Source organism: Medicago sativa, chromosome 4 (genome assembly GCF_051527215.1).
Source record: "Medicago sativa cultivar Bolivia chromosome 4, Bolivia_mono, whole genome shotgun sequence".
NCBI lineage: Eukaryota > Viridiplantae > Streptophyta > Magnoliopsida > Fabales > Fabaceae > Medicago > Medicago sativa.
Genome location: NC_140752.1, coordinates 86982956 through 87124749, shown reverse-complemented (window position 1 = coordinate 87124749; position 141794 = coordinate 86982956). Strand labels below are relative to the sequence as shown.

Genomic DNA, 141794 nt, shown 5'->3' with positions numbered 1-141794 from the left:
TCCCCACTAGCACCTTAGAAATAATTTTAAGCATAACATTGCAAAGGCTAATAGGCCTAAAATCTTTCAAAGACATAGGATCATCAATTTTAGGAATAGGAACAATAAGAGTCTCAGTCAATTTTGGATCGATGGTACCTGATTGAAAAGCAGTGGAAACCAAGTTATGAACTTCTGATGAAATAATATTCCAAAAAGTTTTGAAGAAAATAGATTGGAACCCATCTGGACCAGGAGCCTTATAAGAATTCATCGAGAAAAGAGCAGACATGACCTCTTCAAGACTTGGGTTCAGGCAAAGAGAGTCATAAAGATCAATACTAATATGAGGAAAGTGAGAAAAGTGGAGGCTTGCAGGACTGGTTGATCCCCCCTCTTAAAATAAGCTCCTAAAGTAAGATAAAGCTTCCCTTCTTAAAGAATCTTCATCTGTGCACCAAATACCATCAATATTCAAGCCAACCACCTTATTTCTCCTTCGGCGAATGACAGTTTGGACATGGAAAAATTTTGTATTCTTATTTCCAAATTTAATCCAATTCTCTCTCGACTTTTGATACCACAACATCTCCTCTTGAGCCAAGACCTTGTTATACTCATTTTGCAAATGTCTTTCAAAATTGATAAGATCAGAAGATTGACAATAATCAAGTTGTTGATGCACTCCTTTGATCCTAGCCTCCAATTGTCTTTTATTTTTAAAAATGTTACCAAAGATATCAGAATTAAATCTCTCTGAAGACTTTTGGACCGCTTGAAGCTTAGAGATCACATTACCAACAGTGTCACTCCAAGTAGATTGAACTAAAGGTTTATAGTCTGGATGATGAAGCCAAGCTGCTTGAAAATGAAAAATCTTAGACCTCCTACTCGCTGCCTTCATACAACTCACCAAAATAGGGTTATGATCAGAGTCATGAGTAGGTAACAACTCAGCTAGAGAATGAGGAAAAGCTAGCTTCCAATCCACATTTGCTAGACATCTATCAAGTTTTTTACGAATATGGCCACCATATTGAGAATTTCTCCTCCGTGTCTAAATCCATGACCCCACAAGCATCCATCATTTGAGAGAGAAAATTAGCCCGAGACAAGTTAAAGTCCCCACCAGAGACCTCTCTGCAGTTGCGAACCTCGTTAAAATCACCAATCATGATCCAAGGACCCAAAATTAAATTACGTAAATTCATCAGATGCTCCCAAAGTTTAAGCCTAATAGTATAAGTAGGAGAAGCATATATGGCCGAGCAATACCAAGTAGCCATTCCCTTAGAGATGCAAAAGGTGATAGCTTGATGCATATTATGTATAAGAGTAAATGTAAAATCATTAGTGCAAGATAAAATCCAAATCCTTCCGGCATGACCTCTAGCCTCTTGAAGAAATAAAGGATGATATCCTAGAGAATCTCAAAAATTTTCCACTTTTTGAAAAGCACCATGAGTTTCAAAAATAAAACAAAGAGTGGGATGATAACCTCTAATAATCTCATGAACATGGCGTCTAGAACTTTTACCTAAAGCACCACGAATATTCCAGGAGAGAAAAGAGAAATCTTTATAACAATCCATAAAAACAAAAAATAAAGTTAGCCAAACAAATGTCAACATTAAGCAGCCATAAAATCATTATGATTTTGAGTTACTAGAACCTTGTGAATGTAGACATGATAACAAGAAAGTTATATGTGGTTTTGCACAATTTACTTCTCTATTTGTGAATGTTTAAAATAATTTTTTATTCTTGTCAAAAAAATAATAATTCAATATTAAATGTGTACATTGTAAATGGATAATATAGATAGATCTATCCTTCAAAAAGAAAAAATATAGATGGATCTAGTAAATTTGGAAATGAATTTAATTTTCATACTTAGTATATATGTCTCTAAAAAATACTTATTATATATTTAAATATTTTTTTTATAGAAAATAGTTTATGTGAGTTAAGCACTCGACATCTACTAAAGATTCGAAGACATGTGTATTCTGATCATTTTAATTTTATCATATTATTATTCCTAGGTGTTTTATTGTTATATACTATTAACTTTGATGTTGTGAGTTTAGTTGTAAATTTATCATTTACGTTTTCAGTAATGTTGAATAATTATACTCTATCAATATGAATGAATAACTATCATTTTGTTTTGTTACAAAAAGAATGTTATGGCACTACATCGAAAGATGTAATTGAGTTAAACTCTTGTCACAATTTAGATATACACTTTTTCAAAAAAAAAAAAAAAAACAATTTAGACATGCATTGACCGTAGAAACTATTTAACCAATCACAATCTATCATTTGTATCCTTTTTTTAAATTTTTTTTTATCGTTTTAAATGACTTTGAAAATACTTATGACTGTAAAAAAAAATACATGTGATATTAATATTTATTAATTATTAATATTAATAAAGTATATATTAAATTTTCAAGTCAAACAATAAATAATATTTGTGCATGAGACAATGATAATCAACAAGTTACATGTGATTTTTTGCACAGTTCAATTTTGTACCTTAAAATAACTTTCTATTCTTGTAAAAAATATAGGTTAAATATGTTTTTGATTCCTGTAAATATATTGATTTCTCGTTTTAGTCTCTGTAAATTTTTTGTTAGACTTTTAGTCCCTCAAGAGTTTTTCATCACCACTATTAGTCCCTATTTTTTTTGGTCATTCTCATTTATGTCTAGCCTTCATATTTTTTAATGAATTTTTTTTTATAGATGGGTAGGATATTATGGCAGTCTTTGAAAAAAAGAATTTTTTTAACAAAATATTAATTAAATATGAATTTTTAAACATAAAAAAATCATATTTAATTCATGTTTGTTACAATAATCAAATTTTTTTGGGAGATATTGTCATAATATTCTACACGTATTTCTGGAAAATTTCATTAAAAAATATGAAAAATAGATATAAGTTGACTAAAAAGTAGAGACCAGAAGTGGTTATGGAAAACTTTTAAGGAACTAAAGGTCTAACAAAAAAATTTGGGAGACTAAAACGAAAAGTTAGTGTATTTATAGGATCAAAACAATATTTAACCCATAAAATATTATACAAAATCACGTCTTTTATTTGGTATGTCATGTTATTTGGTTTAATAATTGGCATGTTATAAAAATTGTCATTATCATTGAACATTGTAAATGGATAATATAGATAGATCTAGTGAATTTTCCTTAAAAAAAAAAAATAGATCTAGTAAATTTGGAAATGAGTTTGATTCACACTTTGTATATATGTAAATATATTTTTTTCTAGAAAATAATTTGTGAGTTTGGCATCAGACGTCCACCAAAGATTTGGAGGCATGTGTATTTCAGTCACTTTAATTTTATCATATGTATCTTGTCGATGCATGTTGTTAACTTTAATGTTGTGTTGATAAAAAAAATTCATATTGTAAGTTTGTTCGCAAATTCATCATTAAGTTTTAAAAAATGTTGAATAATATATTCTATCAATATGAACGAGCGAATATCGTTTTGTTTTGGAAAAAAAAAAGTTCTCACACGACATCAAAAGTTGTGGGTGAGTTAAATTGTTATCAACAAATTCGACATACGTTGACGGTAAGAAATTATTTAACAAATCACAATCTATCATTATATCCTTCTTTCAAAAAAAAAAAAAACCCAATTTAAATGGCTTTGAAAATATTTATGACTATAGAAAATTTACATGTGATATTAATATTTATATATTATTAATATTAATAAACTATATTTTAAATTTTTAAGTCAAACAATAAATAATGTTTGTGCAGGTGCCGAATCAACAAGTTACATGTGATTTTGCACGTTTCAATTTTGCACCAGTGAATGTTTAAAATAACTTTTTATTTTTGTAAAATAATACATGTTAAATGTATTTTTAGTCTCTGTAAATATATCAATTTTTTCATTTTAATCGTTTAAAAAATTTGATTGACTTTTAGTCTCTCAAAAGTTTTTTATCGCAATATTTGTCCCTACTTTTTAGTCATTATTGTCTAGTTTTCATATGTTTTAATGAAATTTTTCATAAATTGTTAGAATATTATGAAAAACTCTTCCAAAAAATAAAGAGATTTTAACAAAACATGAATTTTTATGTTTTAGATGTTTAAAAAAATTATGTTTAATTAATGTTTTGTTAAAAAAATCTATTTTTTTTTTGAGATTGTGATAATATTGTACACATTTGTGGAAAATTGTATTAAAAATATGAAGGATAGATGTGAGTTAACTAAAAAGTAGGGACCAAAAGTGGTGATTAAAAACTTTTGAGAGACTAAAAGTCTAACAAAAAATTTTAGAAGACTAAAACGAAAAGTTAGTATATTTATAGGACCATAAACATATTTAACCCAGAAAATATTATAAAAAATTAAATCAACATATGGTAAATAGGCATGGCATCAAACCCTGTACCTACGGGTACCTGCTCAAACCCAACCCAATTTGACGGGTTTTCTCCGTCTTGACTAGGTTTTGGTATGGGTTTGAGTTTTTCCCGATTTTAAAACACGGGGTATGAGACATGTAACGAGGATATAATATGTATCCACCCCAAATCTATACCCAAACTTTTTCCTGAATGTCAAAATTACTCTATTTATTCGGTATGTCATGTTATTCGGTTTAATAATTGACATTTTTTTTTTAAGAAAACATGTTTTTTTTTTTAATAATTGACATGTTATAAAAATTATCATAGATATTTAAAGGAGCAACCATATTATTTGGTCAATGAAAAGTTAAAGTAAACATATTGCTGGGTAATACGTTAGAACATTGCGTTCTAGGCAGCTAAAACGTGTTATGGTATTTTTTTTCTAGCAACCATATTAACTGAATCCTTCCCGTGTTTTCATTAGGGTATTTTTTTTCTATTGTTTTGTAACGATATAAGTTGACATGTGCAGCTAAACCTTTATTGATCAGGGTTCCACGACAAATCCCTTCTTATTTGTTGGATTCAATTAATAAAGTTTTTCATTCCGTTTATGATTTAATTTTCAGATTTAAATTGTATATGTATGTTCTCTAATGCCTTTTTTAAGTGGAATTTGTCCGGTTTTATAAGTGGAGTGAATAGGTTTTTTCGATGGTTTGGTCCTACTTTTACAACTTTTAGGGTGTGTTTGGTTTAGGAGAGAAGTTGTGAAGAGAGAAATAGGTAAGAGAGAGTGTGAAAAGAGAGAAAGATGTCAGAAATAGAGTAGATTTGATGTGTTGTTTGGTATAAGAGATAGATAAGAGAAATAGAGAAGAGAGAAGTATTGATTATTTACAAAAGTACCAAAATACCCTTGAATTTTGGTAAAATTCTATTAAGAGTAATTTAATAATTTGTTTGATCAATCTAAACTATTTGTAATGTATGCTTTTATTTAATTTAAAATGGTATTGAAATTATATATATATATATAAATCAGCACCAGGAGTGAATTATCGCACTCCCACCGTCTACACCGGTTCATCATCTAATTACCTAATCATTAATTTTTTTAGGGGGCACTAATCATTCATTATGTTCCCATCTGTATATATGTTTTATTTGATTAAAAAGCCTTGTTTTTTTTACAGAATTTGATTTGATTAATAAAAACCTAATTATCTACATCCATGTCTTATTTTTCTCCTATGATGATTCAAAATAGCAAGCCTGGTTGCCTTTGCGTTTAACATCTATTTTTCGTTACCGTCCATGGATGCCTTCAGCTCGTCAGACAATGTTCAATTTTATTAGAACCATTCATAAACCATAATGAAATATAATCTTTGGAAACAAGGGTGAAAACGGAACAACAAATAATAACACACTTCTCTCCCCCTTTCATCGCTGCTGTGAAGAGAAAGCAAAAAGTAGTGGGTCCCATCATTTTGCAATCTCTCTTCCCTATTTCTCTCCATACCAAACAAGAGAAAACTACCATCTCTTCTCAATTTCTCTCTTCTCTTCCTTCTTTCTCTTCAAACAAACAGACTGTTAAAGATTAAGCGATTAATTTGAAAACTGCAGAGCTAACTTCTCTTCTATTCTGCCTACGCCCGCGACGCCCCGATCAACACCACCGTCTTTCTCCACCGCGGATCGTGAGGTTAGTTCTCTTATCTTTTTCACCATGCTAGGGTTTTCAGATTCATTTAGCTACAATCTCACTACTGTTCTGTTACTTTGATTGCGTTACCAAATTCTCCATCACTCGCCTTCGATTTCCTAGTTTAATTTTCATATTTCTTTACCCTTTGGTTTCAATTGCATAATTTGTGCTTCAGATTTCCCTAATTTTACTAACTTTTGCTTATTCGTTTCGTAAATAAATTATTTCATTATAAAAATTTATTCTTTTTCATTTCTCCAATATTTTCATACCTAGCTTCAGTATAAATATTATCACTGCAGAAAAGAAAATACTGTTCGTCTTCATTGAGTTAATTTTGAGCTTTGTAGTTAACTTGTTTTTAAGTGATTTTTGTTTATATTTGTTTATCTACGCTTCATAGCTTGTTACTTAGTAGAATGTTGGAAAAACTGACCCTTGTAGTTCATGTTGTCCTTTGACAGATAAAAAAATGCCGAAAGTAAAGACCAACCGAGTTAAATACCCAGAAGGCTGGGAGTTAATTGAGCCGACACTTCGCGAACTTCAAGGAAAGATGAGGGAAGGTTGGAATTTTATCTCTTACATTATACTGCATGTCTTACTAGATTTTATTTTATTTTTTTAAAGAAATTTAATTCTGAAATCTATGGTAGTAATTTTTTGTCATGTCTTTTATGTTGCAGCTGAGAATGATCCACATGATGGAAAAAGAAAATGTGAGACTTTATGGCCTATATTTAAAATTGCACACCAGAAGAGTCGCTATGTGTTTGACCTTTACCATCGGAGGAAGGAAATTTCGAAAGAATTGTATGAATTCTGTTTGGATCAAGGATATGCTGACCGCAATCTAATCGCAAAATGGAAGAAGGTATGTGTCGTGAGACCTTTTATGTGAAAGTACTTTTGTTTTTGTATATTTGTTTTTCATAGAAGTAAGTTTGACTAGGAGGTAAGTGAGAAATCCAAATACGAAACCGACTGTAATGAAGGAAGAGGTTAACTTGATTCTAAATATACTTTTGGGTTGAAGACACATTAAAAAGATGAGTATTTCTCTCCAACCACACACACCTTAGGACTGCGAAAGACACACACAGCAATTAAATCCAATCTCCTTGTTTCTGTTATGTCAATAGATTTGCTATAGAACTTTAAAGAATTATTTGAGCGGGTAGAACACCTAGTGCTTTCTAATAATCCTTAAACGTTGTTCCATAAGAAGTCACCTTATAATGCAATAGTAACTTCCCTACAAACCTAACATACCGTGCAGTTCTGCTCAACAATGGTAGTTTGCACATTAGATACCTCTAATTTAAAACTAAGGAATGATCTTCACACAACCACCATAGTTTACCCCAAAACTAGCATATTTAAAACTAAGGAATGATCTTCACACAACCACCATAGTTTACCCCAAAACTAGCATACAATGTAACTCCTCGCAACAGGAGCAGTAATCAAGTTCTTGAACTTCCATCTTAGTACTTCTGACTTGTAATGACGAGATTCGTTTCTCATCCGTGAAGCCAAAAATTATGCTTCGGGCAAAAACCTGTCATCTGTAACTTGTCCAAAGTATGGTTTTGGGGTTCCGAACCGAGTGTTGTGTGTGATCTACATTTTAGTCTCTTGGAAATGAACAGTATGTGTTGGTCTTGGTAGAGATGACCTCCTTAACTTTCTTAAGCTTCACTAGATTCCCACAACCCCAGGTCTCCAGTATTCCAACTTCGAATCTTTGAAACAATTTTATAGTTCACTTGCTGGTTTCATCAATTCACTCTTGAAATGTTTTCAAGAAGCACCATCATGATAGACTAGGCAACATTTAATGAATAAACTAAATACTGTGAATCTTCTCCCAACTGCTCCAATTGTGAATGACTATTTATGAGTTCTTGCTTTTAAGTATGCGTTAGTTGTGGGTGCCTCCATAATATGACTATTATAAAATTTGTGAGCTAATGCTTCTATTGCTAATGCAGTGCAACATAATGATTAACTGTGTATTCATCATAGTGGATTAGATATATAAATATCTATCTTATCTGCGAGTAAAACTATATCCCCTCAATACGATCGAAGAATCATATTTTCAGTTTGATAGGGGTCTAATGGTGACATGAGAAAATATCAATTCTTTGGGAAGTTTTGCTTTTCCTAAGATGTTATGAGGTCATAGTTGTTTCCTAGCAACAATTATTGAAATATTCTGAAACTCACATATAATTATTGTCTGCCACCATCATCTTCCCTTTTGTTAATTAACCTACCTGTCTATTATTATTACTACGCTCTCTTGGTTTTGACTTTTGAGTACTTAAATAACGTGTTTTTGTTTTTAAACTACAGCCTGGTTATGAACGTCTATGTTGCTTAAGGTGCATGCAGCCACGCGATCACAATTTTGCCACCACTTGTGTGTGCAGAGTACCAAAGCAACTTAGGGAGGAGAAGGTTATAGAGTGCGTCCATTGTGGTTGCAAGGGATGTGCAAGTGGGGACTGATTGAACATCAATTCTAGTATCAGGAGGGTTATTTTGTTGTGCTATTTTGTCTCTGTTGTTGAAACCCTCACGGAGCTCAAAGTTCTCCTCGTTGTATTAGTTCAAAACTTGACTTTGTACTTTATCATTGATAATCTGCTGTGTACTTTTGCTCGATTCTTGATGACTTCAACATCTGGCGTAAGAGTCAAGATTAATTGAACAGAGATTAGCATAAAAAACTTTTAACCGTAAAGACCCCCCGGATAGTTCATCCTTATTTATTAATTTTGATAGCAGTTAGCAGGAATTTAATATAACAAATTCCATCTAAAAAAATGCATCGCACCAATTTCATGCCTTTTTTTTTTTTTTACAATATTTTGTACACTTTTTTTTTTTTTAAGGAAATCCTTATTTATTAATTGTTAAGTCTGCAGCAACTTAACCTAATTTTTTCCCTCCACTAATCCCTTATTAGGTTTGCAACAACTCAATCCTAAAATTTTGGCTCTAAATCCTTATTTATTAATTTTGTTAGGTCTGCAGCAATTTAACCTAATATTTTCCCTCTCTTTTGCTGTATTAGGTTAGCAGTAATTTAATCTAACAAATTTCATCTAAAAAAATGCATCGCACCAATTTCATTCCTATTCTCTTCCTTTTTTTTTTTGACAATATTTTGTACACTTATTTTGTAATTTAGAATTTCTATTAATTGAAGTGGCTTTGTTTTTCATGTTAGTAACAATATAATATTGTATTCTTTTTATCTTTTTTCTCTATAATTTTAAAAAAAAAAATGAGAAGATAATGCCCCAATAATATATTTTGATAAAATTTTCTTCAAAAAAAAAAAATATATTTTGATAAAATAAAATAACAGTCTTTAATTGATTAGTTTTTCAAAACTAAAATGTAAAATTTGATAAGATTCAAGTGTCATTGAAGGACATAGTAAGACAAATTTGAAGGTAATATTGTATCTCTAATAATCTAATTTGCGTATATTGATCGATCCATGATCTTACAGGTTAAAGATTATTCATTGGTCTCTATTTTAGTCGACTAGACCCGTGCGTCGCACGGGTCAAAAGTCTAGTGTTTATTTATTAATTTTATTAGGTCTGCAGCAACTTAACCAAATAATTTCCCTCTAAAATGCTGCATTAAGTTAGCAACAATTTAACCTAACAAATTCCATCTAAAATGCAGCAATCCTAATATTTCTCCTCACTGATGGGCTTTTCATTCTTATCGTGCTGTGTCATCGTTTGTATATATCTATTTTTCTGTAGACTTTTTTTTTTGACAAGTTGTTGTACAATTATTTAATACGTTTACAAACAGAATACCATAATTTCTATGCAAACTCAGCTACCCTAATTTTTGCAACAACTAAACCTAGAAAATTCCCTCCAAATGATTCACATTAATTGCTAAGTGTTAACCCTAATTATGTACTATTTCCTTCCAACACTTCTTCAATTTGAAATTCAAAAAATTTTGTTAGGAACCATGAATTGCATTAAATTACATCTATTGCTATACCCTTTGGAAAATACATAGCTCTTCAACCAAGCACGCATCTTCAAAATAATTAATCCATTGTATAAGATCTCTTCTATTTGGTTGGATATGATATGTATTTGGTTGGAAAAATATATTATTACTTTTAGTAAATATCAAAGTGTAATTATTCTTTTTAGAGTTGTATGTGTAATTTAGAAATTCTATTAATTGAAGTGACTTTGTTTTTCATGTTAGTAGAAATTTAAAACAATTATTACAAGTCAATTTTTGATGTTTAACTATAAAAGTAATAAATAAAATTGACCCGTGCAACAATATAATGTTGTATTCTTTTTATCTTTTTCTTTATAATTTAAAAAAAAATGAGAAGATAATGCCTCAATAATATATTGTGATAAAATAAAATAACATTCTTTAATTGATTAGTTTTTCAAAACTGAAATGTAAAATTTGATAAGATTCAAGTGTCGTTGAAGGACATAGTAAGACAAAACTATTTGATCGTAATATTGTATCTCTAATATTCTAATTTGAGTTTATTGATCGATCCATGATCTTACGGGATAAATATTATTCATTGGTCTCTATTATAGTCGACAAGACCCGTGCGTCGCACGGGTCAAAAGTCTAGTTTGTTAAAACTTTTGCTCTTGCTCATTACAAAAGCCTAAACCATGTTTTTTTTATTCAATTACATTCATCCTTTAACTTTTAATCCTTTATTTTTACATGTGCTTGATTTTCTAGTGGTCATAGCAATTAATTAATAAAGTTTATAGTTTGAGTTGTTTTTTTTTTTTTTGAGCAAATTTATGAATATGGTGAGAAAGATGAAGAGGAAGAGAGAGAAAGAAGAAGAATAAAAGGGGAAAAAATCAATTGGTGATAGTGCACTATTTTGGTTTTGGTCCCTCTATGAATTTCGTTTTTTGGTTTTGATCCATTTCAATGTGTGATTTATCTTTCACTTTGTCAAATTAACGTTGTCTGCCACGTCACTCTTCGTTAGCCACATGTGCATTTTTGTAATGGATGAAGACGGCAAGGACCCAAAACAAAACGTTTAGAACTTACATGATTTGTTTTGTAACAAAAAAAGATGCAGGAACAAAAACAAAAAAAATTTCTTTGGATAATTTATAATCAAAAGTAGGAACATCAAGTGCATGCTTCAAAACCCAGAACGGTGGTTGCAAAAATTGGAAATTGCCTAACAAAAGATTTGTCTGTCACAACTTTGCCTTATTAATGCAGCGACTAAACTTATATCATAAAAAAAGTGATATTATTTGAAGATAAAAATTTAATATTGTATTTCAACACTATAAAATACATCAGTTATAAATTGTTGATGTTAAATAATTAAAATCTAAATGTAGTCTAAATAACATTTTTGTACAATGAAACAATTTCAAATGAGACATCAATATTAGACTTCCGTTTGAAATATTCTCTCTAGATTTTCAATTTTCTGTAATCATCATCTCTAGATCGAATTATATTTACATTTTTCTATTCAAATATATATCCTTTTGCTATGAACTGAAGTGAGCATTGATAATAAAAAAATAAAAACATCCCTATCCTCTAAATGGAAATGACAAGTTCATATTTATATACAAAGAACAGACTATGCCGAAAAATCTATTCGTAAAAGGGCATAAATTCATCTATCCTCCTATCGGTCTCCATCTTCAGCACAAGAAAAGTAATCTCCAAGTTTGTACATTGGATGCCTCTAGGAGTTCTTTGATACCCTGAAAGAACATTACGAAAATTTCTTAAAACAGTCACATCTTAACAACAAAGACAACAAAATAATTGCGCAGTTGATAAATAAACAAGAAAGTTACAAGTCAGATAGATTGTTTGTTTTCTAGTCCATAACCATGTACATTGTTTGGTGCTTCAATTGACTGTTTATCATACAGCTTCACTTGATTCTACTGAGTCATTGTATATTTGTAGGCTAGAAAATAAGGTGACAAAAGAAGGACTAGGCCAAAATCATTATCATCAACATAAGATCACCACCAACACCATTTCCATGTAGATGTTTAACAATTATACACTTTACCTAGAATAAAAACAGATAACTGTCATCTGTACAGGCATAACTTACTTCAATCACAAATTCCCGCATGATTTTACTTGAAAAAACCGTGCCATGTCATGCAAGCAAAACAAATGGTCTTTTAGCAACAAAAGTAAGTGAATCAAATAGAAGATTGTTTAATCAAAGCGGGTAGAGACTAGAAATAATATTTCGACAGGCCCAATGATGTGTTTGATCTATAGTGAAAATTCCACATGGCGTAATCTAAGGTTAGGGTGTTTTACAAAAACACCCTAGCCTTAATAGGATTCATTTACAGTATATAATATGACTCGTGATTTGTGCTAGCATTTAGATAACCTTAATACATACTCTTCAGGGATTTGAGGATTTCCAACTAGTTTAATGCTAAACATAACCTCATATGCGAATATAAGAATGACTTGGTGGTTAGAGCGAAGTTGTTAAGGAGAGCACTAATAAGGAGGTAGAGGGTTCAATCTCCACCCTTAACATAAAACTAATAATACTGACATTTTCTGTTTCAAATTAAAAAAACAAAAAAAACATCATTTGCTTAAATCTAATAAAACAGTGCCAGTCCACTGTCAAGGACTTTCATACTGGTCCTCGATACACGTGAAGTCGTGAACCACTGTCTCTGGCTTTACGTTGAAGCGAGACTATGAAGTATATTAACCGTAAGACAGAGAAAAACAATGCATAAAATAACATGGGTTTGTAACAGAAAAACAAAGGATAAAACAAATATCAAATCACAGGCACACACAGATTGTCCTAATTTGACATTAATGAGTTGTACATTCATTTTTTCAGAATTTATCAACTTGAATACCAATAGTAGGAAAAAGAATGAGTCATAAAAACAACTTATTAATTCCTTTACATTCATGAATCCATTTAATAAACACATCAACATTTAGTAATTATACAAACTTTTACATATATTCAGTTCACATTTTGTAAACTATTATGCTGTCAATTATCATTTCCTAGCAATATCGGTTGACTAAGCTTTTCTTCAGTGTTGTTGGGCCACAATACACTTATCCAATTATAACTTGATCGTAGCTAAACTTTCTTAAAGTCAAGAAAATATATACCCAAGCAAACAATTACTCAATTCCACAAATGCAAAGAGTATGGCCTAATTTGTGAACATAAGTCTAATTATTCGAAGATATTTTATTTGAGGCGAGTATGTATCATAATAAATGTGCAAGAAGACATTAAAATGCTTACCACAAAATATGCCAAGGAGCAACTCTGTTAAGGGCCGACTCTGTTGGTCACATAAATTGTCACATTTGAATAGTAACAATTTTGAATAATATAGTTAAACATAAGTTTTGAAGCCTATGTCAGTTCTCATTGTTGTGTCAGATGCTATATTATTTTGGAAACAAAAATTCTCTTAATTCATTCTCTCCTTGGTTAGTGGACAAGTAGTTGACAATCATTTCTGTGGTGGTGGCATCTACAGAAAAACCTTTGTCTCTCATCATTGTAAGGTATTTTATTGACCTTGCAATCTCTCTTTCTGCTACCAAGCCTTGGACAAAGACATTGTAAGTGCAGCTATCGGGCATGCACCCATTCTCTTCCATATTACTCAGTAAGTCTTCAGCTTTATCCAACAATCCTTGTTTAGCAAAACCGTTAATCATAATGGTATAAGCATAAACATTAACTTGCAAACCTTTAGCAGGCAAGCATGAAAAAAGTTCCAACGCAGTATTTAGTTTTCCAGCACTGCACATTCCGTCAAGTATAATACTATAAATCACAATATTAAGATCAAGATTACTCTTCTCCATTGCGTGAAACAACGATAATGCCTCCGAAAGAAGTTGGCTTTTACACAGTCCATCCAATATAATAGCGCAAGTTTGAAGATTGGGAACTTGACCGTATTTGTGCATATTTAAAAACAGTTCTTTTGCGGCCAATGGTCTACCAACTTGACAAAAACCACCTATGAGAGTGGTCCATGTGACAACATCAGGGGTGAAACCAACCTTAATCATTTCATCCAAGAGGTGCATAGCCTTGTTAATGTTTTTAATCTTACACCATCCATGGATGAGCGAAGTGTAAGCTACAATGTCTGGTAAACATCCCATACTAACCATTAGTTCAAATACTCTTGTTGCCTCATTCATTTGATTTTGCAAACAATATCTATCAATCAAAGAATTATAGGTAAATACATCCGGCACTTCCCCTATCAAAATCATAAAACCAATCACACTTTTTGTCTGCATAATTTTCCCTTCTTTGCAAAGAGCATCCACCAAAATGTTAAGTGATTGCAAATCCGGCATCACTCCCATTTTCATCATCTCATCCAACAGCGAACCAGCCTCTTTCCAACGTCCGAAATTACTAAGACCTTGAATCAAACAAGTGTAAGTAACAAGATTAGGCCTAATACCCTTCCCACTCATTTCCAAACACAAACCTAAGGCCTCAGATACCAATCCATCCTTGCACAAACCATCCATAACTGTGCTATAAACCACCACATTAGGGTTCCAATTTCTTTCCTCCATCTTCCTTAACCACCCAACGGCTTCAGAAGTTTTGCCCATCTTACACAACCCATTAATCAACACGCCATAAGTCTTAACATCCGAACGATACCCTGTCTTTTCCATATGATCAACCAACTCCACGGCCCGACCCACATCTCCTTTCACACAAAGCCCATTGATAAGAATGGTAAAAGTCACAACAGAGGGCTCAAAACCAAGTTTAAACATAGTCCCCAACACAGAAAACCCAAAAGCAACCAACTTTAAATGGCAAAGTGAATTGATAACAACATTAAGAATAAAAGTATCAGGCTTTATACCTAAAGAAGAATGCATTTCTTTGGCTAAAGATATAGCAGTTGTGTAATGCCTCATCTTCACAATAAACCCTAATAACAAAGTAAAGTCTATAACAGAAGGCAAGGGGTTCATTTTAGCCATGGTATGAAAAAAGTTCAAAGCTTCATCAATGCTCTTCATTTTACCTGATTTGCATTGGTTTCTCATGAAATTCAAGAACTGGGTTTTGTTGCTATGTGACTGAATTTCATGATTAATGTTTGTTGATTTGGTGCAATGAGAGTGAACTGGAATATGCAAAGCTGGAGAAGGAGAAAGAGAGGTGATAGTACACATGTGGTGAAGAAGACGAAAACGAGAGAGAAAAGAGATTCTTCGAAGCATTCAGGAAAGTTCAACAAAGTTTACAATGACATTAGGTCAACACTTTGTAAGCACAACAATAATGGATTTCAAAGAAACGGACACTTGATTGTTCTTACTAATAATTAGTAACAGAGACATTACGTCGAACAGTTTGTAAGCAATATTTGAAATATAAAATAATAATATATAGTTACTCAACGTAGACGCTGTCCTTGAACATGGGTCACTGCTCCAACATACAGAAGAAGAAAAGGCACAGACCTTTTCTGAGTTGATACTTGCTTGCTGTGAGAATCACTGCTAACCTGTTTTTGTTATAAAAAAAACCCTATTTTTTATGTAAATAATATACACAAAATTTCATTTGCCGTTTTTGAGTTTAACACTTTTCTTGTTTTTGTTACTTATAGTAGTGTTAACCTTTTTAACAAGTTAGGTTAAAAAAATACACACGATATTTTAATATTGTGATGGTTCACATAAACATGTTTTTTTTTTTGACAGACACATAAACATGTTAAATTTGTATCCCTTATTAAAAAAAAAATTTTGTATCCGTAAGTTTAACTCAAACATTACATTTCTCTCCAGTTAAATTGTGTGAGCTCTTAGCCACCAAACTATTTGACAAAAAAGACATGTTAAATTTGTCTTTTTTTGTTTCTCTCATCACTTAAAGGGAGACAACGATTAAGAGTCCGTTTGTTATAGCTTTTTCAGGAAAAAATCACTTATTTTAAAAAAATAATCACTTTTAAGAGTTTTGCATTCGTTTGTTACAACTTTTTAAACAAATCAGAATCTAAAAAAAAAAAATCTAAAAACAGCTTCAAATGAGAACCTGTTAAGAGCACCTTCTAAAAAAATAGATTTTTTTTAGATGAGAGAGAAAATATGTTTTAAAAGATTGAACCAATTTTGTAACAAAAAACCCCTTTTATATAGTTGTATCCAAACAAACTAAGGGCCCGTTTGTTTCAGATTTTTTCCAAAAAAATCACTTTTTTCATTTTTAAGTGTTTGTTTAGGATTTTTAGAAAAATCATTTTATCAAAAATATCTATTTTGACCCTAAAATGAAAAGCTATTAGGATTAACTTTTCTCAAAATCTATTTTTTTCAATAACAAGGAGATAACACATGTGCATGTTAGAACTCAATTTTTTTTTAAATGGTTTTTTATGGATATTAGGCAAACACAAATAACTTCAGATTTTTTTTAAAATCTCTAAAAAAAATCTCTAGATTCTTTTGATACAAAATCTATTTTTTTTTAAAGCTGAAACAAACGCACCTTAAATTATTTGTTTTAAAAAAGTGATTTTTATTGTGGTAAACAAATGCAAAATAGATTTTGATTTTTTATAAAATCTCTAAAATATAATCGCTAAATTATTTTATGTGAAAATTACTTTTATTTTTTATGTGAAAATTACTTTTATTTTAATCCGTAACATGCGGAGCCTGAGACATGATTGAGTGTGTATTTATTCTCTATATATTTTAACTAAATTTAGACCATTGATTAGATCTCTCGATAATATTTTAAGGTTTCATGGATGAAAGACTTAATTGATCCATCACCTTAGAATCCATGTATATTTCCTTTTATGATGCGTGTAGAAAATATGGTGGATTCTAAGGTGAGGGATCAATTAAGTCCCTCACCCATGGAGCCTTAAAATATTATCGTTAGATCTAATCAATGGTGTAAATTTAAATTTGGTTAAAATGTATAGAGAATAAATACGCATTCCCACACTTAATCATGTCTCAATCGTTGCCTCACTTTTATTTTTCACAAGGTGCTTCAATGGTGGATTTTTTTAGGGTTCCTGTAGATCTTTGCACGAGGAAACATTTAATTGGATTAATTTGTGGAATCAACCTTCAATGGGTGATAATATTGGGGAACGCAAGCATATTCAAGGACTTTCTCTTATGGTCCTCTTTGTTCGAAATGTTTTATTCATATGTAATACTCCCTCCGTCCTAAATTATAAGGAAAAAAACTCATTTTCCTTGTCCCATATTATTAGCAAAAAAGTTTAACTTTTATCATATTTAATTATGTTTTTTCAAAAAATCATCTTCCTTCAAAAAAAAAAAAAATCTTATAATTAATAACCAATACAAATTGTTTTTACATCTTTCTATGAAACTTATTCCAAGGATAACACAAAAAACTATACTACAAACTACAATATTTTAATTTTCTTAATAAGTGTGATTTTTTTTTTTCGCTTATAATTTGGGACGGAGGGAGTATATTGTTTTATTATCTTGCTCAAAGAATTTTAGATAAAGTTATAAGGCTAAAATATGATTTTGGTCCCTGCAAATATGCCTCGTTTTGGTTTTAGTCCATGTAAATTTTTTTTGTTGTTTTTGGTCCCTGCAAATATGTCTCGTTTTGGTTTTGGTCCCTGGCCCCACTTTTGTGATGATTTGCACACGTGGCACATGATGAGTGAACTCATTTATTAAAAAAATAGTCCCTGCAAAATCTTTTGATTTTTAAAAAGATCCCTGCAAAATATTTTTCTTTTGAAAATAGTCCCTTGGATATGAAGGTTGGATTTAGATATGTTCGTTGCCGAGATGCAGAAGTTCATAACAGCCAGAAAGAAAGTGAGAGTAAAGAGAAGAGATTATGGCCCCCGTTTGGATTGAAATTATTTTGAGTTTATGTAAATAAATAGGCTTTTATTTTAATTTAAAGGATAATTCTCTACAACTTGTGATTACTTATTCCTTAAAAAAATATCTTGTGATTACTTATTATTTACTTCATAGTTATCAAAAAATTTGTTACAAACAATTATCTGTAAGGCATTTTTTTAAATGTAAATAAATTAAATTTTGTGAAATGACTATTATGCACGTAAAATTAAGGAGATAAAAATAAATTTATATACATATATGAAAAAGTCGATATGATAGATTTTTTAAAAACCTGTGACTATTTTCAAAATATGTAGTGTGTCTATTAAATAGATTTTTATTTTATATTTAAAACACCATTAAATTTTTAAACCACAATCGTTGAGGATTTTATATGGTTATATGTGCAGAAGAAAATTTGGTTATATGTGCAGAAGAAAATTTTTATGTACCGATGCACGATAGTCGATATGATAAAATTTTGAAAACTCGTGACTATTTTTTCTTTTTTGCATATTTTGAAAAAATAATTTTTGAAAACTCATGACTATTTTTAAAATATCAGCATTAATGCAGTGTTTCAATTATTTAAATTTTTATTTTATCTGCAAAATATTGTTCAATGTTTGCATTGTCTCCCGTTGCAGATTTTAAATGTTTAAATCTGCATAAAAATAAATTTATATCCATATATGAGAAAGTCGATATGATAAAATTTTAAAACCCGTGACTATTTTCAAAATATGCAGTGTGTCTATTAAATAAATTTATTTATATTTTATATTTAAAACATAATTAAATATTTAAACCGCACTCGTTGAAGATTTTATATGCTTATATATACAGAAGAAATGTTTTACATATCGATATGAAAAACTTTTGAAAACTCGTGATTATTTTCAAAATATCAACATTAATACAGTGTTTCTATTAATTAAATTTTTATTTTATGTAAAAAACACCATTCAATGTTTTTAAAAATTAAGTTGTTCTCTCAACAAAAAAAATTAAGTTGTGATTATTTTGCAAAATGATCATTATGCATGTAAAATTAAGGAGATCATGAGTTTTATTAAGGATGTCTCTACAACTTGTGATTACTTATTCCTTAGAAAATTATCTTGTGATTACTTATTATTTACTTCATAGTTATCCAAAAATTTGTTACAAACAATTATCCGTAATACATTTTTTTAAATGCAGATAAATTAAATTTTGTGAAATGACCATTATGCACTTAAAATTAAGGAGATCATGAGTTTTAAAGTGGACGATTGTGAAATTTTGCCGTAGTTCAATTTTTATATATTGGTAGATATATTGTTAGTAGATGTTAGTAGATAGATAAATATAAATAAATTAAATTTTGCGAAATGATTATTATGCACGTAAAATTAAGGAGATAATGAGTTTTAATTTTAATAAGGACGATTGTGAGATTTTGGTGTAGTTCAATTTTTATATAGGGAAATTAGCCACTTTAGTCCCTGAATGGGAGATGATTCGTCACTTTAGTCCCTGAATGAAGAGAAATTGCAAAACAGTCCCTGAATGAAGAGAAATTGCAAAACAGTCCCTGCATGGTCAATTCCAGGGACTAAAGTGACTAACGGAGTCTACATTCAGAGACTAAATTGACTAACGAAGTTTGCATTCATGGACTAAATTGACTAACAAAGTCTACATTCAGGGATTATTTTGCAATTTATCTGCATTCAGGGACTAAAGTGACAAATCCCTTCCGATTCAGGGACTAAAGTGACTAATTCCCTTTTTATATATTGTTAGGAGATTTCATATTCCATGAGAAAACTGAATAAACTGGGAGAAAGAGGGCGACGCTGCTCGAAGGAGAAAAAGACAGGTTCTAGTTCGCGGCCCCGACCAACACCGCCGCACCACCGTCTTCGTTGCCGCCGATAGATTTACCCTGAGGTTTGCTCTTCAACCTTTTTTTTACTTTGTCAGGGTTTGGAGATTTTAGCTTCCTAATCCTATTATTCGCTATTCACTCTCAATCTTTTATTAAAACATCAATCTCCTTAATTTTACTGCGATACGATTTCCTTTTACTTTTCATTTCATCTCAATTATATGTTATTTTGTCAACATTTTACTTATTTTTATGCATCTATTGAAATTTTGAAATTAGGGTTTGAAGAAAAAAAAGGAATTGTTGAATTTGTGGAAGAACAATGTCTGTAACAGCCGGTGTTAGTGATACAGTAATAGCTGTAAGGGATAAGCTTAGAGGTAAAATTGGACAAACAAAAGTGAATCGTTATTGGCCTGGTAAAGCTCCCGAATGGGCTGATAAGGAGATCGAAGATGCATCCGGTGATATTAGATCCGATAGGGAAGCTGCTTTGGATAAAGCTTTTCCTCGTCACGTAGAAGATACTGCTATTGTTAGGAAAGATGATCGTAGGCTTCGTAGATTGATTGAGAGTAGGACAGATAACCGTGAGGAAGTTAGGGAGGATCATAGAAGAATTCGGCAGGCTGAGATTGTTTCTACCATTGAAGAGGAGGCGAAGAGGCAGGAAGGGTTGGATTTAGAAGAACAGGATGAGGATGCTATGGCGGAGAGAAGAAGACGGATTAAGGAGAAGTTGCGTCAGAGAGATCAGGAGGAAGCGCTTCCTCAGGAAGAGGAGGAGGAAGAGGAGGAAGAAGAAGAGGAGGAGGAGTCTGAGTATGATACTGATTCTGATGAAGAGTACACTGGAGTAGCTATGGTGAAGCCTGTGTTTGTTCCAAAGTCGGAGAGAGATACCATTGCTGAGCGTGAGCGTCTCGAAGCTGAAGAGGAGGCTCTTGAGGAAGCAAGGAAGAGGAGAATGGAGGAGAGGAGAAATGAGACGAGGCAGATTGTTGTTGAGGAGATTCGGAAGGATGAAGAAATTCAGAAACATATTGAATTGGAGGCGAATATTGCTGATGTGGACACTGATGATGAACTCAACGAGGCAGAGGAATATGAAGCTTGGAAAGTGAGAGAGATTGGTAGGATCAAGCGGGATAGGGAGGACCGTGAGGCACTGTTGAAGGAAAAAGAGGAGGTTGAGAGGGTGAGGAACATGACAGAGGAGGAAAGGAGAGAGTGGGAAAGGAAGAATCCAAAACCTTCTCAATCCTCAAAGCAGAAATGGAGATTTATGCAGAAATACTACCACAAGGGTGCTTTCTTCCAGTCTAATTCTGATGACCGAGCTGCCACTGTTGGAACTGATAATATTTTCACACGCGATTTCTCTGCACCAACCGGGGAAGATAAAATGGACAAGACAATACTGCCCAAGGTTATGCAAGTCAAGCACTTTGGTCGCAGTGGAAGAACTAAGTGGTCCCATCTGGTCAATGAGGACACTACTGATTGGAACAACCCGTAAGTTCACTTTCCCTTGAATATCTTTCAATAATAGCGGTAGATTCCATTTTCTATTAGTTGATATTATTGTTTTGCTCTTTGATCCTGCCAAAACATTGCTTCTCTCTTTACAATTTACATGTTCTACTGAAGTTCATATGGTTTGACACTCATCCAAAATGGTCTTGGACATTTACTTTTTTACATTCTTGATTTTATATTGAGAAGCTTTGGTCTAAACTGAAATCAAGGAAATGTTAATTATAATAAGATGCATTGATAAGGATATGAAGACGACTAAGTGGCTTTTAGTATATTACATGCCTTTATACTGCATTTTGTTTGAAAGATGTCTCCTATGTTCCTGTTTGTTTTTATAGTCCTTGTGGGTTTTATTTGTTTTTCATTTGCTTGTGAAGTTAAGAGAGTATGGCACAATAGTTAAAAGTCATGATTCTAATTAATATAATGATTAAGGTCTATTCTCTTGGTGTTTTTGGACCATATGAAATGCTAGCTTTATCATCAATGAAACCTTTTATCTGTTTGTTTTGGATATTGATGTAGTTTGCGGAACCAATTTATAAACAGCAAAAGGTTTTTTTTACTTGTTTTTAGTCTTTCACCAGAGTTTTGTCATGCATTCTCATTGTAGGTTGATAGGTTTGCTGTCATGTTAGTATGAATGATAATCATTATTGAAACCAGCTTTAGCATTTTAGGCAGCATTTGCTGCATCACGGCATATGTTTATTTTTAAATGAAATCTGGATTCACACATAAGATGGATTATAGTTCGAGATAGTTCTATGATCCATGTAGCTAACTATGGATTATAGTTCGAGATAGTTCTATGATCCATGTAGCTAACTAACCTCGTTGTTATTTGAGTGACTTTCTGAAGTCTTTTATGCTTCCAAATACTTCTTTTGTCTGAAATATGTCTATGTCCCTTATGGAGATTTTTAGGATTTGTTAATGCATTGCTGAATTCATTTTGTATACCATGCAATCTTACTTCAGGACCACTCTCGTCTTGTCCTAGAAATTAAAAAAGGGGTTTTCTAGGATGCTAATTTTATACCTGGATTATTGATTTATTTTTATGCTCTAGTGTTCTTTCTTTAACACTGATTTGCAATGCAGGTGGACTTACAATGATCCACTTCGAGCCAAGTATAATGAGAGAATGGCAGCAATGAACGCTCCTATAGCGAAGCCTAAAGGAAGCAGAAAATTGAAGGATTGGGAATCTCGATGAATTTGAAATTCAGAAATAATGTATTATTGTCCTTTGGATAGTTTGATTACTGGAAAGACTAGACCACTGGCTATGCCATATCCTATGTATACTTGTGTTCTTTTTAACAGGAAATGAAAATACTTCATTATTGGCTTAAGCATGCATGCTATGGATCATCGAGCACAGTTTATGCATTGGAATTTATGCCTAGCTCATCTGCTTATTCTTCCTCAGTTAAATGAGTGAATCATAGCTGTTTAAGTATCCTGACAACATAATTTCTTTAACCAGTTAGGACTATGACTTCCTTGCATGTCATCACTCATCACGATTACATTGTTACCGGCTGTTGTAAGGATTATATTGAGTTTGCCTATATTGATGCCACTAGTTTTTTACAAGTCAATACTCAAATTAATAGTCGGAAGACTGTCTGTTATGTTAGACATAGAATGATTTTAAAAGTCGGCCATATTAATCTTCATGTCATGTAAAAATTGAATATACACATTCAACGATCAAATCTTATTTTCTTAGAATTTATTTCTTGTTCGTTTTGTTATATATTTTTTTTGGGAAATTGTTCAAGCTAGTTTTTCAAAACAACTACGGATATATGGTAATAATTTTTCTAGGAGGTTAAGCAGTTGAAAGCTTAAACAAACACACTACAAGAACACAAGATTGTTCATGGATCTTTAGCATTACTTTTTGTTTTTATTTTTATTTTTTATAGGAAGAACATGTTGTGTAGGATTGAAGTTTAAAGGAAGAACATACTTTAAGGATTTCAATATAAATCACACACGAAATGGATAATTTGAGATCAATTATGAGCACAAAAATTTGTTAAATTATATGTTCTGCAGAAGATCAACACACTCGCATAATTAATTGTTGGCATGTCAAATTAGATTAGAATAGAATATCAGTCGTTTCACACTCATTTGATACACACATTTATACATAATATACATGAGATGATTAGACGGGAAAATAAAATTGTGATGTTTTTTTCCCTATCCAATTATGTTTTTTTTTGTTAGTTTTGCAAATGGAAGTAGTTTAAAGTAGCTACTTGTGAAGTAAATTTGAAGAAAGGCAAAGCCAACCCATAGATCATATGACTATTAAAACAAAAATTGTTGACAACAAAGTTAGAAGGGTTGAATTGAACTTGTGTAGAAGGTTTGAAAAATCTAAATGTAAATATAGTTGTGACAGAATTATTTTGTAAAATTTCTTACAATTTCCAAATACACAGTCATTAAATTTAATGGATAACAAAAAAAGTTGTTTGCATAAAAGCTTGTTCATTCAATTCAAGAATCAGACCTACAACGATAATACTTAGAACATCCTCTATTATAAGGATTTGAAGGTGGAGGAATACACCCTGCAGATTTACTATAAGCTTCACCACCTGCACCACCATTACAAACTGGTTTATCTCTTTTAAGAGCTCCTTCAGAAATGTATCTCCTTTGCTCCAAAAACCTTCTGCTTATTTCTGACTCCATCAATTGTTCATCTTCTTGATTGCATTCAGCTATGGAACCATTGCATATGCTTGCATGATGAGTACTACTCAATGATATTACAGTGCTGCTTAAATTCATGAAGCTGAAGAGCATGAAGTAGAAGAAGGTCAGGAGTTTAATGCTAGATTTTGAGTCCATTCTTCTGATTTGTTTCTTGTCTTGGAGGTGTTATGTGTATGTACCCTTTCACTCAGAATCACTATATATATATATATATATATATATATATATATATATATATATTGGAGTTTAACAGGGATGTGTTGTCGGTATATTAGAAAGTGCTGTGTGTATATATGTTGAATAAGAACTCATTATATTGGCACAAAAGTCCATTTTGTCATTTTAAAATAACTTCAAATATTGGATATTTTTTAAAACAGTGTCACTATAGTCCTGGAATGATTTTGCATTTTGTCAATGATTTTGTGGACTAAATAGACAAATAAAAGAGGTATACGTGAATTAAACTGACTAACAAAAAATATATTCGAATATCAAATTCATTAAGGACAAACGTATTTAGAAATATTTTTGTAATTTAATATTTTTAAAATGTATAGTGAAAACGTTAGACATATTCAATGACTAAAATGATTGTTTGCTACGTTGGATTCTTATTATACTAAAATTAATATTCATGTCGATTGTTGTCTATATATATTATAGAGAATAATTGTATATAATATGGCACTAGCTTTTTGAAAAGTTGCAAGTGGAGGCTGTAAGTGATAAGCTGATGGAACGCACTTCACCTAACTTTTTGGACAATATGGCATTGATGTTATTTTCCATGTGCTCAACATGATTTTCTCTATTTCTTTACTGTCAAGACTAATGATTTGCTTTGTCAATAAATGGTCGTATATGTGTAAGACAATTCAGGTTAGGTGGTTACTGTAAGGAGAAAATAGAAGCAAAGGTTTGTCGATATAATGATAGTCATACATCCAAAGTAATTGATACATTTTCCACCAAGTTTCCTTACCTATACCTTAGACAATTGACCTTCAAAGCACTTGATTGATAGGTCTGCCGATTTCATTTGACTATGATAAAATGAGGAGATAATTTGATTGCTATTTTTAAAGATAAATGTTGATTTCATTTGACTATGATAAAATGAGGAGATAATTTGATTACTATTTTTAAAGATACTCCCTCCGTCTCACAATATTAGTCGTTTAAGGTTTGTGCACGATTATTAAGAAAATGATTAATTGTGTTGATTTCAATGGTAAAATTAGAAGCATTTACTAAAATGTTCTCATTAATTGTAGTTAGTGGAGTAGTTAAGTTGGATGAAATTCAATAAATAAGGGTATAATAGTGGAAAAAAATAATAAATGCTGCATTGGTATTGTAAAGTGACAATTATTTTGAGAAAAAGAAAAAATGCTAAAGAGACAATAATTGTGAGACGGAGGGAGTAGTTAGATTAACATTGATTCGTTGGTATGAGTTTGAATCTAGGCTTAATACATGTTTTGGTCCCTTAACTTATTTTTGAATTTCGTTTTGGTCCCTTAACTTTAAACTGTCTCAATTTGGTCCCTTAAGTATCTCTCTGTTTACCAAAGTGGTCCCTTCCGTTAGTTTTTCTCAACAAATGACAAAATGACACATGTCCCACATTTAACTTTTTTTATTAAACATAACGGAAGGGACCATTTTGGTAAACGGAGAGATACTTAAGGGACCAAATTGAGACAATTTAAAGTTAAGGGACTAAAATAAAATTCAAAAATAAGTTAAGGGACCAAAACATATATTAAACCTTGAATCTAAAGCCTGAACCTTTAATCCAAACCAATAGAGCTACCTAAATCCCATTCATAACTTAAATTTATTTCACAACCTTAAATCGTTGCAGTTGTGAAACTTGTCAAAACCAAGGATGATTTGAGTGTGTTAATTAAGGGTGGTGCTAAACATTTTCATCCTATTTTTTCTTAGTTTGATTACAAAAAATGTCTTGCGCCTTGCAAAGTTGAATGAATTGATTTGTAAAATTGATTTAGTTATTAAAATTGAGTTTAAAGAATAGTGATTTATATTTAGATGTTTTTACCTTAAAAGTAAATTACAAATTAATGTAAATTTTCTTTTAAAAAAAACTAATTTTATCACTTTTATTTTAGAAAAATTAAGCTTTGACCAAATCAATTTTACCTGAAAAAACCAAACATATGTATTTTCATTAAAATCACATTTGTATGGGACAAATTTATTAAGATAAAATCATCGTAAAACCAAACACGCACGAATCGAATGTGAGCATAGTTTGCATTAGCATTCATTGGAGAATTTGCATTAGCATTCATTGGAGAATTTCTCATCAATAAGACTCACAAGCTATAGACCTAAACTATCTAAAATTACAACTAGACAAGTGCTATTTAACTATTAGACTCACAGGCTATAGACCTAAACTATCTAAAATTACAACTAGACAAGTGCTATTTAACTATTTAATATGAGAGTGAGAGTATATGTTAGGACTTAAGCCCATGAGAAAAGACCAACCCAAAAGACTAGTCCAATAGGTGGGAGAACCTCAAGGCTTAAGACTTAAGTACCACATCAAGCACTTTGATATACTCGATGTGGGACTCCTAACATTGCCACGCCCTTTAAGAGCCGACGTCCACGGCGGTTTTCACTCTATCGGCACTGACCCGATGGTAGCCCTTTCCTTTTTGGCGGCTTCACTCACCTATTAGTATTCGGCGGAACGCCTTAATCCAGCCTATAGGTAGCCCTTTCCGTGGTCCAACTCTCAATGAAAGCACCAAGAGTCCTGCTCTTTACCCAAACAGTAATGCTCATTCACAAAGTAAATTACCTTAACGCCCCTACGCATGTTAACTCACGCCATGCAAGTTAACATGCGTTAGTTATAACGGTCACGCAACTTAAGTTGCGCAGCGTAACTTAAGTTGCGCAGCGTTACTTAAGTTGGTTTTCAGCAACACAGAACCTCCATTTCCAACTTTTTACAAACACTGAAATTTCACCCCCAAATCCAAATTTCACCATTCTTACGCCATTCAAACTGAATTTCTTCCACAATATCAAGTAAGTGATTATTAAACTACTTCTTTGCATTATTTTGGTTGAAATTTTCGAATTTTAGTATAAAATTAACATTTTTAGGTTTTAAAAAAATTGTCTTGCATGTTAAAGATTATGGTTGTTAGTGATGATTTAACTTAGGAATTGTTGTTTAGATGTTGTTTAGGGTACAATGTGGTAGTTTAGGGTTTTGAAAATGCTAGATTACATAGTTGTTTGAAAAATGCACACTACGTGTTCGGTGAAATGTGTCAATGATAATTTTTTTGTTTTATTGGATTGTTAGTGATGTAATTAGTTAGAGTTATGTTTGTTAATGTTGATTATAGTTAATTTGACTGCAATGTGGTAGTTTATGGATTCAAATGTCACTGTCGACATTATAGTGTTGTTGTTGTATTGTTAAAGATTACATGTATGTTGCTGTCTAAATTATGTGAAAATGTGTTAAATATTTTTTGATTTTGTGTAGATATGTCTGAGCAGGAGAGGCCTGATAGGCTTAGGTTAGGGAGGACGGTCCCTACTAGTAGTGCCCGTAGGGAGAAGCAAGCACTACATCCTCCGGAGGGTCGAGGTCGAGGTCGAGGGAGAGTGGGGGCCACGAGTCTTGCTACTACCAGTGCTACTGTTGATGCTGCGGGGGGATCGACGTCACAGATGGGTCCATCCCAGATTATGGACCCCCCACAGTATCAGCATCAGTTTGAGGAGCTGGCTTATCAGGATCAGCATTATCAGGAGCAGGCTGGATTTCAGCCGGGTTATCACTATCAGGAGGGGTATGAGTATCAGCATCAGTTTCAGGAGGGGTATCAGCCTGAACATCAGTTTGTCGACCCTCCTCAGCAGCAGCATCCTGAGCAGCATCATGCAGAGCCAGTTATGGATGACGAAGATGGGGGCTTTCCAGGGGGGCCTTACGAGTTGTCACTTTTACCGGACTTCGGTAGACACGTGGCATGCAAGCTTTGGAACGATAAAAGAGTAAGTATAATTTGTTTTATTTAATTTAATGATATTTTACTATTATGTGAAGTTTATTTTACTATTATGTGAAATTTATTTTACTTATAATATATATAGTTTATTCTACGTATAATATTTTACGTATAATATATATAGTTTATTCTACGTATAATATTTTACGTATAATATATATAGTTTATTCTACGTATAATATTTTACGTATAATATATATAGTTTATTATTTCATGTTTATTTTACGTAGAATATTTATAGTTTACTATTTCATGTTTATTTAACATATTTAATTATATTTTTGTTGTATTTCAGTTGCAAGCGGATCGTAAGATGAAAGGCATCTCTCACGGGAGGAAACTGAAGCTTTCTTCCCTGTCCCTTCCAATGCCGGCAGATGCTAACCCTTGGTTCTAGGAACCGGTTGATATGCCTCTTGCCGCAGCAGATGTTATGCCTCTTGCCGCAGCAGATGTGGCTGCTGCCTTCTTGGAGTTTGCTCTGCATGTCGTTCCCCACCAGCGGAGGGGTGCCCAGGTCCCAGACGACGAGCCTTGGAAGCATACAGAGAGGTACGTGAGGTGGTTCTACCGTGTGTCCCATCCTCTCATCGTCAACCCTGCTCCAGAGCCTGATATTGTCATGCCGAGACCTGTCTACCAGGATATCCTTGTTGACCAGGAGTGGGCCATACATCCTCCCGATCCATTGCAGGTCATCGGCAGCATGAGAGAGAGAGTGGAGCATGCGATGGGGATTCCAGAGGTGGTTTCTAATCCACTCTTCTTTGGCATTTTGGAGGGCCTCCGTACCGACTATAGCGTGTTTGAGCAGCATCCGGTTCCGAGGAGGAGGTCTAGGAGTCCACAGGAGGACCAGTAGTGCCTTATTTTAGGATTAGATTTTATGACTTTTTGGATATATTTGTAGTATTTTATCGACTTTTTGTATGATATTTACATTTGCGCGGTTGCGCCTCTTTATGACATTTGCGTTAATTTTCGTTAAAATTGCATTTCTAAATTATTATTTAATGAATGCATGTTCTCTAAATTAAGAGTTTTGGTTGAATCAATGAATGCATGTTCTGTAAACAGGGAATGAAGGAACACAACAGTAGCTAGTGGCCACTGTCATGCTGTTCTAGTTCTGCTCTGCTGCCAGCATTGCACCAGCAGCAGCGTGAGTTAAGTCACGCTAGTGTTAATACTAGCGTGAGTTAAGTTGCGTGAATAGGCTTTGTGCTTGCGTGAGTTAAGTTGCGTGACTAGCATCAGCGTGTGTTAAGTCACGCAACATATCCTAGGCATGGGCTTGCTCGGCTTGCACTAGCGTGACTAAAGACACGTAGCGTAACTTAAGTCACGTGAAACTTTGTACTAGCGCAACTTAAGTCACGCTACGTAACTTAAGTTACGTACATTATGTACTTGCGCATGTTAACATGCGTAGGGGTAGTTTGGTATTTTACTTTGGGACTGAGCAATACTGTTTGGGTAAAGAGCAGGACTCAAGCACCAATTGTTAGGACTTAAGCCCATGAGGAGAGCCCAACCCAAAAGACCACTGCTCTTTACCCAAACGCTAGTGCAAATGACAACGCAAGTTAAGTCACTCAGCGTGAGTTAACTCACGCTGGGAAGAAAAAACATTTCTCCTTCAAACCCAGCTTCTTCTGCCTTTCTTCCTTCCTCACATGCTATTGAATCGGTTGTTGTGTAACAACCCACGCTTTTGTTAATCGAATCACCCTGCTCTTTCAATTCCAAGGTTTGTTTCTCACATGCTATTGAATTCCAATTCAACAGAAACCTTTGCCTTTGATTCAATTAATTTCAATTTAAAAGCAGCTGTCATTCTAAAGGTTCTAATTCCAATTCCAATTAAACATAAACCTTTGAATTCCAATTTCAATTCAACAGAAACCTTTGAATTCCAATTCCGATTTCAATTCAAAAGGCTTCTTTCTCACTTTCAATTGGAATCGGTTTACAATTGAAAGTTATGCTATTCAATTCAACAACAACCGTGTTTCTTTCTTCCATGCTCTAGAAACCTTTATTTCCAATTCATTCAATTCAATCGTTGGTTGTTAAAAAAAAAAAAGAAAGAAATTGGATGTTGTGTTGAATTCGTGAGCGCGTTAGTCTATTTCTTTTGAGTTAACACCCTGAGTTTTAGGCTGCGTTTGGATCTATAGAAAGATAAAGGAAAGATTGAAGAAGGAAAGAAAGTTTGTGGAAAGATTGGCTTTCCATAGTTTGGAAGCACTTCAAAAAGTAGAGGAAAGAAAGTTTGAGGTGGGACCCACGCTCAAAATCTTTCCTCCCTGTTTTGGAAGAAGCATTCACTTTTTGGGAAAATGTCAAAAATACCCTTGTTGTATTATTAATATTACTATGTTGAACCAAGACAATGGTCTGCTAAACTATGCTTTAGAATCATAATGCTCCAATTTTTTTTTCTCTTGGCATGATGTTTTGAACAAAAAGGACATTAACAAAAAATTAATAAATGTTATGTAAATTAAAAATTATTAATAAAATATATTTAAATGTGTAGATAGCATAATTAATTTGAAATTAACACATTTAGCTAAAACCTTTTAAGGTTATAAATGTAATTTTGCAAATATACATATCTTTCTTTCCTCTCACAATCTATTCAATGTCTTTTATACCAAACAACTAAACAAATCATCTCACTTTCTTCTACCTTTCTTTCCTTCTACTATCTATCCTTACACTTTCTTTCCTTTAACTTTCTTCTCCAAACCAAACATAGCCTTAGTGTGTTTTTTTTTTTGCCTGACTTCGTGACTTCACGCAGCGTAGTTAACATGCGTAGGGGTATTTTGGACATTTACTTTGGAAATGAGCAAAACCATTTGGGTAAAGAGCAAGATTCTCCAATAAGTAGGAGAACCTCAAGGCTTAAGTACCACATCAAACACTTTGATATACTCGATGTGGGACTCCTAACAATATACTGCTTTCTTTTGAAGTACTTATTACCGTCCAACCATGACATATCTACTTACATCACACACACACATATCCACAAGTCTATAACTGTGGATAATATATTCCTAAAAAAAACTGATAATATTAATTATTCCTTGTGGCCTAACTCAAGTGGCATAACATAACTATTAGATCCATATATCTGAAGTGCAGTCACCACCAGGATATCTCATCTCATATACAAGGGAGGAACCATTAGGCTCAGTTCCAAAGTCAACAAAGAAATTGGGCTTAATCTTGAGGTCACTTTCTTCAGAATCAACATCACTCTGTAACATGTGTGATCCTTTTTCTCTAAGCTCCGGATAAAATTGTTTATCACATGCACTAAAGAGTGAGTTTGTAATATATAGTCTCTTCCCATCTAAACTAAGCTGAATCATCAGAGGACCTCCTCTCAACTTATTTCCCTGAAGAGGAAAAGTTTTATTGATATCATCAACTATATTTGTGCATTAGATACAATCATGGTAGTTCTAACATAACCAAATTAATTATGATCCATGATTATGTAGTAGCACACAATTCTGCTTCTCATAACCAATTAACTCCAAATGTGATATGCACGAATGACTCTTATAATTTGAGTTGAGCCAAATTAAACCTTATAAAATTGGCTTATAAGGTTAGGATTGTTCAAGTTTTATAAGCATTACACATGCCATATCTCCAATCGATGTGAGTCTCTTAACACCCCCTCGTTCTCAAGACCGAAATCTGAAGCATGGATTAATGCAAGTGGAGTAATATCAGTATCAACACACCTCATGCACAAGACTGAATATCTGGAGCGTGAACAAATGCCAGTGCAATGACAAAGAACTTAAGCCCAATAAGAGATTTATGATAGGCTCTGGTACCAACATGAAAATAGACAGAATTAATCTGAATTACTGTATTGACAAAGGATTACTAAAGTTCAAAAATTAAGTAGCACTATCCTGTATTTCTGGAACATCAGATTGCCCCCATCTTCTGTTGTGACAACTATAGAGCTTCCTTTCTGGAATCGTCCACCAACCCATACCTGGCCATTCAATACAGGATTTTTAGGGTCCTCAATGTTATATTGTCTTATATCACCGTGCAACCGATTCACAAAGTACATAAACAGATCATCGAGAGATATCAGAATATCAGTTATAAGACGCATTCTGGAAGAATCCAATTTTGCACTTTCAATGGTTTCACTGATATGGTGATGATGATGCCTATTGGTGGGTGATTTGCACCAAGAAATATTGCAATGAAAAGAGGACACCAGATGAGGAGTTGACAAAAGCTGTGATGGCTTTGCATGGCCATGCTTCTCAGGTGGTTATGGTGGCCACAATGTCACTCCCACATAGTAGACCATTGTACAAATAGAACATATAAACTATATTATTTTATAAACTTATTTAAACTAATACTAATAAATAAGTTTCACTTGTACAACCTGGTTATAGAATTAATGTCAAATATTATTACAAACTGATGATAAAAGTGACAATTTAAGAACAAAAGTTACATGTACTCATACAGATTATACAGTTTTATTCAGGGGTCAATTTATTTGGAGACTTGTATAAATTAGGGTGTTCATTTGTATAAATTATCTATTTGCTCCTTGTATTTAGCCACAACTCTATCCCTTCGAATTTTCATGGTGGGTGTCATTAGACCATTATCAATCTGTCAGTGAACAAAAGGATAAACCAAACTTGTCAATTTTATGATTAAAAAAGAACATAATAGATACAAATTTAAATTCCAGAACCTAACCGTGAAGGGTTCATTTACAAGAAGGATTGGTCCAATTTGAAACGGAGATTCTGACATCCTGCGTGTTGAATAAGACAGGAAGAATGATATAAAAGCAAATACATCAAGATCAGAGTATAAAAAAGAAATCCAGTTTGTAAACATAGCAGTAGTACTCATCGGCCTAGCCGGTGGATACTTCGTACCGATAACATGGTTACCAAAAAAACATAGCAATAGCAAAGAAAAATCTGTAAAGGCATAAAAAATTTCTGGCATTTATTACAAGAAACAGAAATGAGACAAGTCTTACCCGGTCTTTAGTTCTTTATATATTAGATTCAACACTTTTTCCTCACTAACAATATCAGAACTGATGGAGTCTATAATAGACAATTCCCCTGCTACCTTCAAAACTTCTTCACTGTTCGGAACAATGATAGCTCCAAGACGTCGCTTATCCTATATGATAAAGTTATTACCAATACGTAAGTTCATCACATTTTGAAATGATTAACAGACTGTTAATGATAGAATTTGAGCTATCAAAAGTTGAAAGCAATCAAGAATTCACCTGACCAACAACTACAATTTGTTGAATTAAGCTACTCCTCATGGCAGCTTCTTCAAGTTCAGCCGGTTCAACATTTTCACCTTCTCTTATTAAACCAAGTGGTTAGTATTTACTAACTTAAGGGGAACAGAAAACTGGTGATCATAGAGACTTCATAGAGAGAAAAGTTTGCAATTAAGTTCAAAAAGCCAAACAGTTAACCAACAACAACCAAGACAGTCAATTGTTAATTCAAAGTTGTGCAGAAATTGAGGGAGGGAATTGTATGTTTTAAAATAAGAGAGGAGTATAACACTCTTATCATTTGAGGGAGGGAGGAGTAATCCACTCAAAGCATTTATGAAATTAAAAAAAAATTAAGCATCATATGATGGTTAATTTAGGTTTTTTATTTGTGTTATTCAAAGAAGGTCGAACAAAATTTTAGAACTAAATTAATGAACAAGTTAAAGCACATTATATTTTCTTATTTATTTATGTTCAGGAACAACTTGTTTATAACTTAAATACAACAGTGTTCACTATTCATCATTGTTTGTATTGGATTGAAGCATAACTCATATAGAACATCATTGAAGTGTATTTGTATAGCACATGCAAGTGCAATACATACACAAACCTGCACATGTACGTCTAAATACAAGAGTAAGACATATGATAAGCAGAATTAATTAATACTCTTAACAATTTTCTATAACCAAAACTCACACTATTATTAACAAAAACATAAACATATAAAATTACAAAAGACAGACATGCGCAAAAGTGCACAATTTAGGGAAGGTAGATAATGTAAGAAAATTGCAGAACAAAATAGCTTGTTAGTGTACCAAGAGTAAAATATAGACTACAGAGAGCTTTCAACTTTGCAGTTAGATACCAGTTTTGCTTCTATTATATTAACGATGTCCTTTATTTTATATCACATATGGTTTAAAACTATAGAAAAGGCACATATACAGAGTTAATAGTGACATAAATTTTGAGATTCAAAGCTAAAAAGCTAAAATCATACTACAGTTATAATGAAACTTGTTATACCTGTTGAAAGCACAATAGTGTCTTTAGCACGACCGTCCACAACAATCACACCACTAGAGTTACGACTCCGCCCAGTAGAATGATGGGGAGCAATCCACCCTAGATCACCAGTATTCAGCCAGCCATCCTTATCCAAGGCCTGGTTTGTAGCTAATGGATTCTAATGCAATAATAGGACACGTAACTATCACAACTTCATCCAGAAAACATCAATAAAATCACATGATGTGCCTATGAATTGTGAAACACGCTTATAGGCTCCTATACTTTTGACAGGGTTGTTGGAATATCATGGAAAAGGTGTTTGATGCGTCAATAATGCCAATGAAGGTTGGTTTAACTATATGATTGAACAACATTGACAAAAAGGTCATGGGAAAGGTTTATATTTTGACAAGCGCATTACCTTGTAGTATCCATTCATCACTGGTGGACCCCTGACTTTCAAAATGCCCTTTGAACCTGGTGGAAGAACTTCACCAGTTTCAGAATCTACTACTTTGAATTCCGTGTGCTGAACTGGAACCCCAACAGATCCAATAACCTTCAAAAGATTGCATCTGTAACATTCTTAGATAAAAACACCCACACTTTGCAAACTCAACTTACAAACAAATAAAAAGACACAAATTATGTATATTTTATGAATGCCATGCTCTAAACATATATCAACCAAAGAATTTTGTTAAAATGAATCAAAATAATTTTCATGTATATGTACACTTACACACACATTGGTACATACAGGCACAGAAATTTCAACACAGTAGATACATAGCTTACATTACATCTAGGTCGTCGAACAGCAATAACTGGTGAAGTTTCTGTTAAACCATATCCATTCTGCACTTTCACTCCAATTGCCTGTATAAAAGGCACCAATGTGAAATGGATTCTAAAAAATTGGTTGCAAGTCACAGTTGTGTTGAGTATCAGACCTCAAAAAATTTATCGACTTCCAAAGGCAGACTACCGCCCCCACTTATTCCAGCCTGTAGTGCCAGAAAATTTTCTTGTGTCAAATTAAATTTCCAAAATCATGAATGATGACAGAATATGGTGCAAAGGTTAGAAGAATTTAGATAAATGATATATGTCAATCCAAAGAGGGGGACCAAGGAAGGATCCCAAGACGGTCAAAAGAAAGAATATAACAACTATAAAGATACTTCTTTTATAGGGAAATCAGAGCAGCATAACTGTGAAAAACATTTTTCTTGAATATTGCTATGTTTTCTGTAGTGTTATCTGGTTTTAAGAAAAGAAGGGAAAAATCTGAAAACTCTTTCTTCTAGTTTTGCATTGCATCTCAAAACACTATTAAGTGATCAATTACAACTAATAAGGTGCAACTATGCTATCATAGTTAATCCTGATCAGACAACCAAGTTTAACTTTGATACACTTAATTAAGTAGTCAACGCCTTACATGTATCAGAAGATCATACTGTAATATGTGATTTCAATATTTCTAGTCTACATAGTTCAGCTATTGTTTGTAGTTTAGACACGTGGAATCCATCACATGTCTCTTGCTTTTCTCTTCTCTTAAAAATTGCAAAACTAAATATTATCAAGAGCTTATTTTTCATGATTTTCCTAAAATGTTCTCCGGAGTAAGAGATAAACAGTAGAAATGAGACAGAATAATATATATATATATATATATATATATATATATATATATTGTATTAGAAGAAGAGGAAAAAGAAGAAGAATAAAAGACCTTTGATAGTCCAATAGCTGAATAGATTTTACTGTACACAAGTTTTGTTGCCAGAAGATGAATTGGAAATAATATTGTGGCAATAATTCTTGCCCATAAACAGTCCAACATTGAATTGACGATGGAAGGCTGCTTCGCATTCCTTGTTAAACATTTACCCTGCAAACATATTTGAATTTTAGTAAAAGCATTAAAGCAATATCTTTGGTGAGATTTAGGAATTACAATATTTTAATATTTTTTTATACTTGTTTAAATAAACTTGTCAACAAAAAAATGATGCTGATATATAAGTAAATTTATAAACGGAATATGAACGATTAGTATTTCAAATTTACAATCAGCGGATTAGCCTCCAAAGTAAAGAGTTATAATGCAGCTCATGAGCTAAGAAGTAGGATACTGTATATGATGTAGGTGAAGCAACAGAATCATTTAACTGATAGATGATTCACAACTACAAAGTATAGATAAGAGGGATAACAATTCATTAAGAGCATTTAATCTAAAAATAGAGGGGGGTAGTTTATGAATCGTTCTAAACTCTTCAAAGATTATACAGAAAGAGCTGGCGACCAAAATTACCTCATAAATACGTTTATATTCCATGTATGCTAAGCTGACACTTATGAATGTTAATGCGACAAGTTTTCTAACAGGGGGGCTAGTAGATATCTGCTTCTGGATCCCACTACAGAGAAAACAATCAAGAAAAACAATGAAAGTGATTATCCTGAGATACATAATCTTTCTAACATAGATTTCTTCACAGTAATTTTACACTTCCTGATTATTTGATAATTTGGTTCATCACACTTTCTTTGGGCCCCTTCCTTTAACTGGTTGAGTCTAGAGGCTTATCAGAAACATAAGAACCCTTATGTAGAATTACAAATTGCAGGAATTTTCCAATCTTATTCTCCATGAATATTTGTTATTAACTTGCCCCTAAACATTGCTTAAGAACCAAATCCATGCATCATATTGGGAGATGGTCGAAATTTTGACAAAAGGCAACATATTTCGACACAATTCGTTTCTTGTTTAATATATCATCAAATCAATGAGCATTTGTAGACTTCTTCGTAGAGGACGTACCTGTATAATGTTTCAAAAACTAATGGAACAGAAATCATGTAATGTGGTTGGTAACGACCCAAGTCATCCTGCAAAATATAGAGTAAGAAGAAGAATATATTAATACTCGTGCATTTAAATAACAAAATAACATTTAGAACATGCAGAGTAACCCATATGCTATTGATCTTTTTATTTCAAGAAAAGCCAACCCCTTTAGCTTATTCTTTTTTCAACACCTAATGTTGAAGTAGCAGATCATGTTATAAATGTTTAAGAATCCACAAATAAACAATGTTTCAAGCATATGATAAAAGTAATAATACCTTCAGGTTTCTCACGGTTGTGTACACTTGCTCGATACCGAATGTGAAAATAAAGTACTCACAAGCTCTTTCGTATGCATGCCAAGGTGGCAGCATGCTAAGAAATCTGTCTCCAACCTCAGCAGGTACAGCGTCCCATAAATTTTTTATCTAGAAACTCAACAACAAATGATGTGGCATAAATTGTAAGATACAGCCAAGAAAAAACAAAAATCAACAACTATGACAAACAAATGAGATGATGAGAACTTTTGTCAAGAACTTCTTATTGGACATACTTCTATTCCACTTTCAGCAGGAAAAAAGAAATGATAACCATAACCAACAGAGTCTTTCTAGTTTTGGAAGTATCTATAAGACTATCACAATAAATTTTATAGAAGATTAGTAATGAAACCTGATGCAGAAGGTTCCGATGGGTAAGCATAACACCTTTTGGATTTCCAGTTGTTCCACTTGTGTATATAAGAGTAGCAATGTCATCTGAATTGATTGCTTCATAAACATATCGTTGACCTGCAATCAATGTCGAAAGTAGCAGGGTAAAAAGGTAGCAAAGCACTGATTGCTGTCTCTTTAGATGATCGAGAGAAATATTGTCTCAAAGAAATGGTGACACGATAGAAGAAAGTTAAAAAATATTAATCTCAAAGAAACTGATTGGTTAAAGATTTATGAAACAAATATGGATAACTTCCACGTTCTTCATCCTTTGAGGAATTTGATTGTTCCCTATCTAAAGTTCAAAGCATTGGCTAAATGTATTTTTCAATATGACTATCATTTGAACAATTGACAGCAATTTAAAAACCTCCATCAAACATTATCATCTGATATGTTTTTATAAACTTTTGGGAGTTGCTAACTAAACTTACTATTGTCATTTTTTAGCGGTTATATTTTGTCATATAGGTTATAAAATTCGTATATGGTCAACAAGAAAAAAATGTTTGGCACTACTCCAAAAAACAAAGGATGAGATTTCCTGTTACTTTTATTTTACTTGTCAAAGGAGTGTAGCTGAGAAGCTCAAATAGTTCTTGCCAATTAATTGTGAAAGGTTAGGTAGCAAGTTTTTTTTTTTTTTTTAAAGGAAGATTAGGTAGCAAGTTGTGATTAATTTTTCATTTGAGAGGACCATATATTGTTGAATTCTCAAGGAGGCGGGGGACCATATATATTAAATTCTCAAGGAGGTGGGGTGAAACGCAAGATAGAAAATAAAAAATAAATAAATAAGTAATAATATTAAGGGTTAAATATGTTTTTGGTCCCTATAAAATGGCGACCTTTTAAGTTTAGTCCTTACTTAATTTTAATAGCTTTTTTAATCCCTACAAAAATAAATTACTTATAATTTTAGTCCCTGCTAAAATAAATTTTGTTTAATTATCCTTAAACTCTTAAATTTTTTAACGATTCTTTTTATACATGTTTAGAACACTATGAAAGGTTCATTTACTAAAATCTATAATTTTTTAACATGAAATAAATTAAATATGAATTTTTTAAAACGACAAAAGTTTAAGATATAAGTAACAAAAATATGGACGTCGAAATCAAATTTTTGCGATATTTTTTCGGAGGACCTTTTAATAACGTTCTTAACACGCCTGTAAAAAATTGTTGAAAAACTTAAGAGTTTAAGCATAAATTAAACAAATTTGGATTGAGTAAGGACTAATATTGGGTGCAGAATTTTTTTGTAGGGATTAAAAATGCTATTAAAATTAACTAAGGACTAAACTTACAAGGTCGCAATTTTGTAGGGACCAAAAACATAATTAACCCTAAAATTAATAATATAATATATTTAGAAGTTACTAGGCACACACGTGGGAAGCGAAGATAAAGAAAACACTCTACTCCCTCCTGTAACTCCCTCTCTCTGTTCTCACGTTCCTTTTTGTTTCTTTCCTTTCCAAAATCAACCAATTCCATACACTAATCAAACACCCATAAGAAAAATTATTCACCTAAGCAAAGTAATTTCACATTACAAGTTAATTTGGGTTTGATTTTTGGAGATTGGGGTTAGGGTTCTAAGAAGAAAAAGAAATACCCATTTTGTGAAGGTTGCTCATTGAGGTTCTTTGAGGTATATTTATCAGCTTACCTTCCAATTAGTGTATATTTAAGCATGATTATTCGATTAGAAAATTAATTTTAGGGAGTAGAGTATATAGGATTTCAACATATGAATATGATATGGACTTTCATTTACTTTGAGTTGTTATAAATATAATTTCAGCAATGTAGTCATGTTACTTCTGCTATTTGTTCCCCGTAAAATATGCATTGGTTTCACGTTCTGTCTAAAACAAAAGTTTGGAACAAATTAACAAGTTGAAGCTTATACGTTATCGATAATACTAAAATATATACTCAACTTGCATTTCATGGTCATTTAGTGCTACTATTACAGTCTTGGATTGAGTATCTAATTTATGAGAAATTATTATTGATGCTCAGATACGGTGCCGGACGCTTCACATGCTTCTCCTGAGGTGATTGGAGAGCACACTTAGTGGATTCGTCATAACTGTGAGTTGATGACGATCATTATCTCTCCTGAGGTGATTGGAGAGCACACTTAGTGGATTCGTCATAACTGTGAGTTGATGACGATCATTATCGCTTATTTTCAATATCGTTATTATTGATATTTTTATGATTTTATATGTCAAAGTATTTACGAAAATGGGAAACACGTCCTTCGAATATTTTTCTCGTCTTGATACATATTTAAAGTCAATGATATTATTGTGGTCTCTATTTGGATTTTATCTATGACTTATAAGCAAAGAATTAAAAATTGGGATTTGATTGTGTGCTTTGACACAAGTTTGATATTTTACGAATTGTGGTTTTAAAGCTATATGTTTTGAGAAAACTGATTATTATTGCGACGATCTAGGTGCACCTAGTATGTGATTTCAATTAGGTATAGTTACCCCGTTAGATGGAGCCGCCCCTATGGAAAGGCCACCATTAGGAGGAGAGGGCTATCAACGAGAGGTAAACTCCCTAATTGAAAATGTTTTACACTTTGTTTTGAGTCGAGAGAAAAGAGCTATCCGTTAGATGGAGCCGCCCCTATGGAAAGGCCACCATTAGGAGGAGAGGGCTATCAACGAGATAGAGCTAGTTCTCGATTCACCCATTTTATTTATTTTCACTAAATGGAGTTTTCTATATTTTCTTTAAAGGTTTTTATTAAAATTTTCGGCAATTTATTATTAAAGGCTTGTAATTTTATTTCCATGTCTTTACGATGTTGGATTATCGTTGAGGTATACCCATTTGATTTGGTAATATTTATAACATGTGCATTTTCATGCGTATAAAGGGTTGCGGATTATTAGAATTTTAGACGGTTATTATTTTTATAAATTGACATTAGATTTGAGAAAGTAATAATCGTGCCCTTGTGTGTTTCCCTTCTAGTCGGTGGTGGTTGTTGTCTCCTCACTAAGTCTTTGTGGCTTACTCTTTCTTATTCTATTTTTTTTTCAGATTTTCGAGCAGCTGTGTAGGAAGCTGCAAGTAGATCCGAAGTCCATCATTTTCACTTTTTGGTAGGCCTCCTTGATGGATGGCTCTTTGATTATGTAAATATTCAGTCATTGTATCTGCAGCTATATGGAGATTAGAGTGTCTTATTTTGAGTTGAACACTTATGTAAAAATTGTCTTTTTGAGTTTCTGGATAATGAAACAGGTTTATGGACAGGATTTATATCTTGGAAACGTTAAAAATACAGGGGATACTCTGTCCAAAATTTCTATAAATATTATTTTGATGAAAATAGTTATCTGTAAATTATTTATGTCATTTGTCGATGTTGAGGATAACTCAAAATTTGGTGTTTTGGAGTTTTGGAGGAACAGAGAAATCGTGACACGATTTCGTGAGCGTGGCACGATTTTGGTATGTCGTGAGCATGTTTTCTGGATGTTCAATCGTGACACGATTTTGGGAAAACGTGACACGATTTTCGGCTTGCTGGGCAAGTTTTCAGGATAAGGTTGGTCGTACCTTGGGTCGTACGTATCAACCGTGTCACGATTTGGACAAACGTGACACGATTTTGACAGATCTGAAACACGTTTTAAGCACTCCATGACCCATTTTGTTGGGTAAGCTTGGTGAATCTCATGGAAACCAAAGGAGGGAACTTTTAGGGTTTTAGATACTAAAGGTTGAGGGTCTTTGGGTGAGGTTCAAAGCTTCAAGATGTGAATCTTGGAGAACCAAAAGAGGGGGCTCTTGGGAAAAGGGTTGGTGCCTTTTGGGGAAGATTCATGGGGTTGGGAAACACATGAGTGGAGAGTCATTTGTGAGAAACTTGGGTGAATCTTGTGAAACCAAAAGAGAAGATCCTTAGTGAAATCATAGGCTAAGGGTTGGTTCTCTTTTGGGGTTAGATTCTAGAGTTGGGAAACAATTGTAAACACCTTGGGAGAGTGAAAAATCATGAGTGTCTTGTTCATTGGTGAGATTGGGAAAATGGGTAGAAATTAGGGTTGTTCTTTGTGAGCTTGTTGAAGCTAATTTCTTGTAACCCATTTGTATCTCTTTGTAAGAACTCATTGATAGTGGATTGGAGAGATCAATCTCTCCCCCAGAGTAGGTCAAGTTGGACCGAACTGGGTGAACATTTCTTGGTGTTGTTATCTTTTCTTTACTCTCTTTATCTTGTTTATTCCTTGGTTGGATTGTGGTTTTGCTATGCACTTGGTTTATAGACTAGGTTTATATTGTTGTTGTTGCTTGTGGTTAATTTTTTTGGTTGTTGGTTGCCATTGATACTTGCTCCACACATCATAGTTTGTATTGGTGTGAAATTTGAGTCCGGAATTCACAACAACTAAAAGTTGAGGGTCTTTGGGTGAGGTTCAAAGCTTCAAGATGTGAATCTTGGAGAACCAAAAGAGGGGGCTCTTGGGAAAAGGGTTGGTGCCTTTTGGGGAAGATTCATGGGGTTGGGAAACACATGAGTGGAGAGTCATTTGTGAGCAACTTGGGTGAATCTTGTGAAACCAAAAGAGAAGATCCTTAGTGAAATCATAGGCTAAGGGTTGGTTCTCTTTTGGGGTTAGATTCTAGAGTTGGGAAACAATTGTAAACACCTTGGGTAGTGAGATTTCACCATTGGAAGGATCAAAGGCTTCCTTTTGTGTTTTCTCTTAGGATTCATTGTGAGTGTGGGTGACATGAAAATGGGTAGAAATTAGGTCTTGTTCTTTTGTGAGCTTTTAAGCTAATTTCTTGTAACCCATTTGTATCACTTTCATCTTAGTGGATTGGAGGGCTGCTCTCTCCCCCAGAGTAGGTCATATTGGACCGAACTGGGTTACCATCTTGGTGTGTTTGTTCCTTTCTTTCATTGCTTATCTTTATTGCTTTGATTATGCTTGTGGTGTTGCTCTACACTTAGATTTAGATCTGTTTTTGTTGTTGTTGCTTGGAGACACTTTATCTATTGATTACCACTTCCTTTGCTCCACACATCTTTGTTATTCATTGGTGTGATTTTGTCCGAATTCACAACAGTCGAGTTTGGTCGTTAGGCTTGCCGGACTAAAATGTATAAGTTTGTGTGCCGGTCACGATTCTGGTTCTTGGGTCGTGACATGGGGGACCATATATTATTAAATTTTCAAATAGTATTGATCGACAATTCTTAAGTATAATATAACCCGAGTTTGAAGAGAAAAAAGTCGACTTACTAGCTTCATGAGAATCAGACAATGCCATGCGACTCTCTCGTCCCAAATCTATGACTTCCATGAAACTAAAGATTGGGACCTCCTTGTTTTCTTCATCGATCAGCTTCAGGTCTGATTTTTCTCCCCAAAGCAAAATAATAAATCTCATGCCAGTCTTTGAATAGAATGGTTTTGCAATTCGGTTAAACATTTCAGGGCCGTCCACGGTTAGTGCAACACTGAAGTCACCAATGAAGATTGAGCATTAACAAAGATTGCCAAAACAAAAAGTTAAAATATAACGAACAATTTGTCGAGAATTGTTAGCAGTTATAACACACAATCTTAGTCATACAATATGGATTTGCTAATTAAGACTAGCTATGAATTGAGGCATTTCCAAAACCTTTCAGAGTGGCTGTATATTTGCAATAACTCTTCAACTGATGACCTTGAGCCTCTTACCACATTGATTGCTCCACTTGCCATCATGCCTAGACTAAAAATATAGCATATGGATTTAATTAAAAAGGTACAACTACTATATCAAGCAAAAACTACAGGTGTTAATCCATACACCCTCCGGTCACTATTATAAGTAAAAAAACTACATTTTAGATTCATTCATTAAATGATGTATGTGGTCTTTATTATAGACCACATACATCATTTAATGAATGAATCTAAAATGTATTTTTTTGCTTATAATAGTGACCGGAGGGTGTATGTATGTCTCAAAAATACTAAACGCAAAAATAAAGCAAACTAATTAAGTACTTTCACAACTTATGAGTATGTAAACATTGTAAATCTTCCACAAAGTCTGACATATATACAAGTATGAAAATTAGAAATTGATTTTCACTTATGGCTGTAACTTCCACAAAACAAACAGTTTATAAAACAATGGAATAATTTTTACAGAACATGATAGTAACACTTCCTTCACATATATGATCATAAGAGGGCAGCCCAGTGCACTAGGGTCCGAGAAGGGGTTCGACCATTCTGGTGTATTATACGCAGCGTTATCCTGTTTTTTACACAAGAGGTTGTATCCAGGACTTGAACCCGTGACCTTTCAGTCACGTGACAACATGATAGTAACACTTCCTTCACATATATGATCATAAGAGGGCAGCCCAGTGCACTAGGGTCCGAGAAGGGGTTCGACCATTCTGGTGTATTATACGCAGCGTTATCCTGTTTTTTACACAAGAGGTTGTATCCAGGACTTGAACCCGTGACCTTTCAGTCACGTGACAACAACTTTGCGCCAAGGCTCCCCCTTCTTCACATATATGATCATAAACATTGTTATTTTCTATGAAACACCGACACAACACCGGCAATAACTTAATAAAATGAATTAATTAACTGAAGTTAGTGTTGGACACCTGATATGTCTTCTATAATGATAGTAACAATTCCTTCACACATGAAGTAAGATTTATGCAACTGACAATTCCTAGACTCAATACACTGAAAGTGTAAAAGAAAAAGAAAACAGATTGACGCACCTTGATCTGCAACTAGCCAACGACATGAATTATCTGCAAAAAGTGCAAGTTTTTCATCTGGCCTTACTCCAATAACTCTTAGGCCTTCTGCAAAATCCAAAATTGCCTGCTCCAACTACAATAGATACGAAAACAAAGTATAAGAACAATATAAAGGATAAAAAATAGCAACTTATTTTTTTCTAGTGATAAAAAAAAAAAAAAGACCTGATTATATGTCATGGTTGAGGGAGGATGATGATATTGATCTACTAAGGCTACTTTATCACCATATTTTTCAGCAGAAGATCTCCAAATATCAGGAACAACTTTCCAGTCATCTGATGAGTCTACAGCAGCATTGTTATTATTACCAACAACAAGTAATGAACTTTCTAGAAAAGGGGAACACTTTCTTATTATCTGCACTGTTTCTGTGTTGGATTGAGAGAAGACACGAAAACAACGAGGAAGAGCATAGTTGGTGCGAGGAAGAGTGATGGTGGTGGTGAAGAAGTGGTAGGACAAGGTGTTCGTTGGTAATGGAATAATCGCCATTTGAAGAGAAGAAGTATGTGATAGTGTGTGAAGGAATGAATGAATGTGTTATGTGATAGTACAACATAAGAAGAAAGACATTGACATTAATAGTGTACTATGTGTATAGTTGTTGTAGATGACGAAAGAAGAGAATCAAATCTCTCTCTCTCTCTCTCGAACTGTCCGTAATAACAATGCACCGCATTGTTTGGTGATGGTGACAACAACCTAGTATACCTATATATTCAGCAACCACAATTGGAAAACCAATTGAGGGACCGTTTGTTACAACTGCAATTAAAAATGGTTTTTAAAATATTTCAACATTTTGTTATAATTTTTTTAAAACATATTTTTCTAAAAGAAAACTTCAAATGAAACATAACAGTTTTACAATATTGTTTTAATGTTATTCATCTTTTTGCTACAATTTTTTTAATAATATTTAAAACAAATGTTTAAATTAAAAGTTATTTGAGTAGTTTCTTATAAAAATTCATTTATGAGAAATCTCTGTTTGTAAAATATGTAATTTTCTATATTAAATCTTTAACAATTAATATTTTAGTTTATAACAAATGAGTTCTAAGTAGATTTTTTATTTTTTTAATAACTTCTCATAAAAAACTTTAATTATATCAATTAATATATAGTTTTGCTGGTTTATTGTTCTGATCATAGTTATTTGCAATGCCATGATTTCTTATGTTTGTTGATTGAGACATCGTTGATGGTTTGTGTAACACCCCGTTTTCCCAACGTAAAAATTTCATAATTAAAAATCTGAGTAATTCAACTTTAATGGAATGCTGCACTTCTTAAAAATTCATAAACTGAATAAATAACAATTTATTCTTCAAAATCATTTAACATAAGTAATTCAAAACTTCGCAGCGGAATTAGTTCATTCAACATAAAAAGTCTTTGGCACGCAGGCCTCATCATAAAAATCTCAAGTCTTGTTCAACATTTATTCATAAAAATCCATAAGTAATATGTAAGGAATAGAAATAGAAGACATAATCTCATCCCGTTACGTATCAGAGCACCTAAGACACACTTGTGAGGAGTCCACTCACGACCGCAACTAATCCTGGTTACCTGCAAGTTACCCATACGAAGAGCAACATTTCCAAGCAGAGGGGTGAGATTTCTCAAACAATAATATTAAGCATATAAATCATATAAAGTGCATTCAACAACTTAAACATCTTATAATTCATTAATCATATCTAACAACTTAAACTTCCTTAACTAGTGTCATTAATCTTCTTATATTGGTCGTAAAACTATCTTAATACTAATCATAAACATCTTCATATATTATCAATTACTAATCTTAACATCATCATATAACATCAAATAATAGTCTCCAACAATCATCACATAACATCAATATTAATCACAAACGTCACCACATTTCATCAAACATTATTTATAAGCATCAACACCTAATATCAAATATAATCATAAGCATCATCATGTAATTTCACATAAGTATTATTATCAAAACATAGCATTACCGAAAACAACTTCATAATCAAATTCGTAATCAACTTCATATATCAACATAATTATAACTCACGTAACATCTTATCATAAATCATTCGTCTTCATTCATCATAGCACTTCATCAATAACTTATCAACTTGACATCTTAACAACTTGACAACTTGACATCTCAACATCTTAACAACTTCGACTCGACTATGCAACTTCTACTTCTCAAATCATCTTAAATCATCTTAGACATCTTCATTATGCATGTGGTACCACCAGGGCATTAAGCCCTCTTCTCTAAGGTCATAAAGGACATGTCGGGCATTGAGCCCCCATCTCTAAGGTCATAAAGGACCTGTCGGTCATTAAGCCCCCATCTCTAACTATGCAACGACACAACTCTAATGCAACGACATAACTTTCGTACAACTTAGACAACTTCACGAACATCTATGACATCCTAACATCTTGACATCTTGACAACATAACATCTTAACAACTTGATGACTTCATAACGACTCGACGACTTAACAACTCTTGTCATCTTAACGTCTTAACATCTTAACATCTTAGCATCTTGACAACATATGGATCACATAAATAATTCATGTCATATCATAATATAACAATATCAAATGATAATAAACAACATCTTAAAACATCATATTCATCAATCATAAACAACTTCATATAACATCGTATTTAAACATCAACAATAATTCACTATGTATCTTTGTAAAAACATAATAAATTATCCACATCATATTTTCATGTCAAACCAAAGCTACTGGAAAGATATCACAAATATCAACAACTTTCATGTTTACAACAAGGATCAATTCAAAACAGAAACATATGAACAAAACGCAAAAACATGAAATAGAGAATGTTGTCACCGTACAATTTCGCTAAGACCTCCCTGTAGTATTTTCATCATAACTCAAAGACCAAACATCATTTTCACGTCAAACCAAATCCACTAGAAAGCTAACCAAATTATCTAAAACTTTCATGTTTACTCCTAAGACCAATTCTGTACCTATCAATACCAGTTTTCATTTTAAATTCAGAAAAGTTGTGCTGAAAGTCCATAAAAATTCACTGTGACCTACGTGCAGTAATTTGACCATAACTCAAGTTCTATAAATCGTTTTGACGTGAGACCAATGACATTAGAAAGCTAACATCCATACCTACAACTTTCGTGTTTACACCTAAGACCAATTCTGCACCGATCAATACCAGTTTTAATATCAAAATTCGGGCAGAATGCAGATTTTCTTCAAGTTTCACCTAATCTCATGGTGCTAACCTCAAAACTGATTCTAATTATCATCCTAATGATTATCTAAGGTTTGTACACAATTTCTACATCAATTCAACAAGTTTTCATCATCTAATCATCAAATCTTTCTCAAAACCCTAATTCTCAAATTCTCACAGACTCTCCCCAACTTGTTAGATGTAATCTAATGATTTAACAACTTAATATTAATGTAAGATAGTCTCACCCTCACCTTAGATTAATTCCTGAATCAGCAGCAGCGTTCTTCTTTCCTAAGGTCTTCTCCTCTTCTCTTGACTTTTCTCTTCTCTTCTCTTATTTATTGTTCTCCTCTTTTCCAAAAAGCGGTTTTTGGTAAACTCTTTCTAACCTAAGCTTCTCTATTTATAATACTAAAATATTCTTCCCAAATCTATTTAGGCCCAACAACTTATTCTTCTTTCTATTCTAACCTCCAATTTATTCACACTAATAATCCTCATATTCTAATAAATAATATTTCTCTACTAATTATATAATAATACACCAAATAACAAATATATATCTATAACAATTAACAAATATATTATGCTAGTAAATACCAACATATAACATAACAAAATATCGCTTAACAAAATATATTAACTAAATTATAAAAATACATCTAATCTCAACAAATCATATATCCCTCATATACATCATATAAATATATAAATATATTCTAAAACTAATTAAAATAATTAAATAGAAAGGAGGGCGTCACCAGAATGAATCATTTGCCAAGAATGTCTTGGATTCATTCAGATTCAAATGTTGAAATTGTTTTAGCATTGAGAATAGATAGATGTCCTAGACTCATGCATTTTTTTTGCGAGTTTTATAGTTATTAGTATTAGCTGATCTTCTATTTTACTGCATCTTTTTTTGCTATAACATTTCAATGGCATATTGTTTTCCACACTCATGCATAGAGTTTAAACTATCTTCAAACCAAGGAAAAATCAATCAAAGTCCAATTCTTGGTTTTATGGGTTCTGTATGGACTAACTTCTAATTACTTACCTTTTGACATCAAGGTAACTCCTGATTCATTTAATGGATTAGACTAAGTGTTTATCTTTCGGAATTGAAGTTATTGATATAGAATTGTGTTAGGAATTATTGTTCTGATCATACTTATTTGGAACAATGAAGTGCTAATATCATGAAGCTGTGTTTTTTGTAATGCCATGATTGACAGTAGCCAAATCTCATTATTAATTGTTACCAGGAACATTAAACAGATCATACTTATCAGGAAGTTGTTTTAGATTTTACCACCTCTTGTTAAGATTTATTTTTTGCCCTGCCATTTTTGACAGTAGACAAATCTCATTACTAATTGTTTACCTTTGACAACAACCAAATCTCATTGCAAAATGAACTATTGGAATGAAGAATCAAATGAAGACGATGATTGTTGTAATGTTTCAAATTTGTATTGCACTTTATATTATATTATCCATTTGTAATTTTAATGAGTACTTCATGTTTAATATATATTCCCTACATGTATTTTTATTTGAATATTGTGTGATTAACAATAATATTAATCTAGTAATTTTATTGTCAATTAATAAAAAAAAATGAAGGATGAAAAACTAAATAAATGTAAAATTTGATAATATTAATCTAGTAATTTTATTGTCAATTAATAAAAAAAATGAAGGATGAAAAAACTAAATAAATGTAAAATTTGATGTATATACATACATATACAAGCCTATTTTGGTCTTTTACACATCTAAAAGCAATTCTGACTCAAAACATCGAAACAACATTTTTCATACAAATCACTTTAGTTTTGAAGGTAACCAAACATAAATCACTTTACATTCAACTCACTTTTAACCAAAATCAATTCTATCAAAATCAATTTTTTCCACCGCACAACCAAACACACGCTAAAAACAATAGAGAGAAAGAAGAAAAGAGAGAATAAAAACACATATGAGTATGAGAGAGAGGGTTGTTCCAAAAGTTGTCAAAAAGTAGTTGTACAAATATCATTTCTCATTCAAAATTATGAGTCTCTATTGTCAAGAAGTGATTTTAGTTGTACTCAGATGTCCATTAAACTAAAGTCAATAATAGTGCGGTCATTTCCCTCCGAGTAATGATATTTGTACATCCATTGAATGACAACTTTGGTGATAATATTGTTTTTTCTCTTTTTATTGGTAAAAAACAATGGAGAGAGAAAAAGAAAGAGAGAGGATAATAACAACATGTGAATATGAGAGAGAAAATTGTCAAAAAGTCGTCGTACAAGAATAATTTCTCTTCCCCTCGTGATACAACAAAACAAAAACTCACAAACCAGCTTTTAAAAAAAAGCTATACTGATTGGGGTTAGTCCAAAACCAACCTTCAATATCTCTCTCTCTCTGCTGCGGCGCACATAGCAGCCATGGCGTCGTCGTTTTCTTCATCCCTCTCTCACTTCTCTCGCATTTCACTATCCAACTCCCAACACGACAACTTCAACAACAAGATCCCCGCCGATTCTCAATGTCGTCACTTCCTCCTCTCCCGCCGTTTCCACTCTCTCCGGTATCTATCTTTCTTCCCTTCCTTTCAATTATTAGGTCTTTCCGTAGCTTCCTGCTTCACAATTTTTCTTCCGTTTACTTCCACTGATTATGATTAAACTTATGTATTTAATTTTAATTATGTCATAATAATGAATCAAATTATCAGCTGAAGTGAGAATTTGAAGTTAGGTTTATTCAGTTAAGTAGAATGGAGTGTGTGTATATGTTTAAACCTTCTGTATTTTTTTATCAATTAATTCATGTGGTTACTGTGATTTTTTTGCATCAGAAAGGGAATTACGTTACCTTGGCGAAGAGAGTCACCGAGCTCTGGGATATGCGCTTCACTTACAGGTTTGTATATATGCTTGCGTGCTGGAATTTTTGCTAGGTATTTTGAAGAAGAGAAGACTAGTGTAATGTTCTGTTTTTAAATGTTTATTTACTGCAGATGTTTCGGTGAATGTGGCAGTGGAGGAAAAAGAGCTTTCGAAAGGAGACTCTTGGTCTGTTCACAAATTTGGTGGAACTTGTATGGGAAGCTCACAAAGAATAAAGAATGTTGGAGACATAGTTCTCAATGATGATTCCGAGAGGAAATTGGTGGTTGTTTCTGCAATGTCTAAGGTGACGGATATGATGTATGACCTTATCAATAAGGCTCAATCACGTGATGAGTCTTATATATCTTCCTTGGATGCTGTTTTGGAGAAGCATAGTGCAACTGCACATGACATACTTGATGGAGAAACTCTCGCTATTTTCTTGTCTAAGTTGCATGAAGACATCAGCAACCTTAAGGCCATGCTTCGGGCTATATACATAGGTCATAGGCAAATCAACTCTTTCCCCCTTTTGAATAGTGTTTATTTTTTCCCCCAAAAGTCCTTTTATTTTTCTATTTCTTTTACTTCCTTTTCTTAGTTCTTCTATTTATTTCTTTCAGATATCCTGATTTGCATATAGGATTTTATCTTACTGTCTTCATTTCTTTTTAAGTTGGCATTGATATCTTTCACTTTTTTACATTTTATATGCATTGCAAATTGCAATAGTATTAACGTAAAGGTATGTTGCACTATGCAAGGCCCTGAAGTAGTTAGTTAGAGTAGTTATGCCTGAATGGTCAAAGCTTGGAAACTTAGGATATAAAAGGAGGCATTATGATTTGTCATCTGTTGGGAATTGAGTGTTAGTTACTTAGTTATATTCTATAAAGAGAAAGTTCTATATGAAGGGGAAACCCTTTGAAGGACAATTTTATCCTTAGGTAGGCATTATGATTTGTCATCTGTTGGGAATTGAGTGTTAGTTACTTAGTTATATTCTATAAAGAGAAAGTTCTATATGAAGGGGAAACCCTTTGAAGGACAATTTTATCCTTAGGTTCTTTGTTTGTAATGTGAATAATTTTTGCAAGGACTAAAACAAAACAACAAACACATGGTATATCTGAAACGACTAAAAACAATTTTTTTTTTTTTTTTACAAAGACTAAGAGCAAAAAAATTTATGTTTGAGGATCAAAAATCATTCACTGTTGTATGACATTGTTGTTAATGATGAATTTATGCATTAAGGAATTACACCATCCGCCCAACTAACATTCTTAATACCTTGCAGCTGGTCATGTGACAGAATCCTTTACAGATTTTGTTGTAGGACATGGGGAATTATGGTCTGCCCAGATGTTGTCTCTAGTTATTAGGAAGGTATGCTGTTTTGCTTAGAAAGATATACTTTTTCCCCTTAAAATATCTATCTTGAGCTGATTGTATCCTTCTTTCCTTATGGTTCTGCAGAATGGAATTGATTGCAAATGGATGGATACAAGGGAAGTCTTGATTGTAAATCCTACTGGTTCTAATCAAGTTGATCCCGACTATTTGGAATCCGAGCGAAGACTTGAGAAATGGTACTCTCTGAATCCATGCAAGGTAATTATTGCTACTGGATTCATTGCAAGCACACCTGAAAATATTCCTACTACATTGAAGCGGGATGGAAGTGATTTCTCAGCAGCAATTATGGGTTCTCTATTTAGAGCTCGTCAGGTCACAATTTGGACAGATGTTGATGGTGTGTATAGTGCAGATCCTAGAAAAGGTTTGTGCTACTCCCTAATTTAACAATGAGTAGATTATGAGAATTTTTTCAAGTAACCAAGAATGAGTTTACCTCAGATATATTGATGTTTTTTTGAATGGTATGTTTGATTGTCTTAGCATGAAGTTTGTATTTAATATAACAATGATATCTTCTTTCTGCAGTTAGTGAGGCTGTGATTTTGAAGACATTGTCTTATCAAGAGGCTTGGGAAATGGTGAGTTGGACTCTGGAAATCCCCTATGCCCCTTGTGCTTACCAAAATTAATGATATTAACTCTCAAACTGCATGTTGTACAGTCTTATTTTGGAGCTAATGTTTTGCATCCTCGCACAATAATTCCTGTGATGAGATATGGCATACCCATTTTGATAAGGAATATTTTCAACCTTTCTGCTCCTGGGACAAAGATATGTCATCCTGTTGTTAGTGATTATGAAGATAAGTCGAACCTGCAAAATTTTGTCAAAGGATTTGCAACAATAGACAACTTAGCTCTTGTAAATGTTGAGGGGTGGGTGAGCCTTGAATTGCGATTACTTTAACTATTAATAGTTTTCATTCGTGATGCTTTGTGACTTCCATTTAATTTAAGATATTCTATAACCTATACCAATCCCCCAAGCTCAAGATTCCAACATGCTTTTTTTTTTGTTGCTTTTTTTGGTTGCAGAACTGGAATGGCTGGTGTTCCAGGTACAGCTAGCGCTATTTTTGGTGCAGTAAAAGATGTTGGAGCTAACGTTATCATGATATCTCAGGTGCACTTTGGAACCTTTTCTAGATGTTGACACTGATATATATATATATATATATATATATATATATATATATATAAATTTCTCTGTCCTCATTGACGACTTTTGTGTAGGCTAGTAGTGAGCATTCTGTATGCTTTGCTGTGCCCGAGAAGGAAGTAAAAGCTGTTGCCGAGGCATTGCAATCAAGGTTTCGTCAAGCTTTGGATAATGGGCGTCTTTCTCAGGTGCTAAATCCGATTCTACATTTTTACTGTAACCAAATACAAGTAACATATTTTATTACTGTGACACAAGTGGTAGATACTTGGTCCTTTAACCATTTGGTTAAGGGTTCCATCCCTCACTGATGCGTATGAAAAAACATATGTTGGCAGAAGTCAACCCCTTAAATAAATTTTTACCTCAAGGGATTAGTCTCCACAACTGTGTGCGGAGGATAGCTTGGTTTATCCAAAAAATTGCAAGTTTATGTTCATTTGTTAAGACAGTTTTTTTTAATGGCAAATGTTAGTATGTTATTTGTTATGTTAGTATTTTTCTCCTTTGCTAGGATTCGAATCCTAGATCTTTGACCCCTTAACTCCTCTAATCCCTTAGCTCAACCAAGTGAGCTACCCCCACCCTCCACCCCCATAGTTAATATCAAAAATTTAAAATTTATCATTATATTTATGTGGATTCGGAGAATAGATGAACCAATTTTTGTGTCGTTATCCCAATTTGTTGAAGAGGATAAGAAATGTGAAGTCATGACTATTTCGTCTGATATATTCTATCTTTGTTGTGCGAGCCTTCTCTAAATTTTCCCTCTAAATGATGATAATTGTATGTTGTGGTTAAAATAAATATTCAAGTTATATATAAACTTCCAACTATGGTCTAGAAAAGAGGTTACAATTATCAGTGGTTCAAACATAAACTGATGGGACTAAGAGACACTGTCGTGTCTTGTGATTCTTTCTAGATTGATGAAAGAGTCAAAGCATTTTTATGAAATATCAAGCAAAATGGTCAATTGTGAACTTGTTGTGAGGTGCTGAAAGTTTTGTTAAACGATGGTCATGGCAGAAATCTGACAAGATACCATATAAAGCTGGGTGTTATGGGTTTCATGTGGCGGTCACCGTTCTCATGGTACCTAAGGTGCAGCTGGTGGAATTAGTGGAAGTAAAATTATAATATATAACTAAATTTATACCATAAACATTGCAAAGTATAATTATTAATTTTTCACATTGGTTCTAACTCATCCTTACAAAACTAATTTATAAGGTGATTGATGTCACTCTTTATAAACTTATCTTATCTTTATTCTACGTGGGACTTGGGTTTTTCCCAATACACCTTTCACGCCCAACACTATTAGGCTTGATGCGTGGATATAAATGGTGGGTGACTCAAATCAATAGACTCTGATGCCATATCCTTAGAAAACCAGTTTGTAAGTTGAGGGGTGTTACTCTTTATAAATTTATTTAAGACCTTTTCTTTATTCTAAGCTGGACTTGGTTTTTCCCAATAATGATAAAACAGACAAAACTAGTAACATATGTTGAGATCAATAAACTAAAAAGTAAAAACATATCGTGGTAATAAAATTCACAAAACATATCACAATACACCAAAGGAAGTTTTATGTCAATGCAGCACATTTTTTTGGGTTAATTTATATGCTTATTTCTTTTACTTAATTCTCATGAAATACAATCTTTAGAACCGAGTCTTTTCATTTTGTTGATAGTCTCACATTCGATGTGACGTGGTATGAAAAAATGTTGATAAATGGGAGACATCTCTCACTTTACAAGCCGATCTTCTGTGACTGAGATAGGTCTAACCCAAATTCTAAAATGGTATCAGAGCTTATTCTAGATATGTTGGGCCACCCACGTGCCCTTATTAAGACGCACATGTGATTCTCTAGATGTCCCGTCCTAAGCGTGAGCCGTGAGCGGATATGTTGAGAGTTCTACATTGGAGGTAATATGACCTGAAAAAATATTTATAAGTGGAAGACCATCCCACCACCCTGCAAGTCGGATTTGTAGGGTCGAATTTGCCCTAACCCAAGTTGAAGACATTTTTTCTGTTTCAATTGGTATATTTAATTGAACGCTTTTGAAATTTTAACATTTTTAAATTTTTTTTATCTTCATTTTATTCTAAATTTTGTAGCACCTCTCAGGTTGCCGTTATCCCAAATTGTAGCATTTTGGCTGCTGTTGGCCAGAAAATGGCAAGTACTCCTGGAGTTAGTGCCACCCTTTTCAACGCATTGGCTAAGGTTAGAAAATTATTCTCATCTTATAAGAATGGCAGGATGTTGTTTTGGTTGGAATCTTTTTGCATATTTTATTATTTCTTTTAACTTGTTTATCGTCAAACTTGCTATTAAACAGGCCAATATAAATGTCCGTGCCATAGCACAAGGTTGTTCTGAGTATAATATTACTGTTGTTATTAAGCGAGAGGATAGTATAAAAGCTTTACGGGCTGTCCATTCCAGATTTTATCTCTCAAGAACCACCATAGCAATGGGAATTATTGGACCAGGGTTAATTGGGAGCACTCTACTCGATCAACTAAGGGATCAGGTGCAGTTTCCACATACAATTTCATTTCATTTTGGTTCTGCCCCTGTATGTTTTGATGTGTATTTGTCTTTTACAATCCTTTGTGCGGAATCAGTTACTCTATTTTCTATCATACAAAATTGCACTTGAGCAAAATTATGCTTATAATTGAAAAATAAAGTGACAGGACTCCCAATAGAAATACTGTTTTTCTGCAGTTAGTTAGTGTCAGTTAGGATAAAGTGACATGATCTCCAACTTTCACCTCCAAGTAAGAAATGCTTCGGCTTTTGCTATAATTGCATTCCATATACTCTGTATTGCTTCTACTCAGGCAGAAGCCATACACTTCTCTAACGCTTGCCTCCAATTCTCCAACCTCCCATTTAATTTTGCTCTCGACTCTCCAAGTAGGACTATATCATCTACAAAAAACATGCATCTTAGTGCCCTTGGATGTAGTCCTATTATAATGGGAAAATCTTCTGTTGCCCCACCCCGTGTCCTCATACATGTTCTTAATAGCTCGAATATAGACTAAGAAAAGAGACTAAAATTACGGAAGCGTACTGCTTACAACGACATGTGATGAAGCGATAGCAGATGCATCACAAAGACTTGCACTTAGATTTCATTGATTTGGAGAAGGTGTGATAGAATGCCTAAAGAGACTTTGTGGAAAGGGGTAAAGACCGCCTATATTCGAGCTATCAGGGATATGTATAAGGGCCCCTCGAAAATCTTGTACTGGAGCACCAGATAGACACTTAGTTGTTGAACGACCCAAAAATAGATATGTAATTTCGGAAAAGTTTGAAGGAGTTTAAGCAATGATTCGACTAAAACACTTTGACCAGGCGGGGAAAACACATCAAGATGCGCTACCAATACATTGTGCAAGTCACCAATAGTGGTAAATGTGATTGATTGATAATAAAGTACTTGATACCAGGCGAGTCTAATATTTCAATCAAGGCAAACCCTAATGTTATTTTTTTTTTTTGGTAGATACCCTAATGTTATTTTTAGTGGTGAATTTTAACATCTTCAAGGAAGTTGGCATGCGAATATTGGAAAAGGATTTGGGAGCAAAGGAAACATCTAAAGCTTCAAGTATAAAGGAAGCCGGAGAAAAGGACATTCACATAATAGATATTGAGTTGTAATGTCATCATTGACGGGAAACGAACCACCAAAGATGATTCCAAAGGCACCAAAGTTCCATCGCAAAGACCGAGGGAGATGAGGTTAGGCCAAGCGAAATGAGAGAGGGGAACAAAATAGGTCTCCACCGAAGGGTAAATTGGAGAGATTCAGTTCTACAAGGAGGGTTCCAATGGCGGTGCAGATCCACTTGTCGGCTGAGAGTGGGTATAACATGTCAAAGAGAGAGTAGGCACACGACAGACCCATCTTCCGAATGTCGTGGTATTTACTAAGAGCAAGCAAGACGTTTTAAAAAATAGTGAAGGTTTTCAACATTTCTGAGTTGTACGAACAAAGTAGTGGGATTCATCGTAGAAGTCGAAAACCTGGAGATCCTTCCAGAGATGAAGATACGTTTGAGAATATGGCTTAAAGGCATGTATTTTTGTGGGGAGGAAGGAAGAAATATGACAAAAGAGTAAGTCCGCTAAACTACTTGGTTTGTAAATGACATTGTTTCCTTGGCCATTTGCGTTTCAGTGTTTTGTTGTGGAAAGAAAACAACTGAAACACAAATGGTAGTAGAAGCCAACACCATTGACATAACGAGTAGTTTACTAGACGCACTCTTTTGTCATATACTTTCCTTCCTCTCCTCGAAAACATATGTCTCTACAATGAGCCTTGTATCTCATAAGTATCTTTATCTCTTGAAGAATCTCTAGGTTTTCGACTTCTACGACGCATCTAACTATCCGTCCGTACAACCCGAACTGTTGAAAACCTTCGCCGCTTTTGTCAACGTCGTGCTTGCTCTCCCTAAATCCCACGACATTCGATAGATGGGTTTCTCTTGTGCCTACACCTTCTCTGTTGACACGTGGATTCACACCGCCATTGTTCCCCACCTTGAAGAACCAAATATCTCTTTCCCTTTGGTGGAGACCTATTCTGTCCCTCTCTCTTTCACTTGCCTTAACCTTGTCTCCTTCAGTCTGTGGTGGAATTTTGGCGCCTTTGTAACCCCTCTTTGGTGGTTTGTTTTTCGTCAATGAAGACGTTATAGCTCCACTCCTATTATGTTGATGTGAATTCTGTGGATGGTCCTTCTCTCTGGTTGTCCTATCTTCTAGATTTTTCCTTGCTGCCAAATCCCTTTCCAATATAATATTGGGGGTTGCCTTGAAATATTAGACGTGTCCAACCTCAAGTACCTTATTATCAGGCAGATCAAATTTAGCACTTGGTGATTTGCACACTGGACTAGTAGCGCATCTTGGTGTGTTTTCCCCGCCTGGTCAAAGTGTTTTAGTTTAATAATATCTTATGCTCATCCAAACTCTTTTCGAAATTTCATATCTATTCTTGGGTCATTCAACAACTAAGTGTCTACTTTGTGCCCCAACTACAATTTGAGAACCTCGATGGCATGGCGGGATTTCCCATTGACTGTTCCTTAGTGCCTGTTTGCAACGACAAAATTTCTGATACTGGCAGAATAATGTTTGTTCAAATTCTTTTGGCTTCACCTAAAAGATGACATTGGGGGCTAAACACATAAGTATGTATCCATCTGTTTTTTTTAGGTCTAAGCATCCATCTGTTTTACAATGAGTGTTACTTCAAAAATAATTGTTTCAAAATAAATGTAATTTTCAATGTGATATTTATTATTATATTTTCCGACTGTACCCTCTAATTAATACTATGTACACTACTCTCGGCGCTCTATATTCAACTTTGCATTTATGATGGTGGAGGGAAACACACCAATAGTCAATAAGGACAATCTGTTAAAATGACTATTCTTTTTCTTCTATTTATTGTAGGCTTTTCTAATACTGTGCCTATTTTGATCATTTGACTTCAATACATAGTAGTCTCTTGATGTTTAATATGGTATCAGAACCTATCGAAAGATTATTGCTGAGCATTTTATCATCATTGGATTAATTTCTGATCTTTGTGTATTTTATGTTATCTTTTTTAAGATTAGTTTTCAAATTTCTTAGTTATAATCAAGATTTGTTTTCCGGTTGGAGTCTTGTATTACTTACTCTGTCCCAAATTATGTCACTTTGACAATTTCACACTAATTAAGAAATATAGTTAATTTTCTATGGGCAAGAGAATAATGAGTAACTTTACAAAATTATCCTCCATTAATGGTATGGAAAAGAAAAATGAGAAGACTTCGTATTTAACGAGGTTGTGATGATAATTGATCAAGAGTTCAAATTCTTTAAACGTTGTGCCAACTCATGCATAGATGATATTGTGATCGTAATTCAATTATTGTTTCTTATTTGAGATATTTAGTTGTCTTACTCCAACATTCATAAGTATCTCCAATTCTCATGTTTTTTACTTGTATTAATAAAGGTTTGATTTGATCTGTTTGAAGCATTTTACATCCCATGCTTAAATGTGATGCTGGCAATCTGACTTGCTAAACATAGTCATTTGGATATTTCATATTTGTTACATACCAGAAGGCTTCTTGAAATATGTGGCAAGCTCATGCAACAGTTCATTCAATGCAGGCTTCAGTTCTGAAAGAAGAATTTAACATTGATTTGCGTGTAATGGGCATAATTGGCTCAAAGTCAATGCTTCTCAGTGATGTGTAAGTGAAATCATTCTGAACTGAATCTCTCTTTCTAAATGATACATAGTAAACCTTTGTTGCCTGCATACATCTTAGAGCAATTTTTATGTGAGAAAGATAACTTCATTTAAACTTTTCCCTTCACTTTTTAAAGAAGTACTATTGGTTATTATATATCTTTTTTTTTTTTTTATATATATATTTCCATAAAGAAGAATAGTATTAGAAGGAACAAAAAAGTATAAGGGAATTTCCCTTAACAAAACCAAATAAAGGCAAAATATATTTCCAATCCTTCTGCATGTCTAATGAGAAAAATTAGCATTAGATATTGAGACCCTTAAAAGAATCAAAGAGAAAGCATGAGAACAATCCTTACCCAAAGTATGTTGATTGCAACCCCCCCCCCCCCCCCCCCACAAAAAAAAAAAAAAAATCTGATCATAACAGATTACCTACTAGGACATATGAACTTAGTTGACATTTTAGGCTTCAAGCTATGTGGATATGCATTAGTTTCACTAAAAATGATGTGCAATGTCGCACACGCATGGCTCAATTATAAATTTTTTTAATTTGTCTGTTTTAAGTTAAAAATGTATTAGTTTCACTAAAAAGTGATACCTGGTTACTTTTGGGAACCCATGCTTCTTGCTATGAGTGATTTTAGGGTTTCTACTTTAGTTTCACAACTCTCACCATCTGAAGTACTTTAAAGTTCTTGACAAGAGGAATTCGTTGGTCAATACTCATGGAGCTACATTTTCAAAATGCATCATCATATGATTTGTTAGCTTACGGCGTTGTTGAACAAATTGGTTCTTGTTCAAAATTTCATATTGTAATTGCTCTTTGCAGGGGTATTGACTTAGCAAGGTGGAAAGAACTTCGGGAGGAAAGAGGAGAAGCGGCTAATTTGGAAAAATTTGCTCAGCACGTGCATGGAAATAATTTTATACCAAACACGGCATTAGTAGACTGCACGGCTGATTCTGTCATTGCTGGCCATTACTATGATTGGTTGTGCAAAGGAATACATGTAATTACCCCAAATAAGAAGGCAAATTCGGGACCACTTGAGCAGGTAAAGTAATCCATAATGTGTTTTTGATGGATATAATATACTTAGTTGTTTCTGACTTGTCTCCTGTAATTAGTGCTGTAGATTTTTGAAATTCCAAACCTATTTTGTCATCTCGTATGCATCTTTCATTGTATTTCAGCATTTTGGAATTTTGTTACCTTGACACTGAGTGATGTTTCATCATATTTCTTAGTTACTAGTATCTAACATGAAACTTTGTTGTTAGCACAAACTAGAACAACAAACGATTGTAAGAATTGAGCTGAGGATCATGTTCTTCTGATTGGACTATTACTTTATGGACTTCTTTTTATAATACTTTTTAAAATTTGTTAAGTGCAATCCTTCTTCAAGCTTCAGCAGCTGCTGCTAGTACATGTCACTTCTTTTGTTTCTATCATAGTTACCACAAATTTACTTCTTTTTCTCACCTTTTCTCTCTATCCAGTATTTGAGGTTAAGAGCTCTCCAGAGGCAATCCTATACTCACTACTTCTATGAAGCTACTGTTGGAGCTGGTCTTCCTATAGTCAGCACTTTGCGTGGCCTCCTTGAAACTGGAGACAAAATTTTGCAAATTGAAGGCATATTCAGGTTCGCTGTTACATATTATTTCTATTTATTTATCTTAATTTGTGACAGTATTATGGTATCGTTAATCCATGTAGTTGACTTCACCTAGTCGACTATATATTCAGGCTTTGATTGGTGCTGTAGTATTTGTCTTAATTTGTGGTTTGGCACCTTAATTCTCAAACTTTGAGACTTAAAATGCTCTTTTGCTAAATGTCATTTGTCCACCCTCCAGCAACTGTCCATTCTATACAGGAAAAAAATTAAAATATTTTTTCAAGTATCAGTGCCATTGGCATTATTGGTTCATCTTTAGCCTTTACCTTATTGTATTTCCTGTGACTCTGCAGTGGGACATTGAGTTACATCTTTAATAACTTTAAAGATGGCCGGGCTTTTAGTGAGGTAGTTGGTGAAGCAAAGGAAGCAGGTTATACCGAGCCTGATCCAAGAGATGATCTGTCTGGAACAGATGTTGCTAGAAAGGTACTTGGTGCCAAATTGTTTTCAAATGTCAATGAAGCCCCGTTGTGCTTTTGTCATCTCGAGTTTCAATTTCGTTTGGCTTTTGTGACTAGGGCTGTAATTTAAATGTTCCAAATTAAATATCTGGGTTTTGAGGTTGATTTGGTTAAGCTTGAATTTAGTTGCAGCCTTGAACTTAAATTAAATCCATATATACATCTTTTTTGGAAAAAAATCCACTTCTATATATCAACTTATCAAATATTTGAGCTCAAGCACAAATATGATAATTTTAATATTGAAATACTAATTACAAAGAGAAGACTTGACTGCAGAAATAAAGCTAGTATGTTTAGGTAGTATTTATATTTTTCATGATAAATAAATGACATGTAGGCTTAATTACAATGTCAATTTTGGTTCATGACTGTGGTTATTCAAAATCAACATCACAAAGCTCTGTTGTTGTACAGGTGATAATTCTCGCAAGGGAATCTGGTTTAAAGCTAGAGCTGTCTAATATTCCAATTGAAAGTCTAGTGCCAGAACCACTACGGGTAAGAACCAATTTCTATAAATTATGCAGTTCATGGTATTAGAGTTATGCCAGAACCAATTGCTTGACATGGCTGTTTTGATGATTTCATTCAGGCGTGTGCATCAGCTCAGGAGTTTATGCAACAGCTACCAAAATTTGACCCGGAGTTTGCAAAGAAACAAGAAGATGCTGACAATGCTGGGGAAGTGAGTAACTCAAGACAGTTTATTCTTTGCTAAAGCATCTAAAGAATAGTTGCATAATGCATATACTACTTTGTACATGCATGATACATTCAACATAAGATTGACATTGTTAATATTTTGATGATACCATATTACATACATTATTTTCTTGAAATTAAAATTTAAGCCTACAAGCCAAGAAAAGCAAGGTTGAAACGTTATCCTGTCAAACTTAATAAAAGTAGAGTGCTCACAGGTTGGTAGGGAAGCAAATTTAGAGTGTTTGGACCCAACTCACCTAAACTTTATTTCATAAAAAAACAGAAGCAAGTTTAGATATTTCAAAGCAGCCTAAATTTCTATAATAGATCTGAAGTAAAAGTGTAAAAGGTAGACCACAAGCTGAAGTAAAAAGTGTTACCGTTGACTTATGTTGGATTGGCGGGTGCTAGCTTGTGTCTTTTGCTGTTATTTGATAGTCGACAATAGTACCATTAATTATGTTTTTCAAGATGGCATCTTTCTTTCTCTTTTTGATTCTTTTTTCTCTATTTTTGATATCATATTTACATTTGAGTTTGAGCTTCCTATGTTTGTACTTTGTAGGTATTGAGATACGTGGGAGTGGTGGATGTGACAAATAAAAAAGGAGTTGTAGAGCTGCGAAGATACAAGAAGGATCATCCATTTGCACAATTGTCGGGGTCAGATAATATAATTGCATTCACAACAAGAAGGTATAAGAATCAACCTCTGATAGTTCGCGGGCCAGGAGCTGGTGCTCAAGTCACAGCGGGTGGAATATTTAGTGATATTTTACGACTTGCCTCATATCTAGGCGCTCCATCATAGATGTCATTCTGCAACCATAAAATTTTGTAATGTCGATGTTCCTCTCTTGAGTTGTTTGGTAGGTTATTTGCTTATTGTTGTAATCTTATAGCAGTGTATGCTAGCTTGTTTATCTTGTATACGGGAATAAAACCTGTCTCCATTAATCTTGTTTGGGAGTCGTATTGTAAAATAGCAAACAAACGTTATAATTTAGACTGTCTCGAATAGGCATTTTAATAATTTTGGTGTTTATGCCATCCATATCCTGCAACAACCCCTCCACCACTCACTGCAAATTAATCCTTCATGCTTCATTTTTCTATCCCTTTTCTATTTGAAATTTAATGCAATGCCAAGCTTGATCTGGTTTATAAAGATGAATTTAACTGCATTTCGTAATAGGCATATATTCCTTGAAGTGGTACTACATTCCCCTACTAGCAACAAAGTATAACTTCTTCGGATAATCAACTTCAAATCCATCAACATGTTTTTAGTTTAAATAGCATTTTACTTTTGAACTGTATAATAATTTGAGAAATGCTAGCAATACACATTTAATTTAACATACTCTTTTGATTGGTTAAAATTTACACGTCTCACCAAATCATGTGGGTCCCATATAGATTTGGTAGGACTCATGTTAATTTTAATCAATCAAAGATAACATTTCTCATACAATTTTTATTAGAGGATGGTAACGAGTCAATACAATTTGGAGATTATGCTATTGTTAGAAGAAACAAATGTTCCTTCACTATGCTATAAAAAAATGTCACTTTGCTAATTGTACATCTACCAACAACATCATAAGAATAACAAAATCATGTGGGTCTCATATAGATTTAGTTTATGTATCAATTGTGTATGCTAAATTGTAAAAATCTACCGAAGTTTACAATTTTGGATATAGTTTTAGATTTACTACAAAGCATATGCTAAATTGTTTCTAACATTAATTGCATTTGTTTTGTTCCTTTACAGCATATAAATAAGGTTAAACTTTCAAGCAACCATTTCATTCAAATAAAAGCTACACAAACCGTTAGCTGCAGAATCAAAAAACGTTTTTAATCTCCACAATCTTATTTGATTCTAATTCTCTTTCCTCAAAGAATACTTAACTACCGAAAATTATTTGATTAATTCAATCAAGAACATATGTAGTAACTGTTGAACAAACTAATTGCCAAAACATCGGTTTAATATTCAAATTGTATGGTCCTAACAGCTATTGGTATCCTCACAAAATGATTGCCATCTGTCCATGTTAGGCTTCCAAATCTGTAATCACCATGCAACTTTTGAGTTGAAATGAAGCTTACGTTGAAGGTAAGTACTTTGATTTCTGAATTGAAGTTCAAAATTTGAGGTTCAACTCTCACTTTTATACCATAAGGACTATTCACTATAGCTTTGTAGACTACATTTATGTTTCCAACGTTTGTCACTGTTCTCATTACTGTTGTATGACTCTTCAGGTTTGGAATTGATATGGAAGGAAGGTTAAGGTTCAACAGTGCTCGTCTTTTTTGTTTGTTGCAACTTGTAGTGGTTTTGGTCACTTTTCTAATAGATGCTGTATTATGACCCATGGAACATAGGAATTGGATATAATCCTCTGTGGTAATGTTGTATATGAGTCCTGCATTGATTGCTTTGTTAGGATCCACGTGTCCTCCCCCGATATCAAATGGGTCTGCTGCCTTATTTGTGGAACCTTCTTCTGATATAAGGCCTCCATCAGTTCCGCTTTGAGAGGCTGCACTTTTCAATGTTGAGACTAGTTAGTTTTGATATTATTGGTTATGTAAAACTGATTTGATGATATTATTTTATAAAGAAAAGTTTAGGTGATCCATGTAACCGACCCCACTTAGTGGGATAAGGCTTGGTTGTTGTTGTTGTAAAAGTTTAGGTGAGTTGGGTCTTAGGGGCTCACCAGGGTCAGACAAGCCTTAAGGCTCAGAGAGCGATGTACTTAGAGATGATTAGATGATAATTGATTTTGAAGTGAAGTTATTTATTTTTACTTTGGAAAGTATATTAAAGTAGTGTAAATTTTTAAACCAACACAAAAATTACTTTCTGTCACTTCTAGTAAAATTGAAATTTGAAGATAATTTGGATGGATAGAAACCAAACAACTATGTTGATGTTCGTTGACTCACCTGTTGTTACCAAAGCTGATCTTATGGCTGCAGGTGACCAAGTTGGGTGTTTGGATTTTATGAGTGCTGCTATTCCTGCCACATGAGGACAAGACATTGATGTTCCAGATAAGAATATGAATCCACTGCTCTTTTTACTTCCCTTGGGTGGAAATGCAGCCAAAATGTCCACACCGGGTGCTGCTATGTCCGGCTATTTCCATCAGTCATTCCCAGAAGAGTGCAGGTTATGATGACACCATAAATTGAAAACCATGTAAGAGCATTATATTTTTGTTTTATGGTAAGTTGCTTACTATAATTTAAAAGATAGCACCTCAAATAGACATTTATTTAGTTCTCTGCCTTCACTCAAATCGAATTTCTCGTTATATATTGCTTCTCTGCTGGCATGTGCCTTGAAAACATATTGATATCATATATTTTAAATTTTATTTTGAGATATATTTGTTCTTTTATTTAATTTTGTTGGCATCCTACAATACTACAGATATGGCAAAAACTCTTGAACCACCTGAGTTAGACTTAATCCAAATTCTAAGATTTTTTGTTATGTTTGGTTGAAGGTAACGAAATTTATAATTTGTTATAAACAATTGTTTAAACTAATAGCCGGCCGATTGTGCTTTTCTTTCTAAAGAATCCTAGCCAACAATTCTCTATTTACTTTTTGTCTCAAATTTCAGAAACATGATCTGGTTAAATAGAATAAATCATACCTACAAGTAAGAATTTTAAGGTTGGGCTATACCTTTAGCACAGTTGGAGACAAGGTACTAGGTCCTCTAGATGAGAAAGATGCAACTCTTGGAGATATCCATTTTCCTATAACAGTCTTTGGAAAACTCAGCCTTGCAGTTGGAAACCTTCCACATGAGCTTAATAATATTAATTTCAGCTCAAATGAATATTTCAGAAGCCAATCTTGTCAATCTATGCATATTATTTATTTCCTCACCTTGCTCTTCTAATATAGGTTAACAGTTGTGTCCCTGCTTCATAATCTACCTTAATGCACGGAAGTATACCACATTCATTGAGTCCATCTTCATGACGCTGTGCATATATTAGTCCAACTCCACCAGCTTCCTTTACTGTAAGTGCTGCAGAAACAATATCTTGTTGATCTGATACTGAAAAGCATAGAACAATTTTTCCTGCTGCCATTGTTTCATTCAGACTTCCAGACTGACAATCCTTACTTCAAAGGAAGACATAGACAGTTCATACAAAATATACACAAGTGAGATTTTATATATATATTTAGGTATGAACCTACTTATTCCAAGAGTAAAATTTGCCAGAGTTACTTCATTTCATAGTTCTGTATAAATAATGAATTTCATCAACACCACCGTTGAATATTGTATAGCCACCGTGCTAAACCAGAAGCAAGGCCTCTATAGGATTAGTCGGTTCTTGGATCGGATACCGAGTTTTCAACAAAAAATATTATTATGTCAACGGTCATGCATCATTTGATGAAGTATCGAATAATTTTTAAATTTTATGTTTTTTTTTTATTTTTAGATTTAATCTATTCTAGAGAAGAATTCAAATAGGGTATATATGAAAAGAGTTATTGCTAGAGTAAGCAGATTCACACCCGTGTTTGTGTGTATGAAGAAGGAAGAAAGGTCTCACGCTAAATCATCCGATGGATCACGTGCAATGCGCTCGGAGTATGTGAGCCCGACAAATCCAAGAGAGTGTTTTCCATTGTCAATGGACTGTCCCTGCATTATATCAATCAACTGTTAGTTGATATCACATTTCACCAATTTGATACAGAAGTAGTTGTAGCATACCCACAAAGTAAGGTTATTTCCAAGTGTAATGGCTGTTGGAAAAGTCCTATCGATTGTAGTGGCCGCAACTGTAATGAGCCATGGTGCTGTATTCGAAACGGTTTGAGAAATAGGACCAGAATTTCCAGCTGAAGAAACAACTGTGATACCTTTGGAAGTTGCGTGGAAAGAACCAATTGCTATCGTGTCGCGTTGATCAACATACGAAAACAAAGGGATGCCAATGCCAAGAGAAACAGTTAAGACATCTACACCATCGTGTATAGCCATGTCAAATGCTTTGAGGATATCAGCATCAGTACAGTGTCCAACAGGAACGTCCCAGCAAGCTTTGTAGATAGCCAAGTGAGCTAAAGGTGCTCCTCCTCTTGCTAAACCAGAAGCAAGGCCTCTATAATTTGCATTTTCTACATAATATCCAGCTGCTGTTGAAGCTGTGTGAGTTCCATGGCCAATAGCATCTCTAGCTGAGAGATATTCTGTAGTGTCATTGTTTCCAAGGATGAGGTTCTTAGTGTGATCAGTTATTCCTTTTAGGAACCATCTAGCACCAATGATCTTCTTGTTACAGTTTGTGGAGTTAAATTTTTCTCCAACTTGACAAACTCCTTTCCACTTGGATGGAATTTTTCCCATTGCTTCATCATTGAAACTTGCAGACTCTGGCCAAATGCCTTCAAGAAATCAAGTTTATCATTGGTTACATTACAACGCCGTTTTCTAGGGATTTTGTGTAGTCAGGAATCTCGTACATTCATGCAATTAGCAGATCTTCACCATCCAATTTTCACTGGACAACTCATATTTTAACCTTGGTAAATCGCATTTAAAAATATTAAAAACTTGTTCGAAATCTGAGTTGTTTGATCTTAATTGGACGGTACCAAATTGCTGACAGCATGAATGCATCTGATCCCGTATTGCAAGAAATCCATTTTCATTTTCTAGTGTTTGGTTGGATATCTGCACTTTCCAATTAGCACCATCCGATTTTCATCGGATGACTCAGATTTTAAGTTCGTAAATCGTGTTTACAAATATCTAAAAACTAGCTTGAAATCTGAAATTTCTGATCTTAACCGGACGACGCCGATTTGCTGACTGCATGAATGCATGAGATCTGTTTTCATTTTCAAATGCTTTGGTTGGATATTTGTAAGAGGATTAGTACCTGTGTCTATGACGCCTATGATGGTTCCTTGACCTAAGTTGCTTTCAGTGAAAACAGTTTTTGAGGAGGGATGATGGACCCCAATGAAGTCCCAACTTCTAGTTGTGTGAAGTTTGTGAATGCCATTTGGAATGACAGAAACTACCTCTGGAAACTCTACATTGTATATATATAGCTTTAAAAAAGTGCTAAAAATAGGTTTAAAAACTAATCTTAATCATGGTAAGGACCATATTCATACTTGCTATATCTTCTGCTTGGGACTTTGTCATTCTAGCAGCAAACCCTGAAAATCCATGTTTATAGCTATAAAGAAGTGAATTCTTTGCATCTTCTTTGCTGCAGAACAAAAATTAAATGCATCTTAATGCATCTTAATGTAATGATAATTATTAGGAAAATAATATGTGAAGATCATTACAAGCCATACCTTCCTAAGAGTGAAGATAACATTTTGTGGTGATACTTTTTAGCAGTTTCTGGATTATGATATATCTTTTCTCCCATGTATACAATATGCACCTAGGAACATGCATTTAATAAATTATTGTGCTAAAATAACAAGAAATATTATTCACATTTATTGACATGTGTAATGAATACAATTACTACAAACTAAAGTTGGACTCACAGAGCTTGATTCTTCTGCAAATATCTCGGGGATGATCAGAAAGCTTTGCAGTAAAAGAAGAGCTGAAGTTACAAGCAATTGAACCTTTCTAGCACATCTCTTGTTTCCTGAATTAGTTTCCATCATCTAATCAGTAGACAGCTTCAAATCCTTTCCAAATTCTTAAATCATACAAAGCTGCTAAAATTCTAATGTGTTTTATAGTGTCTGATACATAGTGTAACTTTTTGAAATTAAGAAAAGTTGGTGCTCTTTTTCTTTTTTCAATTTCACTTTTTGATTTTTATTTTTATCAATCAGATGAAAAGTATACATAAATATCTTCATGATCTGAGTGAGTGTGTTTCATGTGTATATATTCAGAATACTACTTTTATTTAAGGGATTAAATTTGGCAATCAGAATCAAACATAATCCAGTGAGACATTGATATTGGAGAGATATTTTATCTTAGTTTGAATGATTTAATAATTTGTACATAACTAATCCTTTACTTTTAAAGTGTATATTGAAATGACTCTAGCCATAAGGTTGTGTACTAATGTAGTCCCAAACCCATCATCCCACGTTTATTGAATTATTTTCTTATCAACTTTGAGTTTCACCTTTTGCTTTTATATTGTTTTTCTAAAGTCATTAGTTGAGATGGACCATGCCCTATATGTATTTTCTAAAGGAAAAGCAATATTGTCGATGATAAAATGTTGATGGTAGCAACTAGCCAACAGAAATTGCCAAGATGTTTGAGTATGTGTATATGAGTATGCATGGAAATTCTGCAATTTATAGTTGCAGTTTTGCATGGTTTTTTTTTTTAATAACCTGGCTACATTCTCTAGTGGAATATGTTTTCAACCAGAAAAATTCATAGTATTGTTTTTTTACCAATGATTTTTTGTATTTATCATACATGACTGAATTCAGTGTAGATAGTCAAATGTTTATCACATGATATTTCCATCATGTGTGTGTAACATCAATCAAGAGTAATGATATTTTGACATTCATTTGATGACAATTTTGTTGACAACATTGTTTTTCTCACTTCTTATTGGTCAAAAACAATGGAGAGAGAAAAAAGAAGAGAGAGGATAACAATATCTTGTGAGTATGAGAGAGAAAGTTGTCCAAAAGTTGTCAAAAAGTGGTTGTCAAAATATCATTTCTCATCAATCAAATATCATTTACTATTTATTTTCTACTTTTTCCTTACTTTATGAGAGATGCACAAGTAATGTAGACAGCCTTTCTCTTTCATGAAGTATAAAGCCTTTCTGAGGCCCACTTTGCACTTTACCTTTTTTCACTAATGTCATTTTCGGTTGGTTTGGTTTTCATGCGGAATCTTTCTTGCTAATAATAGAATAATATAGGTGATTTACAGCTGGACATAACATTATCCAATCCAATTTAATGAAAAAATAGTTAGTTAAAATGTTTTATGCCCTTCTAAAATCCTACGAAAGTTGTATTAGCGAGCATAACTTAGTCAGTAAAGACATTTTAATATACAGGGATCAATGTTTAAACATGGAACTCTCACTTATTTACCTTAAGGGGTGTTATTATAGCCAATAGACTATTTGACAAAAAAAAAATCAATGAATGTTGATTTTGATAGCTTTGCAGAAAAATATATAAAAAAATTCCGAAAACAAAGCTAATTTTGATATGCGAAAGTAAAAAATTCATTCTCACTTGCTTTAAAGATAGACATTGGAAGAAATATCAATTATGTAGTGCCGGATCTCTTTTGGCAGAGAAAGAAATTTTGATCAAATTTGTTGATCGGACTAACCGTTCTTATTATATGGGAATTTTCATTCTCCCATGTACTCTAAGTGGAGAAATAGGGTGAATGTTGAGCTCTTTATATTGGGGGCTCAAAAGAGAATGGTTGGTGAGGCAGTATTTGACTACGTTGGGACAAACTCGCTTTGCACAAGGATTTTGGTGGCCTTAGCTTTCATAACATGGAAGCATTCAACCTCTCTACGATTGGTAAACGGGGATGGAAACTTGTTACAGACTCTAGCTCCTTACTTACCCACATCCTCAAAGTTATATACTTTTCTATAAGGGACTTCTTGAAAGCTGATATCAGTCACAATCCAATTTACACATGGAGGAATATTTGGAGTTCGCAATCTCTAATTACCTTGCGACATGGTGGAAAATGATCGATAAAATTCGTCCCTTGACAATAGTTTTAAATTGGTGGCCAGTAAATGTATTTCTAAAGAGAAGTCATCATTTGTTGAAGTTATTGATAATGCTTTGATAGTCAACAAAATCACATGAAATGCAAGCATATTGGTGACTTGGGTAAATTGGGATTATTTGCTAAAAATAATATGGTGAAAATTGATTTTAATCGAAAATGGGTATCGAAACATGGTTTGATACAGGGGGTCCATTATCTCCATACTAAAAAATGCATCTAACTACCAAACTTCACTATTGCTATGCTAGCTCATATCCATTTTGCTCCCAAGAAAAAATCACATTCTTTCTTCCATGATTTGAATTATGTTTTCTTTTATATGTGCTTCTATTGCACAATTGAAACTTATCACTCCCACATATCACAATTACATCACATTCAATTTGGTAACCCCCACATCAAAACTTTTTATGAGTTGATGTTTTCTATTTCCAAAATACTCACTCTACAGTTACAACTCTATTTCTCCAACCCATTTGATCACCTTCCAATATTGCATTTCTAATTGATCTTTCACTGTTACACCATTTATGAATTAATGCCTATCCAGATTCGAAAATGTAAATAAGATACGGATGTTATATTTTTTTTTAGCATTTTATGAGCGTCTTTGGTTACTTGATCATCAAGGGATCCTTTTTTACTTTCCAATTCGGTTGAGTTAATATTCAAGGGTGAATTTCCTCCTACGAGTTTCGTGAAATTCAACATTGACGCAAGTTTATTCGAATGTCAGGAGTGCACCATGTTTGATATGTGCCTATGTGACTTTCTAGGGTCTTTTATCGTGGCTCGTGCTGATTACATTTCTTTCTATCTTTCAATTGTTGAAGGAGAAGCACTTGGACTCTTTAAAGCTCTTCGTTGGGTGAGGGGTAAGGGTGGAAATAGATCAGGCTGGCCTGACCTGTTTATTAAAAAAGTTAGACTTATGTTTCTTACAAGATCTATTTAGTAAATAGGTCAAGCTTATGCTATCAAAAAAGTCTACGAAGCCTCATAGACAGACTTATTTATGTATATATATTAAAACTTATTTTTTATTTATATTAAAATATAATTTTATATCAACTTATTCTTACGAACTCATTATATTAGCTTTAAATTCATAGTGATTTATGGTTATAGGCTTTTAAATAGGATCTAAGGCTTGTTTAACCTACTTAGAAGTAGATAAAGTGGAATTTAATAGCCTTAATAAGAAGTAGGTTTGTGAAATTCCAAAAATACCCCTGTGTGAGTTAACCCACGCTAGTGTTAAATCTGCGTGACTTAACTCACGCTGCGTGAGTTAACTCGCGCAGAGATTTACAAAGAGATTTACACTAACGTGAGTTAACTCACGCCAAGTCACATAGGGGAATTATAGTCATTTCTGTTGAAAATGAGTATTTTTTGTTGGGTAAAGAGCATAATTCGTTTGTGAATAGGCTTTCAAGTCATGCATTGCTTTTAAATAGGCCATACCATGACACAAAAAAGGCCTTCGAAAGGCCACAAGCCAAGCTTAGGCCATCAAATTTTATGTAGGTTAGGCTCTAATCTTCCAAAGCCTGACATAGCCTATTCCCACCCCTAGTGAAGAGTCTTGGCTAAGAAAATGTGAATTTTGAAATGGATTCTAGATTGTTACAGTACAGTGGAATAGCATAGGAATGCAAACTACAATGAATACAAACTACAATGCTTTAGAGTGAGGTATACTTGGAGCATGTTCTAATATTCTATGAGTCTACAAACTTTAGTGTAAGTTTCGATAGAAGACAAACGAATAATTTGGATCTTTATTTGGCTAGAGAAACATTATCCATAGCTAGTTCCCAAGTTTTCTATCATATTCCACTTTGTATTGAGAATTTCATAAAATGTCTCAATTTCCTTTGGTAAAAAGTAAAATGCTTAATTGCATTTTTAGTCCCTTGCATCACATTTGTTGCAATTTCGTTACTAACCTAAATTTTTTGGCAAAAAAATGTTGATTGTTTCACTTTTGATTCTAAATATATGTGGAGAGTTCGGAGACCTTCGACTCCTACATATATGATGTACCAACTAAACTAAACTCACTGGGAATGCTATCTTCAATTAAATACTAATACGTCTCTAAAAAATCACTAGTGTATCTGTGAATTAAAACAATGCCGATAAGAATAGGTTGTACTTGGGTGATATTGAGTTTAGTGAACTTTGTATATAGATCTCTATCTCCTAACTCATCAATGTCTCTCATCAAAAATAACTTATTTAATCATTCATTTATCATTTTCTCTCCTTAAATTACTCTAAAATCACCAATATTAAATCACCAAAACTCAATATCACTCAAGTATTTACCGAGGAGATTACTCTTTCAACTGTTGATCTTTGGATATAGGTCCATGTATATGCTCTATTGGACATTTTACACCTAAAACCAAATTAGATCTGTTCAAACGTGCACGTAATCTGGATTTTGCCGTAATATGTACACATCGCGATCACAAAATAGCTGTTACTAGTTAGTTACTTACTAGGGAAATACTTGTGTGACATTAATGTCACGGTGACATTAAATCTGGGCCACACATTGGGTGACATTAGATATGTTGTGTGACCCAGATGCAACGGCAATGACAATGTGTGGCCCAAATGCAATGACACGGTGACATTAATGTCACCAAAGTGCCACCCTTACTTACTACCACACACTCCACACTTCCAAACCAAAGGACACCGACACACGTGTGAGCTGCTAAAAAATTATGGTACGGCAGATATGGAAACATTATTATTATTATTGAAAAAGTACATCATCATGATTCATGACTATGACACTTGAAATTTCACTCTGCTATAGCCTATAGTTTACTTCAAATTTTGGAGAATTTTTTTTTCTGCCCCTATCACAAAAAAAAATGATATATCTGCCCCTAGTTGAAAATTATTGTTGTAAATGCCCTTGTTCTTCATTTGAAATGGCGAGCATGACATTTTTTCAACCATCCTCTGCAAACTTGCAGGCTTTCTCAGACTTTCTCTGTACAACTCTGTGTGTTCCTAATTTAAGTTGGCGAGCATAAATTATTTAAGGTTTTTTCTTGTTCTCTCTTTGAAATGGCGAACATGTTAATTTTTTTTTTTCCCATGCTCCCCATCTAAAATGGCGAGCATGCATTTTAGATGCACTAAATCAAACAAAGCCTTATGAATTTGCGGTGGAGGAGGTAAAAGCACTTCAAAGACAAAGAACAACATGTCGGTGATGGAAAACCAAAAACAACAAGAAGATAATCATAAAGGACAGTTGAAAAAGTGTCAAAGGAAAAGAACATCTTGTTATTCTCGTATCAATAATCTCGATGGTGGTTGTCTTATGCACATCTTTAGTTTCCTTCCTCCTATTTCAGGTATAACAATTTTTTTCATTTTTTGTGTAAAATTTTAATCTTTTTGTGAAATTCAACAATACCCAGAATTTTGTTTTCTCAAATATTGTACTTTGATTGGTTATTTTGGTTTTTAAATTGTTTTTGTTCTTTATTGGTATGAATAATTGTGTTTAGCATTGATTTGCATTTCCTTTTGTTTTGATATAAATGAAAACACTAGATTTAGTGCATGTTTGGATTCACTTTGGAAGAGCTGAAGTGATTTTGAAGAGTTGAAATTGATTTTAATATGTTTGGGATGCTCGCCATTTTAGATGTGGAGCATGGGAAAAAAAAAATTAACATGCTCGCCATTTCAAAGAGAGAACAAGAAAAAACCTTAAATAATTCATGCTCGCCGACTTAAATTAGGAACACACAGAGTTGTACAGAGAAAGTAGAGGATGGTTGAAAAAATGTCATGCTCGCCATTTCAAATGAAGAACAAGGGCATTTACAACAATAATTTTCAACTAGGGGCAGATATATCATTTTTTTTGGTGATAGGGGCAGAAAAAAAAATATTTCTCAAATTTTGTAATATACTATATCGATCTAGACTAGCATGCGACAAAGAGAAACACTTGTGTGGACCATGACCAAGAATTTTGGTTTGGTCACACACACACGTTTTTCTCCTTCTCTCTCTTATCTTCTCTCTTCTACATGTTCTCTCTCTTCTCTCTTTGACCAAACCAAAATTCTTGGTCTTGGTCCACACAAGATTTTCTCTGCGACAAATATCTTCTTAAATACTCCCTCAGTTTCAAAATGAGTGCGACCCACGTACCCTCATTGAATTGCATGTGCTTTGTAGCCAAATTATCTATGTACTTTTTTTAGAGGAATTATCTATGTACTTGGTACTCTTCTTACGTGCGACCAAGTATAGGCTATAGAATATATGTGAGATTATAGATTAAGGTCCCTCAGAAAGCTTGCAAAGTAAAATTATATATGAACCAAGAAGAAAATTTATTCAATATATTAATATACCTAGAATTATCTATTTGAAATTTTTCTTTACGTAGGTTTATGGTTATCTATATATTTATTTTCTTCCATTTTTAAACACTTATTTTACATCCATATATGAGCTGATATCTCGATCATTTGAAGTGTTTTCTTCACCAAAGGCAAAAAAAATAAAATGGTTTTATTTCTTTCCTATCACAAAGTAAGGACATTAAGGACTCTTAGTTGGATTTCCTCATTTTCTTTTTATTTGTATAAGTAATTGTAAAAATATTACATTGTTTTTATTTCATTTATATTGTTAAAATTGCGTGTAAAAAAACATTTAAGTAACATTTTTAGAAATCTTTTAAAAATATGATATTTTTGTAAATACGAATGAAATTACAATTTTATTAATACAATAAATAATTCTTAAATAAGCATTGCTTACTACATCAAGGAGATTTGTTATTGGAATATTCTCAAAACTTGGATTTCAGACTTTTGATAAGTTGAAAGTGATTTTTATTATCCAAACATAAATTCCAACCGAAAATCTTAATAATATTGGACTACTAACATGTTGTTTGTTTTGATAATTCATTTAATTACTGATTTACACGACATTACAGGTGGAGAAGAAAATACTCTAAACTTTGTTTTTTTATTAAAAATAGGGTTAAAATCTCAAATATTCCAAACTTTTGATTGAGTTGAAAGAAATTTGTACTCCCTCCGTTCCTTTTTAATTGACACTTTTGCAAAATTATTTTTTTCTAATTAACTGTCACTTCCAAATTTCAATACAACATTAAATGTTGTTTTGCCTTTATTACCCTTGGTTATTTATTGCAGAGAGAGAAATATATGAAAAGAAATATTAAATGATGAAGGTTATTATAGGAAAAATATAAAGTGTTGTATCAAAAGTAGTAAAATGTAATTGTTGTCTTGGTTTGTGTAAAAACCCAAAAAGTGACAATTAAAAAGGAACGGAGGGAGTATCATCCAACCATAAATTCCAACCGACAGTCTTAATTATATTGGACTACTGCTTACATGATTATATTGGACTATAGCTAACATATTGCTTGTTTTGGTAATTCAATAATGATTTTCACAACATTACGAGTGGATTTTTTAAGTATAATTTAGCACAAGAGACAAGCCTCTCACCAAAGTTTGAAACTTAATTAAAAGAGATGTCTATATTTAATATCCGTCTCAAATAGGATTTCCTTCCCTAGAGAGAACCTATGAGAAATTAAAAAAATAAATACATATTTCTGATTAAAAATGGATATAATACATTAGATTTCTGTAGGTAGTTCCCTTCCTCCAAAACTAATTATCTCACGATCTAAAAATGCTCCAACAATCTTTTAAAACCCATAAGAATCAATAAAGCACATCAAACTTGCTAGTAATATATTTAGGTCTATATCAGAGTAAAGGAGATTTTAAAAGCAGACAAAAAAAACTAAATTGTCGAGTTAATAAAAAGAAATGGACGTAATATTGGTGATGCTACCAGATCAAAGAGCTGCACAATATTCAGATTTCTTGGTTATTTTCTCAATCAATTCTTCCACTCTTATAAGGGCTATGAATAAGCCCTTGGGTGGTAGTATATCAATTTTGGCTACCGGCAATCAGGTGAATGAAGGGAATCTGCAAACACTGGAGGTTTAGATGTGGAACTTGACTGTGTTTGTGAGGACATGCCATTGAAGAATGTTGAAGTACCTTCATTGGCTTGCCACCTCTGTAGTGCTTGAGTAAGACTCATCTGATCGTCAACCGCACTAGTACTTTCATCTGTGTGGGTAGTAGGTTCCCATAGCTCCACAAGAGGACACAACACATTCACTGCATGCCCCATATCTGGCCTTTGGTATGGTGAACGAGTGGTGCAATGGCCAGCCAGCTCAGCCACTTTATATATGCTCAACAGTGTTTCCTCGTCCGGGTTGAGAGTTTGATCAATTGCCTTTGGAATGTTTTCCTTGTTAGTCAGTACCCTACGGAACCACGTAACCAAATGAGAACTTTCATCGGGTACAGAATCATCTAATGCCTTTCTACCTGTGATCAGTTCCATCAAAACTACTCCAAATGCGTAAACGTCCACTTTGGTTGTCACTCTTCCAGTAGCTACAAGAAGCAATGTTAAATTAATAAATAATGGAATAGACTAGCATAAATAAAAAGGAATCAATCACACACAATGCAACAAGAATGAAGCATATGTTATAATTTAACACTCTTAAATAAGATAGCAAAGGTGAACATCATTTAGCACATTTTACACTGTCAATTTTACAGCTGGTTGATTCAATACAATACCATTCAATTCAGGAATTTCAACAAAAAAGAAGTCAATGCACCAAGCCACAGCAGAACAAATTGGGAAGACAAATTCTGCAACAAAATTAGTGGTGACAGAGTACCTACCACCTAAATCCTGAGTAGTGTTGACCACCAAGTGGGATTTTTAGCGGCTTTAGGGAGAACCGAAGCCGCATCTATGGGGATATGGGAGATTAATTTTGGACCGTCGTTGACCAGCTAGGTCAGATTCTTTTAACCATTTGTAAACGGCACAACACATTATGTCTGCATGCAACTATATACCACTAATAATTAAACAAAAAACACAATGCAACTAAAAAAAACTTATGAAACAGGTGAAAAAATAAAATTGCACAGCAGCAGCAACAAAGAGTTTCAGAAACATATCAGGATCAAATAACATGTTTTTTCTCCTTCCAACTTTTGTTTTTGTGTAGCTACTCAATCAAACCACCAAAATTTTCGTGACATTAGAGCATGATATTGATGCAGTACCTATAGGCTATAGCTATAATCACTAAATAATGTACTAGATACGATTTTAAAATTAATTACGGCACACGCTTAAAACCAAAAGCTTTGTATACCTGCATACTCGGGTGCAAGATATCCAAATGTTCCAGCCAATTTTGTCTCAACAGAATAATTCCCGTCCGGTGCGTTTTTAACCAGCCCAAAATCTGCAACCTTTGCTCTCATGTCATTACCTAATAGTATATTTGATGGTTTTAAGTCTCTATGAATGAAGCTTTGCTGAGCTAAGCTGTGCAGGTATTCCACCCCCCGTCCAACATCCAAAGCTATTATCAACCTTTGTTTCCATGTCAAAGGAGTGTACCCATATTCACGACATTCAAACAGATGCTGCGTTAATGTCCCTTGAGGCATATGCTCATACACCAAAAGCCTCTCATTGCCATTGATGCAGTATCCCAAGAGGGCAACCAAATGTCTATGCCTAACCTTAGTAAGAACACCGATCTCTGCTTGGAACTCATTCAACCCTTTGCTTCCCCTTGCGACGGATATCATCCTCTTGACAGCAATTTTAGTTCCATCAGGTAACTCCCCTTTATAAACAATACCAAATCCTCCCCTTCCCAAAATGTTATCATCGCTGAAATCATTTGTCACTTGTCGAAGAACATGAATCGAAATCGTAGCATTTCCACCACTTCCTCCATCAAAACCGTGAAGATCACGGTGATCACCACTGCTCTGACTTTGCAACTCGCTCGAAGCACCACCACCACCATGTCCATTTGAAACACTGGCAAGATCGAGTTTGACATTTCCTTCCCCATTTTCAGGATTACCAACCCTTGCAAATTTCCGAAACCGTCTTCCTTTATAACACTTCCGATAAACCCACCACCCCCCACAAACAAAACCCAAAACCAGACACACTATAAGAATAATCCAAAATATCTTCATCAAAGCACCTTTGCCCGATCCAGCAGGAATTCCACCAGGAGCAGAACCAGGCGCTCCACCTCCAAGATTTTTACCAAGCCAAACATTACCATCAGTTATAAACTTGACCTTTGGTGAGAATTTGGGAACCTCGCCTGATAGATTATTGTTAGAGATATCAAGAGTCTCAAGTTGAGACAATGTAGCTAAATTCTGAGGTATAGAACCAGTCAAATTATTCCCATTAAGATACAAAGCCGTCAAATCAGTCAAATTGGCAAAAGCAGGGGAAATTGTTCCCTGCAAACCCTGCTTCGCGAAATTCAACTTGGTAATCTTACCCCCACCACATATAACACACAACCAACCCTTACAAGGATCATTCCCCATCCATGCCTTCGCGAATTGAATAGGGTACCCAAATCCCCCAACAATATGAAGCAAATCCATAACCCTAGCATCACAAGGTTCAGATGCATTATTATTACAAAAGTTATTAGGACTGATATCATCAGAATTATATTTCACATTATTACCGAAAACCGGAACAGGTCCCTGAAGCTGATTATTTCTTAGAGTAACATTCTGCAAGCTAGACATGCTCACCAGAGAATCAGGAACCACACCAGTTAACTGATTATCCCTAAGTTGCAGATCTTTTATACTATTGCATTGCGATAAATCTGGAATTGGACCGGTGAATTTATTCACATGAAGCCATACCTGAGTTAACTGCGTCATGTTGGAAATAACAGTGATTGAACCGGTTAACCCAGGTAAATTGTTATTGATCCAAAAACTCTGAATTCCGGAACCAGCGAGAGAGTTAGGTAATCCTCCGCTGAGATTGTTGTATGCGAGATGAAGGGTGTTGAGACTAGAGAAACTACCGAAAATGTCTGGTAAGGTTCCGTTGATTTTTGCTTGATTGATATCGATTGTGTTGAGGTTGGAAGATGAAGTCAACTCAGTAGGGAATGTCCATGGAGAGAGGTTGGTGTTATTTCCGAAGGAGAGTGTTTGGAGTGAATTGAGGCCGGAAAATGCGGCGGGAGTGACGGAGGAGAAGTTATTACTGGCGAGATTGGCGTCTGTGAGGGAGGAGAGGTTGGCGAGAGAAGGAAGAGTACCGGAGAGAGCGTTGTTTTGGAGATAGAGAGTTGTGAGTTGAGTGAGGGAGTTGAGATTATCGGGAAGGGTTCCGGCGAGGTTTTGACCGGAAAGGTTTATGCCGGTGACGCGGTTGTCGGATGAGCATTTGACGCCGGACCATTGACAGAAGGAAGTATTGGAAGACCAGCCGTTAGGAGATGGTTTAAGGGATTGTCGAAGGCTTTGCATGACGGTGGCGTCATCGTCGGCGACCACGAAGGTGGCGGCGATGATCGCGATGATGATGATGAATGAGATTTGGTGCATTTTGGAAATAAATGAGGTTGGCAGTAGCAAGAGACTACTGTCCTATAATAGCAGAGTATGAGAGGAGAATGGAAAGAGTGCGCGCTACTGCTTGTTGGAAAAGAACGAGAAAAAGACAGGGGTCTTTATACTTAACTAGTAAGATACACACTACACTAGTATTGCATGAGATGCTTGTTTTTACGACTACGGTGGAATTAGGTCAGACCGATTTACAAACATTTTTGTTCGAGTTTATTTTGAAGTAGGCTCGACGTATTTCTTTTTTTTTTTTTTTACATTTTATCAAGGCTAAATTGTATTTTTGGTCCCTTAACTATTTAGGTAGTATCGCTTTGGTCCCTTAACTATTTAGGTAGTATCGCTTTGGTCCTTTGACTTCTCTCTGTTACACATTTTGGTCATTTCCGTTAGTTTTAATTCAAAAACGTTAGGTTTTCTTCCTCTTCTTCATCTTCATATCATCTCCATCAACCTTCAACAACAAGAATCCCTGAAAAATTTCAGAAGAAAATGAAGAAAACCTAACGTTTTTGAATTAAAACTAACGGAAAGGACGAAAATGTGTAACGGAGAGAAGGTAAGGGACCAAAATAAATCGAATTTTAATTAAGGGACCAAAGTGATACTACCTAAATAGTTATGGGACCAAAAATGCAATTTAGTCTTTTATAAAAGTTTTTGTGGAAACTATTTTCATTGATTAAAATTTATTATTTTCATTAATTTTTTTACATATTTAAATATATTATTGTATAATATAATTAAAATAAGTTGTCATATAAAGTCTTGGTCTTTTCTTTTTTTGCACAAGTTAAAATGAGATATATTAATAACATCGGTAATGCACCCTGCACAAGACGTGCGAAAAGTGAATCACCGATAAATAATTACAGATACAAGTCTTGGTCTTTTCTTGTCAAAAAAAAAAAGTCATGGTCTTTAGATATCATGTTAAATTTAAAATTTTAATTTAATCTCGTCGATTTATTAGTTTGTTAATATTTGTTATATTGCTTATTTGAAACGTTAATATGAAATATGCTTTTAAATAAATTCAGTTAAAACTCTATAAATTAATAATGTCAGGATCGGAGAAATTTATTAATTTAGAGAGTTATTAATTTATCGATAAATTAATAATTATTAATTTAAAGAGTTTTTAAGTAATTATACTGTACATACCAAACAAAAAGGCAAATTAGTCTATGCCTCTTAGAATTACGTTGCAGCAAACCTTGAGACTCAACGTAAATTAGTAACTACTGTGTTCATATGCATTAGAAATCAATAATGACTTTTGAAGTACATTAAATGTAAATAAGAGGAACAAATGTGTTCAATGTATTCTTAATATATTTTTTTCAGTTTCTATGAATTATTAATTTATGATTTTCTTGGGACCGAAAATTATAAAGGGATCTCCCGAAAAATTATTATCTTATTATTTTATCGAGTTTTTCAATTTTTTACATTGGCCCAAGTCGGGACCAGACAAATTTATTATTTTAGAGAATTTATTAATTTACCGAATATTAATTCAAAGAGTTTCTACTGTATATAGGCTAGAACATACATTCAAAAAGGTCAGACTCAATTTTAAAAAACTATAATGGATAAAAAGTCTAACTTAGATATTAAAACTTTTGACCATGTTAGATTTATTTTTTGCAAAGTCTAATTCGGTATAGCTTATTTCACCCTTATCTTTGTCGGAGGCAACTCCAAAATTAACCTTAAAAAAAACTATATTTTGGTAAAAAAAAAAAAAAATCTCGACAAAATTATTCTTTACAATTCAATTATTTTCAAATCTAAATCTACATCATAATCAAAAGGAACGAGAAAATTAACTACCTATATCAGTTTTTTGGTGACAACTTCCTTACCCATCAATAAAAGGTGGGTAACACAACTCATGTTAAGTTGGCACCAATCAAAGTTATTCATATGTTTTCTATTATTTTTAAAGTTATATAAATACATGATTTTGATTGGGCCAACTAAGCATGAGTAATGTTACCTACCTTTTATTGATGTGTAAACGAGAACTTCCCTAGTTTTTTTTCAAGAGAACTGCCTATATTTTGTGAACATTTTTCTGTTATAAATTTTTTCTTAACAATTTTTTTTTTCCAAATTAAAATATAAATTGAGTATTCAAAGTAAACTTTAAGTAAGTTTAAATAACATACATATCAAATGTTTCAAAAAAAACATGCATATGCACAAAAATAAATAAAATGGTACACATTATAATGTAGAAACGAGCAAATTGAATAAAGCAGATATTATATAGTAAAATAAAAACTGTACACCAAAATACAATCAATGTACATTATGGTTGGATTTTTCTTGAGCTTTTGTTCACGATGAGTGTTAGAAATAAACTCTATAGCATTGACATATCTTCAAAAAGAAGATTGATTTTTTTTTAAGGAAGAAGTTGTAACAAACGGATTCTATATAATAAACATGTCTTGCAAAAATATTGAACATAACGTCGTAATTTGTCGTTGGTTGCACTCTCAGAAAGGTGGTAAGGTTGATAAAGCAGACAAAGGAAATAAAGGCAAGAAACCCGGGAAGCTTCAAAAGCAAACAACCCAAGTATGACATAGGTTCATCAAAAGAATTTGAGACGTCAATTGCTCAAAATGTTGTTTTTAACCCACCGGTATTAGACCATACAATTGTGTAGTCTGAAAATGCAGATGATGCACAATCAACTATAGAAAATGTAGAGAACGGTCAGTTTCTGATGCTGCTCCACCACCCCCTCAGATAACGAACAAATCTAACACATCTTTTCACTTTTTTTTTTTTTTGAAAGTAATACATCTTTTCACTTAGAGTTACATAATGTCACATATGAGATTGTGGGGCCACGTTTTACAGAGCAGATTCCGATTTTGGAGTTGGTAACCGAAAATGAAAACTTGGAAACATCAGGTACGACAGAAAATGTCCCAAATGCTAGCGTAGAAGTCAATGTTGGAGCTCATATTGCTCATTCTTCACCGATTGTAGGTATAACTCAATGTTGTCTACAACTTCAAAAAGAACTTGATCTTGTTAGCGAATATCTTCTTCAAGGTAAAGATGATGACGTCCCTTTTACGCCTTATTTGACGATGAAGCAAAAGAAACAAATCAGTAAACTCAATTCCTACAACACTCGATCCAGGAGTGAACCCAAAGATGGTTGAGCAACACCTTTTCTTGCAGGGACATTATTCTTTGCTTTTTCTTATTTTTTTTCTTTTTTATTGCTTTTTGAGGGTTTTGGTTTGTCCCATGTATATATTTTTTTTCCTTTTTTAATAATATATTACGAGTAGGCGGGCATAGGATGGGGGTATCTAACATTCAGATGCACCTTATTACCTCACCTATCTCTGGCTTATCGGAAGAAAAAAAAAATAGACCAAACCTTTTCATGAGATATAAAGTTGTCTTAGTGATTGGACTGAGGCATTAGGAAGCGAAGTGACAAGAAGGTCGAGCGACATCTACTTGCAGCATAGTATTTTATTTAGTCGTATACATCTTTTCGTCACAATTATAAACAATTTTTTAAAAAAAAAAATTATTGAATAACTGATTTATCTGATCTATAATATTGACCAAATACATTAATTATTCCAAGAATCTAAAATGATTTTTTGCTTATAATAATGATAAAATAATATTATTATTTTTAAAGAAATAATATCATAATTAAGAAAAATCATTAAACATGGTAATTTTATAAGTTTTTTTTTACTAAAATAATATTGGCATTAAATGTTTTCATACCACATACATTAATTGAATTTCTCTTAAATATGAAGGGTATAAAAGTGCAATAAATGCGCCTTAAAATTCAAAACTTTTTCTTATGTTTTAGACAAATATTTCTCCAAAATTTTCTTATATAAGAGACTAGAGAATGTACTAAGCAATAGGAAGTTTCAATAATAAAAAAAAATATAGTAAAATATATGAATATGAAAAGAAAAAGGAAGTTTTGTAAAAACAACCAAACAAGCAAGGGAATAATAAAGACGAAAAGGTTGGAATAGGTAAATAAAATAAATTTTGTAACAAAAAAATAAAACAAAGATAAATATTTTTAATGTTAATAATTTATGTAGCAGAAAAAAATTATTGTTTTCAAAACGTTGTCATAGGTACCTCAAAAAAAAAAACGTTGTGATAGGTATAATTTTTAATATAATAAATAAACATTTAAGAGTAATAAGAAATGTTTTTTTTTATGTTTTTTTTTTTGGAAATGCTAACCGATGCCCGGGCACCAGTTAAGGATGTTAAAAAAGGAAATTATATAGTAGTTATTGCATTGAAAATTGTGTAATTAATACTAAAAAAGTCAAAATTGTTTCCTTTTATGGTAATAATTTCCGCTTTTTTTTTTATTGTACTATTTGGAGGAAAATTAACGTGTTGACAACTTTGGAAAGTTTTATGGTTGATGCCGAAGATTTTCAAGACGTATTTCTTGGCAAGTGGCAACATCTTAAAACATCTCAACTAATCACATTTGCAATGACAGTATGGAGTCTTTGGCAAAAATGAAACTTAAAGTTATGGGAGGACAAGACTGAGACTATGGAGCACGTCATAGGTCGCGCGCAAGGAACTCTCCATGCATGGCAACATGCAAGACATACTCACACTAATGATCGAACCCAACAACATCATGTGCAGCCTCTGTATTGGCAACCTCCTCTTCCAAATTATTTCAAGGGTAACATTGATGTAGCATTATTTACAACAGAAAAAAAGGTAAGCATGAGAGTGTGTCTTCGTGATGAGAAAGGCACATTCGTTGCTGCTATGACAATTTATTGTGAGGATGTGATGACAATAGCGGAGGGTGAAGCTTGGGGTTTGTACCAAGACATTCAATGAATTTCTTCATTAGGATACCACAGGGTGATTTTTGAGCTGGATTGTAAAATGGTTGTGGAAGATGTGCACAATAGTAAGATTAATCTTTTTGAGTATGGTTCGATTATTCAAAATTGTAGAACCTTATTTGATCACTATAATGACTTTGTAATTGTTTTTACTAGGAGTCAAGCAAATGGTAGCGCTCATGCTCTTGCGCGAGCAGCCTTATCTCATGCTTCACGCAGAACTTTTGATGTAATTCTTTTTTGTATTGCTCCTATTATTATGAATGAAACACCTTAAATTTGTTTGCATAAAAAATTGTTTTATTTTAAACAAACCATAATAGAATATATTAAATCGAACAAAGAACTACCCAATACAACGTGTGCCAAAGCAGAACACTAAATGTTTCGTAACATATGCAAATCCAAAAAATAAAAGATCGCAACACTGAAAGAAGAAGAAAAAAATGGTATACAATGCTACTTTTTTTAAGATTAAAAACAATTTTGATGCTTGTATTTTCATCCATCAATTTGGTTCCTACCGATAGACGTAATTTTTACACTTAAATTTATTATTCAACTTTTTTTTTTTGATTGACGGGAGGGCTGAAGCCCAAAAAAAGAGAAATTACATCTTAATCAAACGCGGAAAAGAAATCCCTGCTTGATCAACAGCTAACAAATGACTAATTTGAGTCGGACAAGACTCATAAAACTAGAATCATGTTCATTCAAAATCAATTTTTGTCACGGTAAAACTATTTTTTTGCAGTTAATAGACACGTGCTAGTGGAATAGTGAATCTCCACAAATTCCATAATCATTTTAGTACATGCCGTGAAATAATCAAATAGACATCCGGGAGAATTTTGATTTTTTCTTAAAGAAATAAATTTAACGCATATCGTTCATCAAAATTGTTTCAATATAGGAAGAGATATGATCAAACTCTTGATAGCTAACGAAAGAAAGTGATGCTAGCTCTTGCTAACAAATGAACAACATTGTTGGTTTGTCGTCTAATAAAACTTATCTAAACTAAAGTTTTTTTTTTATAACAATTGTAACCATAATTTACTCTTCATTTGACCATATGCCTAGAAAATTTACTCTTCATTGACCATATTACTAGAAAATTGGCTAGATCTTATGAACGCCATAATCTGAATTCTCTGATGTTAAATCCTCTTTCCAATTCTCAAAATTCTTCTCCACCAAACTCTACTTGCTTGATCCCAACAAAGCTATTAAAAAACAAAAAGCCAAATCAATTAATTGGATATGTAATGAGAAAAAAGGAAAACAAATGAGCTGAAGTAGTTAATCTGAAGAGAAAGTGAATATCATACTCAGAACTTATGTGTGTCAATGCATTTATCAAAAACATCTAGAATCAATGGTTCATTAGTCCCAAAATATCCACCCTGTTATATCACAAGAAGAAATTATTAGAATGTTCACTTCAGATTCAAGGAAGAAGGAGACAAGGATTCTGACCTTTTACCAAATAAATTTGTAGATAGTATTTGAAAATGATTTTATTGTCAAAGAATTTAGTCAATACAATTATACATTGAATAAATATTTAATAACCAACAGGTGTTAGGTGTTGATTTATTAATAGAGATCGGACCACGTGATCAAGTCATTTAGTTAAATCTAGCTAATTTGGTCGAATGATTTAATAAAAGAGCCAATAATTCAATTAGTGGTAAGTTATTCTCACCTAGTGGATCAAAGAGCCTATCTTAGATAATGTGTCTTGCGGGTAAAAACAACTATCTTTTTTATTTGTCAATAAATATTAAATACTACTCTAGCTCACATCAATTTATACATCTTTCTTTGAAAATTGAGATCATTACAAAATTTGATGCGGATTTCTCTTTAATTCTTGTAAACACAAGTTAATTTCTAAAGATGATACTAGCCACAATATATACTAGATTGACAATGACATGCATATACTAAATTTACACCGGGCACAGGCACACAAAAGTTTTGGATTTTATAGCCCTCACCATCATTCTTTATTGTAGCCATATAGAAAAGATGCAAGAAAATACATATGACACAATAGTCCAAACTCAATTTTCAGCCGTATCCATGCATGCATTCTCCAATAATATATCATCCAAAAATTTCCTTAGATTCTTTTCTGCGGGACCACCTTCCTTCCCTGCCTCTCTAGCCAACCCCTTCCATTTCATTGCATTCTTTCTCAATTCCTCTCCTTTCTCTCCTCTCCCCATCACCACTTCCAAACACTTTCTAATTTCATCCCCTCCTACAATTCCATCCTCATCCACTTTATCATCAACTCTCACCCCTATCTTCCACACATCTTCAATTAGTTTTGCATTAGTCTTTTGATCAGTCCATTGAGGAAATGCCACTAGAGGAACCCCTGATACCAAACTTTCCAAAGTCGAGTTCCAACCACAATGAGTCAAAAAACAACCCAAAGAAGAATGTGAAAGAACCTCCACTTGAGAACACCACTTCACTATCTTCCCCTTCTTTTCCAACTCATCTTTAAATTTCAACTCCTCTTCTTTTTCTCTCATGACCCACAAGAATGAAAACCCACAATTCAACAACGCACTTGCAATTTCGTCTGTTTGTCGCTTAGACAAAACAAAGTAACTACCAAAAGAAACATAAACAACAGAAGATTTTGGCTTTGAGTTCAACCATTCAATATAGTCATTTGAAGGTTGCAATAGGTCACCGCTAAAGGAAGTACTACCGGAGGGAATCAATGGTCCGATGGGAATCATTTTGAGGTTATGATGAGTATCAACGGCTCTAAGTGCCTCTGGCTCCAAAGCTTCAAAGGTGTTTATGAGTATTATCGGATTGGTTTCAACATCGAGTTCATGAAAATCTTGTTGAAAATATGGAAAAACAAAAGACAAGTCACCAGGATTTGAGGTAAATAAAAAAGAAGGTATGTCACGTGGCGATAGTGTGAAGGGCAATCCTGGTAATTCAATGGTAGTTTGGTTTTGGTTTTGGTTATTGATATGGTTACTATAACCATGAAAGTAGTAATAGAGAATATCAAACACTGTGGCGGGTTCAATCCAGAGTTTAGCTGAGCGGAGGTTGAATCCACGAGCTACTTGTGGAGCCCAAGGAAGCATTAACGTGTAGAGTAAGCAAGTGAAAGGTTTGGATTCTTGTTTGGCAGAGAGTATAAGATTGGTGATGAAATCGGAGCCACGGGTGTTGAACTGTGAAGTGTATAGGTGGAAATCAGCGTCGGTCTTTGTGATGGCAATGAAACCGTCGTCATGGCCATCGGAGAAGGGGGTTATGGAGAGGTTGGAGATGGTGGTTATGGATGGATTGAGGAGGATTAGGCGACGGTAGAGGTGGAGGGTGATAGGAAGAGTGACATGTGCACCCATTGATATGAGTCGCTTGGCAAATTGAAGGGCTGGGTTTATGTGGCCTTGAGCTGGGTACGTTACCAGAAGGATGTGGTGGTGGTGGTGGGACATGATTGCAATGGGGAGATTGGTAAGGAGTGAAACACTATTTATCATATCATAAATGTATGTATATGCACATTTTATTTATTTAGTTTTGGCTTAATGATGTCTTTAGTCCCTGCAAATAGGCGGCGTTTAAAAATTGGTCCCTGTAATCGCTAATCCTGGCATTTTACCCCTGCAATTGTTAATCATTTAAAATTTGGTCCTTTGACCAACTTAATCACTGCCACGTCACCAGATTGACAAAAATGGCATGGGAATTGACCAAAATACCCCTGGGCTAATTTTTTTTTCCTTCAAAAAAAAAAAAAATTCAAAATTTTGAAAATTCTTTTTTAAATTAAAAAAATCTGAAAAAATAATTAAAAGTCAAAAAAAATTTCGGAAAAAAATTGTTAAAATTAAAACTGAAAAATTTTCGGGAAAAAATCGTAAAAAAATTCGGGAAAAAACTGAATTTTTTTTTAAGGAAAAAAAACAAAAAAAAAATAAGCCAGGGGTAATTTCGTCATTTCCCATGCCATTTTTGCTAATCTGGTGACGTGGCAGTGATTAAGTTGGTCAAAGGACCAAATTTTAAATGATTAACAATTGCAGGGGTAAAATGCCAGGATTAGCGATTACAGGGACCAATTTTTAAACGCCGCCTATTTGCAGGGGCTAAACACACCATTAAGCCTTTAGTTTTGGATCTCATACTCACACATCCACACAAATTAAATTAACACACGGGTGATGATAATGATATTGAGAAGGACTTCTTCCTCTTGCAATGGTGAATTTCTTATTAAACTACAAATATATTATGCGGTCCTATTAGTTGTTTGTAATGAGTTAGTAGTTTTAAGTTTTTTTTTTCTTCTACAAATTGGTTTTTAAGTTATAAAATATTTTTGCTATTATCATCCTTTTATCTCCTTAAAAAGTGTTTTGAATGTTTAATACCATGTTGGTAACTCTAAATTCATTGCTCTCAAAATTAATTAAGATTCGTAAGTGTATTAACAAATCTTTGTTTGAAACGACATGGTTCGATTACTTGATTTATAATGTTGTTAATGAAATATTTATCTATAAAATTATGTTTGAATTCATAAACAAGAAGGAAAAGCTATGTGTGAGTAATCATATTTGTTGTAATAAACATTTTTTGGACTTATCACCTCATTATTATAATGGTAACCGAAATACTTTTTAAAGAAGTTGAATGATTTTTTTTTTGGTACAGAAGTTGAATGAAATTAAATAGTAAAGGAAATACTTTTTAAAGAAGTTAAATGAAAAAAAAAATGTGACATTTTTGGTGTAAACTTTCACAACAAATCACATCTTCATTTTTCTATCTCTATTATTTTTGAAAAATAAAAAAAGAAGAAAAAAGTTGTCACAACAGTTGTCTCAAAATGGTTATTCAAATATCAATAGTCTTTTAAAAATAAAAAAAATAACAACCAAATGCTGCATTCTTATTTGATGGGGATGTAAACTAATCTACATCTCCTTTTTCTCTAATATTACCCCTCTTTCGTTTTTTTTAACCAACTCTTTCACACTTTTATTAATTCAATTATTATAAAATATTACTAAAAATTACAATGGCCCCCATTTAAAGTTTTTATGAGGACAATAATTGTGGTCATATTAAAATGTCCTTCAACATTAATATGATTTTGTTTTTTATACTTTTATTAAGATTTTTTTTCTCTTTTCAGTCCACGTCCACAATTATGTTAGGTGTATTTTTATAACAGCACTGCTATACAGCCCGACAATTTTTTTCTTGAAATTTCAAGAATGCATATGTGTTTAATTTGTATTGGTGTACAGTCCTTAATTGGTGGAATACAGGAGGTAGTGGTGATATTTTATTTTTTTGTTACAACAGAGCAATTGAATCGTGAAGCTGTCGGGTTCAAGTTTTCGGGAACTTTAGCATTATTGTTTTTATAATACGGTGGCAACTTACCTATCAAATTTTTTGTAAAAAAAAAACTTACCAAACAAATTTGTGGTGTAGAAATATGACTTTTCATACAATTAGGAAATTCATGTCAACAAAACTTATGGACATGTAAGTGGATATTTAAGACGATGATATGCAAATGCATTTTTTTTAAATGCAAGTGGAAATATGATTTTAATTATACGTTTTCACATAAAAAAGATTTGCTGAGTATTAAGTTTTTGTTGATGATGATCAGGGTTAAAATTATATAAGATTGTTCCCAATGTTTTAAATTCTTTTTACCGAGGTTCGTGAAGCTCCGGTTTTAAATGAGGTCCCACAAGTGGACGGTGAGATCGGTCCTCTGAAATCAGTCGGTTTTTAGATCGAGTTTAAAAATAAAATAAAAAAAAAAAAAACTTTTTACTAAGTGAATGTGGGGTTTTAACAAGACTTTTGATTTTCAAAACTCTGGCATAAAGTTTGTTTACAGAACAAACAGGGGAGGGATCAAATTTGAACTTGTATCATTTCACTTGGTGTATTGCTAACATTATCCATATGTTCCGTCAACATATTAATTTCAATTGTATAAATATTAATCTATGTAATCTTTTTTTAGGGGATTAATCTTTATAATCTAACTAATTTGGTTAGTAAAAAATAAAATAGTTTGGTTAGTATGTACTGATAAATAAATTTGAAACAAGATCATCCCTTAATTATTGAATAACAACTCTCACTAAGCTGACATATTTCCATCACTCATAGAAGTTCTAATTAACAGTCCACTTTTGATTCGAATATGGCTTTTTTAAAAGGCAAATTGATTTTAGGGACTTCCACCATGTTTCTATGAACTTGACCATCGACCAAACATACCATACATCATAATCCATCAACACCAAGAAAATCCCTCAAATTCTTTTCTGAAGAGCCACCTTCCTTCACAGCCTCCCTAGCCAATTCTTTCCATTTCTTTGCATTCCTTCTCAATTCCTCTCCTTTCTCTCCACTCCCCATCACCACCTCCAAACACCTCCTAATTTCATTCCCTCCTACAATTCCATCCTCATTCACTTCATGATCTATTCTCACCCCAATCTTCCACACATCTTCTATTAACTTTGCATTAGTCATCTGATCCATCCATTGAGGAAACGCCACCACAGGAACCCCTAATACCAAACTTTCCAAAGTCGAATTCCAACCACAATGTGTCAAAAAACAACCCACAGAAGAATGTGAAAGAACCTCCACTTGGGAACACCATTTCACTATTTTCCCTTTCTGTTCCAACTCCTCTCTATAGCTTAATAACTCCTCTTCTTTTTCTTTGATGACCCACAAGAATGAAAATTCACAATCCAACATAGCACGTGCAATTTCCTCCATTTGTACCTTTGACAACGCACACAAACTACCAAAAGACACATAAACAACCGACATCTCTGCCTTAGAATCCAACCATTCAACACAACCATCAGAAGGTTGGAAGATATGAGTTTGACCACCAAATTTATTATCCTCCGTTGGATCTTTCTTGTCCAAAAAATCAGAAGGAATCAACGGTCCAATGGAAATCATGTTTAAATTTTCAAAGGCTCTCATTGCTTCTGGTTCCAATTCTTCAAATGAGTTAACAAGTACTGTTTGGTTTGTTTCTACATCAAGGTCTTTAAACTGTTCTTCAAAGAATGAACGCATTAAAGAGTAAGGAGTTGGACATGACTCCAATAGAAACGAGGGTAGGTCACGTGAAGACAGGGACAATGGCAATCCCGGTAATTCAATCGAACATGAAGGGTTTTTGATTGAATCTGAGTGTCCGTGAAAGTAGTGATATATGATGTCAAACACAGTGGCTGGTTGAACCCAAAGCAACGCTGTCGGGAGGTGAAACTCACGCGCTGCCTTTGCAGCCCATTGAAGTAGGATGGAGTGAACTAAAAAAGTGAAGGGTTTACCTTCTTGTGAATTTTTTAGTATGATATTTTTGATAAATTCAGAACCGCAGCGCGTGAGTTCTGATGAGTAGTGTAAGTAATTTTCGGTGCCGGTGGCTTTGAAGCCGTCGTCGTAGCCGTCGGAGAAGGGGAGGTAGGAGAGGTTAGGGAGGGTGGGTTTGTTGGTGAGGCGGTTGTGCATGTGTAGGGTGGTCGAGAGAGTAACGTGTGCACCTAAAGCAATGAGTCTTTTTGCGAATTGGAAGGTTGGGTTTATGTGGCCTTGTGCTGGATATGGTATGAGGAGGATGCGGTGGCGGTGGTGAGGCATGGTGGTTGGTTGTGGTGGCGGGTGATTGTGTGATATGGTAATAATAGTAGAGTCTCAATTGCTATATGAGTGGCTCCTTGAAGAATTTAGGCCACATGAGACAATTTATAACAAGAACGTACTAAAACGATATACTACTAATAATAATATGATAATACTAAAACGATATGGTAATAATATAAAGTTATTTTATATTAGAGTCATGTTAACTTGTGCCCTAAGGACACAAGTTAAAGTACTTAAAATAGAAATTAAAAATAAATTTTACATTGAAAGTATAACTTTTATAACTTTTAAAATATTGAATGCACAAATTTCAAAAAAAATTTCTATATTTAGTTTCTTAACTTATGCCCCGCACATGTTAACATTTCCGTTTATATTATAATATGTATCAGACGTTATTGGATAAAACTAAGTGGGGTTGCTACTTGCCAGAAACTTTTTACAATTTTGTAGAAATTTTGGCTTTGTGACGTTTGAGGTGACGAAAATCAGAACATGCATTTACCCAATTATGTTGGTTTTCTCTTTAGTAAAAAAAAAGACAAAATAAGTTTGTATTCTTTAGCGGCAAAAGCTACGGTAGGCAACCTTTATAGGTCTCCTATCGTAGGAGACTTGAACTTTTTTTTTGTTTTGTTTGTAAAATGAATGTCCACCATTGGATCTACTTAAAAAAATTTAAGTGGCTAAGATTTATAGGTTATGTGACCCACTAGAATTGTATTTTTTAAATATATATATTGATTTTAAAAAAGGCTATTTAATATGAAAAACATTATTTATTTAATGAGTAGAGAAAGATTAACCTTGTTGGACAAAGAATTATTTTTATGCGTAAAAAAAAATGCTAGTTAACGAAGCAATATTTTAGGATTAATTAAAATATGATATATAAAGAATATGTGTGGGGTGTTTGTTTTTTTTAAATAGATAAACTCATAATAAGTAAAAAATTATGCCCTTAATTATGATGAAAAATATTTTTCTACCCTATTTGAAATGGTGTGAGAGAAAATGCACAGTATATATATATATATATATATATATATATATATATATATATATATAATTTTTTTCTTTATCATTTTAAAAGTGTAACAAACTAAACTACATGAGTATATTTATACTTCTTTCAAAAAAAAAAGTATGTTTATACTTATTTTGTTATTATTTCAATTATACCATCAAGCAACTTTTTCTATAATAAAGATTGTTGTCGGTGCTCTACCAAAAAAAAGTAAGATCTCTACAAAAAAAAATATTGTTGTCGGTGTCATTAAAAAAAAGAATTTAGATTATTTTTTTGTTATAGTGTTGGTGTCATTGAAATAGATAATCATGGTTAGTTTGATTTGTTATAACTTGAAAGCAACAAACATTTATATTTTGTTTTAATCAAAATCAAAATTTCTTAAAAAAACGTCGTTCATAATTTTCAAATGTTGACGCAATAAAAAGAGCGAAAAGACGCGCACGTGAGTGTCCGTCTTTTCGCTAGTGTATATAAAATTTGTTTATCCATATATAAAAATTATATAAAATTTGTTTATGCAGATATAAGCATTTAAAATTTACAACTAGAGTGGCGCAAACATTGAACGGTGTTAATACACATTTAAAATACACAATTGACGTTATTCAACCATTTAACAGGTTTTTGTATACATAACAGAAAAATATTAAATAAAACCATTACATTAATACTCATAATTTTCATTTAATATCTTTAAACATTCAACAATATTAATAATGTAATTATTTTTTATATAATTATTGCAATGTTAATTGAATATGGGAATAATAATTGTTATAATTATTACCCACAAGAGGAGGTAATCCATAGTACATTAACTTACATTTGCAAGTTATAATAGGAACGCCAAAAAAAAAAGGGTACAACATGTCTCGTACCATACGAGACCTACCAATGTTGCGCACGGTAACCGGCGCCTTCTTTATAAGGCAGTTAACTTTTTCTTTGGGGAATTAGTCACTTTAGTCCCTGAAAGGGAGAGGATTCGTCACTTTAGTCCCTGAATAAAGAGAAATTGCAAAACAATCCCTGCATGGTCAATTTCAGGGACTAAAGTGACTAACGGAGTCTACATTCAGGGACTAAATTGACTAACGAAGTTTGCATTCAGGGACTAAATTGACTAACAAAGTCTACATTCAGGGACTATTTTGCAATTTATCTGCATTCAGGGACTAAAGTGACGAATCCCTTCCGATTCAGGGACTAAAGTGACTAATTCCCCATTTTTCTTTTAAAGAAAAGACTTTTTAGGCAATTACATATTAAGTTTTTTTTTTTACAGCAATCAACTACGGAAAAAGCTTAATGGTGCGATTGTAAAACAACGAAAAGCGACGAACCTACTGTAGCCGCTAGATTAAACACAACATCCATTGGATTTTAGTTATGTTTCACTTTTATTTATTGTAAAAATATAAAAACACTGCCGAGGTTTTATCGTGTCCAGGTCGTGCGTAAAAGTTTCGCACTATATAGCAAGGTTCATCAACTACTCCCTCCGTCCCATATTAGATGACCTAGTTGACTCAGACACACATATCAATACATATTTTTTATCTTTAATATCTTTAATTATTTATTTGAAAAAATTATGAAAATTTAATATTTTGAAAATATTAATCGAGACGAATCCAATAACATCTTATATGATATTATTTATCTTTGTATATTAGTAGGAAAATATGATCAAAGTATGTCAAGTCAAAAGTGCAAATTGTCAAACAAGTCATTCGAGAGTATTAAGTTGGTTTTCTTTTTCAATAAAGAAAACACTTATTCAATTATTCAACTTTTCATTTTCTTTCCATCTCTATTTCTCTTATTTTGTCATCAATATGTCACATTTATTATATCGATCTATCTTTCTTTTTTGAGGCGTGGGTGAGTTGTATGGTTGTCTGTCAAATATTTTTCTATCTGTTTTATTATTGTTCAAATGGCTTTTTTAATTTGGTTTGCTTTTAGTATAGTTTTATAAAAGGTTATACTTTTCTTCTTTGATAAAAAAGTTTTACGTATAAAAGTATTTAATGAACCATTTAACAATTATATTTTAAACACCTCTGGTCAAAAAAGATCATTTGAAAAGTGCTATTTACCTTTTATAAGTGTCATAATTATTTTTCATCAAAAAAATGAGTGTCATAATTATTTGAATTTTTTAACAACCAAATCATTCAATTTAGAAAAATGCTAAACATCCCGACAATGTTTTATCCCGAAGCATCCCGAATGATGTATCAGTGTTCCTATCTATGCCACGTGTTTTCTCTTGTGCAAAACATCTCTTTTTTTTTTTTTTTCTTTTTCGGATTTTCATTTATCTTCATCCTCACTCTTTCTTCTTCTTCCCACTAAACATTCATTAGTAAACTATTCCTACAAAGCTCTGCTTTTTCGCATATGGGTAATCTTATTATCCATCACCTTGATTTGGCAACTTGATATCATAAAATGAAGTTTTACTCTTCAAAGAGAAGTGTAAATGTGATCCAGAATTGCAAAACCATATCAATAATAAGAATATGAGGTTGAACCTCCCAACAAACTCTACTGGCTGGCTGTTATATGAATAAATTTTCTTGTAATCAAAATCCATGTTGATTCACACAGTTTATTTGAGAATTCAGAGTGCATATGTTGCTGGTAGTGTGTTACTTATCTAGCGTGTTAAAATACATAGTAAAACGGCAATCGTGAAAATTCACGAGAAAAGCTTTCGTGAGAAATAGCACAGCTCTTCAATTTAATACTTGAATGATTTTTCTATATAGATCGAATTACACGGTTAAATCGTTCAATTGAGAACGTAATTCAGTTAAAGATTCAATAGTTTAACGAAAAACCTTTGTTACCTTGTCGAGTTGATTACGACAAAATCATTTTTTATACCAAAGGACAAAATCTTTTTTGAAAACTAGATGAAGGTATTTTTTTTCCACACGCCATCAATCAAGTGGACTAATTGTGTGTACTCTAGAATTTTAAATTTGCTCCATTTACTTTCTTCAACCTATAAAAAAGATAGACGCAAAGATATATTATGGGAGTATCGTATGTGTCTGTCACTCTTATAATTAAAGATAAATTCAACAAAATAAATGAAGCAAAACCAAAGTCATGCGCTATGTATACCACGAGGGACGAAACGTTGAAAGCTGCGTGTGAATGGAAATATGCCAAATCCATGCATGCATTCATAACCACAAACGTCACAACAAGCCAAAACATTTTTTCTAAAACATTTATTTCAGTCAAAATAAAAAAAGAAGTGTTCCCCAAGAAAGAGTTTTAAAAAGTTTTCTTGCATCCCACACACTTCATCCAAACAGCTGATATATATATATATATATATATATATATAATATATATAGACACACATACATACACACACACACACACAAAATAAATTTGTATATATCTCCACCACACTTCACCACCACCACCAACACCAACACCAACCACCATGCCTCACCGCATCCTCCTTGTACCATACCCTGTACAAGGTCACATAAACCCAGCCTTCGAATTCGCAAAACGACTCATCACTTTAGGTGCACATGTCACTATTTCCACCACCGTACACATGCACAACCGCATCACTAACAAACCTACCCTCCCTAACCTCTCCTACCACCCCTTCTCCGACGGCTACGACGACGGCTTTAAAGGCACAGGCAGCGATGCTTACTTAGAATACCACGCAGAGTTTCAACGCTGCGGCTCGGAGTTTGTCACAAATATCATACTCAAAAACTCAAAAGAAGGTACCCCTTTCACTTGCTTAGTTCACTCCCTTCTTCTTCAATGGGCTGCAGAAGCCGCACGTGAGTTTCACCTCCCGACGGCTTTGCTTTGGGTTCAACCAGCTACTGTGTTTGATATCTTATATTACTACTTTCATGGCTTCTCTGAATCAATCAAAAACCCTTCAAGTTCTATTGAATTACCAGGATTACCACTATTGTTTTCTTCACGTGATTTACCTTCGTTTCTATTAGCGTCTTGTCCAGATGCTTACTCTTTAATGACTTCATTCTTTGAGGAACAGTTCAACGAGCTTGATGTAGAAACAAACGTAATAAAAACAATACTTGTTAACTCCTTTGAAGCATTGGAACCAGAGGCATTCAAAGTCGTTGAAAAATTTAACATGATTTCCATTGGACCGTTGATTTCTTCAGAATTTTTGGACGAGAAAGATTCAATGGAGGATAATTCATATGGAGTTCAGACTCACATCTTTCAACCTTCTAATGATTGTGTTGAATGGTTGGACTCAAAACCAAAATCTTCTGTGGTTTATGTTTCATTTGGTAGTTACTTTGTTTTGTCTGAGAGACAAAGAGAGGAAATTGCACGTGCTTTGTTGGATTGTGGATTTCCATTCTTGTGGGTTCTTAGGGAGAAAGAAGGAGAGAATAATGAGGAAGGTTTGAAATATAGAGAGGAATTGGAAAAGAAGGGGAAGATAGTGAAATGGTGTTCTCAAATGGAGGTTCTTTCACATCCTTCATTGGGTTGTTTTTTGACACACTGTGGTTGGAATTCGACTTTAGAAAGCTTGGTAAAAGGGGTTCCTTTGGTGGCGTTTCCACAATGGACAGATCAGATGACTAATGCAAAGTTAATTGAAGATGTGTGGAAGATAGGGGTAAGAGTGGATGAAGAAGTGAATGAAGATGGAATTGTGAGAGGGGATGAAATTAGGAGATGTTTGGAGGTGGTGATGGGGAGTGGAGAGAAAGGAGAGGAATTGAGAAGGAATGCAAAGAAATGGAAGGAGTTAGCTAGAGAAGCAGTGAAGGAAGGTGGCTCTTCAGAAAAGAATCTGAGGAGTTTTTTGGATGGGGTTGCTAGATCATGAATCATGATGTAGATGTAATATATATGGGCAACATTAAATGTCAAATAAATGAGTAGATTTTTTCTAAAAATAGAATAGTTAATCATAAGGTAACTTTTAATACTTTTACTTTTTACTTTTAATTAAATAAAAATTAAAAGTATTCTTAAAAAAAATACTTTAATTTTTATTTAATTATATTAAGGTGTTTAATTTTAATTAATTTACACTACAAGACTTCTAACAAATAAAATTTCACATCAAATTTCTTTCATCTAAATGTCCTTAAATTCATCACTTACATTCATATTTCTTCCATTCCATAACCTCGAACGCGAGAACAAAAACATCCCCTTCATTCAAATTTCTTCTTCTTTATTCCTCCCTATTGATCAATTCTTGTTTCTTTTTCATTCTTCTTCCCATTTTGATTGTTCAATTTTGTCGTTCCAAACTGCCGTTGTTTCCAATTATAGTGAGAATTGTCGTTATTTCTAGAACCGCGTCAGGTATCGTGACTTGATTTTTCTTATTTAAGCAGCCAACCTAATAAAATCTGCTAACACGCATAGACATGTCTCACTATCAGCCAAAACCTTTAAATCCAAACAAAAAAACAAAAGCCTCATGACATAACCATTTCAGCAGCAACCGAAAAAAAATGCTAACAAACTCCCACAACATCACAACAGCAACACCTGCTAGCAGTCCTCAAAGTACAACGGATGACTTACTCAATTGTTATAATTAACTATCTCACAACCAAGAAAAATCAAATCAAAAAGAAAAATAAAGTCACCGTACCTGACGTGAATCTGAAAATAACGGCAATTCTCACGATATTCGGAATCAAACGAACGACGACGATTCTCACGAAAATTGAAAAATGCGGCAGTTTGGAACGACAAAATTGAACAATCAAAATGGGAAGAAGAATTTTTATGAATGTAACTGATAAATTTAAGGACATTCAGATGAAAGAAATTTGATGTGAAATTTTAATTGTTCTAAGTCAGTCATGTAGTGTAAATTAATTAAGATTGAACACCTAAATATAATTAAGGCAGGATTACATTAGGGGTCATTTTTCTTATTCGTTTGTAACACTTTAGTCCTTTATCTTTATTTTTTTTCCCGTTTAGGTCCTTTATCTCTCTTAAAAAAGCACGTATACATCTTTTTTCTCATTTTTTATTAAAAATACATAAAAAAATTTAAAAAAATATATTTTTATTAAAAATGAAAAAAAAATCCAGAAATATGATGAAGATGATCATCTTCATCTTCTTCCTCTGAATCTTCATCATCTTCTTTAAATCAACAAAAATTCTACCAAAATATATCTCCAAATATCGTGAATTAATGTTATATTCACCTCAAATCTTCTTTTAAACACAAAAATCAAAACCTTAATTTCACAAATGTTGCAAGACGGATGGTGGAGGCTTAGTCACCGGCGGAAGGGTTAGGCTTTACGAAAGTTAAGATTGTTTTGGAAAAAACAAAATTGATGTGCAAAGCTGCACTCAATTTTGAGGTTATTTTTATGCCGTGTTTGGATATTGAGTTAGAAAATAATAATAGTAATAATATACATTGTGACAATTTATATAACTAAATCTTTTTTTTGTGATGAAACTAAATCTATTTCTCTATAGGGTTTCGATTTTTGTGTTTAAAAGAAGATTTAAGGTGAACATAACGTTAATTCATGATATTTGGATATATATTGGTGTAGAATTTTTTTTGATTCAATGAAGATGATAAAGATTCAAAGGAAGACGATGAAGATGATGAACATCTTCATCATATTTCTGGATTTTTTTCATTTTTAATAAAAATATATTTTAAAAAATAAAATTATGTATTTTTTATTAAAAAAATGAGAAAAATGATGTATATGTGCTTTTATGAGAGATAAAAGACCTAAACGGAAAAAAATAAAGATAAAGGACCAAAGTGTTACAAATAAATATGATAAAAGGACCTTCTATAATTAAATAAAAATTAAAAGTATTAAAAGTTACCTTATAATTTTTTTTTAGAAAAAATTGGCTCATTTATTTGACATTTAATGTTGTCAATGTATATTATATTTTGATTGGTTGATATCATGAGTGGGTAAATACCTTCTAAGCAAGAGAGGGTAATCTAGAATAAACCGTATATGTACGGCTAAAAAGGCATAGTTAAGGTGGACCACAATTATACGCAAGTTAGATTTGTCAATGAGGCAAATATGTCTTAGGCATAATCATGCTTTTGTTTTTTGGCTTAATTGCACTTTTGCCCCCTATATTTTGCCAATTGTGCGATTTTGCATCCCATTGTTTCAAACGAGCGATTTTGCACCCTATATTTTGCCAATTGTGCGATTTTGCACCCCATTGTTTCAAACGAGCGATTTTGCACCCCATAGTTTTCCCCCTTTCTGATTTTGCACCCCAAAAAAATCATAAAAATATTCAGTTTTTTTCCAAAAAATTTAAAAAAATCGAAAAAAATTAGAAAAAAATCAGAAAATATAATCAGATTTTTTTTAAAATTCTGGAATTTAATTTTCAAAATACCAAAAAAAGTAAATTTTCAAAATTTTAAAAAAATCTGACCTTTTTTTAAATTGGTATCCAGATTTTTAAAAATTAAATTTTTTCCAGAATTTTTAAAAAAAATCTGACCTTTTTTTAAATTGGTATCCAGATTTTTAAAAATTAAATTTTTTTCCTAAAAAAAATCTGACATTTTTTTTAAAATTTTGAAAATTAAATTCCAGAATTTAAAAAAAAAATCTGATTATATTTTCTAATTTTTTAAATTTTTTTGGAAAAAAACTGAATATTTTTTTGATTTTTTGGGGTGCAAAATCAGAAAGGGGGAAAAGTGCAAAATCGCACAATTGGCAAAATATAGGGTGCAAAATCGCTCGTTTGAAACAGTGGGGTGCAAAATCGCACAATTGGCAAAATATAGGGGGCAAAATTGTAATTAAGCCTTTTTTTTAAAAAAAATGCTGACTACTGTTTTAGGGACCATTTGTTAAGAAAGTTAAAGAAAAAAATTTATTTTGGAATTGATGCATGTAACACATTGAAACATGAAAAATAACTTTTTCTACATAACTTAACGGTTATTTCTATTTTAGAATCCTTAACAAGTGTCCTAAAAGCACTTGTTAGTACGACTCTCGTTTTTTTTCTAAGAATTGTGTAGTCGGAATTTCACCATATTACCATGAATAAATGAAGAATCTCGGACTCATATATATTGTAAGGTTTATATTAAGTGAATTATGCTTACTAGACACAATTAGTGTTGTATTTTATGTTTCGTTATTAGTACACTCAATTAGTGTTATTATTTTAATTTGTAATGTGGTATTAATTGTTACTTTTTCATTAATCAATAAACTGTAAAAAAAAATCTATTTTTCATCAATACCCTTGCGTTTGTTTTCATTTGCCACTTCTGTAAAAAAAATAATAATGATAATTACTTGTAAGTTTAATTCACTGTTAATAATTATTTTATCTATAATACTATAAGTGTTTAAAATATGTGAATGATATGTTTAATAGGTAAAGCCATCGTAGAAAAACAAATAATTACATTGAAATAATAAAATTTAATAAATTTCTAGAATGGGTAAATAATTCTAAAACAATATCTAAATAGAAACATTTTTTAGGGAATATCTAAATAGGAACATGGATAGTAGTATGTCTATTTCAAATATTATATTTTACTTCGTATTTATGAATGTTTGAAACTAGCTTCCCGTAATATTTTCAAAACTGATAGTGTTATACAACTTACTTTTGATGATCGATAGGGGTATGAGTGATGTGATTCGGGCGAGATGATGTGGGCGTTGCAATTGTTGCTTTTGATTAGATTTCATAAGGGCTCAAGAATGCCATCATTGTGGGTGGAAAAATGGATCTAATATGTCAACAGACCAATTGACTATTACTTTTTCCACCCTATGTTATTATCGTGTGTCCTATTCTCCATTTACTCTACTATATAGGTTAAGTATTTAGCTCTACTCAGTTACTCCAAGCAATTCATGCATGTTACATGCATGCATGTGCAAATAAATATAAAAAATAAGCACACGATCGACAAGCTACAGTGAACCAAAAACAATAATGCAAATTACCCACTAAGACGAGTACATGTAATTCAACACATGTGAGCGCAAACACGCACGAGCACCAGTACATGTAATTCAACACACGCGAGCGAAAGCACGAACGCACGCGCACACATGCATGTATATACATATAACCGAGTTAACTTGTGACTCAAATGAGTCGGATTATATATAGATCAAGTTCAGCTCAATAAGTTAACAAGCTTAATTTTCAGCTCAAGTTCGGCTCATTTAATTGATGAACCAAATTAAACGAATCAATTATCGAGTCAAATTTCAAATTTTATTCAAGTAGACTTGGTTCATTACCACACCTGCATTCAATGAACTAATGTTGGACAAGAAATCTAGAGAAGTTCAAGAAGACGTGCATATCTCATCTCCCTAAGTTGCGGGCAAAATTAGGCAATGTTCATGTGTCATGCATACATGTTTGTAAGCTTAGAAACCACGTGTGGAGCATGTTTAATGGCAAAAGTGGTTGTTATTTATTATTAAGAGATATTTTATTTTATGTGTCGTTATCTTAATATATGGGTGAATTTGATTTGTTAAAAATAAATATTAGATAAAACAGTAAAAGACATAACAATACAATACAATACAAGACAAAGCATCATATCTCAAAATTTGTGCATATCCAACTTTATAATATTTTGAAATTTTTACGAGTTTTTAAAATTTTACCGTATCAACTTTATATATCAATTACAATCCAACATGACTAATTTTTTGTGTTTGCAGATATCTATATTGATATATAAAAATTAAGCTCCCTTGAATTTCCATAACTAAATCGTAATCTTCTTAATTTTGAGGGTTTAATGGTCGATTATAAATAAATTATTATTGATGTAGAAATTTAAAATTCTACTATTGTTATGTAAAAGTTTGCTTTTTCAAATATAAGCAAATAAAATCTGCAAGGAGTATTGTACAGATGTTTAACGGATAAAATCCTCAATGATGACGGTACAAATGTTTAAGGGAATTTTACATACAAAGGGAAAAAAAGTTTAATATAAAAATTAATTACATTAATATTGATCATTTTTATTTAATACATTTAAATATGACGCAATATTGTCAATGTAATTGTTTTTTATATAATTAACGCATGGGTATTCGCATGGGTCTTTTACTAGTTAGTTAACAAAGATGGAGTTCAAATACCTCTCTAAAAAAATAGGGAGTTCAAATAGCAATCCCTTTTTAAAGCTAGTTTTGTAGGAGCGCGAAAGGCTCAAACAAACACAAATTATTGAGGAAAAAAAATTGGATTTTTATCAGAAATCACGCCACAAAATTTTCCCGCCAACAAAAACCCTTGTTCCCGCCATCACACACACATATATAAACAGCGCGCCAATTTTCACACATTTCGAGACCAAAGCAGCAGAGCAGAGCAGAGCAGCCATGGACGTGATCCGAAATTCCCGCAAACGGAACGTCCGATCTCCGCCACCCGCCTCATCCACATTCACCCGCAGCAAAGCTCACCGTACCCGCTCCGGTCAGATCCGGTCCGGTTCAAGTTCCGTTTCAAGTTCCCGCAGCAAAAAGAATCAACCATACTCAGTTCCGGTTCAAGTTCCGTTTCAAGAGGAACCCTCTTCCGTTCCCGTTCCTGTTCCTTTTTGTGGAAACGATGTAACCAAAGGACTTTCAGATTCGGAATTCAAGAATCTAATTCATGATATTTGCAATGAATATTGTGAATCAGATTCCGAAGATGACGATCTTGTTAAGGATCCTTTCAAGAAAGCAAAACGTGATGATGCTAATCTACCTTGTGCTACCACCAAGGACCTCCGTGCGAGGCGAATTTATTCCCCACTTGCCGGCGCCGGCGATTCTGATCGGGAAGTAGCTGAATTAGGGTTTTATGCTCCGTCGGTTCTGGAAAATGGCAGTGTGAGGACGGAATCAGCTGAAATTTCTGAATTAGGGTTTGGATCGCCATCAATTGCTGAAAACGGCGATACACCTGTGGATGATGCGAGGATCAAATCTAATAAGATTCTCGACGAGCCTCTGAATTTTGATAGGGGAATCACCAAGCTGTCAGATGAAGATTTGGGCGAAGAATCATTACAAACGACACCACCTAATGATGTCATCTATGTAGGTTTAGAAGCTAGCTGCGATGTGAGGAATGTGGAAGAGGCAGACACACTTGTTGTCAAAGATATGTCTCCTGCTACTAATGTAGCTGAAAATTCAAGCGAGGGCCGGAAAAATAGCTCTGTTCAAAGGAGTAAATCTGTAAGGCCTTTCAATTTTTATTTTCATCATTGCATATGTGTTGGTTAATAATTTTTGTACAAATTACTTTTTTATATGAAATTTTGTTAGTTGATTGGATTCTTGATGCAGGTACTCAAACCGCGTTTACCTTTGAAATTGTTCAAAGCCCCAGGTTCATTCAATTACAAAAGGCTAATGGATGCTATGGGAGATAATTTCGGTAATTGTGTTATGCAGAAAGTCCTTTATTATTTAGTTGTTTGCATAGTGTAGATCATGATTTAGTTTTACATGTGCAACGGAGCTAATTGGCTATTGGATACTATTGTACGTGATTTTGGTAGTTGTTCTATGTAGAGGATCCTTTGTTATTTATTGATTGAATAGTGTAGAATGTAGATGATGAATTAGCTTGATATGTGCGATGGAACTAATTGGCATCGTAATTTTATAGGAATACCGAAATTGGGTCATTGTCATGAAGACAAGAAGGTTATGGGAGGTCAGGGATTGAAACTTCCTTTGACATCTGATAATCATGAAGGTTCTAAGCCTGAAACTAAGATTGATAGTTGCACCATGGGTGATACCAATGGGCCAGAACTGGCATCTTCACCAATGCAAGTAGATACTGAGAAAGTGAATGGCGAGTGTTTATCTGTGCCATCTGTGGATGATAAATGCTTGAGTGAATCAAAAGTGGATCTGGCTGCAGATTTTCTGGGTGCTAGAGATGTTGGTAATGCTTTCGACCACGGTGATGTTAAGCAAGATTCTTTCAACAGGAATAATCTTGACTGTGCTAAGGCTGCTGATCACAATGGCTGTGCCTTAGAGCAGCTTGGTGTTTTGAATGAAGATTGTATACCAATGACTCGTGATACTGAAATATGTGATGATATTGTGCTCAATGGAGACCAAATGCAGAGCATACCACAGAATGTCAAACCTATGGATCTGACCAGAAACACTCAAGAAAGCACTGTTGAAGCGTTATACCCCAAAGCCCATAAGAGAAATAATCCACTCAAGAGCAAACATGTAAGAATCTGTCATGTTTTTAAATATTTGTTTTCTGCCAGTTATGGGTTAGACATTTTGTTGCTGATCTTTACTAAATTATAGATATACTACCTAATACCTAATACAATGTCAATTTGGTTAAACCCTCAGCTGGGTTTTTTTTAGGGTTGTTGATATGTTTAAACTTCCACTATAGTGGCTGGTGAACTTGCTAACTTCTTCTGTGTTTAATTTTGACAATATATGCATATACATGGTTTTGTATTTGTTGGCAATTATATATCATGTAACCTGGGATGTCTTTGCAGGTTCATAAACCATATTTGCACGGGAAGCTGATCAAAACCCCTGGTTCAGTCAACTATAGGAGGTTGCTTCCATATTTTAAGAATCTTCCCAAAGATGACTATGGTAACCACCACGTTTTCAACCACTTATGCAATGCAATATTAATTATATATATATATATATATATATATATATATATATATATATATAATATTATGGACACTGAAAGTGCTTGCTGATTTTACAGGTACATCTGGTGATCAGGCCCATCACAAAAATGAAGAGGCGGATTTATATGCAAAGGAGTTCCAACTTCCTTTGCCATCTCAAAGTGAAGAAGCTTCTATTAGCAGACAAATGACTGTCAGTGGCTCTATCCATGACAAAGTTGACTTGAATACTTTGGAAAACAACATCTCAGTCAATCCTGCTAATATGTCATCTCATGGCTACCAGCCAAAATTGCCATCTTTCCAAGACTCCTCCGAATTGCCAATACAATTTGACGCAAAAGAAATGGCACATGAGTGCTTATCTGCACCCTCTGTTGAGGCTAACTCTGAGAAAACTGTCATCAGTTCTAAAGATGAATGCTTGAGTGAATCAGCGACTGATCCTTGTTCCGTAATGGTGTGTGATAAGATTGTCACAAATGGTGGGTCACCACCCAAAGAACAAAATTTGCTTAATGTCAATAATGATATCTCCAACCTTTCATTTGAGCATCATTCAAGCAATGAGAAAGGATTCACTGAAAGAAAGCAGTTTGTGAGTCTGGAGAAGCATGAATCTGTTAGCAGATGTCCTCCTGAAGCTCAGAGTCTAAATCAATTGGATCCTAATATGTTAGATGCTGAAGAGAATGAAACAAGCAGCCATGCAATTTGCAAAAATGACGATGTTGTGGTTTTATGTCACGTCACCATCTCAAATGAAGAATCTAGTTCACAATCAGAGAAGATTATTTCTGAAAAACCTGCGTTACCAGACACTGCAACACATGGTGGTGGCAAAGAAAAAAGTCTTCTGAATGGCCTAGTTAATGGTTCAAAGATGCCTTCAAAAGGAAGCAATAACAAAAAGGCTAGTTTTGCTGGTGAGATGAAAAATGGTTTGGAATCCAATACTACACCGGTGAGAACCATAATCTTTTGTGTATATATCTCCAAAAGACCTGCATACTTTTAAGATTTACCCCTCTCTTTCTCATTGATTATAATGATACGTTTTTCTTTTATGTTGATTTTTTTCTTTCTTGAAAATATATTTGATCAAGTAATTTTGAACAGGTTCTAAATCGCTGCCCACGGGTTAAGTTTTTAAAACATGCTGGGTCTTTGAACTACAAAAGATTGCTTCCGATTTTGTTGGAAAATGAGAAGTCTAATTCCTGTAAGTATTGGTTTTTATTCTATTGGAAGATATCACTCAATTTTATAATTTTATTTTTCATTTTTTTGATTGGCACCGTTTTTTAAAACTAAACTTATACTACTTTTAGGTGCTTCGAATAATGATCATCGCCCCAAACTCCAGAAGCTTTTGGATCACACACCACTTCTGCCAATTTCAGATTCAAACTTGCAAGTAACTCCTGGAAGTGATTCAAATGATTGTGATCCTATGGGTGATAGTACAGGAAATTCTGGTGCTCAGCAAGAAACAGAGTTGCAAGCTTGTGACTTAAATAGTGATAGTTTAAGCCCAAGATCTCAACTACAAGATAAACAGATTGTGTCAAATAGACCCTACTATCTCGAGAACTCCTTTGTTTCACCAATTTCTGTTCATAGAGATTTACCAGTCACACCTTTAGGTCCTATAGCTGATCAAGTTGTCACTAGAGAAGAAGTGGGCACACCTGCCTTGTCCAACAGGGAGAAATCACCTGAAACACCTGGATGTTGTCGGAGCTTGTCCGAAATGAAAGTCACAGATCAACTTGATGCCCTTGGCGTTAGTTCCCGAAAAGGAATTTTGAGAAAAAACCCAAGAGGATGCAGAGGGCTTTGCACATGTTTGAACTGTGTTTCTTTTCGCCTTCATGCAGAAAGAGCATTTGAATTTTCTAGAAATCAGCTGCTAGATGCCGAAGAGGTTGCCCAAGACCTTATGAAGGAAGTATCCCATCTCAGAAACATGTTGTTAGAAAGATGTACTGATAATGTCAACGACACTCCTCTTTTGGATGGAAGTCAGGTGAGTGCCACATGATGTTGATATGACTATTACACTAACATTCGTTTTCCTTTCTTTTCTGATCATTTTATCATTCTTCACGATAATAACTGAAATGGCTACATTTCTTTTTATCTGCTAGCAATGCATCTTATTATGCAAAGCTTGTGATGGCTCTCAGTTTAATAATTATCTCATCCGATAAGTTTGGTTATTTAAATACTCGTCTCCTTGCAATTCCTTTCACTATTATTTCATTTCACAAATTGTCTATTTTTCTCTCTTATGATAAAAAAATAAATGAGCTAGATCTTATCAAATATTGTGAAAAATTATCAAGAGAGATTGATATAAATTTATTTTCTCAGGTGTAATATTAACACTAGAGCTTTCATTTCCGACAAGTTTATAATATTTTGCTTATAACCATTTAGAAATAAAACCTCAAGTAAATTCTGGCCCTATAGTGTCCCCCCTATGGTGAGAAATTCCAAGTAACTTTGCCATTTTTTTTAGTGCATTTGACCTTATGAGATAGCTTCATTTGACTGTTTTTCTACTGTTCATAAGATTTTCTAGACTTAGTCTAGTTCATCACCCGTGTAACTTAATAAATTCAGCCATTATCAACGTCTTTATATGCAAAATAGTGATAATGTAGCATAAAAATAAGAGGAAAATACTAATCAAACTAAGTCATTTTTTTATTTGAATATTTTCAGGTGAAAGAAGCCTGCAGGAAAGCATCTGAAACAGAACAACTTGCAAAGGATCGACTTAGCCAGATGAATGATGATCTTAACATACATTGCAGAACACCTGTATGTGCATACCTTATTCCCAAAATTTGTTCCTCCAAATAAACAATTTGTTTATTTTAGCTTGTTTTGTGCAGAGTCTGCAGCGACCAAGTGTTAAGTTTTCAGATCGTGTTGAGGAAAAGGTCATTCGACCAAACAGATTAAAAAATGGTTAATTGCACCTTACATTATCTATCATCCGAACAGAAATTGTTTCTAGGAGTGGAACACATCAGGCTAGTGTTTTAAAACCAAATACCTGGAAGTAGTTGCCTGGTACTTTCTAGCAGTAGGAGGAAAAATAGATGGAGAGAAGAACCTTATAGAAATTTGTTTTTTTAGACCCACTTTTCGTTTTATGTTTGCTGTATATACTCTTTTTACGGAGTTGTGAATACTCCCTAGTATTTATTTTTCACTATTCAAGAAAATTTGACTTGTTTTTCTTGCTGGTTGAGTGGTTGTCAACGTGTGGCCATTTTTTTCTGGTACATTTTTTTTTTACGTGGGTATAAGATTAAATTTAGGAACTAAAATTGAGGATATATTTGTCAATTATAAATTTTAGGAACAAGGTATCGTATGGTTACAGTTTTAAATAGAGTAGATACCCTTTTTTGTTTTTGAGGAATGCCCAATTTAGCTTTATTGAAATTTCGAAATAGCCTATCACTTTTCAAAACATTAATAAAGTAAATGCACACAATTCCAACGGCGAAACAAAATTAAACTGTGAAAACAAACTTATTTAAGTTTTGGAGTGGAGTTGATGAAGTGACTAATTTTTTTGTAAAAAAAAAAGTTTTGGACTTGATAAAGTGACTGGTTTTATGGTGCAAAAGTGAAACAATTTGTTTTTATTATTGGATTAATAAATCTCACAATTGGATCAAATGTGATACAGTGGAGGACAATATAAACAAGTGCATAGTTTCAGAGTCTGAATTGTGAATTTGCTCATTTTAAATACTAACTTGAACATTCATCAACATTAGCTCTTAGGCACCGTAAAAGAAACATTTGCTCACGGTCCACAGCTATGTTGGATCAAAGATTTTACTACATTATTGTGGTCCTTTTCATCTCTGTGGTAAGTTGCCTAAAGTTATCCACATTTATTAAAAAATAAAGTTGGCTAAATGGCTAAATCCTCAAAAAGGTTGACTTAGAGGCAATCTCCGCACGGTTTATTACATCAATTTTACTTTAATCTCTTTACCATATCTCTCCTATTTTATTACTTTATGACTTTCAGTGTTGCCCATAGGCCATATTATCATAGATGAAACTCAAATGACGTTGAATTGGATCTCAAGAAAAAATTGACCAGATACCCTCGAGAGACATATAGTTAATCAGAAGGTTATGCAGATTGTAGACCAAAACTCATCATAAGAGTGCACTTAAATCACACAGTACATCACTTAATTTCGAAATTGGATGTTGAAGAGTGCACTTACACCAAAAGGTAAAAATAATGTCCATAAACTCTTGAAAATGGTCTTAAATTGCTGGACTAATGCAAAAAGTGTAAGAGAAATGTAGATAGCTTTGGCTGCAAGAAAAGAAATTAAATCAAATTTGATCTTATTTTTTTACAACAAATCAAATCGGTTCAGATCTTTTTTTTTTTTTGAAGGAAGGAAATCGGTTCAGATCTTATATATATATATATATATATATATATATATATATATATATATATATATATATATATATATATATATATAGTTCGAATCTCTCGCTGAATTTTAGCCTGAACCCACCCAACTCGGCCCATGGTCAACCCTGTCTCCCTCTATAAATAAAATACTAGGGTTTCACTTGACCAAAATTTTCAGCGCTTATTCCTTTGGATTGCTTCCGTGACTATTGTAAGCGGTTGGTGAAATCAGCTCTCTCTCACTCAGTCCGTCCAAATCGTAAGTTCAGTTGAACTGTTTGTCTCTCATAGTAGCTTTCATATATGATTTATAAATTTTGTGTTGTTTTTAGTTTTGTGTTGTTTTTCGTTGGTGTTCTTGAAATTCCTTGCCGCTAAAACTGCGTGTTTCTAAAATTGTTGCGACTAGTTCATGATATATGCTTGCTTTTTATTTTATTTTAATTTTAATAATATATGCTTGCTTGATTGATCGATAATTGAAAGTGAAACAATCATATTATCCAAAGTTCAAAGTAGAATTTGCTTGACATCCAATATGTATGGACATGTACTTCTTGAATTTTATCTAAACCCGTACCCGGTTCCGGGCAAGAAATGTGTTAATTTGTTCAAATTTTACCAATTTTGAACTGGTACAACATTGAAGTTGGAAAAAATGACAAGGAGAATTAAAATCACAACCATAACATAAGAGTATGACACAGGAACATCAAAATTGGAGAGAAAAAACCATTATTTTCCGTTCCCGCCAAGAAATATGTTAGTTTGTTCAAATTTAAAAGAAGATCAAATGAGTTAGTTTTTTTAAGTTAAAGGTGCAAGTTACAAGACCAAAGATATTTAACCATCACAAATACATGCTTTACTACATAGTTATACCAATGTGGTAGTATAGGTTTGTTTGGAGTTTGCTGCTAGATAGAAAAATCAAAGTAAAAAAGATCATATCGATCCGGCTATAAGCAGACTGCACATAAAAAAAATTAGTTAAGACAGCACAAGCTGATTTACTGACATCTTGAGGCACCAAGAAATTGTAAGGTCTGCCAAATGGATTGGATTCGTTCTTCCCCCCACTAAGCTTCAGAAACTTGTGAATCCGGCTTCCAGAATAAATATTTGCTTTTAAATCAAACACTGAAATATTGTACATAATGTCAAATAACAATCCTTTTCTACATAAAATGATTATGAACATAATGTCAAAGAATATTTGACAAATTATCAGGTATGGTATGGTTGGTTCAACAATTGATGAACTTCTAATGTAAGATAATCTACCAAATATTCTTTGACATTATGCTCATAATTATTTTTATATAGAAAAATATTGTTCTTTGGCATTAGGTACAATATCTCGGAAGCTATGAATTCACAAGTTTCTTGAGCTTAATGGGGGAGAAAGAATCCAACCCATTTGGCAAACCTTACAATTTCTTGGTGCCTCAAGATGTTAGTAAATCATGTTGTGGCTGTCTTAATTATAGCTCATATGATTTTATTTTTTTTTACTTTGATTTTCTCTCTCTAGCAACAAACTCCAAACAAACCTATGCTACCCCATTGGGATACAACTATGTACATGTTCTGCTCTGGACAATTTGTGATGGTTAAATATCTTTGATCTTGTAACATGCACCTTTTATGTAAAAAAAAAAAAAAACTAACTCATTTTACCTTATTTTAAATTTGAACAAACTAACATATTTCTTGCCGGGAACGAAAGATTTGGCTTTGGATTGCCCATTTTTCATTCCAGGGTTTCTCTGAATGTTGCTTTTTAGATGATCCCTCTAAAAGAGGAGTATTAGAACAATTTGATTTTTTTTCTTCTAGTTACTTCGTTCCCGAGAGAATCTTAAATAATGGTTTTTTCTCTCCAATTTTGATGTTCCAATGTCATATTCTTATGTTATGGTTGTGATTTTAATTTTTCCTTGTCGTTTTTCCCAACTTCAATGTTGTGTACATCAAATATGTATAGACTTGTTGTGTATCCAATCATGCCACTTTCACTATATTCTTATAAGGGTTTTTCTAACCTGTGCAATGTTGCACAGCTTAAGAAGCAATTAATGTTTTTTTCTCACTCTCATTGACCATTTCAACCTATTTCTCTATCATATTAATGAGCTCTCCTCTTGAAATTGGATGCCAGAAAATGTTTTATTATCTTCCCAAACAAAAGAATTAAGTTGAAAGAAAAAAATTATGAAGAATCAATCCATGGTAATTCCTTTCTCCAATTGAAACAATTACTGTTAATGGAGGAAACTATCAACCTTCAAATGTAGTGAAGGAAATACATGAAGGTTTTACAGGAAAGTAAATAGAGGAAAAAACACAATCCGGGAGAAGAGAGAATTCAGTGAGACTGTGAGAGAGAGAAACATCAAAAATTCCATACCATTTTCTTCACCCATATTCAGTTACATATTCTCCGGATTCTGTTTAACAAAATTGATTCCTAAATTCTCCTTGTTTTAATTTCCTTGCCACGCAACCTTTCATTGTTTGGACTCATTACAGTGAATCATTGATATCGTCTCTCAATCAGTTGGAGCTTAATATATGAAGGTTTTGGTTGCCGGATTCAACCTTGCCGGAGCTTGCTAGTGTTATGTTTGTGGATGAGTATCGGTTGTTATTGTGTTCAAGGGTGATGATAATGATAGGGGTAAGGGTAGTGGTGGTAGATATGGGGTTGCACGGTAATTGTGGCTGCAACCATGAGATAATGATGGTGAAACTTCTTAATTTAAGACTGATTAATATGAAAGAGAAATGGGTTAAAATTGGTCGATGAGAGAGAGAAAAAAACTGCATTAATTGCTTCTTAAGCTGTGCAACATTGCACACGTTAGAAAAACCCTTCTTATAATACTCCCCTCCGTCTTTATTTATTAACTAGTATAGTGACCCGTGCCAAGCACGGGAAAATAAAAAAAACTTTTTTAGTCAAATGTATAGATTTTATATTATGTTACTTTAAAGTTATAAGTGTGGTTATAATTTAAATTTGATATGGAAAAAATATCATCTTAATTTTGTATATATTTTGAAATATCTAAACATTGCACATAACAATTAAAGTATTTGGATTTATCTTTATACTAATTATTTGTACCATAAGATGTACTCATTTTTAAACTTAGCATATGTAATATTTTTGAAAAAATACACCGACGTACCGTATATTATTATTTGTTGACATAATGTATTTTATTAATCGTAAAAACTAAAATATTTGTATTTTTTTTATATAATAGTCAGTGTCAGATGTATACACCTAGTCTGTGAATGCAAACGTTAAATTTTACGGGTGTGTATAAATATAATTTGGGCTACAAAAACGCCAATTGTTATTTGTTTTTATTTTTTACAAAACAAATGGTTTAATGTATCCCTATTGTATTTTAGGGTAACAGCGATGTAAAAAAAAAAAGTTTCGTGTATTGTTATACCTGAAAAGTGAATCAATTAAAAGTCAATGGCAGGAGGATCTGCTTATATAGAAATTGCGTGTCCTGTAATGACCAGTACGCCTTACAAAGAAATTAAAAAAAAAACGACTTCCAAGCAATGCACAACTTTAGTTTTCTAAATTATAGCAACATCAATTTTAAAACATAACCAATGATAATACTTTTTGAAAAACTTCACGATACACAACATTTGTGGTCTCCTTGCAAACATAATTATCTTCATCCAAGATGAGCAGCTTCAAACCTTTTCTAGAAGTAACTCGAGAGACAGCAACATAGAGTTGTCCATGCGTGAACAGGGACTTAGGCAGATAAACTCTCACTCGAGATAAAGATTGACCCTGACTTTTATTTATTTTCATTGCAAAACAAAGTTTCAATGAAAATTTCCTGATCCTGAATTTGAAGGGTAGTCCTGGATCACTCGGAATAAGATTCATCATGGGAATGAATACCCTGGTACCTGCCCTTTTTCCTGTAATTACGGTAGCAACTATCATGCTCTTCCGTATATGTGTAACTGTCAGCCTCGTACCATTACACAGTTCATTGGCCTGATCGATGTTTTTCATCAGCATAACTGGACATCCCACCTTTAGTTTCAACTGGTGATTTGGAATTCCAGAGCTCTTAATATCATTAAGAAATTCCGTTGTGAACCACTCGCTTTGGACATCATAATTTTCACCCGATCGACAAATAGAATCAGAGCTTAAATACGCTTTCTCTTCACCTGGAATCAGTGACACCATATATTCGTTAACATGCTCAACTGAATCGAGCGTTGGTGCGAGTATTTCCCTTTCTTGGAAAAGTAGCAGGTCACCAAGGTTATCATTCAAATCGGGATACACAAAGTCTATAAGTGACATCAATGCTGTGTCCGATATGAGCAAATCTTCAGGAATTTCTACCTTCATTTCACCATTCTCATCTGAAGCGCCGTTGCCGTCTCCATTTGAGAGTATCCACTTGCCAAAATTAGCAATTTCTTCCTGCTCTGCAGGTACCGAAGATGCACTCAATCTCATATTAACAGTAAGCCTCAACGCATTACAATAAGCTCATATATTTGATGAATTGATTGAGGCATCAACAATATCCTGCCTCGTTCCTTTTCGAACAACAGACAATATCTGCCTGAAATTACCACCTAAAACTTGTGATTTTATTTCTAGGGACTAAAACAAAAAATCTTCATATTTAAAGAGAATATTTACTTAATTAACCTTTTTTTGTAAAAATTTATTTTTGGATGTCATTAGCTTTCCTTCTATTTTTGTATTCAACCTCTATTATTTCAAATTCCTTCACATCTGCTCTTTTGTGGATGTGATGATGGAAAATGAACATGAGTTATGATGAGTTTACGAAATATATGCTTATTTGACATTTTAAAATATTCAACTTCTTCAACAAAAACATACAAATATTGGTAACTCAATCTATTATATACTCTCACGGATATAATATATACTACATATTTTCCTCTTATTGTTTCTCTCATGTTCAAATTTATTTTGTATTTGTATTTTCTTTCTTTCTAGTTGCATTTCACTCTTCTTATGAAAGAAAGGAACATAAACCTCCCTCCATGAAATCATCACCAATCAACCTTTATGAACATGTTGTGCCTCAATCCGACCTTGTTTGATTACGTTAAATAATTACGGACGCAAATAGTCGCACACTTAATTAGGATATATTAATGTGTCAAGTGTGAGTTAACGTTATAGAATATATTGAATTTTATAATATGTTAACAATTATAGATGGCAAAAAATAATAAAATAATTGTTAAAAAAATGCATGTGAATGGTATTAACAAAAAATAATTGTCAATTCATTTCATCCGTATCATTTTAAACATATTCATTTTTGATTTGTCAACAAATATATATATATATATATATATATATATATATATATATATATATATATACATATATATATATATATATATTCGTCTTGGCTATTAATTTCGTGAAAAAATGTAAATTTATACACAACTATTAATAATTCGAACTTTTCATGTACATGTGATATACAACATATAATAATTACAAATCATAGAAAAAAGATCATCACTCAATTCCTTCTCATCTTGTATATGAAAAAAACGGTTAAAAAAAATATGTTGACTACTAATTCTTATACACTAAATTCAAACGTCTCATTATCTCAATGCCTTTTGTAATGCTCCATAATGTAACTCTTCTTCCTCATAAGCGGCTTCCTTTGATGAAGCATTTATATTCATTTTGTCTTTCCATGTGAAATAGATAACAATAAAAGATATAAAAAAAATTATAGACGAATGAAAAGGAATCAATTAATAAACAATATATATGAAAAAAATTACAGACAACTAAATTTTAATTTCCATACCGACTAAGTAATATGTGTCGTATTCAGAATTGAATACATCAAAATGATTTGCTATCAGAAAGATATCTGAAGGCACGCTATTTTTGACACATAATTTCACTTTTGTGATAAACTAAAAAATTGAGTTTGTACCCGTGCTTTGTGGTCCGATAAGATCCAAGGTTCGCAGCACCAAAGTTACTTATAGAGTGGACCTATGAAAATAATGAAAATCAAATTGTTTATATATAGGGAAAAAAATTATGGCATAGTCAATTTTGATTAGTCTATGAAAACTAAATGTGTCATGATTCATTTTGATTGGCTAATTAAAAAGAAATGAGTCATGATTCAATTTGATTGGATAATAAGAAAGCATTAAATGAGATGAGAAATGTGAAGATGCCACATGTACTCTTGATTTGAAGGAAGGAAAATGTTTATAATAGAGATAGAGATAGATATATCATAAATAAATACCAAATTCATTATCATAAATAACTACCATTTCCATTGTAATGGTATTTTTTTTTTGTACAAAAAATTGAATTATGTCATAATCCATTGAGAGAAAAAATTACGAAAAATAAACACCAATTTTTCAAGAAATTAAATACTAAGCACAAAGTTTTTTTTTGGGGATCATATTTCATTGAGAGAGAAAATTACGAAAAAGAAAGTACATCGATGCTACAAATTCAAGTAAAAAAATATCTACATAAATCAACCACGTGTTTCGATCATTGATACTCTCCAAGTTTCTATATGCGAATGGGAGATATCGGGAACAAATCCGACGGGTATCATATTTGATTGAGACAAAAAATAACGAAAACAAACAAACATACGAACTAAAAAACAATCTACGATTAGTATTATATAAAGATAAAAAAAAATGGAATCAAACAATATTATTATCCATTAGAACCGAACGACTCCAACACTGATATCCCAACTTTTTTTCGAAGGGAAAACATCAAAAACAGGATCGATTTTCGGAGCCATTTGGAATGTAAAGAGAGATACGAAATAGAAAGAATTAAAAAAGGAGAATTGCAATGCTGATGTGAAGAAAGTGTTAGGCAACAGGTCTAATTTATAGTATACTTTACAGGACAATTTCGTAAAATAACCATATTCAACTCAACCAATCATATTTAAGTTCATATCTTAGCTATTAAGCAATACATATTATTTATTTATTTTGTTAAAGAGCATCGTAAACTTTGCTAAAAAAAAGTAGAAATCATGGGCTGATTGGCACAATGATACGTTTATGATTTTCTTTGACTAATGATACGTTTATGATTACAACCAGCTCCAATTCCGTTTTTTTTTGTCCTAAGAAAAGTAGGTTAAATATAATCAATTGAAATAATGATTTAGATACGTTTATGAGTTTCATTTACAAATGATACGATTATGACTACAATTAGCTCCAAATTCCATTTTTTTTCTATCCTAAAATAAAAATTGAACAATTTAATGAAATTTCTTAATTAAAAAAAAAGTGAATAATATTTGTTTGATTACTATTAGTTTATTAGATTTTATACTTTGTGATAATTTATAAATTTGATAATCTTAGCTATTAAGCAAAATATAATATATATTTTTTCGTTTTGTTAAATGATATGTAGCCGAAAAAAACCAATAGGACTATTAATTTAATGTCATTTAATCAGTTTAATCGGTTTCCCTTAAAAAAAATCAGTTTAATCGGTCAAATAAAAAATATAAGGAGTCAATTTAATAGCATTTAATAAGTTTCGTGTAAATAGACACTATTAGTTTAATCGGTTTCCCTAACAAAATCAGTTTAATCGGTCAAATAAAGAATATAAGGAGTGAATTTAATGGCATTTAAGCATTTTCGTGTAAATAGTTACTATTTTTTTAGGGAAGATTTAACGTTTATTTTTGCAAGTCTATTAAATAGAATCAACTGAAATCATATTTTTGATATTCTTTGCCAATCACCCATTTATGATTTTAATTCCAATTAAATACCCTTTGTCAAAAAAAAAAAATTATAAATACCTCCAATTCTAACTTTTTTTTCTGTCCTAAACTAAAGTATCCATTTTTTTTCTTTCCTAAAATAAATATTTAACACAATCCAACGAAGTTTATTAAAAAAAATGGTGGATCAAAGTCACTATACTTGGCACGGGGATTATTATGATTTAACAACGGTTATTATGGGTGATTTACATTTTATAAAAATGTGACTTACATTTTATATTTTGTGATAAATATATGACTTACATTTTATATTTTGCGATAAATTATAAATCTGACAATCTTTTTAATAGGTTAAAAATATATGCAATTTATTCTGCATATATTTTTATGTTATAATTGAAATATCATATTATATAAAAAAATCTCGTTAAAATTTCATTCCTTAATATCAATTATAAAATATATGATAATAAAACACTACATTACATGATTATACAAATATAATAATACAATATAATTGGTCTTCCAAGAAAAAAAACACATGGTTCCATATATTAATTAGAAAAATTAATACACAAAGTGACAATAATGCAAATGTTTGTCCTTCAAAAAAAAATTCAAATGCTTGAGAATAGAAGAACATTAGAGTGCCACATGTCGTTAGTTGAATGACATTTTAAAACTTTAAAATATGGTGACACATGTCAAGAATAGAAGAGAAGAAAAATGAAATAGGTCCTAAATTTATATTATATAGATTATTATAAGGAGAGAAAAAACATTAAAACCAATAAAGATATTAATTAACTTTTTAAACTTTTTGACAAATGTATTCTCATAAAAATTGCAAGACAATATATACTCCCTCCGACCTAAATTATAAGAGAAAAAATCTATTTTCTTTATCTCAACTTATAAAATTATAAATTATAAGAGAAAATAAAATCAACATTAATATTTTTTAAGAAATTTTTATTCTCATTAAATTAAATGCTAACTGTACTTATATCTTTTCTCAATAAGCAACAACTAATAAAATAAATTATCTATAAATTCGAACGGAGAGATACACCCACTAATATTAAAAACACAAACAATTTAATGAATGTAAGAAAGTATTTTAAACGGTAAATACATCTTGAATACTATGATCATTTTATTATCAATAAACAAAATAAGTTCTCTATTTTGTTTTTTCTCCTACTTAAGTTTTATACTGTGACATTTAATTTCACCAATTTTTTAACATTGCATAACCACGTGTATTACATACATTACATTGTATACTTATTGAAGATATTGTCAAACAAATAATACCCTCAGATGAGTCCTGATCGGCCGTCAACTGCTTCTGATCTCCCTCACATCGACGAACTTGCCAAAATGTTTACATGCTCGGTAAGAAATTTTTCATGAAGTTTACAGTATTTTTTACTAAACATGTTTCATACTTATACTTTGTTGGTGGGACTTATGTTGATTTTATCCATTTTGCCAGATTTGTTTAGAGATATTCTTTGAGCCATGTACCACTCGTTGTGGTCATAGGTGAGTAATCCCTCTTGTCTCAAAGATAAATAGTGATTTTCTTTTAAATTTGTTGAACAAGTTATGTATTTGATTTATCACATACATAATAAACATGAAAAAAATATTTAATTATATTTAAGACTTAAAAAAAGAATATTTGTTTATATTTGAGACTGAAGAAGTATCAATTACTTCATCTTTGTAACTAGAATTTGTCTCAATTTTGGTCTTTTACCACATCTTCTCAATCTTTTGTAGTTTCTGCATCAAATGTTTCCAATCTTCCATATATAAGTGTACTTGCAGAAAAGTACGGTAAGGATTCTAGGGCTAAGAATCGTGTATTAGGGTTTTAGACTGATGATTAGATGCCTTGAGACTGCTCTCAAGAGTGTTATTTATAGCCTGTTTATGGGTTTGGGCTTTGGTTGCTTGGTTTCCAAGCAACAGGGGTATTGGCGTACTTTTGATGATTTTGGAGGGTTCTAGAGACTGTGTGTTCTTGTCTGCCACTTCAGGGACGAATCACAAGGAGGACGAGTGCCAGGAGATTCGTCCGTTTCAGGCTCCCTTAGGGTTGGTTGGAGACAAAAACGCTTCTAGGTCCGCAGAAATGGCCCTATTCGCCGAGGAAGTGCGGCTGGAAGAATCATTGTACGTCGATGTTTCTGCTCTTGACTACTTTAGGAGCAAGTTTGATATCTCTGCAACTGGGCGAGAGGAGGACGTAGTTTTATTGTCCTGTGACCCTGATGAGCGTGCCTGTGACCAAGAGATGATGGGCGAGGGCGACGAATCCTACTTCGTCTATACTGCGGTTTTGGAGGAGTTTGGCGTAAAAATCCCTTTCACGCCCTTCGAGATGGATGTCTTGAGGCTCCTCAATATGGCGCCTACTCAAATACGCCCTAACAGTTGGGCGTTTATTCGCGCCTTCAAGGTTCTGTGCAAAGCCCTGGGTCTCGAGCCCTTGGTTGGGGTGTTCTTCCACTTCTACGGGACCAAAGATGTTAACAAGGGCACGTGGATCTCTATTTCGGCCCATTCTGGAAAAAGGCTGTTTCCTACTTATGCCTGCAATTTTAAGAAAGAATGGCGAGACACATTTGTTAGGGTGCAGGGTGCACCGGAATGTTCTACATCTTCCGTGCTGGTGAATGGAGTACCCAAGTTTCCTCTTAGGTGGACTAGTGCTCCTTTGGCTGTGAAAGGTTATGCTCGTGACGCCATGTCGCCCTATGAGCGTGCACTTGTGGATTTCTTGGAGGAAGCCCCTTTAACCAATATTCACGAGCTGCTAAATAGGGAGGGCGACTTGGTTCGTCTGAATGCTTATTTACGTGAGTGTTTTCTTGATTACTTATGTTGGGTTTCGCTTGTGGGTTATCATATGTGTCTTACTGACTGGATGAATTTGGTTTTATTTTCAGAGGAGATGTTGCCCCTGACTGGAGCGGAGATGAAGATGTACCTCGCCGAGCTTGAGAGGAACAAGAATCCTGATGGTTATGTGTCCAGTGGTTCAGCTGGCGTCTCTTTGCGGAAGCTGAAACGTAAAGAGCCTTCTGGAAAGGGCGAAGCTGGGGTTATAGAGGTGGACGATTCGGAGGGTGCTGGTGGGGCGCACAACCCTGTTGCCATTGAATCTCCCTTGTCAAAAAAGTCCAGGACCACGCGAGGCGCTAAGGGTGCTGGAGGTCGCCCTCCGTCTGGGAAAGAGGTCGGTGGGACGTCGCTGAATGATGAGGTCATGGAGTCCTTCTGGCACTCGGAATTTGACATTCGCCGGTAAGCCTTTTTGGCTGCTTTCTAGTTGATTGTTTTTATTTGTTTCAAACGAGAGGTGACTTATGATGACATTGTGACGCGGCGTCTTGCAGGTACATGAAAGAACAAGTACCTTTTGCGAAGGTCGATGTCGAGGCCGGGGTGAAAGCTAAGTGCAGTGACCTGGTGGCTGATATTGGTACTGCTGCTTTGAGGACTCTGTTGCTGACCCATTGTCTGGAGGTTAAGCAGGATCTGGTGGAGAAGAAATATAAAGATGCTGCTGAGGACGTCGAGAAGTGGAAACATAAATCTAGCGGGCTAGATGGCCGCCTGAAGGAGGCGCTGAAGGACAAGAAGGCTGCTGAGGATGCTCTGGAAGAGATGAAGATGGCCAAAGAGGCTGCAGAGGCGGCGAGGGATGAGGCCAAGTCCGCCTTGGAGAAGTCGGAAGCGGCGGTGGACGAAGGTAGGCGAGCTTTGGCGATCTACTTTGAAGACGGCTTCAGGCGTGCTAAGGAGCAAGCGCACTTTTTCAACCCTGACGCCAAATTGGAAGATCTTGATCCATTTAAGGTGATGGTCGACGGCGAGCTCGTCGACGATGAATGATTTTATGTCGAATCTTATGGTTTTGTAACTTAAGTCATGGTGACGTACTACATTGATCATATGGTTTTGTAACTTAAGTCATGGTGACGTACTACATTTAACGCTTGTTTTTTGGATTCCGTATGGGAACTTCGTAGTTTTTAAATTTTGATGCATTTTGATCATATTATCGCACTTGTATGAGCCTGCCGTTTGTTTTTATTTTATCGTCTTTATGTTGCGTGAATTTCCTCTGGATGACGATGCGCTTTAGCTTTTTCGAGGCTTTGTGATTGTCAAATTTAATTAGGGCCTTTCTAAGGTTCACGTTACATTGATCAAGATTATGCGAGCCTTTATTTTGGGGCGACCATCAGAGCTCTTACAGGGTTTGAAGTCAATTATCTACGTCAGAGCCCTTCCAGGGTTGACGGAACTTTTAGTCGAACCCCGCCAGAGCCCTTACAGGGTTGGCGTATTGGGCGAGCATCAGAGCCCTTACAGGGTTGAAGTTAATCATCTACGTCAGAGCCCTTCCAGGGTTGACGGAACTTTCAGTCGAACCCCGCCAGAGCCCTTACAGGGTTGGCGTTTTGGGCGAGCATCAGAGCCCTTACAGGGTTGAAGTTAATCATCTACGTCAGAGCCCTTCCAGGGTTGACGGAACTTTTAGTCGAACCCCGCCAGAGCCCTTACAGGGTTGGCGTATTGGGCGAGCATCAGAGCCCTTACAGGGTTGAAGTTAATCATCTACGTCAGAGCCCTTCCAGGGTTGACGGAACTTTCAGTCGAACCCCGCCAGAGCCCTTACAGGGTTGGCGTTTTGGGCGAGCATCAGAGCCCTTACAGGGTTGAAGTTAATCATCTACGTCAGAGCCCTTCCAGGGTTGACGGAACTTTCAGTCGAACCCCGCCAGAGCCCTTACAGGGTTGGCGTTTTGGGCGAGCATCAGAGCCCTTACAGGGTTGAAGTTAATCATCTACGTCAGAGCCCTTCCAGGGTTGACGGTACTGGCGATCCTGCGTATAAAATTTTTGACAATAATATTTCATGCAATAGTAGGAGCTAGTAACTTTGAAAAAAGGAGAGGGCGCCTCGTTAAAAACCCCTGCCCTTGCAGGGGAAAAGAGCGCTACCCTAACCCTCTGTTTATTCAATTTATTCAAAGGAATCATAAGTCATAATGGTGGTCTTAAGAGCGCTACCCTAACCCTCTGTTTATTCAATTTATTCAAAGGAATCATAAGTCATAATGGTGGTCTTTAAGCCAGCCTTATTCAAAGATGACAAACTACGAAAAAAGAAAGGAAAAGCGAAAAATCAACTGTAATAGTGGCGCAGATTAGCTATATTCCAAGTACGGGGGATAGCTTCTCCGCTCAGTTCTTCCAACTTGTAAGCTCCATGGGAACATTTTTCTCGAACTCGATACGGGCCTTCCCAATTGGGGAACAATTTTCCTATTCTTGTAGGGGCGACCACTTGCTTTAGCACGAGATCGCCTTCTTTCATTTCTCTGTGCGCCACCTTTGAGTTGTAGCAGCGGGCTGCTCTCTGTTTGGCGGCGAATTCTCTTATGTGAGCTTGCTCTCTCACTTCGTCGATCACGTCCATGCTAACAGCGAGACCTGTCTCATTAGCTTTTCAAAGAAATAACTCATGAATTCATACGGTGGAGTTGTAAGAGGTGAAACTGTAAAAAGGAAATCTGTCTGCCTGCGAAACAACAAGTTAGATGCATAAATATAAGACTTGATACCTTCTTCAGAAAAGGTATCTCTCCGCCAAGTGGGGGTATCAATTTCTACTGGGAGCATGGCGTCTGTGCCGTAAACCATCGTAAATGGCGTCTCCATTGTCGAAGAGTGTGGTGTAGTGTGGTAAGACCATAGTACCTGTGCTTATTTTGACCAAGGCGACGTTCATACGTGTGACACATTGTATTGGAAATGTGGAGAATTTGAATTGAGAATAGAAATTAAATTGACCATGTCCTTACCTCGTGGAGTTGTTCTGCCCAGAGACTCTTGGCGGCCTCCAGCTTCTTCTTGATGCCGTTGAGGATGACCTTGTTGGCTGACTCGGCCTGCCCATTAGCTTGCGGGTGTATTACTGAGACGAACTTTGTCTGTATTCCCAGGTGTTTGCAGAATTCTACCACGGATGAGCTTGCGAATTGGGTCCCATTATCAGACACTATAAATTTGGGTAGACCGAAACGGCAGATGATTTTCTTCCAGTAAATTTTTTTGACTCTCTCAGCTGTTATTTTGGCGACGGCTTCTGCTTCAATCCACTTAGTAAAGTAATCGACTCCTACTATGAGGAACTTCAGTTGTCCTGGGGCGAGAGGAAAAGGTCCTACGATGTCAACCGCCCATTTATGGAAAGGCCAAGGGGAGTATACTGAAGTAAGTTCTACTGCTGGGGCGTGCTTTTTATCAGAGAATCTTTGGCATTTGTCACACTTTCGGACGAAGTCTGAGCTGTCTTGGAGCATAGTGGGCCAGTAATATCCTGCGCGGAGGAGCTTTGCAGCTAGAGCTCGCCCTCCTATGTGGCTGCCGCACACGCCTTCATGAACTTCAAGAAGCACTAGGTGGGTCTCGCTCTCCGCTAGACAACGCAGCAGGGGGCTCGTTCGACCACGCTTGTAGAGTTTGCCTGAGATGATAGTGAACTTTGAAGCCCTTTTTCTGACTATCTGCTCTTCGTCTTTGTTCTTGGGTGTAAAAGAGCTGGTTAGGTACCTGAGTAGCGCATCCAGCCTACACCTTCTTCGGCGATGTGGAGAACCGTTTCAACGCTGGTGTTGGGCGCTGAGATTACTTCTTGAATGACGGTTCTGTTGTTGCCCGGACGTTTGGTGCTGGCGAGCTTTGCTAGTATATCCGCTCTGGAGTTCTGTTCTCGGGGCACGTAGATAGCTTCAAAGAAAACGAATCTTTTGGCTAGGGCTCGTACCTTTCCCAGATATTTGGTGAGTTGAGGGTCCTTCGTCTGGTACTCGCCCGTAATTTGGCTTGTTATGAGCTGAGAGTCACTTTTTGCTCGTAAATTTTCAGCCCCCATTTCCTGCGCCAAAGTCATGCCGGCGATTAGAGCTTCGTATTCTGCCTGATTGTTGCTTGCTTTGAATTCAAACCGGAGGGATTGTTCTATGACAATATCGTCGGGACCTTCCAGGATAACGCCCGCGCCACTTCCTTTCAAGTTGGAGGAGCCGTCAACAGATAAAAGCCATACAAATGGGACCTCCTCTGGGGACGGGGAGGTGAGTTCTACCACGAAATCTGCCAGGACTTGGGACTTTATGCTTCCTCTTGGTACGAACTGGATGTCGTACTCTGATAGTTCTACGGACCAGGCGACCATCCTTCCTGCAAGGTCCGGTTTCCCAAGCACTTGTCTGATGGGATAGTCTGTTTTTATGACTATTCTGTGGCTTTGGAAATACGGACGCAGTTTCCTTGCTGTAACGACTACGGCCAGAGCCAGGCGCTCTAACTTCTGGTAGCGCAGCTCGGCGCCTTTGAACACTCTGCTGACGAAGTAGATCGGCCTTTCTCCTTCTTCTGAATCTTCGACCAACACCGTACTCATAGCATTTGCGGAGATCGCCAAGTATAGAAAGAGGATGGAGCTTGGGTTTGGTCTCTGAAGGATTGGCGGGCTAGATAAAAACTTTTTTACTTGTTGAAAGGCATCCTCGCACTCTGGTGTCCATTCAAATTTTTCCTTCCTTCTAATTGAAGCGAAGAAGGAGAAAGCTTTGTCGCCGGCGCAGGATAAGAAGCGGGACAGGGCAGCCAGCCTTCCTGTCAACTGTTGGACTTCCTTTATGTTGGACGGGCTTCTCATGTTGATGATCGCCTGACACTTATCTGGATTTGCTTCGATACCTCGCCTAGTTAAGAGAAAACCTAGGAATTTCCCAGCCTGCACTCCGAAAGAACACTTTGATGGGTTTAATCGTATCCGATACTTCCTTACTTGCCCTAAGATTTCTTCCAAATCTTCTGTGTGGCTCCCTCCTTCTTTTGTTTTTGCTACCAGATCGTCGATGTATACTTCCAGGTTACGTCCAATCTGGTGTGTGAAAGCGGTGTCCATAGACCTTTGGAAAGTGGCTCCAGCGTTTTTTAGGCCGAAGGACATGACTTCATAATGGTAGTTCTTGGTGTTAGTCATGAAGGCCGTTTTGGGGGCGTCTAAAGGGTCCATTCGTATCTGGTTGTAACCAGAGTAGGCGTCCATGAAGCTCAAGGTGTTGTAGCCTGAGGCACTGTCAATCAGATGGTCAATGTTTGGGAGCGGGTAAGGATCTTTTGGGCATGCTGAGTTCAGATCCGTATAATCCACGCACATCCTCCACTTCCCGTTCGCCTTCTTTACCAGGACGGTATTGGCCAGCCATGTTGGGTACTTTATTTCGCTGATGAAGCGGGCGTCTACTAATTTCCGCACTTCGTCGTCCACGGCTTTCCTTCTTTCCTCGCCCATCTTCCTTTTCCGTTGCACTACCGGTTTCACTCCGGGCTTGACTGACAGATGGTGACAGGCGATGTCGGGGTCCATTCCTGGCATTTCAGATGGGTGCCAGGCAAAGAGATCCAGGTTTCTCCGTAGTAAATCGACGAGGGCAATCTCTTCCTTCTGGTTCAGAGACGTGCCGATCTTAGTTGTCTGATGTGCTTCTGAACCAATGGATACTTCCTTCAAGTCTTCGATGGGCTCGAGGCGCTCTTGCTGGAAGTCCTCTCTAGGATCGAGTCTATCATGTTGACCTCGTGAGTTTCTTCATTACTAGACTTCTTCCTTGCCTTTTGTAATCTCAGGCTATTGTGGTAGCATTCTCTGGCGGTTTTCTGGTCGCCTCGAATGGTCCCGATCTTTCCGTTATCCAGGGGATACTTCATGACCAAGAACTTTGTAGATAGGAAACCTCCCAAAAGGTTGAAGGCTGGGCGACCAATGATAATGTTGTAAGAGCTTGGCGAGTTCACGACGAGGTACCTTACTCGGATGGTTTTTGAATGAGAGCCGCTCCCGAACGTTGTTTTGAGTGTGATGTAACCTCTTACGTGTACCTGTTCGCCTGTAAAACCTGCCAGGGTTCCCTTGAAAGGTTGTAGCAGTTCCGGGTCCAAACCCATTCGATCGAATGTATCGTAGTATAGGATGCCTGCCGAACTTCCTGGGTCAATCAATACTCTCTTCACATCCCACTTGAATATTTGTAAAGTAACGACCATGGGGTCGTCGTCGTGCGGTATGACGTCTTGGAAATCTCTGGCAGTGAAAGAGATGTCAGGTTCACGCCCAGAGTTTGGGGTTTCGTATTCTTGACACAACATCACCTGCCTGACGTATTTCTTTCGTGATGAATTGGACTCTCCGCCACCGGAGAAACCGCCCGAAATGGTGTTGAGCGTGTGTCTCTTCCCTTCGCTCCCTTCATCTTTTTTCCTTTCCATCTTGTGTTCGCTCTCGCCCTTCCTGTCCTGAGTGTATCCTCTTAATTTTCCATTCTGTATCAGCTTCTCTATTTCTTGTCGTAGGTGTATGCATGAGTCAGTGTCATGTCCCCGTATTCGGTGGTACTTGCACCATTTGTTTTTGTCCTTTCCCATGACCTCGTATCGTGGCGGAGGCGGGTCTGGGATCAATTTGGCTTCATAGACTTCCTTCAAAATGCGCTCCGGTTTCGTGTTGAGAGGGGTGAATTCCTCCGGACGCGGGTAGGGCCTGTAATTTGGTCTTCGGTAAGGAATGCGATCCCTACCAGATGATGGTTGATAAGGTCGCCGTTCTGAATTGGACGTTCGTTCCTTGGTGTCTCTCGCCCTCTTCTCAGCGTTGCTCTCCTCGCCCTTTATGTAACAATCTGCCCTTGCGATTATTTCCTCCATGGAATCAGCGGGCTTTTGAGCGAGTGATTCATTGAACTGTCCTGCCTTCAAACCGTTCTGGAAGGCGCCTACAAATACTTCTTGGTTGGGATTGATGACTTTTATGGTCGTATCGTTGAATCTCGCTAGATAGTCTCGCAGGGACTCATTGTGTCCTTGGCGAACATTGAAAAAGCTGGTTGCGGGTACTTTGCGATGGCGACTGGCAGAGAATTGTTGGATGAGTTTCCTTGTCATGTCCGGGTAGCTGATGACAGAGAAACGAGGGAGGTTCATGTACCATCGTAAGGCGGCCTCAGAAAAAGTCCCCGCCAGTAGTTTGCACTTGAGGGAGTCAGGGGCTCCGACTACGGACATGCGAGTGTTGAAAGCTGTGACGTGCTCCATAGGGTCGCTTTTCCCGTCGAAGACGGAGAGATGGGGTGGTTTGAAGTTCTCTGGAACCGGCGCTCCCCAGATCTCGGCGGACAGAGGCTGCGGCTCTGGATCGTCCATCTCGCCGTGGTGTGATTCCTCTTTTTCCTCCAGTTGTTTCTGTTGTATGTTCTCCATCGAAGCCTGTAAGGCGTCGTTGCGATCTTGCAATTGTGCGAGTTGAGTTCGCATGGATTCTAACTCTTCGGCTGTCGCCATGATGAAAGGCTTTTCTCTAAATCGTACGTGAGGTGCGATTTAGGTTTGTAAAGGAAAAGGGGTTTCCAAGTCGTAAGGTGGTCTTACGATTCGGAGGTCTGGTTTCAGGTTTTCCAAATCACGATTCGCGATTTAGAAACGTGGTCGAGGCTAGTTTTACCGTTTCCCACAGACGGCGCCAACTGTACTTGCAGAAAAGTACGGTAAGGATTCTAGGGCTAAGAATCGTGTATTAGGGTTTTAGACTGATGATTAGATGCCTTGAGACTGCTCTCAAGAGTGTTATTTATAGCCTGTTTATGGGTTTGGGCTTTGGTTGCTTGGTTTCCAAGCAACAGGGGTATTGGCGTACTTTTGATGATTTTGGAGGGTTCTAGAGACTGAGTGAGGCGGCGTCCTTATGGAAGACGCGCCTGAGCCTGTGGCCCTTCTGGGGGGCGCCCAGACCCTTACGGAGGGCGCCCAGGTCTTTATGAAGGGGTTTTCCTTCTGGAGTGCGCCTAGGCCCTTACGGAGGGCGCCCAGGTCCCTATGAAGGGATCTTTAGCCTTTAGGAATATTATGACGGTCCAATAAGTCAGGCCGAAGTTGTCCTTTATGCAGACAATCTATAAGGTATTTATAAATTGATTTAAAAAATCACATATTCATTGATAAATGACCTTTTTTCAATAAATGAATGTTGTATTTGTCTTTGCAATTATATTTATTTCTGACTTTTTGCAGCAAGGGTGAATCTTACAAATTGAACACAGTTCTTTGGAACACTGAAACTAATGTTTCCTGGTGAAGTTGAAGCGAGAAAGAACACTATGAAACCAATGTTTCCGCGTAAAGTTAAAGCGAGAAAAACAATGGATGCTTTAGATAGACCGACGGATTTGAGTGCACAATCTTGCGATTCATTGGAATTCCTTGTTAAGTGGAATAAGTGCATGTACCTTGCGCTTGCAGGCATTTCTGCATCGACTACAGCTGTGTATATTTGGGCAATGTTCACTATGAATCGCTAAATGGTTCACTATTACTAGCAATACTTGCAAGCAAGACTTCTATTATTTATTGTGTTTATCACTCTCACCATTCCCATAGTAAAATACTTGTTTGAATGGTTCTCGATTGTATGGATGATTTATTTCGATTCTGTTTTTCTTTTATTTTTATCTTACTTTAAAATTAATAATATCAGTCTCCGTGAGAATAACTCGGTTGACAAGGATAATACATTGTTATATATAGCGGTGGCGGGGCTAGGAATTTTAACTAGTGGAGACAACGTACATATAATTTGTAATATTAAATATATATAACATTTCATCTCATCATGACCACGAAAAGTGGAATTGTTTGCACATAGCTCCTTCAATTTGTTGTTTTTGTTTCATTAAAACTTGACAGTTTCTCCATGCTTGATTATGAGCGCTATTTAAACTTCCGACTTGGACTTGGAACCTATCACTATTTTTCCAATTTGTAAAACCTTCTGTTATAAAGGCCTCACCACTACCTCTATGTTCTGCAACATGTGATCTCATAAGATAACAACATAAGCATTATGTTGCATCTTCCTTTTGACTATATTCCAATCAACTGCCATATTTTGAATACCATTATGAATTAAACTTACGAGAGTCATCTCCAAATTTTTTAAGTGGAAAATTAATCTCTCTTGGTTGATAAGGGTCATTTTGAAAATAGTATCTCCGAATTTCTTTTTCTATCACTTGGATGATAATCTAAAAGTCTTGACCTCAACCTAGGATTACCAGGAAGCTTTTCCAAATTAAAATCTAACCACCACTTTTTTAAAGTGGACCCAATTTTATACTTCCACATATTTATCAAGTGTTTGAGGATTATGAATTGATGATTTTTCTGAACTTGATTTTCTTTTGAAATATTTCTCAATTGTATACAGTTTTCGCCAGAAATAACAATTTTATGATAAGAAATTAGAATCAATATAATTCAATACTACACCTCTTTCATGTGCCATTAATTTTGCATCGAATTGCATTGCTCTAATTTTTTCAACCACTAGGAGGCGTTGAGCACATTTCTCAAAATCTCATTCACCATTAGCTTTAACAAAGTGAGAAACACATCTAATCTAACAACCAAACTACCAAGAAAACACATGATCAAAATTTTATTCCACCAAACTAGTTACAAACCCGTGCTTCGCACGGGTTGAATATCACGACAAATGAGCAAATTAAGGGAGAAAGAAGTATTGCACACGGATGATTAATTTTAGGGAAAATTCAAATTTCATAACTGCATTTTTCATATTACACATAATACTAATTGGAAGACATGTCCTAAAGGAAGATGCAGTCAAACCATTGAAGCCAGACTAATGGCCAACTTACCCAACAACAACCAATTCAATGTCAACCTGCACAAAATCTGCATTGTTAATATAAGAGGTATAGCCAGTGTGCTTATCATTATATCAATATAAGTAATATATAATTTAATTCTGAGTGTCATAATAAAAAATTGTGTAACATGTACAAATTCTAAATTGGTTGGCATTATGGTATAGTAATACCATGGAGTATGGACTAAAACAATGTAGATGCTGGACGACTCCAAATCTTTTCCTGTACAAATTTTCTATAACTTACCAGATGAATTGTAACTAAACATAATCATACTTACAAGACTCTATAGCTCTAAATTTTCTATAACTCACAAGACGAATATTTTTCCTGTAAAAATTATACTTTCTGTAAAATTTGTGTCCCTTCCTTTTGGGCAACTCTTGGAGCAGCTCTTGTCACTTTTACACGATATGAAGCCTACAAATAACTTCCATGTTTAGACGCCATATAAAATACACCATTGTCAATATGTATAAATTTGATGGAACTATCTGTCACCTGATTAGAACCAAACTCAATCACATGAGAAGGAAGGATGCAGGCAGGATAATTTAGAGGTACGATATATCGCCAACCTTCATTGCTGAAAATAAGATGAGAAACAATTAGATATACAATTTTCTAGACTTGTAATATTCGATAAAAAATAATTAGTAGCCTGAAATTTGTTTTACTTACTCAGTGATCCAGGTTCCATGTTGACTCCGTAAATCAGTCAAGAAAAATGCACCATCTTTGTAGTTAATTCGAGCACGCAATTGAGATACCTTTAAAGGAGAAACTTTGTTGCATGATCTTCAAGACCACATGAGTTGGAACCATGTCTAATTCAGCTCAAGACAAATTTTCTTACCTGAGGTAAAGGTATTGTAATTAAACTTCCCGGATAATCTTCTTGTTCAATACTCCTGTAATTGCAGAAATATATCAGAAAATTTGTTGAAAATGAAAAATTGAGAACGAAATTTTACCCTAGATAATAGTTGATAAAAAATGAATATGTTGCTTGTGTTTCAAAGAAGCACCAAAAGTCTGATAGGCACATCAAGTATTTCAACTAATCGAATATAAAAATTGCGAATAAATTTCATGGCGGAGGTGTACCCGATTATATAGGGTTTTGTTTAATCTTGGCTCAAAGATATAGGTTTGAGATGGTCTGCTACATCTCCACATGGTAACAAAATCCATCTAAAATTCAAACATAAAGGGAATGACACAAAGTAGTATGATCTGTATATATGGCAGGAAATATATATACTAAGGTTGATATTCATCAATATTAGGCCAGAAACATACTCTCCATTAATAGTACGCTCAAGCACATCGTCATCTTCAAACCATGTGTGTAGCTGGTTACTTGCCTTGATCAATAATCAAACTCTTATTAGCATTTACATCACAACAAAGTCTAATAAAACTCTTATTCCAAATAACATAAGTGCATAAAGTAAATCAATCTAACATACTTTGTCTGAGAGCCTGCGACATACTGGTCTGCCTGCAAGTTTGGAGCTGCAAAAGTAGCATTATTCTTCATGATTTCAAAGCATAAAAAGTTGTGCTAATTTATATAAATATTTGAAAATATTATCAATCACCACCAAGATTAAATAGAGAACTGATGTTTTCACTATTATCAGTTTCTTCATCTTTCAATCCTTTTTAGAATTAATCCATTAACTCATATTACTAACACATGCATGCATGATGAAAAGTTATAGATAGCAAAGAAATGTGTCACCTACCTATTGCCATCGAACACCCAATTCAACATCAAAGGCATCAACTTTTGAATAAAAAACCTTCCTCCAACTCTTCCCGGATGTGGTATTCTAAACTTGGTTAAAGACTGCAATATAAAGCAACCATGAATTTGTAGGTTTCACAGTATGAAGTATCACCTTCACTTTATTGTTCATAATCTAATTTAGAACAACTTAGTTCCTAGCTACCTCAAAGGGTCCAAGACCAACACCTAGATATGCCTTGTAGGTGGAAGCCATCAAAGCTGCCATTCTAGCTATTCCATGAACAATAGTAACTCGTAATCTTCGCTCCCTCTCGTAGCTGAAAGCAGGAAAGAAAAGATGAAAAATAGATGAACTATGAGTTAGCAAAGTGATTTATAACCAAATTAACCGATTTGGAAATTAATATATGATAGCTTATGAAAGTAATTGGTCCAAATTATGAAACAATGATCCATCAGTAAGTAGGCTTCTGCAAAATTAATCAAGTCATTGAGATATTTAAGACTGAGTTGTTTCAGAACTTACCTCTTAAGGGAAGAATCAATGTCAATCGTAGAGCCTGATTTTGCATTTTGCTGCCATGCATTATCCAACTCAAATGCAAGTTGATATCCATCCCGGCCTGTAGCAATGATGAAACATTGATAACTCATTAATTGACAGTTAACTCGATTTAGATTATAAAATTAAAAAATAGTAAGACACGTAAGAGGGATGGAACACTCCTATGGCATCTACATGCAGAGTACCGCCACTCAGCACCTTCAACCAAGCCATCAACTTTACCACCAACAACAAAAACACCTTCCTCATCCAAACAAACTAACTCAGCAATTGTTTTCTTCGGATGCATACGAAGAAATTCATCCTCTTAAAGAGGGCCTGACACGCAAACCCATAGCATGAACTTCACCAGATGCATCTATGCCTTGAACAGCAAGTCTGCATGATTCAATAGTTGTCTGTTTTCCTTTAAAGTTCAAAAGTCATTATTGATTTCCAATGCATATGAACACAGTAGTTACTAATTTACGTTGAGTCTCAAGGTTCGCTGCAACATAATTCTAAGAGGCATAGACTAATTTGCCTTTTTGTTTGGTATGTACAGTATAATTACTTAAAAACTCTTTAAATTAATAATTATTAATTTATCGATAAATTAATAACTCTCTAAATTAATAAATTTCTCTGGTCCTGACATTAAGATGGGCTAGCTCAACTTCTGAGGCTACCGGCTGCAAGCAATCACAAGCAAGTGATTGAATGAGTGGGGGCTCCGAAGATGAAGACTTATTTTCTTTAGTGCGCATAATTGACCATTTAATTTATAGAGTTTCTACTGTATTTTGAATGCTTAAACAACTTCTTAAGAACACTTGTTAATACTATTTTCCATTATTTAATACTCCCTCCGTCCTAAATTATAAGCAAAAAAAATTCATTTTCTTTGTCCCAAATTATAAGAAAAAAGACCAACTTTTATCATATTTAATTTTTTTTCAAAAAATTATTTTTTCCATAGGAAAATTAAATGCAAAGTGCATTCAATTTGCTCTCTTTTTCATTTTCTCTATAATCAACTACCAATGGAAATTGTTTTTACATCTTCCTATAAAACTTATTTCAAAGATAACACAAAAAACTATGTTACAAACTACTAGTATATTTTAGTTTTCTTAATAAGTGTGTTTTTTTTTATTGCTTATGATATAGGACGAAGGGAGTACCTATTCATCTCTGTATCAAGTTGCCAAAGGTTATCCACATTTCTTAAAAAATAAAGTTGGTTAAATGGCCAAATCCTTATAATATTGACTTAAAGGCAAAATGTGAACAAGCTATAAATAAACTTATAATGTTTCATATATTCACGTAGCCTGTCAAAGCTCTATGAACTCATTTGTATTACTTAAATATAAAGTAGGCTTTCAGAAAGAAAGAAAAAAAGACATCATTCATCTTTCTATTTATTTATTTTATTCATTTTTGTCATACGATATTTTTTAGCATAAGTGGAATAATATTGATGTTCACTCTTGCTTCATGTTTCAATCAAGAACGAACACAAGTCAGTAGTCCATGCGACGGTCACGGGAAAGAAACATTCTTTCTATTTTAAAATATGATTGAATATACTCCATCACATTATATTTGTATGATAAAATAAAAGTAAAATTTTCCATGAGCACGTTTTGTTAGTAATAGGAAACCATTATTACTGAGACATATTCAAGCTAATGATGTTGACTTTTGGAAGGGTTGTCATGTTTTTTGAACCTCTCACGGATCTTGTTATCCTATGTTTATTATGTGCGCTGCCCGTGGTCCTACTTATTGATAACAATATTAACTAGTGGACTGTTCGTTCTTACAAAATCTAGTGATTACTCATCACGTTTCACCATCTCATTTGAGTGGTAAATTATCTCAGGACCAATCTTATTGGTAAATCTAGTGATCAATGTTGACAATACATGTTTGGGAAGAGAATACAATGTACAACTTGAACCACTGTAACCAATAGAGGCCACCCGTTTGAATTGATTTTGAAGTGTCTCCATTTTGAACCCTCTGATTTTCTTCTATAGGAAGCACATCAGCAAAACTTCTACTATTCAGTTTATCACCTAGTGTCTGTTTGGTACAACGTTTGCAAAACGGTGTTTGATGGAAATCACGATAAAAAACCACGTTAACAAAGAAGCTAGTATTTGGAGCTTTTGAAAATCACAGCAAAAACGCATCAAGAAGCTTGCAAACGTGCTTTTGTGTGTTGTAAATGATAAACCAAACACACTACTAGTCTTCTATTCCTGTTCATATGGTAACAAACTTAGGGTGTGTTTGGATCATAAAAGAAAGTAAGAGGAAAGATTGTTAAAGGAAAGAAAGTATGAGGAAAGTGAATGAAAAGTGAGATGATTTGTTAGGTTGTTTGATTATAGTGAAAGTGAATAGAATGTGGAAGGAAAGAATAAACTATATTTTGTAAATGACATTTATACCCTTTTATAAAAATGATATATACACACATGTATTATTTTATAATAATAAAATAAAATGATAGTAGGTATTATGGTCTTTTCACTCAAAAAGCAGCAATCTGCCCACTTTCCGTCCTCAAACCTGTGGAAAGTTTTTGAGCGTGGGTCCCACCTCAAAACTTTCTTTCCCTACCCTTTCTTTGTCCTGCCAAACGGTGGAAAAGTACTGTAGCCACTCACTTTCTTTCCCCATCCTTTCTTTCCCTTATCTTTCCATGGATCCAAACATACCCTTAGTGTCAATGAATGTTGATCCATTTGGCAAGGTTCAACTCATATCTCACAATGACCTAGAATTGAATCGCAATGTTGATGTGATCATTTCATTTATAGGTAATATATAAACATTTATAGAAGGGTACTTTGTGCATTACATCTTTTTCTAGTTGACTTTGCATGTTAATATTTTTTAAGCTTTATAAATTTTGTTTATTGGAAATTTTTAACCAATGTAACTTGTGTTTACTCCACTAAAACTATTAAATATTTAATAGCATTGATAAATGAGCAGAGTATGAATTTGCAGCCTCAGAATCTTAATTAACCAACAGAGCAACATAAACTTGAATAGAACTTTTTATTATATGAACACGACCCCTTAATGTACATTAACAACTATAAATTACTAAATTTTACTTTTGAAACAAGAAGAGAGCAAGTCATAAACAGAATCTAAGACATATTTTACAAAGACCATTGAAATGATTAATCCAACTTTAGAAGTAAAATTTTTGTTGATCTCGTAGAACCTTATAAAGTGCCTAGTGGCTACACTCAACAGGAACACCTTGTGGGAATCGCTTAAGATCATTACAATAGTTATAAATCATGAAGTACTTTTGAACCCATCTCAATCTTCTTCTACCATAAGCATCAAGCGCATTTATTTGCCATTCAGCATCAGAATTTGAACTTAAAGAAGACTTGGTTGAGAACTGAGTGGCCTTGAAATTACGGTAGTATGCTGTAAAGGGTGCTTTGGACCAATCAGTTTTCACCAATCCACCTCTTGTGGCCCAATCATCAGCATTCCACAGGCTGGAATAGATTCTCATTGGTTGGTTCTTTGGAAAAGGAACACCAATAGATTCAACATTCTTGAATACCCTTATTGGCATGTTATCAACCAAGAATCTGCAGTTAAATCCAATTCATGCATTAGTTACTTAATGCTTAAGGAACTAATTAAAATTATTTAAAAGACTCTATTTATATAGTGACTTACATGATGTGTTGGGGCTTCCAAATGATGGAGTAAGTGTGGAAGTTTCTAGTGGGGTCAAACCAAAGGTAGAATTGTTGTTCTCTATTACCTTTACCTTGAGTAAAGATATTTGTGTGAAGAATATAAGGGTCACCACTTGTGTTTCCCAAGAACTCAAAATCAATCTCATCATGGGTTGGCCCTTGGGATGACAGCTGTACCACAACAAATTTATAAATTAATCTAACTAAATTATTGATATGGCAATACCAAAAAGGAAAGGGACTTTTCTTTGGGTATTTGTTAATTGATTGTTTTAGTAACAAGTCTATGAAATTATGTGAAGAATCGGCCAAGAGAGTCCCACACAACACCATATTGGTTAAATTTCAAGATGATGTCAAACTCTATTAACGAGGTGTTGGGTCATCTGCTATTAGATCACCACTATCAAACCATCTCAATCACACTTTAGATGTTTCGTTCTAGGTGTGATTGAAGAGTATGTGTTAAAAATCCATATTGGATTAGAGTTGAGTTATGTCTATTCCAATATCTAAGATATTTTTAATTTTTTTTCCATCCATTATATTTTCGTCATTAAATTATGCTACAAGCTTAAGTTTCAAATGAATGTTTTGGACCAAAGTCAACATTAACTATATTCCCCTGTCACGAGAAAGTAAAATTAATTCACCATTTTTAAAAAAAAAGACCAAGTTGATTAATGTACATAAACATATGTATGATAGCAACATGGAATGAATAATTAAAGCAATTGTTGTTGACAACAAAATGAAATTCTTGTTTGCTATAGTACAATTTCTCGTGAATGCACAGTTTAATTTGACAAAGGTTGTTGTCTAATGTGTAAAAGTAGGTCAATAATGGTCTTATTGGAAGATGTCATAAATCATGTCCTTGAAGAATCAATACTAAAGTTGGCTAAAAGTCTAAAACATACACACAGAGTCTATTACTTTACTAGCAAGCATGAGATAGAAAATAACAAAATTGATCGAATTAAATTAAATGAGTATAGCTCTATTATAGATTTATAAAGTAAAAACAAGGGTTATAAAAACAGATTATGAAAACAAATTTATAACTTACTTTCATAAGCTCTTCAGAAATAGTAGGTTATAAAAACAGTTTATAATAACTTTAACTTGTATGAAAACATTTTGACTTCATTTAACTTTGTTATAAAAATATGTAATAGATAAGCATGTATATGATACAACAAGGTTATAATGATGGATGAAATGGTATTGATAAGAGTACCAGAATTGAAAATGGTGTATAAAAGTGATTATAGTAGGAGAAAAAGCATACGTAGTAAGCAGTGACAGTGCCAGCTGAGTTGCCAGCAACAAGCTTAAGCTGCATATCAATTCTCCCAAATAGGTACTCTCTCTTTGATTTGAAGCCAGAGCCAGAGACTTTGTCAAGGGAAAGTGATAGAAGCTGACCACCATTGAATATCTTAGCACGGTTGTCACCCCATGTTAGATCAAAGTCTTGGTAGAAGCTACCAGCACAAGTAGCCACCATAAAGCTAACCATTATAGCAATTAGCATAAACACATGAAACTCATTGTGAGTGGAATTAGAAGCCATTTTGGACAGAGAAACAGACAGAGAGAGAAGTTTTGGTTGTTATGATATGAGTGAATGTGTTAGAATAAAGGATATATATAGAGATGAAAAGAGAGGAGGGAAGTCAATTAAAGTTTTATAAACCGAACCGAACGTTCGGTTCTGCGGGTTGAGTTAGAAAACCGATAAGTTTGCCAATTGGTTTGATCCCAATTATACCGTACGTTGGTTGAACCAGATTTAATTGTGATCCGTTCTTTTTTTTTCGCATTTATTTTGTTTTAACCTATGTTCGATATTATGGTGGGTTTGTTAGAATTACAGTGATCCACCGTGATTGTCTAAAAGCTACACTTTGTAGTTTCTACAAAATCACAATAAATCATTGTGATTCTAACACATCCACCATAATACGAAACATACATTTACTCTTTAGAGAAAAGATGATATGCATCGTTAGTGAAAATTAGTTCTTACATTGACGTCCAATAAAGATGTAATATTTGATTGTTATTTTTCAAACACAATTGCAATATAAATTTACATGAGGACAAATACTTGGGTGTCTGCGTGCCCAAATTATGTGTTCAATTGTTTGTGACCACGTAAAACTCTCTCACTTAATAGTGCGATGAATATTTTGTTGGATGTTCATATAAAACCATTTTACACCAATAATGCACATCTACTAAACCCTACTTTTTTTAATACCTTTGAAACATTCGAAGGAGATAGAGATAGAGGCAGGAATTGTGGTATGGTAGTAGAAGGAAGGTGGGACTCGTGATGGAGCAATAACTTGGGGATGGAGGGTCCAAAAGCTGGTGCCAGCTTAGCAAGCTTTAAGGCTGTGTTTGGTACCATGGATAGATGAAGGAAAGAAAGCATGAAGAATGGAAAGTTTATGGAAAGACTTTCTTTCCCTTGTTTGGCTGCTTTGTGAGAGTGGAAAGAAAGCATCTTTTTGGTGGGGCCCGTGGGTTGAAAGGTTTCCGTCCAGTATAGTGAAGAAAGTAGCATGGAAAGTTTCAATGTACTGAAATGTCATAATTACCCTTCATTTTCCAATTACATTTTTGCATATCATTTTTATTTTTTATTTGCGCTTTTCTCTAACAGCGTCGCTTGTTTTTCATTTTTTTTATATTATTCTTTCATAAATATTTTTCGATATATATTATTGGTGCAGTGGTAGTTTTTATTAAAAAATAAATAATTACAAAAACAAAATAATAATCAAATTAATATTTATTCTATAAATATATACATATATAAGGATAGTTATGTCTTTTACTAAACATACATCTTTCTTTCCTCTCACTATCCAATCACTTTCACTTATACCAAACAACTAAAAAAATCATCTAACTTTCCATTCA

At 34.0% G+C, this 141794-nt stretch overlaps 15 protein-coding genes, 1 long non-coding RNA gene and 5 pseudogenes across 27 annotated transcripts; 8 read left to right on the top strand and 13 right to left on the bottom strand.

Annotated features, from left to right (window-relative positions):
• Window positions 1-376: 376 nt before the first annotated feature.
• Window positions 377-1265, bottom strand: LOC146933227 (uncharacterized). The gene is made up of 2 exons (XM_085707820.1): window positions 1134-1265; window positions 377-1036 (listed from the first exon to the last, which is right to left on the bottom strand). The coding sequence occupies exons 1-2, from the start codon at window positions 1263-1265 to the stop codon at window positions 377-379; spliced, it is 792 nt and encodes a 263-aa protein (XP_085563946.1).
• Window positions 1266-5910: 4645 nt separating this feature from the next.
• On the top strand, window positions 5911-8776 carry LOC146933226 (protein BUD31 homolog 2-like). Of its 2 annotated transcripts, none has more exons than XM_085704969.1 (4): window positions 5911-6100; window positions 6568-6669; window positions 6790-6977; window positions 8465-8776. In XM_085704969.1, the coding sequence occupies exons 2-4, from the start codon at window positions 6576-6578 to the stop codon at window positions 8618-8620; spliced, it is 438 nt and encodes a 145-aa protein (XP_085561095.1). In that variant the 5' UTR covers window positions 5911-6100; window positions 6568-6575; the 3' UTR covers window positions 8621-8776. The 2 variants fall into 2 exon arrangements, with proteins under 2 accessions (XP_085561095.1, XP_085561096.1); XM_085704970.1 differs by having other exon boundaries at window positions 5976-6100; window positions 6548-6669.
• A 2796-nt stretch (window positions 8777-11572) lies between these two features.
• LOC146933225 (uncharacterized) lies at window positions 11573-15784 on the bottom strand. Its single transcript, XM_085704966.1, has 2 exons — window positions 13452-15784; window positions 11573-11889 (listed from the first exon to the last, which is right to left on the bottom strand). Exon 1 carries the CDS (start codon window positions 15425-15427, stop codon window positions 13601-13603), a length of 1827 nt encoding a protein of 608 aa, XP_085561092.1. The 5' UTR covers window positions 15428-15784; the 3' UTR covers window positions 11573-11889; window positions 13452-13600.
• Window positions 15785-19910: 4126 nt separating this feature from the next.
• On the top strand, window positions 19911-22843 carry LOC146933224 (uncharacterized). Its single transcript, XM_085704967.1, has 3 exons — window positions 19911-20008; window positions 20226-21461; window positions 22590-22843. The coding sequence occupies exons 2-3, from the start codon at window positions 20269-20271 to the stop codon at window positions 22702-22704; spliced, it is 1308 nt and encodes a 435-aa protein (XP_085561093.1). The 5' UTR covers window positions 19911-20008; window positions 20226-20268; the 3' UTR covers window positions 22705-22843.
• Window positions 22844-23870: 1027 nt separating this feature from the next.
• LOC146933223 (protein RALF-like 32) lies at window positions 23871-24425 on the bottom strand. The gene has a single exon (XM_085704968.1). It carries the CDS (start codon window positions 24363-24365, stop codon window positions 24009-24011), a length of 357 nt encoding a protein of 118 aa, XP_085561094.1. The 5' UTR covers window positions 24366-24425; the 3' UTR covers window positions 23871-24008.
• A 4287-nt stretch (window positions 24426-28712) lies between these two features.
• LOC146933222 (uncharacterized) lies at window positions 28713-29165 on the top strand. Its single transcript, XM_085707819.1, has one exon. The coding sequence runs from the start codon at window positions 28713-28715 to the stop codon at window positions 29163-29165; it is 453 nt and encodes a 150-aa protein (XP_085563945.1).
• A 2269-nt stretch (window positions 29166-31434) lies between these two features.
• Window positions 31435-32459, bottom strand: LOC146933221 (selenium-binding protein 1 pseudogene; annotated as a pseudogene).
• Window positions 32460-32735: 276 nt separating this feature from the next.
• LOC146933219 (putative acyl-activating enzyme 16, chloroplastic) lies at window positions 32736-45618 on the bottom strand. 2 transcript variants are annotated; one of them, XM_085704965.1, is made up of 17 exons: window positions 45232-45618; window positions 45025-45139; window positions 43911-44003; window positions 43526-43743; window positions 38191-38309; window positions 37794-37943; window positions 37489-37556; window positions 36976-37081; window positions 36391-36549; window positions 35603-35656; window positions 35448-35528; window positions 35071-35208; window positions 34665-34824; window positions 33624-33703; window positions 33363-33511; window positions 33071-33128; window positions 32736-32980 (listed from the first exon to the last, which is right to left on the bottom strand). In XM_085704965.1, the coding sequence occupies exons 2-17, from the start codon at window positions 45048-45050 to the stop codon at window positions 32888-32890; spliced, it is 1752 nt and encodes a 583-aa protein (XP_085561091.1). In that variant the 5' UTR covers window positions 45051-45139; window positions 45232-45618; the 3' UTR covers window positions 32736-32887. The 2 variants fall into 2 exon arrangements, with proteins under 2 accessions (XP_085561091.1, XP_085561089.1); XM_085704963.1 differs by having other exon boundaries at window positions 43911-43998.
• On the top strand, window positions 39638-41524 carry LOC146933220 (uncharacterized). 2 transcript variants are annotated; one of them, XR_015007402.1, is made up of 3 exons: window positions 39638-39891; window positions 40266-40406; window positions 41310-41524. It is a non-coding gene; the product is annotated as an uncharacterized LOC146933220 (long non-coding RNA). The 2 variants fall into 2 exon arrangements; XR_015007401.1 differs by having other exon boundaries at window positions 39652-39891; window positions 40266-40337.
• Window positions 45619-50644: 5026 nt separating the features above from the next.
• On the top strand, window positions 50645-63994 carry LOC146933218 (bifunctional aspartokinase/homoserine dehydrogenase 2, chloroplastic-like). The gene is made up of 18 exons (XM_085704962.1): window positions 50645-50899; window positions 51170-51234; window positions 51332-51706; window positions 52504-52592; window positions 52683-52986; window positions 53151-53203; window positions 53287-53501; window positions 53661-53748; window positions 53859-53972; window positions 55934-56032; window positions 56148-56342; window positions 60011-60093; window positions 60934-61159; window positions 61608-61753; window positions 62083-62218; window positions 62671-62754; window positions 62849-62941; window positions 63527-63994. The coding sequence occupies exons 1-18, from the start codon at window positions 50757-50759 to the stop codon at window positions 63770-63772; spliced, it is 2754 nt and encodes a 917-aa protein (XP_085561088.1). The 5' UTR covers window positions 50645-50756; the 3' UTR covers window positions 63773-63994.
• Window positions 63995-64821: 827 nt separating this feature from the next.
• On the bottom strand, window positions 64822-69706 carry LOC146933217 (subtilisin-like protease SBT3.9). 2 transcript variants are annotated; one of them, XM_085704961.1, is made up of 10 exons: window positions 69536-69706; window positions 69335-69426; window positions 69146-69243; window positions 68905-69060; window positions 67734-68407; window positions 67570-67661; window positions 66884-67126; window positions 66677-66791; window positions 65926-66118; window positions 64822-65521 (listed from the first exon to the last, which is right to left on the bottom strand). In XM_085704961.1, the coding sequence occupies exons 1-10, from the start codon at window positions 69659-69661 to the stop codon at window positions 65316-65318; spliced, it is 1995 nt and encodes a 664-aa protein (XP_085561087.1). In that variant the 5' UTR covers window positions 69662-69706; the 3' UTR covers window positions 64822-65315. The 2 variants fall into 2 exon arrangements, with proteins under 2 accessions (XP_085561087.1, XP_085561086.1); XM_085704960.1 differs by having other exon boundaries at window positions 64822-65516.
• A 7681-nt stretch (window positions 69707-77387) lies between these two features.
• LOC146933216 (receptor-like kinase TMK4) lies at window positions 77388-81413 on the bottom strand. Its single transcript, XM_085704959.1, has 2 exons — window positions 79063-81413; window positions 77388-78277 (listed from the first exon to the last, which is right to left on the bottom strand). Exons 1-2 carry the CDS (start codon window positions 81305-81307, stop codon window positions 77766-77768), a joined length of 2757 nt encoding a protein of 918 aa, XP_085561085.1. The 5' UTR covers window positions 81308-81413; the 3' UTR covers window positions 77388-77765.
• Window positions 81414-87195: 5782 nt separating this feature from the next.
• LOC146933215 (phloretin 4'-O-glucosyltransferase pseudogene) lies at window positions 87196-89726 on the bottom strand (annotated as a pseudogene). The gene is made up of 3 exons (XR_015007399.1): window positions 88233-89726; window positions 87561-87635; window positions 87196-87455 (listed from the first exon to the last, which is right to left on the bottom strand). The product of XR_015007399.1 is annotated as a phloretin 4'-O-glucosyltransferase pseudogene (transcript).
• Window positions 89727-92355: 2629 nt separating this feature from the next.
• LOC146933214 (phloretin 4'-O-glucosyltransferase pseudogene) lies at window positions 92356-94012 on the bottom strand (annotated as a pseudogene). The gene has a single exon (XR_015007400.1). The product of XR_015007400.1 is annotated as a phloretin 4'-O-glucosyltransferase pseudogene (transcript).
• Window positions 94013-98026: 4014 nt separating this feature from the next.
• On the top strand, window positions 98027-99912 carry LOC146933213 (phloretin 4'-O-glucosyltransferase pseudogene; annotated as a pseudogene). Its single transcript, XR_015007398.1, has one exon. The product of XR_015007398.1 is annotated as a phloretin 4'-O-glucosyltransferase pseudogene (transcript).
• Window positions 99913-105357: 5445 nt separating this feature from the next.
• Window positions 105358-110941, top strand: LOC146933212 (uncharacterized). 2 transcript variants are annotated; one of them, XM_085704957.1, is made up of 9 exons: window positions 105358-106239; window positions 106351-106441; window positions 106676-107262; window positions 107553-107655; window positions 107780-108666; window positions 108822-108924; window positions 109034-109731; window positions 110433-110531; window positions 110606-110941. In XM_085704957.1, exons 1-9 carry the CDS (start codon window positions 105391-105393, stop codon window positions 110684-110686), a joined length of 3498 nt encoding a protein of 1165 aa, XP_085561083.1. In that variant the 5' UTR covers window positions 105358-105390; the 3' UTR covers window positions 110687-110941. The 2 variants fall into 2 exon arrangements, with proteins under 2 accessions (XP_085561083.1, XP_085561082.1); XM_085704956.1 differs by having other exon boundaries at window positions 106330-106441.
• Window positions 110942-121148: 10207 nt separating this feature from the next.
• On the top strand, window positions 121149-131590 carry LOC146933210 (uncharacterized). Its single transcript, XM_085704955.1, has 5 exons — window positions 121149-121391; window positions 121492-121541; window positions 121782-121819; window positions 131006-131042; window positions 131154-131590. The coding sequence occupies exons 1-5, from the start codon at window positions 121317-121319 to the stop codon at window positions 131215-131217; spliced, it is 264 nt and encodes an 87-aa protein (XP_085561081.1). The 5' UTR covers window positions 121149-121316; the 3' UTR covers window positions 131218-131590.
• LOC146933211 (uncharacterized) lies at window positions 125487-130427 on the bottom strand. Its single transcript, XM_085701058.1, has 4 exons — window positions 128670-130427; window positions 127965-128538; window positions 125882-126222; window positions 125487-125777 (listed from the first exon to the last, which is right to left on the bottom strand). The coding sequence occupies exons 1-4, from the start codon at window positions 130425-130427 to the stop codon at window positions 125487-125489; spliced, it is 2964 nt and encodes a 987-aa protein (XP_085557184.1).
• Window positions 131591-131749: 159 nt separating the features above from the next.
• LOC146933209 (uncharacterized) lies at window positions 131750-132566 on the bottom strand (annotated as a pseudogene).
• Window positions 132567-132877: 311 nt separating this feature from the next.
• LOC146933208 (zeaxanthin epoxidase, chloroplastic-like) lies at window positions 132878-135510 on the bottom strand. Of its 4 annotated transcripts, none has more exons than XR_015007397.1 (10): window positions 135307-135510; window positions 135094-135190; window positions 134770-134884; window positions 134563-134666; window positions 134284-134329; window positions 133919-134178; window positions 133668-133722; window positions 133493-133581; window positions 133313-133397; window positions 132878-133231 (listed from the first exon to the last, which is right to left on the bottom strand). XR_015007397.1 is itself a non-coding variant. In XM_085704952.1 (10 exons), exons 1-10 carry the CDS (start codon window positions 135419-135421, stop codon window positions 133151-133153), a joined length of 852 nt encoding a protein of 283 aa, XP_085561078.1. In that variant the 5' UTR covers window positions 135422-135510; the 3' UTR covers window positions 132878-133150. The 4 variants fall into 4 exon arrangements, 3 of the variants coding, with proteins under 3 accessions (XP_085561078.1, XP_085561079.1, XP_085561080.1); XM_085704952.1 differs by having other exon boundaries at window positions 134114-134178; XM_085704953.1 differs by having other exon boundaries at window positions 134114-134178; window positions 135331-135510.
• A 2660-nt stretch (window positions 135511-138170) lies between these two features.
• Window positions 138171-140484, bottom strand: LOC146933207 (xyloglucan endotransglucosylase/hydrolase 2). The gene is made up of 3 exons (XM_085704951.1): window positions 140152-140484; window positions 138838-139031; window positions 138171-138746 (listed from the first exon to the last, which is right to left on the bottom strand). Exons 1-3 carry the CDS (start codon window positions 140434-140436, stop codon window positions 138374-138376), a joined length of 852 nt encoding a protein of 283 aa, XP_085561077.1. The 5' UTR covers window positions 140437-140484; the 3' UTR covers window positions 138171-138373.
• Window positions 140485-141794: the final 1310 nt, after the last annotated feature.

Coding starts and splice junctions, on each gene's coding strand:
- LOC146933207 (XM_085704951.1), bottom strand. CDS start 140,436: ATGGCTTCTAATTCCACTCACAATGAGTTTCATGTGTTTATGCTAATT. Junction 139,032..140,151: donor GCACTGTCACTGCTTACTAC/GTATGCTTTTTC, acceptor GTTGTGGTACAG/CTGTCATCCCAAGGGCCAAC. Junction 138,747..138,837: donor TGGAAGCCCCAACACATCAT/GTAAGTCACTAT, acceptor ATTTAACTGCAG/ATTCTTGGTTGATAACATGC.
- LOC146933208 (XM_085704952.1), bottom strand. CDS start 135,421: ATGCATCCGAAGAAAACAATTGCTGAGTTAGTTTGTTTGGATGAGGAA. Junction 133,582..133,667: donor TTACAATACCTTTACCTCAG/GTAAGAAAATTT, acceptor TCTCCTTTAAAG/GTATCTCAATTGCGTGCTCG. Junction 133,398..133,492: donor CATGGAACCTGGATCACTGA/GTAAGTAAAACA, acceptor TCTTATTTTCAG/CAATGAAGGTTGGCGATATA.
- LOC146933223 (XM_085704968.1), bottom strand. CDS start 24,365: ATGGACTCAAAATCTAGCATTAAACTCCTGACCTTCTTCTACTTCATG.
- LOC146933212 (XM_085704956.1), top strand. CDS start 105,391: ATGGACGTGATCCGAAATTCCCGCAAACGGAACGTCCGATCTCCGCCA. Junction 108,667..108,821: donor TGGAATCCAATACTACACCG/GTGAGAACCATA, acceptor AATTTTGAACAG/GTTCTAAATCGCTGCCCACG. Junction 110,532..110,605: donor ACATACATTGCAGAACACCT/GTATGTGCATAC, acceptor TGTTTTGTGCAG/AGTCTGCAGCGACCAAGTGT.
- LOC146933225 (XM_085704966.1), bottom strand. CDS start 15,427: ATGCTTCGAAGAATCTCTTTTCTCTCTCGTTTTCGTCTTCTTCACCAC.
- LOC146933224 (XM_085704967.1), top strand. CDS start 20,269: ATGTCTGTAACAGCCGGTGTTAGTGATACAGTAATAGCTGTAAGGGAT. Junction 21,462..22,589: donor ACTACTGATTGGAACAACCC/GTAAGTTCACTT, acceptor TTTGCAATGCAG/GTGGACTTACAATGATCCAC.
- LOC146933217 (XM_085704960.1), bottom strand. CDS start 69,661: ATGATGGAAACTAATTCAGGAAACAAGAGATGTGCTAGAAAGGTTCAA. Junction 69,061..69,145: donor CCAAGCAGAAGATATAGCAA/GTATGAATATGG, acceptor TATACAATGTAG/AGTTTCCAGAGGTAGTTTCT. Junction 66,792..66,883: donor ACCTATATTAGAAGAGCAAG/GTGAGGAAATAA, acceptor CTCATGTGGAAG/GTTTCCAACTGCAAGGCTGA.
- LOC146933211 (XM_085701058.1), bottom strand. CDS start 130,427: ATGGCGACAGCCGAAGAGTTAGAATCCATGCGAACTCAACTCGCACAA. Junction 128,539..128,669: donor GTAATGAAGAAACTCACGAG/GTCAACATGATA, acceptor TCTCTGAACCAG/AAGGAAGAGATTGCCCTCGT. Junction 126,223..127,964: donor TTTCACACACCAGATTGGAC/GTAACCTGGAAG, acceptor CTCTCGCCCCAG/GACAACTGAAGTTCCTCATA.
- LOC146933222 (XM_085707819.1), top strand. CDS start 28,713: ATGCCTCTTGCCGCAGCAGATGTTATGCCTCTTGCCGCAGCAGATGTG.
- LOC146933227 (XM_085707820.1), bottom strand. CDS start 1,265: ATGGCTACTTGGTATTGCTCGGCCATATATGCTTCTCCTACTTATACT. Junction 1,037..1,133: donor TGATTGGTGATTTTAACGAG/GTTCGCAACTGC, acceptor TCATGGATTTAG/ACACGGAGGAGAAATTCTCA.
- LOC146933218 (XM_085704962.1), top strand. CDS start 50,757: ATGGCGTCGTCGTTTTCTTCATCCCTCTCTCACTTCTCTCGCATTTCA. Junction 56,343..60,010: donor TCGATCAACTAAGGGATCAG/GTGCAGTTTCCA, acceptor CATTCAATGCAG/GCTTCAGTTCTGAAAGAAGA. Junction 60,094..60,933: donor TCAATGCTTCTCAGTGATGT/GTAAGTGAAATC, acceptor TGCTCTTTGCAG/GGGTATTGACTTAGCAAGGT.
- LOC146933226 (XM_085704969.1), top strand. CDS start 6,576: ATGCCGAAAGTAAAGACCAACCGAGTTAAATACCCAGAAGGCTGGGAG. Junction 6,670..6,789: donor TCAAGGAAAGATGAGGGAAG/GTTGGAATTTTA, acceptor TTTATGTTGCAG/CTGAGAATGATCCACATGAT. Junction 6,978..8,464: donor TAATCGCAAAATGGAAGAAG/GTATGTGTCGTG, acceptor TTTAAACTACAG/CCTGGTTATGAACGTCTATG.
- LOC146933219 (XM_085704963.1), bottom strand. CDS start 45,561: ATGGCGATTATTCCATTACCAACGAACACCTTGTCCTACCACTTCTTC. Junction 33,704..34,664: donor CACTATTGTGCTTTCAACAG/GTATAACAAGTT, acceptor TAATAAGAGAAG/GTGAAAATGTTGAACCGGCT. Junction 33,129..33,362: donor TATAAAGAACTAAAGACCGG/GTAAGACTTGTC, acceptor TTCAACACGCAG/GATGTCAGAATCTCCGTTTC.
- LOC146933216 (XM_085704959.1), bottom strand. CDS start 81,307: ATGCACCAAATCTCATTCATCATCATCATCGCGATCATCGCCGCCACC. Junction 78,278..79,062: donor TCTTGCACCCGAGTATGCAG/GTATACAAAGCT, acceptor TGCTTCTTGTAG/CTACTGGAAGAGTGACAACC.
- LOC146933210 (XM_085704955.1), top strand. CDS start 121,317: ATGAGTCCTGATCGGCCGTCAACTGCTTCTGATCTCCCTCACATCGAC. Junction 121,392..121,491: donor CCAAAATGTTTACATGCTCG/GTAAGAAATTTT, acceptor CCATTTTGCCAG/ATTTGTTTAGAGATATTCTT. Junction 121,820..131,005: donor CCAATCTTCCATATATAAGT/GTACTTGCAGAA, acceptor GGTCCAATAAGT/CAGGCCGAAGTTGTCCTTTA.